The sequence below is a fragment of the Crocodylus siamensis genome, chromosome 3 (assembly GCF_052110815.1).
Source record: "Crocodylus siamensis isolate JL-2025a chromosome 3, ASM5211081v1, whole genome shotgun sequence".
NCBI lineage: Eukaryota > Metazoa > Chordata > Crocodylia > Crocodylidae > Crocodylus > Crocodylus siamensis.
Window position 1 is genome coordinate 203,511,904 of NC_143397.1, and position 144,179 is coordinate 203,656,082.

Here is a 144,179-nt window from a genome sequence, read left to right on the forward strand (position 1 = left end):
CACTCCTGGCAGCGCACGGGGGAACAGGGACTCCCCCAATACCTGCTGATCCCCCCTGACCAGTTTGTAGCAGGCCACAAGGTGCCCCCTTAACCTTCTCTTGTGGAGGCTAAACAGGTTCAGGTCCCGTAGCCTCTCTTCATAAGGCCTGCCCTGCTGACCCCTGATCATACGAGTGGCCCTCCTCTGAACTCTTTCCATATCGTCCACGTCCCTCTTGAAGTGTGGCGCCCAGAACTGGACGCAGTACTCCAGCTGCGGCCTGACCAGTGCCGCATAGAGGGGGAGGATCACCTCCCTGGACCTGCTCGAGATGCATCTGTGGATGCATGACAGGGTACGGTTGGCCTTCTTGACTGCCTCCCCACACTGCCGGCCCATGTTCATCGTGGAGTCAATGACGACTCCAAGATCCTTTTCCGTCTCCGTGCTGGCAAGAGGGGAGTTCCCCAACCTGTAAGTGTGGTGCCGGTTCTTCCTCCCCATGTGCAACACCTTGCACTTATCAGTGTTAAACCCCATCCTATTCTCATCCGCCCACCGTTGCAACCTGTCAAGGTCAGCTTGTAGCCTATTGCACCCTTCTAGTGCACCCACATCCCCCCACATCTTAGTGTCATCAGCAAACTTGAACAGGGTGCTTTCTACCCCCTCATCCAAGTCACTGATGAAGATGTTGAACAGTGCGGGCCCGAGGACCGAGCCCTGCGGAACCCCACTGCCCACGTCCTTCCAGGTCGAGAAGAACCCATCCACTACCACCCTCTAGGTGCGGCCCTCCAACCAGTTAGCGACCCATTTGACCGTGTGGGCATCGACACCACAGTCTCCCAGCTTTTTGATGAGGACAGGGTGAGAGACAGTGTCGAAAGCCTTCCGGAAGTCCAGAAAGACTACATCCACAGCAACCCCTGCGTCTAATGATTTGGTGACCTGATCGTAAAAGGCCACCAGGTTGGTCTGACAAGACCTGCCACTGATGAACCCATGTTGGTTGCCCCTGAGCATGCATTCCCCCGCAAGGCCCTCCTGGATGTGTGCCAGGAGAATTTTTTCAAAGAGCTTACCCGGGATTGAGGTAAGACTAACTGGCCTGTAATTTCCCGGGTCCTCTTTTTTTCCCTTTTTGAAGGTAGGGACCACATTGGCCCTCTTCCAGTCCTCCGGCACCTCACCAGAGCACCACGAGTGCTCATAGAGCCGCGCCAGGGGTCCCGCAATGACCTCGGCCAGTTCCTGTAGAACCCTAGGGTGAAGATCTTCCGGACCAGCGGACTTGAACACGTCCAGCCTCTCCAGAAGTACCCTAACTAACTCCTTGCTAACCCCTGGCCCAGGCGTGTCTCTCCCGGGGCCCGAGGGGGGCCCAGCAGGGAGGTGGCTGAACTGGTCCCTACTTAGGAAGACAGAGGCAAAGAAATCGTTAAATATGTTAGCTTTGTCATCTGGCGTGATGACTAAGTTGCCCATCGTGTCCTGCAGGGGCCCCACATTACCCAGGACCCTCTTTTTACCCCCTATGTATTTGAAGAAGGACTTCTTATTGTCCTTAATCCGGGAAGCTAGTCCTATCTCCATCTCTGCCTTGGCCCTCCTGACTGCCCCCCTACATCCTCGGGCGACTGTAACATAGTCCTTCTTGGTGATGACCCCATCTCTCCATTGGGTGTATGCCTCCCTTTCAGCAAGGAGACATTCCCAGATGCTCTTAGTGAGCCATGGGGGTTTATGTGCCCTCCTGCTCCCTTTGACCCTTGTTGGGATTACCTCCCTTTGGGCATGGAGGATCGTCTCCTTAAGGAGCAACCACTCACCTTCGACATCTGATTCCCTTCCCTTCTGGGTCCTCAGCGCTTCCCCAACGATCCTCCTTAGCTTGTTGAAGTCAGCCCTCCCAAAGTCTAGGGCTGTTGCCTTGCTGCAGCCCTTTGCCACCTTACGCTGGATGGTGAATTCCAGCAAGCGATGATCACTGTCTCCCAGGTGGCCCATCACCTGCAGCCCCCTCACCAGGTCATCACCCGTGGCGAGCACCGGGTCCAACAAGGCGTCTCCCCTGGTGGGGCTGTGCACCTCCTGGGTTACATGGAGGTCCTGCACTCTGGCTAAGAACCGACGTGAGCGATCAGACTTGGCTGACTGCTCCTCCCAGCAGATGTCTGGGAAGTTCAGGTCCCCCATGATGACCACATCCTTAGCCCTCACTGCCTCTGTGAGCTGACCTAAGAATTCCTGGTCGAGCTCTTCTCCCTGGTTGGGAGGTCTATAGTAGACTCCCACCGTTAAGTCTCTCTCCCCTGGACTGCCTTTTACTCTAACCCAGAGCACCTCAGAGTGCCCCCCCTCTGCCCCCTTGCTAATTAACGAGGAAGTATATTCCTCCTTGATGTAGAGTGCTACTCCTCCACCTTTCCTTCCTATCCTGTCCCTCCTGTATAGCCTATAGCCCTTGACACTCACTGCCCAGTCATGCGATGAGTCCCACCACGTTTCTGTGATCCCTACTATGTCAGGGCTGGTGACAGCTAGGAGGAGGGCGAGTTCCTCCTGCTTCTTCCCCATACTTTAGCTACTGCTCTAGAAAACTTTCTCTTTCTCACCTTATTCAAGTCTCTCTCTATCTAACCCTGCTGCATTATTAAAAGGGAGGATTATCTCTTATTAATGAAATACTACTCTAGTACATGTTTTTAAATTGAGCTGTTAGAAATAGTAACAAATACTAACACATGGGAAACAGGAGAAAGTATGTTCTCCAGGAAATTCCAGTTGTGTTGATAAGTAAAGTCCCCAAATTTTCCAACAGTTTTTTTCAGAAATTCTTTGATATAGTCTTTTACACGCAACATCAAGCCCACCTAGGCCTAGTCTAATGGGTCTAAAAGGTCATGAAAGATTTATGGGAAGGAGGAATTGGAGAAGGGTGGGGAAAAATCATTACATCACATTAGTGGAATGTCTAGGAAATGTCATACATGTAAGACAGTCCCTTATCTGTGAAATTGTTGTAAAGGAACTGGACTTAGGGTAACTAAATAAATAAACTACTACAACAGGGATTTCAAAGACACAAAAGGAATTGGCGATTTGCCAAACAGCTATATAGTTCAAATCAAGATCATTAAGTATATTCTGCCAGCATGAGGGCCAGTCCTACAGAAGGAACAGAGGATACCTAAAAAAACCCTCAAAACCCTCAGGAGGACACTAGTGGTCAGTTTCTTGAGGCCATCAGATTTCCAGTGATGGTTCTCCAACAGTCTCAGAAGCAGTAGTGTGTGCCACTGAAACTGAAAAACATGGACCGCAAACAGAGGATCGTGCTGATGGTTGTTAAGATGTTTCCAAACAGGTTACTAAAGAGAAAAAACAATGAGAGAGAAAGAGCTGGCATGTTATCACTGTGGTTGTTGAGGATGTGGAAACTATTGTCAGATGCTCAAGCTGATTAGATATAGCCAGATACTAAGTTAATAGAAATAAAGTTATTTGTATTGCTATTACAATTTATTTGCATTTGATTATTATTTAAAGGGGGGAACATAACACTACCCCTCTGCCTCATTATTATTTAAAGGAGAAAACAACATGATCCCTCTGCCTGAAAAAGGGTGTTTGTACCTGGAAGCTTGCAAATAATTTTTTCAACTATTTTAAGTGGTCTAATATGAGATATCAGATTTACCCAAAGAGCCTTGTCTGCCTATGTCCTTCTGCCGATATGGCTACAACCAACACCCCTAACACTACCCCGAAACTCAGAAAATACTGATCCTTGTCATTTTTCTGATCCTTGTCATAGCTTAATTTTTTGTAAACTGTGACCCACTTTTGCTGGGGAACAGGAAATAACAATCACTTTCTAAGCAGTAGGTCTGCATGTTACATTGTTACTAGACTTGTCATCTATAATCAGAGAAGATGTGCTCTATTGAGTCAAATACAAAGCTTACTTCTCTTAAGTGATATTAAACAAGTGCACCTCACCAAAATGTGATGTTGATGGAGCAGTGGAGAGAACTCTGAGGGGGAAAAAAGGAAAGTAAAATACAAATAGTCAATTAATGTATATGAGGAAAAAGATGCATGAATTGGTTAGGGTTAATTAATACAGTCCACAACACAAAGGGAACTTCATCATGGGAAAGTAGAGGAAAATCACTTTAGAACAAAAGAAAAGAGAACTACAGATTCAAAGGCAAGCTGAATATAATTCTTTCTGGCACACAAAAGAATTGTGGGAACAGTCTTGTGGTGGGAAAATTGTGGAAACTATTTTTTAATGACTAACTGGAGAAAATCCCTGAATTTGATAAAAGATATATCTAATTTCACAAAATATAAAGTATTTTAATTCTGTACACACACTAAACTATATAGCAATGAAACTGATTGAATTCCCTGTATTCCTTTTATGTTCATGGGCTATTTAGGCATGAATTCTGGTACTACTTCAAATTACAACAAGCTTGGTCAGGAATTTCTCATTCCTATCAATACCAGATGAAGGTTCACCAGATTCAGGATGTCAGTATGCCACCTTGCAAATTGTATTAGAAAATGTGATGCTTTCTATTTAGCTAGGAGAAATGTCTGCAACTTGCTCTGGCACGAACTACAAAATATACTATTAGTTGATAGGGGTTGCGTCTACACATGCCCCTATGGAACCGTTGTTATTGCAAAGTCATTTATTACTTCCTTCTGGAAATACTAAATGATGGCACAGTAATCACCTGTACTGTGCCATGTCAGTGGTGCACAGTTATTTTTAGCTGCTACATTGCCATAGCAATCTACTATACCGAGGGAGTGCACCACTACGGCAACGTAGTGCCACGTGTAGATGCACCCAGGAATGCTGAATCACCTGTGGTTAAGGCTTGCTTTGAAGAGTTTCTGTTTTGTAGGCAAGGGCAGAAGTTTAATAAATAGTTTCTGGAATGATACCATTCAGAAGGGGTAACATGGAAGTAGGCACAGAGACATTTTTAAAGAAAAATATGAGTGATACATTATGGGTGGCATCTTAGGTAGGAGAGAAAGAAAATAGATATACAGAAAGAGACAAAGGAGGATGAAGCTGGAATTCTGTTGTACACTAATAAGAACAAAATAACTTAAGGATCAACACAGGACCTTTCTTATTTTTTTCCACAGAACAGTTATCTTCAAAACTGACCATACTAGACACTGTATTTTGGGGGTAGAACAAACACCAAAGCCACAATTTTGCTAAATTGTTGATTTTATTAGAAAGATTCAATGACTTATTCTTTTTCAAGTATTTTTGTCTAAATAAAAATAAGCACAAAACCTGACTCCTAGGAAACTTGTAGAAGATGGATATAATAAACGCTTGTTGGGCTGAACAATCTAAATTTGGCACAGAGTAACTGTCCATTCCTCAAGTCAGATAACCTATTACCAGGTTTTTTTGTAAAAACTGCATTAAGTAACTTTCACTTCAAAGGATGTAAGCCTAAGGCGGATTCAGTCATAACTCTAACAAGGGGAAGAAGAAGAAAAATAAGAGGTTATGTTTCAGGAAGTGTTGGGGAACTTAAAATTCCTATGAGAGTTGTTGTGGGGAAAGTTTTCAGTCAACATGCATGAAAGTCTTGGAAGCTGAAGCTCTCTTGTAACCTGTTTCGATCTTGAGGTTGTTAAATAAAACAAAGATAATTTCACTTGGATGTCCTTTTTTGCTCTATGGTGTACTATACTTGCATTATAGTTTGAAAACTTTATTTAAAATAACTTTAAAAGGAGACAGATTCTGACCTTTGCTCTCCTTTCTGCAGCCACGAAAGCTTCTACTTCTGCCCAACCATCCACTTTGTTGTTTAATGCTGTTTCCTTTATGTGCTTTTGCCACTTGAACTATCTTAAATGTTGTAAGAAATTGCTTTTCTAGCATTTTTAAAGAAACATGCCATTTACTGACCATCTGGAAATAATGCATTGTATAGTTTTCTTGTAGCACTTTTCTTCTATCATACATTTTGGGAACCTAGCAAATTTCAGACCCTTTTATCATGATTAGTTAAGTACATATGTGTGTCTTGCTGACAGGTCATTTTAAAAAACCTTCTCATATGTCACTGAGTGGGTGGCCTCTTTGTCAGAATGGAGGGGAGCTGGTTTGAAAGGAGAAATATTTCCAGTTGAGGGATTTACCCAAATGTCAAGTGGCTTAACACACAAATCCATTGCAACTTTTTATTGCTTTGTTCATTGTATTATAATTTATAAACCACATTTCCTATAAGGAATATATAGGGGGAATCTACAATAAATGCATAATATATCATCCAATAGTTTTTACATACATTAGAAGAGGCATGTTACATTGTCTCCCCTAGCAACTTCTCAGTCAATGAAACCTTTTTAATGAAGGTAGTATTGACTTAAAGAATATATATGTATAATGCACTAAAACCTCAAGAATTTACCCAATCTAGAGTTAATGCTAAAATGGTTGTCTCTCCTTTTCTTACTAAATAATCCCAAAGTGCCACAGCAAATTTTTTTCAAATGTAAACTAACATTATTTTCACAACTTATATTATGCTATATTTAGTTGTGTAATAATGAAATATTATCAGAAATAATTTTTTTAAAGCTATGAATGTGATCCTCTGAAAACTTAAGTTCATGTGCAACACTCCAGACATTTATAAGTTATGAGCCTGTGACCAGGGAGCCAATGAACAGGATTGCAAGCAGGGGAAGAAGTTTGCAGGCAGTTCACAGGCAAGTTCACGGGTAGTAGCATAGCCTATTACCATACAATCGCTCTTGGCAATGGCAGTGACTCGTCATACCTGTAGGCATCCTGGCATTGCTAAAACCTTCACCCAGACAGAGCCTGAGGCCCTGGACCGTGGGAGCTGCCTGGTGCAGCTGATGGCAACTGAGCATGGGAGAACCCTCACTTGTGGGGTATGCTCCCTGGTGGAGTCTCTGGAGGGCTGGGTGTGGAGCTTGAGGAGCAGATTCGTCAGCTGCGCACCATCAGGGCCCACAAAGACTTAATTGATGGCTACTGCCAGACCCTTCTCCAGAAGAAGGAAGAAGAGACAGAGATGGTAGCCAATGTGATGGCTAACCAAGAAGAGATACCCAGAGTGACCTGGAAGACAGTTACCTCATGCTCCATGAAATGGAGGGTCAGAGCTGTTCCTCCCCGGCCCTGCACAACAGGTACACTCCCCTCCCAACACATGAGGTGGTTCCGATGGTGACACCGGGAGAGGATGAAGGTTAGCAGCTTGCTGCTATCCCTAAGAGGAGGTGCAAGGTATTGGTGGTGATGCACTCCCTCCTGTAGGGCACTGAGGGACCCATCTTCCAGCCAGATCCCCTTAGCCCATGAGCTCTGCTGCTTCCCAGGGGCTCACATCCAAGATGTAGAAGAGAGGATCCTCAGGCTTGTCTGGCCCTCTGACTACTACTCCATGCTCCTCATCCATGTGGGAAATGACATGGCCAGACTACTACGCCATGCTCCTCATCCATGTGGGAACTAATGACATGGCCAGGAGCAATCCAGACAGGGTCATGAGTGACTACAGGGCTCTGGGGGCTGGGCTCAAGAGGCTGGGAGCCCAGGTAGTCTTTTCTTCTGTGCTCCCTGCTGCAGGCTGCAGTCCCAAAAGGGAAGGGTGCATTGAGGAAGTGAACCGGCAACTCCAAAGCTGGTGCCACCAAGAAGGCTTCAGATTCCTTGACCACAGCATGCACTTCAGGGAGAGAGGACTCCTGGGAAGTGATGGCATCCACCTCATGAGGAAACGTAAGTCCCTGTGTGTGGCGAGGATGCCTGATCTTCTGGACAGGGCTTTAAACTAAGATTGCTGAGGGATGGGGATACATAAATTCAAACATGTCCAGGGACCAACATACAAGTAAGCCCAGTAGATATAGACACTGGGAGAGCCACTCTTGTGGGAGCTGAGGGAATAGTTATCCATCAGCAGGATAGGAAGGTGAGGGCCTCAGTAGGAGGACTCAGGTGGCTATATACTAATGCCAGGATCATGGGGAACAAGCAGGAGGAGCTAGCCCTCCTACTCTTCAGTGTGCATTATGATATAGTAGAGATTACACCATTATGGAGATCTGGTGGGACTCCTCACATAACTGGAGTGTAGCTATAAAGGGCTACACCCTGCATAGAAAGAACTGGATGGAGAAGAAAGGTGGAGGCATTGGTCTATGTGAAAGAGCAGTACACCTCCTTGGAGGCCCACACTGGCTTCAGAAATGGACAGCCTGAAACCCTTTGGGTCAAGTTAGGGGGAGGGGAAAAACAGTGAGAGAGACCTAACTGTAGGTGTATACTACAGACCACAAAACCAGGGGGAGGAACTCAATCTGGAGTTAACCTGAGGATTGACTGAGGCTGCCCGTGCATGTCACATGGTTGTCATGGGTGATTTTAATTATCCAGACATCTCCTGGGAGGAACACTTGGCCAAGTTAGAATGGTCATGATCCTTCCTGACCTGTATCAAGAGGCTTTTCCTGACTCAGGAGGTATATGGACCAACCAGAGATGATGATTTGCTAGACTTGGTTCTGACCAAAGGAGATGACCTGGTGACCGACTTAAATATAGAAGGAAGTCTGAGCGACAGTGACCATGAACCATCATGTTCACTGTCCAACATAAGGCAGAAAAATTGGATATCAGGATTGAAAATCTTGGATTTGAAAAATGCAAATTTCAACAAGATTAGTTCACTAGTAGGGCAAGGGCTGTGGAAGCAGGGACTGAAGGCAAAAGGTGTGCATAAAGAGTGGTTGTTCCTTAAGGACACAATCCTTGAAACACAAAAGAAGTCCATTCCCACGCAGAGAAAAGGTAACAGAAGGGCTGGGAAGCCCTCTTGGCTAAACAGGAAAATTATGTTCCTCTTAAGAAGGAAGAAAGAGGCTTATAAACAATGGAAGTGTGGGGCAGGTCCTGAGGAGGATTATTCCACGACAGCCCGCATTTGCAGGGAACAGATAAGACAGGATAAAGTAGAGACCAAACTTAGATTAGTAACAGGAATCAAGGACAACAAGAAGTCCTTCTTTAGGTACATAGGAAACAGGAAGAAAACAAATGGGAGTGTGGGGCCATTGCTCAACAACTCAGAAGAGCTGGTTTAAAGGAGAAAGCTGAACTCCTGAATGACTATTTCACTTTGGTCTTTCACTGGACCAAGGGGGAAACTACACCAGGTAGTGTAGAGGATGACCACGGAAGGAATAATCACTTTCCTGCTATTGCCATAGAATTAGTGCATGACCAATTAATAAAATTAGATGTATACAAGTCAGCAGGACCAGATGATCTTCATCCGAGTGCTGAAGGAGCTGGCCAGTCATTGTGGAACCCCTGGCAAAACTCTTCCACAACTCATGGCACTCTGAAGAAGTCCCTGAGGACTGGAAGAGGGCCAATGTTGTGCCCATCCACAGGAAGGGCAGGAGGGAGGACCTGAGTAATTATAGGCCAGTCAGCCTAACTTCCATCCTAGGGAAAACCCTAGAAAAGTTCATCAAGGAGTCTATCGGTGATAAGCTTGCAGAAGGTAAGATTCTGAATGACAGCCAGCATGGCTTCATCATGGGCAGCTCTTGCTTTACCAACCTCATCTCCTTCTATGAACAGGTAGCTCGCCACCTGGACACAAGAGAGCACATTGACATTGTATACCTAGACTTCCAAAAGGGCTTTGATTTAGTATCCCACGATGTCCTCATGAGAAAATTGGACAGTCAGGTAGGTGAGGAACTAGCTACAGGATAGGACCCAGAGAGTCATAGTGAGCGGATCTGTGTGGCAAGAAATGGGCAAAAGTGCTTGGTCCAGTACTTTTTCAACATCTTTATTAATGATTTAGATGTGGGGGTGAAGAGCTTACTGGCCAAGTTTGTGGATGACACTAAGTTATGGGGAAGTGTGGTCACGCTTGAAGATAGGCTACAGTTACAGGTGGTCCTAGACAGGCTAGTAAGTTGGGTGGATCAGAACCTGATGAAGTTCATTGTCGAGAAACGTAAAATGCTCCACCTTGGGATGAGCAACCCGCAACACACCTACAGGGTTGGCAGAACCAGACTGACTAGCACCACAAATTAAAGGGACCTGGGGGTAATGCGATGCTATAGCCAGTAGGGTGAATAATACTCTGGTATGCATCAATCGATGCATCTCCAGCAAAACCGAGGTGATTTTCTGCTCTACTTAGCACTGGTTAGACTGCAGCTCCAGTACTGCGTCCAGTTCTGGGCACTGTACTTTAACAAGGACGTGGACAAGCTTGAGAGAATCCAAAGAAAAGCCACCTATATGATCAGAGTCTTAAAAGGCAAGCCATATGAGGAAAGGCTGAGGGAACTGGGACTCTTCAGCCTCAGGAAAAAGAAGGCTGAGAGGAGATCTGGTAGCAACTTACCACTACACTAAAGGAGTACATCAAGGGCTCGGTGAGCAACTGTTCACCAGGGCACCTGAGGGGAAAACCAGGAGTAATGGCCACAAACTCCTGGAAGATCGATTCAGGCTCAACATTAGGAAAAACTTCTTCACAGTCAGGATGTCCAGACTGTGGAAGAAGATGCCTCCAGAGGTGGTACAATCACCTACCCTGGAAATCTTCAAGTGGAGACTAGACAATCACTTTGTTGGGGTCACCTGCCCCCTAATGATCTTTTCTGCTTGGTGCAGGGGGCTGGACCCGATGATCTTTCAAGGTCCCTTCTGGCCTTACAATCTATGAGTCTATGAAAGGTCAGAGAGTTCACCAGGACTGCTCAAATTCCTGTTTTAATGCACACTGAAGTCTACTCTAGTATTTCCACTAGCTTTGATGGGTGCTGCATGTGAACAGAGACTTAAGTCTTTCAGGAATCAGGGATTACAAATGCAGTATAAAATGAATAGTGTAGGTTTTCAAAAAAATAAACATGCTTTCTTTTTCTCTTCTTTTGTTTTGTTCTTTACCTATTTATAAAATTCAGGAGGGTTGGATAAGATAGGATAGGGTATTTTGTCAGTGCCAAACAAGTAGATTATACTGAATAACATTTATTCAGTACCCTGTGTTTCTAGGCATATTCAGATTCTACTCTGTGGCCTCAGACTGCACAGAAGCCCAAGACTACTGCACAGTAGTGTTGCATGGCAGAACCTCTGGGCTAGGGGCAGACATTACACATAAACTCGTTTAAGTGATCAGAAACTGGTTTAAACCTGTAACAGAATAGCCATTCAGTGCACATAAAACAGTTTGAAAATGGCTGAAGCCAGTTTGAGATAAGCCTGGTTGAATGTAGTATCAGACTTAACTGATCTGGGTCAAACCGGTTTATGCAATGTCTGTCTCAGACCCATTGCTCGTTTAAGTTAAATCAGAGTCCTCTAGCATCCCAGCATGCTTTATGGGTTGGGTGGGGCTCTGTGCCCCTCAGCAGGGCTGGTTCCTCCCCTCTGCTTTTTGGCTGGCTTCCTTGTGCCCCCCTCCGTTGTCCACCTGTCCACCGCTCACTGCTTAAGCAGGGATCCCTTCCTCGTCTCTCCCACAGCATGGACCATAGCTAACATGTGGTATGCTAGCTAATGCTGTGTAAGGCTGTGACAGAGACTGCAGACACTGCAGGGTCAGCATGGTATCCCCTGCCCTACCCCACCCTTGTTGCTCAAGCAGGAAATACCGCCCTCATATCCCACAGCATGGAAACCAGCCTTATGGACCCAAGGCATGCGCTTTTTTTTTCATAGATTCATAGACACTAGGGATGGAAGGGACCTCAGAAGATCATTGAGTCCAGCACCCTGCCCCAGGGGCAGGAAGTCAGCAGGGATCATAGGATCCCAGCAAGATAAACGTCCAAATGTGTCTTGAAGGCTTTCAAAGTGGGTGCTTGAACCACCTCTGGCGGCAGTCTATTCCAAACCTTGGGGGCTTGGACAGTAAAGAAGTTCTTCCTTATGTCCAGCCTGAATCAGTCACGGTGGAGTATGTGACTGTTTGATCTTGTCATCCCTTGGGGCGCTCTGGTAAACAGACGTTCCCTGAGATCCTGGTGAAAACCCCTGATAAACTTGTAGGTGGCCACCAGATCGCCCCTGAGCCTGCGCTTTTCCAGGCTGAAGAGTCCCATGGCTCTCAGCCTCTCATCATAAGGTCTGTTTTCCTTACCTCTGATCATGCACATGGCTCTCCTCTGCACTCTCTCCTTTTTGAATTGTGGAGCCCAAAACTGGATGCAGTACTCCCTCTGCAGCCTCACCAAGGCCGAGTACAACGGGAGAATGACGCCCCGGGATTTGCTTGAGAAAGATCTATGGATGCGAGCCAGAGTTTTGCTCACTTTACTAGCTGCAGCATCACATTGAAGGCTCATGTGGTCAATCATGACCCCCAAGTCCCTTTTTTCCATATTGCTAGCCAGCGTAGCACTACTGAGCCTATAAGCATGCTGCCGATTTTTCTTCCCAAGGTGGAGAACCTTGCATTTTTTGGTGTTAAACACCATCAGGTTCTCATCCGCCCATTTCCTGAGCCTGTCAAGATCATCCTGGATCTCCCTCCTGTCCTCAGGTGTGGACGCTTTACTCCAGAGTTTGGTGTCATCAGTGAACTTGGCCAGTCCACTTCTGACACTAATGTCCACATCATTAATGAAGATGTTGAATAGTATAGGCCCAAGGACAGAGCCTTGAGGGACCCCACTGGTCACAGGGCACCATGATGATTCACTTCTATCAACCACTACCCTCTGGATTCTACCACGGAGCCAATTCCCCAGCCAGTGGATCGCAGTGAGGCTGAGGCCATAGTTAGCCAGTTTTGCTAGGAGGTGATTATGGGATACCAGATCAAGGGCTTTTTTAAAGTCAGGATATATGACATCAATCTCTACTCCCTTGTCCAGGAGACAGGTCACCTGGTCATAAAAGGAAATAAGATTTGTCAAGCAAGACCTACCTGCAACAAAGCCATGCTGGCTATCCCTCAGGATTTTGCCATCAGCCAGTCTGTTAAGAATGGTATCTCTGATAATCTTTTCTAAGACCTTCCCTGGGATAGAGATCAGGCTAATGGGCCAGATCCACTTTCCTCCCTTTTTTGAAGATAGGCACCACATTGGCCTTCTTCCAGTCTTCAGGCACTTCATCAGAGTGCTAGGAGTTCTCAAAGATCCGTGCCAGGATGCTATGATGCTAGCTATGATGCTAGCCAGCTCCTTTAGTACCCTGGGATGTAAATTATCAGGGCCGGCTGACTTGAAGGTATCCAGCCTCTCAAAGTGTTCCTTCACGAGGTCAGCATTGATGGAGGGTAAGGAATCTCTCTCACCTGGGCCTCACTGTCCCATAATGGGCAGGGGCGTCCTGTGGGACTGGTGAAAAACCAACGCAAAGTACCCATGTAGCAAGTTGGCTTTTTCCTGGGTGTTGGTTGTCAGTTGTCCCATCTGGTTTAGCAGGGGTCCAATGTTGCCCTTGCTTTTCCTTTTCCTTTTCTAGCTAGTGGTATGCTAGCTAATGCTGAGAGGTGTCTGTGTATGTGTCTCTCTCCATTTTCACTGGGGCAGGCAGTCAGAACAGTGACTGCTTACTGCTTGGAGCTAATCAACAGGTCAGCCAGTAAGCTGTTTAAGAAGTATGAAGTAATGGAGAGAGGCTATTGTTTTGCTAATTGGGTGATAAAGATGGTTATCAGCCCCTATCTAGCATGTTCACCTGTCAGTTTGCTGCAGGCAGTATGAAGAAGCAGGGAGATTGAATAGCTCTGTATCATCAACAGATGCATGCATTGCATATCTCACCCTTGCTAGCAGGGCACTGAGGGCTGGCAATGCTCCCGCCCCTTGAGTAGCCATTGGGAAAAAGCATGGGACCATGCAGGCAGACCTCCCTAATAAGAGAGTCCTGCCAGGGCCTGGATATGCACCCCCCGCTCCATCTCAGCTCTGTGCAATGGAGGGAGGGGTGCTCTAGCACCCTCCCACCTTCTAGCCTGAATCACTGCAGGCATGTTCCTGAATTTCCTCAGTCCAGAGAGAATGTCTATCCAGTTTCAAACTGGTTCAGCTTAGCCAGCTTAGACTAACCTGCAAAGTTTGAGTCAATTCAGGCTCAGGCTTTTTGAATGTCTGTCCCTAGCCCTGTTGCAACGCTACTGCAGAGTAGTGTCACAAAAAGGCCATTTGTCAGTACTATTGTACAGTAAGTTGAGTTATTGTGAAGTCATTTAGTACTTGTTTATGCAAATACTAAATGATGGTGCAGTAATGACTGTGCAGTCAGCATCTTATGTAGATGTGTTCTGTAGTCACCAAATTTTCTTCCCTTACTTCAGTCAGCTGGTATGGAGCCTAAATTAAAAGAGCACAAATAGCTGAGGAGTCCCTGTAACTGGCCTCTTCTAATGCAGCGTAGCTGCTGTGCTTCTGTTGCTCCTAGACTTTAACAGCTCCTCTGTAGCAAGGTGGATTTTTCCCCCCAGTGCATCCTGATTCCTGATTAAAGTAGATCTGCTTCAATCTCTTTCCCAAAGGAAGTCTAAGTAAACTTTGTTGCCTTCATTTTCTCGGCTTTAGTAAAATTCACAACATCCTCAGGAGAACTGAGCACAAAAATACATATATACCACAAGTTTACCCTCAACTTGGCCAGGTAGTATACTGCTAAAGAAGTGCCAAGGCCTTTATTTTTATTAAGCAAGCAAAAGAGTGAAATCCCTAAACACAGCAATTTATAATTTCTGAAACTGTCTTGTCTGTACATTTTGAAAGCTGTTTCTTCAGGAAAGACAGGCACTGAGACCAGTGGGATTTGTGAATATGTCTGCTAACATTTATGCATATACAAAGGTGTCAGTCTATTTAAAAAGTAGGAGAGTCCAAGGGTGTGTGCATACACAGTTTTGCACAAAAGGGCAGATGATTTCTCAGTATTAATTCTTCAGATGTTTTCAGTAGCATTCACCTAGCTGACATTGGTGACAAACTTTCACAAATCCCCTAAAGGACAAGTAAATATGAAAAGCACTTCAGGGAACTTTAATACATAGTGTTCTTGATTACATTTCTTCTGGGCACTCAGATATCTCTGAATTCTGACTTCAGTTTTCATATCATCGTGTTTATAGAATATTGTACAGACTAGAAACTCACACAAAAATCACTATATTTCTAGTCTGTCACTAAAGCCATTCCCCACATTCGTTTTAGGTTGCTTTCAGTAACTTCTTGCTATTAATGCTGTTTTTAAAAACTGCTGTTCATTTATATAGCACAAATGGTATCCTAATATGTCTTCCAGAAGTATATGCTTGATGGGACGTGCCCACAAAGCAGGCATTCATGTCTCAAGCAAAAGTGTAAATGTGCTCCAGATTTGAGTATTTTTCTTATTTATTACAGCAATCAGAGTCCCATTTAAAAAAAATTCTAGGTATTTTAGATTTTCAATTTTATCAAGACACAAGAGGTGGCTGAAGTAAAAAGCAGGTGAAGCTGAGGAGGAATACAGATGGAAAATGTTATAATGGTTAATCAAGAGTGTCAACACAATACAGATTAGATAGCATGAGCCCAGCCATCCTTGCTTCTCAATGTTTTATAGACAGCATTTTAGAGTTGAATTTTTAGAGGGAGGGGGCTGAAAGTGTGTAGTGTGATGTCTAGAAGGTCTCTTTTGGACAGTTTTTGCTATACTGATGAAGTGACACTGGAAAAGGCATGGGGATGCTTGTGCAATAGTTGGTACTGTAGAGTAGAAATGGAGTATCTTGGTGGAATTTGGAGGGTGATTGACATCAGTATGATCTAATATATCAGCTGTGTATGTTGGAACTCTGGCCCCTACATGTGGCACTTAAGACATGATTAATGTCTTATTAATAATTTCTTAAGTAGTGACTTGGTCACACGTTCATCTAACTAACGGCATGATAAAACTAGGAATCAGTGATAAAGTTATTACACAAAATATGTGTAATTATCTATTATGCCTTTAATTGAATGTATGGCCAGTACTCCCAGCCTCTTGAGCTCGCTGTGCTCCCCCAACTAGAACCCCCAATTAGCTGACCGCTGCTCCCAGATACAGGAGTGCAGGATGCCCCCTGCAGTTGGGAGCTCCAACAACTGACCGTGCTCCCACCACAGAAGCCTGTGGTGCTCCCTAGCAGCTGGTTGCTCTGTTAGTTAACAGTGCTCCCAACTATAGGAACAAAAATTGCCAATGCAGCCAAGAGTCTGGAATCATGATCCTGGGCTCCCCCTGCACTGGCAATATGGCACAATGGGGTCTGATGCTTAGTCCCATAATCACGCCTTCTACCATGCATGTGTGGCATGGCAGAAGGCAAAATTGTTGGATCATGCATCAGATCCTATCACACTGTTATAGGGTTTGTAAGTGGCCTAAATTACAAGACAAGAAGTATAAGCTAGATAAGCTGGAGAGGAGAGAATCAAAGGTAGGATGGAAAGTAAGAGAAGACTTGGTCAAAACAACAAGAAGTACCTTAGCAATAGTATTCTGAATGAATGTGACAGCAGCGAGTTCAGAAGTGGTAAGGTAAGGTGAGGAGCAAAAGTCAAGACATGAGATAGTAAAGACCTGAATGGTATGTACAGAAAAGAAATATCAGTGGTATGCTTCACAATGCATAGTAAACAAGATGATCCAAATAGCTTTTAATCTGATAGGCAGGTAAATATGACAAGCTATGGTAGGATAACCACAAAAAGGAACGTATTGAATAAGTAAATGGTTTATGAAGTTTTTATTTCTTTTCTTCAGGATCATTGTGAAAAAGCAGATTTTTCTTCATGAACAATTTGCATTCTTTCTTAGTCCTGGTCACAAGGAATGGGAATAGCAACTTGAACATGTGAGTGTCACCTTGGGGACTTTCAGTGTTTAGTTTTCCAGTTGATCAATAGAATATAGAGAAGGTCAACTAGGATCTTGAAATAGGTCCAAAAAGCATATAGGGAGCCTCACATGTGGTGCATAAAGTATTCGTCTGCTATGCTGTATCTGCTTTTCTCATCTAGAAAGAAGATGACTACATGTTGATCTAGCAGCTGAAGTTTCAGTATTGTAAAAAAAAGAAGCCTAAGATTTATAGGGATGGGAGTAGAGAGGAGATTTAGATGTGAGGCAAAAAGAGAATAATGGGTGGTTAAAATTACCTTTTCTCTGAGGTGACCAAGGGTTATGTACACAAAAGGACAGGTGTGTTAGGACATAGGCACATAAATAAGTTACCACAAGGTAAACAGAACTGGATATTTACTGTGTGCCATCTACTCTGTGGTAACTTCTCATATGCATGCTCTTACCCTGTGGTGAATAAAAGCTAACATGCGGCAGCTGCCAGGCATATAAAGCGAAGTCTGATCAGGATTGAGAAAGCAGGCATTCCTCTGCCTATGTCACCTGAGGGGCTTGGTCTCCATCAGTATTTTGGCTTGGAATACACCTAAAAGATCAGACAAAATACAACAGACACTATTTTCTGTAAAATACAGCGTTAGAGAAGGTAGCTCAGGAGAAAAGTAGGAATCCAGGAAACTAACCAATAGGGATTGGCTAATTTAGGTGGCTTCCCACTCCTCATCCTGGCTGTTGTAAATCCTAACAGTTGTGATTGGAGGTGCCCGACTCTCTTTGTGTGTTCATAAGGATCTTAGGAATCAGCATGTGCGGTGGTCATTACTGATAAAGGGGCAAGGTGTACAAAAGTTAGGTGTTTAGCATTACAACACCTAAATCCATTTGTATTTCTAGTTCCAATTTTTGTATTATCAATACCAGGTCTTCATTTATCCAAAAAGTGAAAGAAGGTTTTGTTTCTGGCATATATTCTGGCACATTTAGACCAGGGGTGCCCATCTGTCAGCCCATGGGCCAGATCTGACCCTCAGCACCATGCCATCCAGCCTGCAGGATTCTCCAGGGAACTTATGGGGAGCACCAGGGGCCATGGCTCCATGTGCTAGATAGGGTATGTAGGGTGGCAGAGGCCTGATCCTGGTGCATGGGGCTGGCTAGAGACAGCATGGGGTCCTCAGAGCCTGATCCTGGCTAGGCAGGAGCCAGGATCAGGGGCTTTGGAACCCAATCCTGGCTAGGTGGGGCATGGAGCCGCATGCTGCCTATGTCTGGCTCGGATCAGGGGGCCTCAGGGCCCCATGCCACCACCATCCAACCCCTGCACCCCAGGATTGGGCCCCAGGAACCCACACTGCCTCTGCCCAGGCAGGATCGGACTCCAGCCAGGTGAAGGTAGCGTAGGCCCTGTCCAACTAATAAACCAGCCTTGCACCATTCATATGAACCACAGGGACAAAACTGTGAGCACCACTGATTTAGATGAATAAGATTTAAGAGATGGAAAGTGGAAAAGCCAACAACAAAAGCACCTGGAAACTTTTGTGGGAGGTTACACTGTATTTTAAAATTATCAGTTATTTTCAACCTCACTTCTTAGTAGCCATATTCTTTTCTACTTGGTATAACGAAGAATCACATAGCAGGATCCATGGAGCATGTAATCCAAAAAAATAGGACAGAAATCTTGCCTGAAAGTGCTAAAGAAGTTCCTAGTACAAGAAACAAGTGTTTAGTGGTATTAACTGTCTACCATTGCAAGCTGAAGTGTAAATAAGGGGTAAATAAGCTATAAATTAAAATAAAAATTGATTCCATCTTATGGGATTTACAGAAAAATAAGACTTTCCCAAGGTCTCTTTTGAGTGAGCCTATAGTACAGCTAGAGGCAGTATTTTAATCTTCAAATCTTCAAATAATCCAACCTTTTAATTAAAGTTATATTTTTTGCCATGGATTTTTTAATATTAATGAAACTTGAATAAGTTTGGCTAAAGAGCTGCTGGACAAAAAACCAGAAATATGCTAATGAGTACCTTTTCAAAGATTATTTATGAAAAAGCCATATTCCAGCTGACAGAGTTCACCAGTTTAGTTTAGTTGTGGTTAGCAGTTGTAATTAAGCTTTTCTTTATGAACCAATTTTCAAAACCATTTTTTCTTTTCATGAGTGAATTCAGACATTTAATTAATTTGATCTAGAAATTGATAGAAAAAGTAATAAAATCTTAGGATACTTTTATTTTACATACTTTTTTGCTTTTGCCACCAAGCACAAGATATGAAGGACAAGTAAAAAAATCATGTGTAAGGTGTTGTAAATTAATTGTTGGTAAGTGGATGCTGGGAGTCTATGCTGATATAATTTACAAGGGTCCTGTTCTTACCCAGCAGGGTACAAGTAATTCCCATGGAAGATAATTAGAGTTACTGAAATGCTGTAAATGGAGAATTAAACACAGCAGGCACTGAATGGTATAATTTACACTAGCATAACACTGGAATCTGCCATTCTTGCATGTATTGTGAGAGAGCTTGTGTTATGCTTCAGCTAACTTCAGATGGAGTATTTGCAGTGACTATAAGATTTGGTAGAGAAAGAACAGAATAATCTGCCCTTCCATGAAACTACCTTTTGCTCCTTTAGTTTAAATCTGAGTCTGGCTTGTTATAGCTTCATGTATCTATTAGGATTTCTATTATATATTCTAGTCTTAAACCATTTCTAAAAGTCTAGCATAAATAGCAGTCTACTAGTTTGAAACATGGCTTTTCATGAAGCTCCTTGTTCTTGTTCTAAAAATATTTAGGGCACTAATAACTGAAAGTGCTTTTGCTTATTTAGACAAAATGATATCTTGCAAGGCATTCACAGCTGCTGTCAAACATGCCTTTTATCTATAAGTACTCACAGGCCTTTGTTAAAATTGATAGGTATGCTAGCAGTCCTTCCATTAAGTTTCCTTCTGTGGTAAAAGAGTTGGAAACAATGAAAACCAGTAACAAAGGCACTACCTTACATGCACAGATCTGCAAAAGTGAGCAGATGCCTTTCTATAGCTTACCCTGCCTCAATGGATTCATCTACACTATGTCCAGGGTGCTACTAGGAACCCCTGCTTCAGCATAGCTTGCCCATCCATATCAGTTTGTATGCACAAACCCTGGAAAGGTGATAGTAAAGCTACCTTGCAAGCATCTTTCCTCAGCTGCACTCAGGGCCTGTCTCCAATATGTCTGAGCAGGGCCAAAGGAGATTCCCCCTGGAACAACTTCACTTTATACAATTTCAGGTTTACCATATGTAAGTGTGAGATGGGGCAGGCACTGGGGTAGATACCCCTAGCAGCATAAGAGATAAACTAAGTATAAACTAAGCATTCATAGGATCAGGAACTGGAACCCACATCTCCCTGTTCCAACATGAAGACCCTAAGTACTTATAGTAAAATCATCTTTCTTCTCTGTAGTCCAATAAGCATTAATTTATTCCCTGCAAAGTGGGACAGTTTCACCAGAAGAGAGGTGGAACGCCTTCTGCCCACAGCACCCTATGGCCTGATGTTTTGAACATTCTTCTGGAGATAAGAGATGCAGGTTTCAGGCAGAAGAAGGAATTGACACGGGACCTTACATCCTCGCTAAATATTTTAATCTTTTGGCTATTAAGGAAAAAGAATGGTGGGAGGAAGGCTCTTCCTTTAGCTGTATGAGAAAAGCCTGGCTTAGGTGTCTAACTTTAGCAAAAGGTTCAGAGGTTTGAATCCTGAGTGGAAAAAAGCACTTAAATCTCTGAGATTTTCAGGAATTATACCAGTGTATACCCTTACCACCATTCTTTACTTTTTCTACTGAGTAGCTGAAGCAGCTCCCATTCAATATGCTAGCTGTAAGACTCCTGCCCTACAGCTTAACTGGTTAGCTGCACTTAAACTAATCAGCACCAGCTGACCCCCAACTCCTTCCCTCTAATTAGTTCTGGGGGTGCTTATTAAGGAACTCCTCTAGCACCTGAGCCTGACTACTTTACTAAGTGGTTTCCAGTCCTCAAGCAAGTCCTGTCCTGGTGACTTTTCTGACTTCTTAACCCAGCCTCTTGATTTGAACTTCAGTTTGATCTTGGCTTCCTCCTTGACCCTCTAATTCTGGCTAATCCTCAGACTCAGTGTTTGGTTATGGGGTCTCCAGTCCTGAAGACTTCAGACCTTGTCTTGACCTCAACTTGCTTCTGACCTCTGATTCTGGTTAGTCCTCTGGTTTGGCATTTGGGCTTAGACTCTTGGCTCTAGATCTCATTCTCCATTGGAACTCAGGGCTGTGCTTGGTTGCTCTTAAACTGCAACTCACCCCAGCAACCTCCCAGGTTCCTACCCCAGGCTCTACCAGTTCAACCTGATAACCCCTGTGGACTGTGACTTGAGTTTTTCTGGATTCCATTTTTTGATACGTAAAATTTCTCACATATTATATAGACAGCCTTGGTGACTAATTTGGACTATGGAATCCACTAGGTGGCTAGCAAGATGTTGCAACTCCTATGTCCTTTTGTGGGTTTAGCTTTTTAAGCTGTCTGGAAAGGGAGGTTTGGAAAGCATGAGAGAGAGCTTCCCTCACCATGGGCTGTCCCAGAAAGGCTCTTTTTCTCCCCACTTTGAGGAGAAGGAGAGAGAGTGGAGCACTGTGGAATGCTGGGGAGTCCCCTGAAGAACTACATTTAATTGTAACCCTTCTACTGAGCACAGCAACAAGGGTCAGGTTCAATTTTTGGGTATACCAAATATATTTTACAATGGCTCAAGCCCCTGATGCAAAAATTGCGGTTCGTTTCTTTTGGAGGCTCGCAAATAATATTTCTCAGGCACACACTATTAGCAGCACAAAAGGTGTATTTGCAAATAGGGTCAGAGCAGAGACAGAAAATCTCAGATTGCTCCGCCGCCGAGGAAACCCGCAGCAGGCACTATATACTCCCTCTCCTGGGCACGTGTGCAGAGACAGGAACTCTTACAGCTCATTTCCAGTTCATACAAACATATATGTGATTACGTCACTTCATCCGTCGCATGTGCATTATAATTAACTACTTAAGTATGCGGGGCGGATAGGCATATATGCATCAGCTAATTATGCACGCTCAGAAAGCTTTCTAGGTCACCAAGAGTTGAAATCCCCGCCCCTTTCAAGGACACAGTCAGTTGAATTCCAGCTTCTGTAATCTGCATGTGAATTGTCAGGGGGAGAAGAAAAGGGAGTGATTTAGTATAAGAAAAGATAGTAAATTGGCCAAGAGGGGGGAGGAATGTCCTTGGTGGTGTTTCTTCTTATGAGGTACGAGATGCAAACTGTGCAGTTCTAACAACACTCTATTCATTATGCGTTTCTAATAATATTTCTAACACCCCCACCCAGTCTACCTGGTAAACACTAATGGGTTACTAGGGTGTCCAATAAAACAAACACTTTTCTTGCAAGCAGTGTAAACGCAAAAGCCAAATTTATTACAAAGCAGAAAGAAAAAACAAGCATAAAGAGAAGCTACAAAAGATAAAGAAAAATACTAACTATAATATTAAAATGCTACAAACTACAAAACAAAGTCTATGGGTGGCACCCTCTTTGGTTGGGGAGGGTCTTTATCCATAGCCAGGCAGACTGGGACTTCCAAAGGGTAGTTCTGGGGGCCTGCACCCCTATATTTGCCCTTAAGCAATTGGCTGGAAAAGGGGGGCCCATATCAGAGAATCCAATGAGCTGCTCCATGGGTCCACTGTGCAACAGAGGGCTGCTAGGGAGCGTAGGTCCTTCTGTGTTGCAAATGCCCTCTTATTGCTCCCTGAAAAACTAGCACTGATCCTCACTTCTGCTGGTGTATTTGAGAGGTTTACCGCAGTTTTCATCAGCACATTGGACCCTAAAGTTTTTCATCTTAATCCCCGCTCTGCTGGGGCAGGAAACTGCAAGAGAACTCAGAGAAAAGGCAAACAACAAAAGAGCCTGACCAGCAACCAGCACCAACCATGCTGCATTGGTCAGAACACAGAGCCACAAAAGCAGCATGTGCCAGGCCCAAAACAAGGCAGGCCCAGACATGCAGCAAACAAAAGTATAACAGGGCTCAGCAATACAGCTATGCTGAGACACAACTGCTGTCAAACAGTGAAAGGTGTCTGCACAGGTGTCCTGCACCCACGCCTGAACATACAACAACAGTGCCAGGCCTGCTATGGTAGCCTGGGCATATAGTCTCATTTCACTGCTCGGCTGAGACCTAGCAAAAGGGGGAGGGTGGTAGGTCTATTTTGGCTTGAGCCTGAACTAGAACTAGCACTCAACCACAGCCTCAACTACAAACGGGACAAAAAAGGCCTAGGCCTCTTTCACTGGGCCTAGACTAGGCAGCAAAAAGCTAACCAGGCCTATAAATCTCTGAGCCCTCTAGATAAACAACAAGAAGTGCCAGGGCTTCACCCTAGCCTAAATCTGCAGGCCAATATATGGATGGAGTCAATGGCGTACTGTGGGCATTAGGCACTCAGGGGATAATGCCTACACTTGCACCCCCCTGGACAATCCGAGCAGGGTGCAGAGCCCTCTCTCTTGCCCCATGGCACTTCCATGGGGATATTGAGATCGTGGCACACCAGATGCTGGCAGATGGGCAGTAGCTGGAATTTCTGGCTATAACAGGTAAAGAAATGTACAACCGACTGGGTGGGACGGTGGGCCACACAACAAATGTGGGAAGCAGTGTGGCCTTTCGGCCAGACCAGTGCACTCCCCCTAGCTGGTGCCCAGGGGCCATGGCCCCCCCACTCCCCCCCCCCCATCGGTATGCCACTGGCTGGGGTTCAGCCCCACACCAGTGGACTGAAATGCAACAGCTGTGAAACAGCAAAACAAGGGCCCAGGCTTATGGCTGCAGCTCAGACATGTTGTCTCAGCTATACTACCTCACTGAGACACTACAATCCCCAACACAGTGACTGCCATGACCCTGTTTCCTGGTCAGTCTCCGTTAGGGAATGATACTCTCATGGCATCATCCCACTCAAGGCCTCCATGGCCAGTAGCTACCATGACCCTGTTCCTGGGCAGCCTGCACTAGGGAAGGATGCACTCATAGCATCATCCCATTAAAGGCCTGCGTGGCCAAAACAGCTAGCTATGCTGAACCCAAAAAGAAATTGCAACATCAAGTAAAACATGCCAGACTCTTAGCCCTGGCCCAAAGCATGCCAGCAAAACTGCCAGGCTCCAAGCTTGGCCAATTTGCTGCAGGGATTGATGCCTCCCCAACACAGCATCATCCCACTCAAAACCCACAAAACAAAAGGGGAAAACAAAGAGAGAACAGAGGTCTCACACCTTGAGACAGACTGTATCTCTCTGTATCCTAGGCTTTCACTTCACATAGCTTCAGTTTGCTTCATCAGTGGAGGGGGGTGGGGGGCTGACCCCCAATGGGGAGGAGGCTTTCTGGACTCCAAAATCAGCATTCAGGCTTTAGCAGCCCCAGGAGGAAGAAGAGGACCTTGACCAGGTGGCCTGAGCCTTAAATAGCTTTTCTGACCTCATCACTTGGTCCCAACCAGAAACAAGCATTATTTGAACACTGCTAATACAGACCAATCAAATGAGATACACAGCAAAATAAAACCAGAACACACTTGACCACACACAGCCCCAAGTATGTGGGGGTTACAACTATAGTGCTACATGTAGCTGTTCACACGTCTCATAGAAAAACAGGGTTGGAAGGGACTTCATGGCCATGTCCAGATGAGCGTGGCTGTTTGGTATCTGACACTACAGACATGACAGTGGTGCCATATACCCACATGCATTCTGTTCTCCACACTGCAAGAAAGCAGTTCAAAGGAAGTTTTTTTGGACACCTGGATGGCCATGAACCGTTCTCGCCCCCTCCCCTCCAAATCAGTATGTTGTTAGTCTTCTTGGCAACAAAGGCACACTGTTGGCTGATATTCAGCTTATTGTAGCCTCCAGGTCCTTTTCTGCAGGGCTGCTGTCTAGCCAGTCAGCCCCCAGTCTGTAGTGGTGCATGGGACTGGTCCGTCCTACGTGCAGGATCTTGCACTTGTCCTTACTCAACCTCATGAGATTTCTTTTGGCCCAATCCTTCAATATGTCTAGGTCCCTCTGAATTCTAACCCTACCCTCCAGCATATCTACTACTCTCCCCAGTTTGGGGCCATCTGCAAACTCGCTTAGGCTGCACTCTCTGCCATCTTCCAGGTTGTTGATGAAGATACTGAACAAAACTGGTCCCAGGACCGTCCCCTGGGGCTCTCCTCTTGATACTGGCTGCCAGCTAGACACTGAGCCATAGCTAGCTGTTTGAAGAAAGCCTCATCCACCACTTCTTCCTGGTCTGGTTTTCTATAGTAGACCCTGACCACAACATCACCCTTGTTGCTCTCCTCTCTTAACCCAGAAACTTTCATCAGGCCTATCTCTAGTTTCATACTGGAGCTCTGAGCAATATGGCTCTTTTACAAAAGTGCAACTCCTCCTCCTCTTCTCCCCTGGCTGTCCTTCTTGAACAGTTTGCACCTAGAGCCCTGTACTCAATTTTGATATCTTTAGGGTCTTTCCTGGCAGTATCATGTGTGCCCACATGGACAAGCAGCATGAGGTAGTAGTCAGAGGGCTTGATAAGTCTTAGCAATCCCTCCATGACATCTTGGATGCAGGCTCTGGGCAAGCAGCAGACTTCCTGAGACAGCAGGTCAGGTCGGCAGATGTATCCCTCTGGCCTCCCGCAGAAGGGAGTCTCCAACCACCACCTGCCATAGCTTCTTGGCGGCAGTGGACTCAGTCCTCACCACCTTGGGGAGGCCTGGCTTGTCCTCCTCCACCAGTGGAATGGGCTCCTCTGTTGCTCCTCTGTTGCTAGGACTCCATCTCTATTCTCCAGACCAACTGCTACAAGTGGAGAAGAAGATTCCTGCTTGCTGTCAAAGGTCACAAGTGTCTACCTTCCTGGGAGTTCATGTCCTCTGCCTTCTCTAGCACTGCCTCTGGCATTTCTTTCTCCACAGTCCCTGAGGTCTCCTACAGCACTGAATCGATGAACTCCTCATGGTGGAGGGTGCTTTGGAGCCTCACCGCCTCTTCCTGTAGTTCTCTTGCCTGTTCCCTGAGACACACCTGCAGGAGGCACCACTTACACCACAGGCACTCCCCCACCTGGCCGTCACCAACACCAGCCGTTCTCACAGCGCTAAACCTGGATCTGGATGGAAGTCTCAATGGTGAGCAGCCCTGCCTGGACAGAAACCTCACAAGTGCAAGCAGTGACAGTGGTCTGGCATTGCAACAGGGTCTCTTAATATGCCTCTTCTGCCTTATTGCCCTTCTTCCAAGCACATCTTCCCTAGCAAACTTGCTTGGAAGCTGGCCCATTTACTGCTTGGCCCAAAAGGGTTCCTTTTCCCTTGCTTCCTCACGCCAAGCTGAGAGGCTCTCCTCTCAAAAAGAGCAGACACAAGTTGACCTACGAGATGAATAGTGAACTGCCTGCAAATTGCTTGCCCTGTTTGCTGCCTGTGTTCACTTGCTCTCTGGAGTGTCCTTTTATACCCTTATATTGCTGAGCTGCCTATGTGCCTTGAGGAGTAGGTGATCCAGCATGTTCATGCTTTTCATTTCTCATAAACAGAATTCAATGATAATGATAAACTGGAGACATCTGAAGATTTTAGATACCAACCTGGTTAGAGGGCAACTGTTCAGAGCTTTTGTGAATCTTGGTGACATGCTGGACTGAAGGATGCAAATATGGTTCCTTAGTGAGTCTATCCTTTGGTACTTAATGTGTCATTGCTCAGACACTGGAAGGATCGGTAGCTATAAAAAATTGAAAGAATAATTTAAGACATTTTTACCTCAACAGAAAGGCACCCCAGTTTTAACTTTTCTGGTCTGTTCCTGAACTAAAAGCACAAGCTTTTAAAATTAAAAGCACCTCCTAAATAGATCATTTATAGGTAGTAAATCCTTTCTCTTTACCTTTTGCAATTTATATTGTTATCCCTATCCTAACCAAAGCCAAAGGCAGGTCATTGTGGCCTCTTATAGATTAACTTTTTCTGAGAGGCATGAGCTTTGTAGGCTACAGCCTACTTTGTTAGATGCTATGAATGGACCCAAACAGTTAGCTAAGATTGGGACTCTCTTGGTTTCCATTAGGAGAAGAAACTTATGATAGCTAAATGTAATGCAACCCTTTTGGTTACAAAGATTGTAGAAAGTGTTGTTTCCCTGGGCACAAAAAAATCAAACAATAGATGATGGATTCTTTGCTGCAGCAATTTTTAAAATCAGCTGTCCACACAAAAAAAAGCATTCTCTCTAGGATTTTCTCAGGGTCATCTGCCTGTGTAGCCTCTGTCTTATCCTTCCTTGCTGTCTTCTGTCAGGTTTTATGGTGTTCCTTCTGTTTCCCTCCCAGATGTGCAAACCTTCAGAAGACACAGCCCTTGAAACTTCTGCATCCATATATGCCTTTATTTTGGGTACTGACATATTGCTATTGTTTCAGCTTAACATGAAGAAGCTCAACTCTTTCCTGCAACTGAAGTGGTGCTTGCACACACCTCCACTGTCAAAGAGGTTTAACCCAAGCCAGAACAATAGATAAAGAGAGAATAGGTTTCTCTTTCCCTATAAATGGTTCAAGACAAAAAGAATGGGGCAATTACATGTATATGTACAAACTTCTACAGGATAGGGAAAAACCACATTTGTCAAAGTCACAACACTTTTATGCTGCCACAAATCACTGAGCCATAGACAAAATACAAAGAACATAGTCACAAAGTGATAAATTAACTGACCCCCCCAAAAAATCAATTGCTGTGAAACCATCTCTTTTTTTATTTTATTGAGCATGGACCTGAATTAAAGTATGATAATACAGCTTTTTATCTGCCAAAGTCCAAATATGAGTCAGCGCATTCTAAAATGTGTGATAAATACCACCCCATTCTTTGTTTTGAGTATGTTTTACTCTAAATTGAAGGCTGTGCCTAATGCTGAAATAGAGGCATAGTACTCATACATTTCATAGACTTTATAGATTTCATAGACATGAGGGCTGGAAGGGACCTCGGAAGATCATTGAGTCCAGCCTCCTTCCCCAGGGGCAGGAAGTCAGCTAGGGTCAAAGGATCCCAGCAAGATAAGCATCCAAATGTTTCTTAAAAGAGTCCAGAGTAGGTGCCTGCCCCACTTCTGGAGGGAGTCTGTTCCAGGCCTTGGGGGCTTGAACAATAAAAAAGTTTTTTCATATGTCCAGCCTAAAATGGTCTTGGAGGAGTTTGTGACCATTGGACCTGGTCATCCCTTGGGGCATGCTGGTGAACAGACGTTCCCCCTAGATCGTGATGCACATCCCTGATGTATTTATAGGCTGCCACCAGGTCACCTGTGAGCCTCTGCTTTTCCAGGCTGAAGAGTCCCATGGTTCTCAGCCTCTCTTCATAAGACCTGTTCTCCTGCCCTCTAATCATTCGCATGGCTCTCCTCTGAACTCTCTCAAGCTTCTCCACATTCTTCCTGAATTGTGGAGCCCAGAATTGGATGCAGTACCTCAGCTGTGGCTTCACCAAGGCCAAGTACAGAGGGAGGATGACATCCTGAGATTGACTTGAGAAGCATCTATGGATGCAAGCCAGAGTTTTGTTTGCTTTACCAGTTGCAACACCGCACTGGTGGCTCATGTTCATCTTGTGGTCAATCTTGACCCCCAAGTCTTTTTTAGTCATGGTGTTAGCGAGCATACCACTGCTGACCCTATAAGCGTGCTGTAGGGTTTTTTCCCTGAAGTGGAATACCTTACAATTTTCGGTATTGAATGTCACCAGATTCATATCCACCCATTTTCTAAGCCTATCCAGGTCAGCCTGGATGACCAGTCTATCCTCAGGTGTGGATGTTCTACCCCAAGGTTTAGTGTCATTGGCAAACTTGGCCAGTCTACTTCTTGACACCAGTGTCCACATCATTAATAAAGAAGTTAAAGAGAACAGGTCCAAGGACAGAACCTTGGGGAACACCACTGGTCACAGAGCACCATGATGATTCACTTCCATTGACCACCACTCTCTGGGTCTGGCCTTGGAGCCAATTCCTCAGCCATCAGACTGTGATGTAGTCGAGGCCACAGTTGGCCAATTTTTCTATAAAGAGATCACGGGACACCAGATCAAAGGCTTTTTTTAAAGTCCAGATATATGATGTCAATCTCTTCTCCTTCGTCCATGTGATATATTACCTGGTCACAGAAGGAGATGATATTGGTCAGACAAGACGTACCTGCAACAAACCTGTGCTGGGTGTCCCTCAGGCTGTTGCCATCAGGTAGCTTGTCAAGAATGGTTTCTTTCATGATTTTTTCTAGAATCTTTCCAGGGATTGGGCTCAAGCTGATTGGCCTGTAGGTTCCCAGATCTATTTTCCTCCATTTCTTGAAGATGGGCACCACATTGGCTTTCCAATCTTCAGGTACTTCACATGAATGCCACGAGTTTTTGAATATTTTTGCCAGTGGCTGCGCTATGATGCCTGCCAGCCCCTAAAGTACTCTGGGGTGCAATCTGTCAGCACCAGCTGACTTGAAGGTGGCCAGCTTCTCAAGGTGTTCCTTTACAAGGCCTACAGTTATGCTGGGTTAAAACTCACCCTCACCCTGGCCATTCTGCATTGTGCTAGGCAAGGCAGTTCCTTTGGGCTGATGAAAAACTGACACAAAGTACCCATTAAGTAGGTTGGCTTTTTCCTGGGTGTCAGTTGTCAGTTGTACCATTTGGTTTAGCAGGGGTCCAATGTTACCCTTGCTTTTCTTCCCACTCTCCACATATCTGAAAAAGGACTTGTTAATTTTCCTTGATATGTGTAGCCAGTTGGAGTTCAGTTGCAGCCTTGGCTTTCCTGGTTCATTGCCTACAGGTACGGACCAGTGCAGAATACTGCTCCTTAGCAGTGATGCCTGTCTTCCATCCTTTATAAGCCTCTCTTTTTAGGTGTAGGAGGTCCCTGAGTTCCCTGCTGAGCCAAAGGGGTTCTTGTGCCCTTTTGCTGCCTTTCCTCCGAGATGGGATGGACATCCCTTGTGCTTTAAGGATTACTGTCTTAAGGAGCAACCACTCCTCTTGGACTCCCCTCCCTGTCGGGTCATGGCCCCTTAGGGGCTCAACAACAAAGCTCCTGAACTTATCAAAGTCAGCTTTCCTAAAGTTGAGGACTTCTGCATTGCTGACTGACTTGCCAGCTTTGCGATGGATAGAAAAAGTGATCAGCTTGTGGTCACTGTCACAGCTTTCCTTCAATTTTTAGGTTGCTGACTAGATCATCCCCTTTAGCCAGTACCAGGTTCAGCAGTGCTTTACCTCTTGTTGGACCATAGACTTCTTGAGTCAGGTACAGTTTGTCCACACACATGAGGAAGCTTTTCAGATTTGGCCAAGTGCTCTTCCCATGAGATGTCTGGGTAGTTGAAGTCTCTCATGACAACCACACACTGACAGCGTGCAGCCTCAGCCAGATCCCTGGCAAATTGCTAGTTGAGCTCTTGTTCCTGGTTAGGTCTGTAGTAGACTCCTACTATTTTATAGTGTCATAGTTTCTAGGGTCGGAAGGGACCTGAGCAGATCATTGAGTCCAACCCCCTGCCATGGCAGGAAAGAATACTGGGGTCAAACGACCCCGGCAAGGTGTTCATCTAGCCTCCTCTTAAAGACCCCCAGGGTAGGAGCCAGCACCACTTCTCTAAGAAGTTGATTCCAGATCCTAGCCACCCTGACAGTGAAGTAGTGCCTCCAGATATCTAGCCTAAATCTACCTTCTGCCAGCTTGTGACAATTATTCCTTGTCACTCCTGGTACTGCTCAGGGGAAAAGGGACTCCCCCAGTGCCTGCTGGTCCCCTCTGACTAGTTTGCAACAGGCCACTAGATCCCCACTCAGCCTTCTTTTGTGGAGGCTGAACAGGTTCAGGTCCTGTAGCCTCTCCTCGTAGGGCCTGCCCTACGGTCCCCTGATCATGTGAGTGGCCCTCCTCTCCATGTTGTCCATATCACTCTTGAAGTGCAGCTCCCAGAACTGGACACAGTACTCCAGCTGTGGCCTGACCAGTGCCGCATAGAGGGGGAGGATCACCTCCTTGGACCTGCTCGAGATGCATCTGTGGATGCATGGCCTTCCTGATTGCATCCCCACACTGCCAGCCCATGTTCATCTTGCCATCAATGATGACTTCAAGATCCTTTTTCACCTCTGCACCGACGAGAGGGGCGTTCCCCAGCTTGTAGGTATGCAGCTGGTTCTTCCTCCCCAGGTGCATCACCTTGCATTTGTCAGTGTTGAATCCCATCCTATTCTCATCCGTCCACCCCTGTAACCTGCCTAGGTTCAATTGCAGCCTATTCCTTCCTTCTAGCGTGCCCACATCCCTCCACATCTTACTGTCATCAGCACATATGAACAGGGTGCTTTTTACCCCCTCATCCAAATCACGGATGAAGATGTTGAACAGCGCGGGCCTGCGGACCGAGCCCTGGGGGACCCCGCTGCCCACATCCCTCCAGGTCGAAAATGACCCGTCCACCATCACTCTCTGGGTGCGGCCCTCCAGCCAGTTGGCGACCCATTTGACTGTGTGGGTGTCGACACCACAGTTCCCCAGTTTCTTAATTACAACGGGGTGAGAGACAGTGTTGAAGGCCTTTCTAAAGTCCAGGAAGTCTATGTCCACTGCTACCCCTGCATCTAAGGATTTGGTGATCTGATCATAGAAGGCCACCAGGTTGGTTTGACAGGACCTGCTGCTAATGAACCCATGTTGATTGTCCCTAGGCCTAATCTCCCCTGCTGGCCCCTCGTGGACATGTTCCAGAATTATTCTCTCAAAAGGCTTGCCCAGGATTGAGGTAAGACTAACTGGCCTATAGTTCTTCGGGTCCTCCTTCCTCCTCTTTTTGAAGATGGGAACCACACTGGCCCTCTTCCAGTCCTCTGGCACCACACCAGAGCACCATGAGTGCTCGTAAAGCTGTGGCAGGAGCCCTGCAATGACCTCAGCCAATTCCCTCAGTACTTGAGGGTGGAGACCATCCAGTCCCTCCAGAACTTCCCTGACTAGATCCTCCCTGACCCTTGGCCTAGGTGTGCCTCCCCTGGGGTCTAAGGGGGGGGGTGTGACTGTTTCGGCCCCTGCTCAGAAAAATGGAGGCAAAGAAATCGTTAAATAGATTAGCTTTGTCATCTGATGTGACGACCAAATTTCCTAGCGTGTCTTGTGAGGGACATTACCCGGAACCTTCTTTTTACCCCCTATGTATTTAAAAAAGGACTTCTTGTTGTCCTTAATCCAAATAGCTAGTCCCAATTCCATCTCTGCTTTGGCCTTCCTGACTGTGCCCCTGCACCCTTGAGCAACCGCAGCATAATCCTCCCTGGTGATGGCCCCTCCCTTCCATTGGTTGTATGCCTCCCTTTTAGCTAGAAGACATTCCCGGATGCTTTTGGTGAGCCATGGGGGCTTTTGTGCCCTCCTGCTCCCTTTGATCCGTGTTGGGATTACCTCCCTTTGGGCTTGGAGGATCATCTCCTTAAGGAGTGACCACTGTTCTTGGACACCTGGGTCCCCTCCCCTCCAGGACCTCAGTGCTTCCCTGACTATTCTCCTTAGCTCATTGAAGTTTGCCCTCCTGAAATCTAGGGCTGCTGCCTTGCTGTAGGCCTTTGCCACCTTCACTGGATGGTGAATTCCAGCAGGCAATGATCACTGTTGCCCAGGTGGTGGAGCACCTGCAGCCCCCTCACTAGGTCACCACCTGTGGCCAGCACCAGGTCCAACAAGGCATGTCCCCTGGTGGGGCTGTGCACCTCCTGGGTTAGATGGAGGTCCTGCATTTTGCCTAGGAACCTACATGAGCGGTCAGACCTGACTGACTGGTCTTCCCAGCAGATGTCTGGAAAGTTCAGGTCACCCATGATGACCACATCCTTTGACCTAACTACCTCCGTGAGCTGACTTAAGAATTTCTGGTCTATCTCTTCCCCTTGGTTGGGTGGTCTGTAGTAGATCCCCACCATTAAGTCTCTTTCCCCGCGACTGCCCCGTATTCTAACCCAGAGCACTTCAGAGTGCCCCTCCTCTGATTCTTTGCTAATTGACGAGGATGTGTATTCCTCCTTAATGTAGAGCGCCATGCCCCCACCTTTCCTCCCTATCCTATCCTTCCTGTACAGCCTATAGCCCTTGATATTCACTGCTCAGTCATGCGTTGGGTCCCACCACGTTTCAGTGAGCCCCACTATGTCTGGGTTGGTGTCAGCTAGCAGGACGGTAAGTTCCTCTTGCTTTTTTCCCATACTATGAGTGTCTGTGTAAAGGCATTTGTGGCTGCTTGTGGATTTGTGCACTGGCCCCTTACTTTAAACATTACCCTGTTGCTTACCTGCTTATATGTTCTGCTTGTTGGTCTAGGCTGGGCTGTACTTGTGGGTGTTGCTTGGTTTGGCAGTCCAAGGCTTCCTCTGCCCTCGTCTTCCCCTTCCCCCAATAAGCCTAGTTTAAAGCCTGCTGGAAGAGATCCGCCAACCTAGAAGAAAACATACGCTTACCTATTGTGTCCCCTGTGCCATGTTCTCCACTTATTTTAATCCAGAGGGTCTCCTGTCATCCTCCCTGGGTGCCAGTGTCAGCTTACAGAGATGTGTAGCTTTCCTTGACATAGAGAGCTACCCCCCCATCTCTTTTTTTCTGCACAATCTTTCCTGTACAGGGTATAGCCATCTATACCTGTGGCCCAGTCATAGGTGGAGTCCCGTCAGGTCTCCATTATCCCTATGAGATCGTAGTCATTCTTGTTTAGTAGGAGGACCAGTTCCTTCTGTTTGTTCCCCAAGCTTCTGGCATTGGTGTACAGACACGTAAACATCCCATTGGAAGCCCTAGGCTTCCTTGCACTCCCAGAAGGACACCGTTCCAGGGCTGGGGTATGACTGGATTCCCTTGGGCAGTGGCCATGTGTAAAGGGGTGCATGTGCACCCCCTGAGAGCACCAGTGCATCCCCTGTCAGGCCACACTCCCTGCTTAGCCAGTGGGCAGGGGGGCAGGTGGGAGCACCAGTGCTGCCCCACGAGTGCCAGCAGGAGAGCAGGGCCGCCAACAAAAGCGGCTGTGCCGCTTCTGGAAGTAGTTGCGGGACCTCCAGAAGCGGCATGGCTGCTTTTTAGTGTGTGAGATCAGCTGCAGGGGACTTCCCTCTGGCCAGTGGAATTGGCCGCCAGCGGACCGTGCCCCCCTTACTCATGAGGCACCAGTCATCCATGCCCTTGGGTGCCCTCACCTGTTGTTTTTGTAGTAGTTGCCTAGTTGGCTTGCTTTGGTGTCCATCCATCCCCCAGTGGGCTTAGTTTAAAGCCCGGTCGAGCAGATCAGCCATTCTGGCTAAGAGCTTTCTCACCAGTGAAGTGAGGTGGAAGCTGTCTCTTCCCAGCAGACCACTGCCTCTCTCACCAAAGAGCAGACTGTGATGGTGGAAGCCAAAGTCTTCACAATGACACCAATGCCACAGTCTTCAGTTGACCACCTCAGTCCGTCTCTCCCTCCTTAGCCCATGACCCATAACCCGTACTCCAGTGATTCATTTTTTTCCCCCTTTGCTCTCATCAATGGCATCCTGTCTTTTAGGTTTTAAAAGCAACTAGAAACAAATAAACCCATTCCCGCATTTATTGTGCAATGGTTTTATAGGCACATATAAAAGAAAGATACACATGTATGCACAAGTACACAATGTAAATTAAAATGGAAACAGCATAGAAACCCAGAAAAGGCACAATACATTCCATTTTGGCTTTTGCTCTCAAATTTCATAGTGCCAATTTAGTACAAATATCCCAGACTTCCAGGATTGTTGGCATTCCTAGTCTATAAAACAGGGATCTAGGTGGATTGTGAACCCTGAGCCCTGCAATCTAAAACTAATTTTACTGCTGCTATTGAATTGGAGAAATTGGTGTCCTAACGCATTCTAATTCCAGATGGTACGGGAATCCTGCTGGATTTAGGCCATATTTAACCACAATCCCTCCAATTCTGTTTTCTAAATGGTAAAAGACAGCAGCAACTTCAAGTGCACCAAAAAAATGCATACTCCGTTGCAAACTGGTGAAGCAGCACCACATAATGGTCACCTTGCTGGGGCCACCTGACCCCAGTTGTCTTTCCTGCTAAGTGCAGGGGGGCTGGACGTGATGATCTTGCGAGGTTTCTTCCAGCCCCTTACAAGCTATGAATCTATAAACATGCTATAGACTGCCTGAAGTGCTCAATTCTACCATCAAAACATGTTGCTTTTACCTTTACGGTTAAAAAAATTCATGACATCCATCTTGGTGAAGGTTCAGTGCACCCCCTCTGCCCCAAGGGCCTTTCTGCTACAAAATACAGTAGTTCCCCAAACTTGAAAAGTCTATTACATAAATAGAAGTGAAGCAAAAGTGTTTTTTGTCTAAGAAAAAAAATCTGGTCTCTGACAATCCCAGGTATATAATGAATGGATGTATCTGGCCAGATCCCTGTGTTGGTTCTAAGTTTTTGTGGTGTTTATGCGTCAGGATCCAGAACTGGGGTGCGCTAGGGGGAAGTTTAGCCTGTGCTCTGGTCACATCTTGCAGGGCAGTAGAAGTAGACGCGGATGTTAGAAGTTGGGGGCTCAGGGCCAGTCTGGCTGGATCCACATGCCAGACCCAGGGTCAAGCTGTAATTCTGTGATGCTCTTGCCTCAGGATATCCTGGCATCTGGAAATGTTTGGTGCTCTCTGTTTCTGAGGCAAACAAGGTTTTTTGGGTAAATATGGTATGTTTTATCAGACCCAGCACTGTACCTAGACTCCTGGCAGCCGGGGCGAGCTTTTAGTATCCCTGCTTTGCCAGAGATGATGGTGATAATAATAATATTACCATTTTCAGATCCCCTTTCTGTCTGGGCCCTGGCCTGCCACCCAGTTCACCCATGCCTGTGCCTGGCCCTGATTTGACCAACTAAATGGTTGGAAAAAATGTTCTTTGCCAGCTTTGGGCCACAGCCATCCTTCTTCAGGCAGAGGGGAAGGGTGTTTGTACATGGAAGCCAGTGAAGAACAATTTTGCCAGCGATTGAGCTGGTCTCATGAAAGATGCTACACTTCCCCACAGAGCCTTGTCCACCTCTGACCCGCACCCGCCCCCCCGAAACCTGGGGGACCGCTCTTTCTGAGGGCGCAGCTGGGGACTAAAAACCCCGCAGGATGCAGCGGCCTGACTTCCCCCCTCCCCCGGGGGCCGGGGCCGGGGCCGGGGCCGAGCCCCCCCCGCCCACGCCGCCGCCTCACAGCGCCACGGCGGCGAGCCCGAGTCCCCTGGCGGCGGCTGCAGCCGCTTCCCCGCGGGCGGGCTGCCGGGGGGGGGGAGGCCGGGGCACGTCACTGTGGGCGCGCTCGGGCCCGGGATAAATGGCTGGGAGGAAAGGAGGCAAAAGGAGACGCGCCTCAGCTCCCGGGTGCCGGCAGCCGCGGGGAGCGGGAGGGAGGCGGGAGCAGCAACTTGGCAGCCAACTTCTGGGCCAGCTGGCGGGGGGCCGGGCGGGCGCTGCACGCAGCCGGCAGCCCCGGGCCGTGCGCGGGAGGTAAGGGCGGCTCTCGGCTCCGCCGTCCCCGGCGCGGCGCGGCACGGCGCGGGGAAGCTCGCAGCCCGCCCCGGCGCGGCGGACAAAGGGCGGCGGCGCCGGCTGGCGGGAAGAGCCGCTCGGGGGCGGGAGCGTGTGGCTGCCTCCGAGCCGGCCACAGCGGCCAAGGCGTGGGAGCCCGAAGCCCAAGCGCCCTGGCTTCAGCATCCCAGCAGGGTTTTCAAGCGCGGGGTCCTGCAGTGCAGCCCGCCTCGGGACTAGGGATTGCCCAGGCCGGAGCCGGCTCCCTGCCCTGCCCTGCCCTGCCCGGGGTTCATCCTCGCCTCCTCCCTCCGGAGCTCGGAGCCGCTCTCTCGGGGCAGCCCGTGGCTCTTCAGCCTGGGAGCTTTCAGAGCCGGGAGTAGTGCAGCACTTACGAGCCCACGTTATACCCCTGCTATTTCCTGCCTGCATTTGGGATCATTCATCCGGGGCTGTTTCTCCGTTCATCAAGTGTCATGATCAAGCCCTCCTCACCACTCACTTGTGGGCTGCATCTCTCTGAAAACTGGAAATGTGACCCCCCCCACCCCCCCTTATCTGAAAGCTTTTGATTACAATCATATTTAAACGTTTTTATTTTTATTTATTTATTTATTTGGGCAAGGAGGAGAGGGTTAAATGCCTTTTTCATCTTTTCTCTGGGCTTTCCCTTTGGTTCTCATTATGGGGGTAGTGGGTAGCCTTCTGGCTTGAAAACAGCTCTTTTGCTGCATTTGATATTCAAAGGGGACCTGATTTAATTGGTTTAGTCTTCAGCCGGTGCCTTTCTCCTTTTCAGTAGTTACAATGAGCTGCTTGCTTTTACTCAAGTGTAGATGCACGGGTGCTTTCCATGTCTACTTGAATGATCTTCAGTTCATGAGGTTGAAGATAAGCTATCTTTTGAGAGCCACAGTGTAAATTATGTGTGTCTGCGTTCACTGGCACCTAGGTTTGTCACCTTAGAAACCACGCTGGCACACTCCCCTTCCAACTACAGTTTGACTTTTGTTATTTAGCAAATTAATTCAGGCCAATACTTTAACCTCAAAATCACTTTGGTCTCTCTCATGCCTTTACAGATCTGGAAGAAAAACTTTGTCTTGGAGTTAACTCCTGGGAATTTTGAGGTCATTCATCATGAAGTGTTTAGCACAGGAGTGGCCCAGAGTAACTGCCTTGCTATTCATAGCTCAAACAGTTTCTGCAATGGTCCTTCCCAATGCCACGTTATTAGAGAAACTTTTGGAAAAGTACACGGATGAGGATGGTGAGTGGTGGATCGCCAAGCAAAGAGGGAAAAGGGCTATCACAGACAGTGATATGCAAAGTATCTTGGATCTTCATAATAAATTACGGAGTCAGGTGTATCCCCCAGCTTCCAATATGGAATATATGGTAAGGACAAATTGATAGTAGCATCCAGAAAGAAATGCTCATGCTGCCGTTGTATAGTGTGACATATTTATAGTTTTAGCTTCTTGCTGTTTGCCTGTTTAAAACACTTGTTACCTGTTTACCTTTTATAAAGGGATAAAGTGTGATATGATGCTTTTCCAATTGTGGGTTCTATACTTTATTCTAGCATCACACTAGGATTGTACTCATCTGTACTAACTGTTCTTAGTGCAGTTGAGAATTTCAGTCGTGAGAGAACATACTAAAGAAACATTATGCAAAACAATGAAATGATGCTTAAGGAATTAAAAACTGAGAGGAGTGAACGTCATACTGAAAAGTGGTATGGGTTCTTCTTAAACTGAAAGGAATATCTGAGCAAGAAGAGGCTTTTTAATTGGAAATATTTCTATTTAGATTAATATACTGGTATATTATTAGACTGGACTTCTGTATACGTCTGTATTTTATAGAGTAGTACTGAGATGCATAATTTCTTCCTGTGATTTGCTCTGAAGAACCATTAGGCCTGCTGTGGTTTTGGTGTGGGGTGGATCTGAAATTCTGTTTTCCTGAATTTCTGTTTCATAGGGTAATTCAGGGCTGCTTATAGCTCTCCATACTTATCAGAGCAAATCAGGTATACTAAAATTCTGGCCTTTTAAAAAGGCTAGTGACCTGCCAAGATAAGCTGTGTTATTTATTTATTTTTTTATTCTGACATTTGCAGAAAAATTCAGACCTGGTCATGATTCTCATGCTATGTATAATTTATTTAACTACAAATAACTAGATTGCATTATTATTATTATTAGGGCTGCCAGTACCACCTATTTTTACAATTGCCAAATACTTCTCATTAGAAGACCCTTTTTAGCTGTTTAAAACACTTTGTGAATTTTCAACTCTTTGGGCTGAAATTTTCCAGGCTGGGTATTTTTCTCAGGCTTGTTTGCATAAGAACACAGTAGGTAAGAATAGGACTGGAGGCTTCAGGAGAGCTAAAGGAAGCTGGTGCTGACTGGGCAAGAAAACTGGGTTTTGGAGCCAAAGGGCTCTTTGACACGCTAGAAGACAGATGAAAATATGTCAGAGATTGAAACTGGATGAGAAGCCAGTGAAGAGAGACTGGAAATGAATGGGCAAGAACTGAGAACCAGTAAGGGGAAGGTCGAGTCATCTCCTAAAGAGCCATGTTGTATTGGAAGAACTAGAATGGGCAGGGCTCAGGTAGTAAGACAGAAGAGCTGGTGTATTGGGACACCAAGACTGAAGGGACCATGGAGTAAGACTGGGACTAGGAGCCAGTATAGCTAGAGATTATCACCAAGAGAATGGCTGCTGGAGGCCAGGCTAGCAGAGAGAAAGATTTGATGAGCAGCTAGAGGGGAGATTAAGAATCCCTAAACAACAAGACTGGGGAGGAGGAGTTACTGGGGAGAATAAGACTAGCTGGTCAGGGACAAAAGGGACTAGGGAAGAACACTACATGGGTGCATCTACATGTGTACTTCACTGTGGAATATACTAATTAGCTCCACTTATCCTCAACTGTGAGGAATTGCTGCTGCTGCTGAAAGCGTCATAGTGTGCTGGTATTAGGACACAGTAAATTCACTCCACTGTAATATAGTACTATTGAGGTCAATACTATTTTACAGCGGAGTCATTACGTATGATTCAATGCACGTGTAGACAGTGACCACTGAGCACAAATTGCACCCAGTCAGCCCAGCTAGCTAGGGGCCAGCTCTCCAGCTCCTGCCAGTCCCTCTGCTGCCTGACACTGCCACCCAGAGCCTTGGAGCTGATCCCCTGTTCCCCCTTGCCAGCCTGGGACTGCTGTGCCCTGGCTTAAATTGCTACAGTCCCAGGTGAACATGTAGATGCTATGCCTGTTAGCAGTGTTCTCCAGCTTGAACTGCTCCAGAGTTTGTGTTGCATTAATTTCACGTGTAGATTCATCCAGTGACTTGTAAAGTAAGGTAGAAGTACAGTTTTGCTACTATAACTGCATCTACAATAGGGTTCTGTCAGAATCACACCCATATCTGAGATAAGTATATCAGCAGAAGCCTCTAGTGTATACCTGGTCAAAGTTTAAAACAAGAATATCAAACTGATCTGTCCCTGTAGGTCAGATGAGGGGGACAGAGCTGGTCTGCAGGCTGGAGTGATCCACAGATGGGCCCTTCATGCTGGCGCCAGCATGTAGACCCAGACTGGCCCTGCAAGCAGCATTCATGTTGTCTCCAGTTGCATGTAGTGCCTGAATGCTGGATCAGAAATGCAGGGTCGGTCTGTGGGTCTGATCTGGATCAGTCCTTTATACAGCATGAAGGGTTTCATAAATTTCATAGATTTCATAGACATTAGGGCTGGAAGGGACCTTGGGAGATCATCGAGTCCAGCCCCCTGCCCAAAGGGCAGGAAGTCAGCTGGGGTCATAGGATCCCAGCAAGATAAGCATCCAATTTACTCTTGAAGGTGTTCAATGTAGGTGCTTGAACCACCTCCGCTGGCAGACTGTTCCAGACCTTGGGGGCTCGGACAGTAAAGAAATTCTTCCTTATGTCCAGCCTGAAACGGTCTTGCAGGAGTTTGTGACCGTTCGACCTCGTCATCCCTTGGGGCGCTCTGGTGAACAGACGTTCCCCCAGATCCTGGTGGTCACCCCTGATAAACTTAAAGGTGGCCATCAGATCACCCCTGAGCCTGCGCTTTTCCAGGCTAAAAAGTCCCATGGCTCTCAGCCTGTCATCGTAAGATCTGTTTTCCTGACCTCTGATCATGCGCGTGGCTCTCCTCTGGACTCTCTCAAGCTTCTCCACATCCTTTTTGAATTGTGGAGCCCAAAACTGGACGCAGTACTCCAGCTGCGGCCTCACCAAGGCCGAGTACAAGGGGAGAATGACGTCCCGGGATTTGCTTGAGAAGCATCTATGGATGCACGCCAGCATTTTGGTCGCTTTACTAGCTGCAGCATCGCATTGGAGGTTCATGTTCATCTTGTGGTCAATGATGACCCCCAAGTCTTTTTCTTCTGTAGTGCTAACCAACGTAGCACTGCCGAGCCTATAAGGGTGCTGCAGGTTTTTCCTCCCAAGGTGGAGAACCTTGCATTTTTCGGTGTTAAACACCATGAGGTTCTCGACTGCCCATTTGCTGAGCTTGTCCAGGTCAGCCTGGATCACCCGCCTATCTTCTGGCGTGGATGCTTTGCCCCAAAGTTTGGTGTCATCGGCGAACTTGGCCAGTCCGCTTCTAACTCCAATGTCCACATCGTTAATGAAGATGTTGAACAGTATGGGTCCCAGGACAGAGCCTTAAGGGACCCCACTGGTCACAGGGCACCATGATGAGTGACTGCCATCAATCACAACCCTCTGGGTCCGACCATGAAGCCAATTTCCCAGCCAGCGGATAGTGGTGGAGCGAAGGCCACAACTGGGCAGTTTGGCCAAGAGGTGATCATGGGATACCAGATCAAAAGCTTTTTTGAAGTCAAGATATATGACATCAATCTCTTCTCCCTTGTCCAGGTGATAGGTCACCTGGTCATAGAAGGAAATGAGGTTGGTCAAACAAGACCTACCCACAACAAACCCGTGCTGGCTGTCCCTTAGAATGTTAGCTGGGGCCAGTCCCTCAAGGGTGGCCTCCTTAATAAACTTTTCTAAGATCTTCCCCAGGATAGAAGTCAGGCTAATGGGCCTGTAGTTAGCCGGATCCACTCTCCTCCCTTTCTTGAAGATCGGCACCACATTGGCCTTCTTCCAGTCTTCTGGCGCTACACCAGAGCGCCAGGAGTTTTCAAAGATCTGTGCCAGGGGCTGGGCTATGATGCTCGCCAGCTCCTTGAGTACCCTGGGGTGCAGATTGTCAGGGCCAGCTGACTTGAAGGTATCCAGCTTCTCAAGGTGTTCCTTCACGAGGTCAGCATTGATGGAGGGTAGGGGATTCCCCTCACCCAGATTTCCCCGTCCCATAGCAGGCATGGGCATTCCGTGTGACTGATGAAAGACTGACGCAAAGTACCTATTTAATAGGTTGGCTTTTTCCTGGGCATCAGTTGTCAGTTGCCCCATCTGGTTTAGCAGGGGTCCAACATTGCCCTTGCTTTTCCTCCGGCTCCCCACATATCTGAAAAAGGACTTTTTGTTGTCCTTGATGCCTGAAGCTAGTTGGAGTTCAGTTGCAGCCTTGGCTTTCCTGGTTTGGTCCCTGCAGGACCGGACTAGCGCGGAGTAATCCTCCTTGGAGGTGAATCCCGTCCTCCATCCTTTGTAGGCTTTCCTTTTTAGCCACAGTAGGTCCGCTAGGTCTCTGGAGAGCCAGGGGGGCTGCTGTGCCTTCTTGCTGCCTTTCCTCCGTGTTGGAATAGATTTAGCTTGTGCACTGAGGATCGCTTCCTTGAGAAGCAACCACTCTTCTTGAACTCCTATCTCCCTGGGGTCATGGTCCCTAAGGGCCTGACCGACTAGCCTCTTGAGCTTGTCAAAGTCGGCTTTTCTGAAGTCAAGGACTTCTGTGTTATTGACTGACTTGCCAGCTTTATGGCAGATGGTGAAGGTGATCAGCTCGTGGTCGCTGTCACCCAACTTCCCATCAATCACTAGGTCGCCGATTAGGTCATCCCCTGTAGCCAGTACCAGGTCAAGCAGCGCTTTGCCTCTCGTTGGCCCATAGACTTCTTGAGTCAGGTAGAGGTCATCCACGCACGAGAGAAAGCTTTGCGCCCGCTCAGATTTAGCTGAGTGATCTTCCCACGAGATGTCCGGGTAATTGAAGTCACCCATGACAACCAAGGTCCTGGAGCAAGCGGCCTCAGTCAGTTCCCGGGCGAACTCCTGGTCAAGCTCAGGACTCTGAGTGGGAGGTCTGTAGTAGACTCCCACCGTTGTGTCCCCTGTGCCGAATTCCCCACGAATTTTTACCCAGAGGGTCTCTAGCTGTCCATGCCGGTCGCCAACATCAGCTTGCAGGGACATGTAGCTTTCCTTCATATAGAGAGCTACACCCCCGCCCCTTTTGTCAACACGATCCCTCCTGTATAGGGTATAGCCCTCTATACCCGTGGTCCAGTCATGGGTGGAGTCCCACCAGGTCTCCGTTATCCCAATGACATCATATTTCTTTGCACTGAGTAGGAGAACGAGCTCCTCCTGCTTGTTGCCCAGGCTCCTGGCATTAGTGTACAGGCAGGCAAGTGTGCCCTTGGGGCCTCTTGCCTTGCCTTGCCCACAGATTGTGCCAGGGCTGGGGCAGGGGTGAGCTCCCTTAAGTACCCCCTTAAGTGCCTTGGTCCGCTGGCTTTGCAAGGGCCGTTCAGCGGGCCAGCAGGGGCAGTAGTCCCCCCATGCCCCAGCGGACTTAAAAGCCCGGTGGAGCGGGTCAGCCAGCCTGGCTGAGAAGAGCCTCCTCCCCAGGGGAGAGAGGTGGAGGCCATCTCTTCCCAGCAGGTCGCTGCCTCTGTCTCCAAAGAGCGGGCTGTGGTCATGGAAGCCAAAGCCTTCCCGATTAACACCAGCGCCGCAGTCTTTGGTTCACCGCGTGGATCCTCCTCTCCCTCCTCAGCCCATAGCCTGAGACTGGGAGGATCGAGGAAAACAACACCTGAGCTCCCAGACCCATAAGCCCCGCTCCCAACTCCCTGTAGCGCCTCATGACCTGGCTGGGGGTGCTCCGAGCCGTGTCATTGGTGCCCACGTGAATAAGGAGCATGGGGTAGTGGTCTGTGGGCCGGAGGAGCTGCGGGATCCTCTCCGCAATGTCTCGGATGCGGGCCCCCGGAAAGCAGCAGACTTCCCGGGCTAAGGGGTCGGGGCGGCAGATTGCCCCCTCAGTGCCCCGCAGGATGGAGTCTCCCACAACAAACACCTTACGCTTTGTCTTGGGGAGAGCGGGGCCAGTAGCTGCGGTCGAGCCTGGGTTGCCTGTGGGAGCTGGCAACTGCGTGGGCTCTGCTGGGGCTGCAAGGGTTGGGTGGGCATGGGTGCTACATGCAGCATGCAACCCAGACTGGCCCTACGTACCATGTGCAGCACATGCCCCAGACTGGCCATACATGTTGCATGCATTATATGTGGTGGGCCCATCTTCATGTGCTGTGTGCAGTGCACAGCAGACTGGCTCTGTGCACCACATGCAGTACATTGGGCAGAGGCTAGCACACTCCGTATGTGGGGTGTGAGGCCAGTGCCACAGGCAGCACAATGGACTAGATTGGGGTGGACAAAATATGGCCTGTGGGCTGAGTTTGGCCCTCCAGGTGACAGGATCCTCAGATGCCTTGATGGTGCTCTGCATGGGGTCGAGTCCCACCCATTCACACTGGCCAGCTCACGCAGCTTCCTGTGGGGCTATTCCCAGGACAGCTGCAGCTGGCCAGGTGCTTCTCTGTGCCCCCCTGCCTCCAGCGGTGGTTCATGTTCCTGATTTTGCCCATGCCATGCTGCATCCCTCCGGGCAAGTGGGCGGGCAGCTTTAGCTGGGTGGCTCCTGTCCCAGTGCATTGGCACTTGCTTCATCTCCTGGTTGCCTTCTGGTGGAAGGTGGCCAGGAGCTGAAACCAGAAGCCCACGTGCTGGGACAGGAAGGAGCTGCCTGGCTGAAGCTGCCCACCAGCCTGCTGGGAGTGCAGCATGGCATGACAGGAACAGAAGCAGGAGTAGGAGCTGCTGCCAGAGGTGGGGGCGGAGGGGAGAACAGCACTCGGCTAGGCTGTGGGTGCCTGTGGGAGCATGGTGCAGGCTGCCCTGGCAAAAGCTGCCAGGACTTTGGGCCATGCAGAGCACTGTGTGTGTAGTGTGGACCATACCGCCCAGGTAAGCTTTGCTGCACATACCCCCTGCCCTGCCCCCTCCCCTCACCCATAGGAGGCTCCTGGGACCTAGTGCCCAGGCAGCCACCACATACACATGTATGCTCCCCCCACACACACCCCACACTCCCCCTGGAGGGCAGGGGCATATAGGGAGTGGGCCCTGGGCACTGGCCTTGTGACTCAGCCCTGTGATCCCAGCCTTGCCCACCCCTCCAGCTCCTGAACACTGCTCCCTGCTTGCCACATGCTATAGGGAATTTTGGTAAGTTGTTGTGAGGGTAGGAGGTGTGGGTGCTGACCTGGCCTGTGACAGCTCATCAAAACTCCCCATGTGTCCTTTGGACCCAAATAATTGCCTAGCCCTGGACTAGATGATAGGTAGGGATCTACCAAATTCACAGCAGAAGTGGACTGCTTGGCAGCTTCTTTAATTTTGCAGGTTTCCCCATGTGCCCACCCCCTCTGATTGTCAGAGGGCCCTGCCACTCGCTCCTGATAGGCAGGGAGGTGAAAACCATGGTTTTAAATATGGTACTATTTTTGCCTCCCAGCTGGTCAGCAGCAGGGCTACCGGGGCCTCTCAACCAATCAGCAATGGGGGCAGGGGAACCTGCAAGATTAAAGGAGTGTCCACAAAGTCCACTTCCACCGTGAATTCAATAAGTCTCTAATGATAGGGTGTCTTGGGCTGGAACCAACCAATGAGCCAAATTTTGACACCCCTGGTTTAAAAGAGTGTCCCAGATTCTTTTGTATGATCCATGAGTCTGGAGTGCAGGGGACAAAGAATAAGGGGAAGATACCTGTGGTTCCCCTGCCTCCCTCTGACATATCAAGGATACTGAAACTATAGTATTTCATTGTTTTTCAATATGCAGGTGAGAGAATCCTCTTAGATGCTGTAGCCATTGGCAGTACCTTTAATGGACTCAGCAGGTAGGAAAATGGGAAGACAACCCATCCCCCCAACAAAAACAAACAAACAAAAGCCCCCAAACCACCACGTGTGGTGTCCTGATATGATAGTACAATGACAGAATCTTGATTTTGCAACAATCTGTGATACAAATTTGCAATGATGAAATGTCAGGTCAATGCTATGATGTTCCACAGTAATTATTTTGTGGTTCTTTAACACTCCAGCTCCTTAGGGTTCAATTCCAGTGATTTTGATCCTTATTTTTGTAAAAGAAACTTTAGGTTTAACCTTATATTCTTTATATACCATGACTGTTATTTTTTCTTACGGATAGTGTAAGAGAGAGTAAGAGGCTCTTGTCACATAAAGAATAACACCCCTCACAGAAACTATAACTGCTTGAACAAGACCAGAAACCAGGTCCATAGGCACCTGGCAATTAATAATGGGTGCTGATATGCCTGTTGACCATTCCCTGTGATGGAAAGATTTTAGTCTAGCATGATCTAGATCTATGTTAGCATTAGGTATGTCTAATCACATTACATCATTATTCCTCAGGCCACTCTTGAGCAACTGAACAGTTTTTAGAGCCACCCTAGTATGATTGTGAGCCCAATCCAAAATGTGGACATCAATAGAAAGACGAACTCTCTTTTGGTTCTGAGTCATGCGTTATAAAGGTGCTCCATACAATATACATCAACAGGTGTATGTGTAGGCCCAGCTTGAGTTGTACAAGAATGCTACTGGGAAAGGGGGAGTGAGGACCGTGTTTTCTCATGCTTTCTTTTCATTTGCAGCTAGGAGTTACAGTGTACTCAAAAGGACTCAGTTCTACCTGTTGGCTCTCCACAGCTCTAAGCTATTATTGTGGGGTGGCTGATGTGCTAATTCATACCTTAGCTTTTCCTCTGTGCTCAGCATAGTCTGTTATGGAAGCTTGCTATTCTGTTATTAAAGCATACAACTATTTTGCAGCATTTCGAATACATAGCCATTGGCTGTGGTGTGGTCTGCATCCAGTCACAGAGGGTGCCTATACATGTGCTCCAACGCATTCTTATTAGAAAGCATTGGAGCAGACTTGATTGATCATTTTAATTAAAATGCTCCGGTGTGCTGCAGTGTCTCAAGTATTCAGCATTTCAGAATGGCGGTGGGTTGCTTTAACTAAAGCTTGTTGAATGAGCTTTAGTTAAAGCGCCCCTATGGCTATTTTGAAATGCAGGGTGCTGCATACATGAGACACTGTGCTGTTTTAATTAGAGCAGCTTCCGAGAGCTGCTGTAACTAAAACAACCCTCCTCCCTGCACACTGGAGCATGTGTATAGGCACCCCTTTAAGACTTTTGTAGACAAGGCCAATTTACTTTCCTGTATATGGTTATTTGCAATTATTTGTAATTTTGTAATTTTTTTCATTAATGTAATTAATTGTGTAATTATTTGTTATTTTTTATATATTTTTACATTTTAATTTTTTATATAAATTCCAAATAATTTTGTAAGTATGTGTTATTCTTAAAATATCCTTTAAATAAAATATCTTCATCATTTTGAAATACAAACAATATAGTGCTTCATGTTGGTTGAATGCTTCATCTGGCATTTAGCCAATTTCAGAAACCATTTATGGCTTTATTTTCCATATTGTCATGAATATGATTCCTTAAAATTGGGAGTACACCAATAGAGATTTTGGGAGCTGATACCAATAGCCAATTTTTAAGGAGGCATATTGGCAAAAAACGATTCGATTTCCAGTACAGCTGTGCCAGCTGGTAAGTCTGTTGTGGTGAAAGGGAAGTGGAGAAGGAAGGGGCATGGGGGGCAGATCACCGCCTCCCGTGGTGAGGGAGGCAGTGGAGCTGGGGCTGGGGTAGGCGCTGCCCAGCCGGGGTGGGGTGGGGTGGGCTTGGGATGAAGGTGCGGCTTGTCTGGGGGGGCGGCTTTTGCTGCTCATCCAGGCAGGCATGGGGGGTGGGTCATGTGCCTCTGGATCTGTGTGGGGTGGGGTAGGCCGGGCTGCAGCTGTGGGTTGGGCTAGGGGTCGTGCTGGTCTTGGGGCAGGCGGCAGTGGTGCTGTCAGGGGGCGCTGCAGTCAGCTCAAATTTTGCTGTTCCTCCCCCATAGGCCCCTCCCAGCACCACCGCTGCCTGCCCTGAGCACAGCATGGCCTCTAGCTCCAGCCCGCCCTGTCCCATTCCATGCAGATCCATGGGCACCCCCTCCCCCAATGCCCTCCCAGACAAGCAGAAGGAGCTGCTGGATGAGTAGCTCCTAGATGAGTAGCTTGCAGCAGCGGGAGCCACCCTCCCCCACTGCACTTCCCAGATGAGCCACAGCTCTGTCCTGTGTCTGCCCCACCCTGGCTGGGAAGTGTCTACCGAAACCCCACTCTGTCCCTCACTATAGGGGGTGTTGATCTACCCTCCCCCATGCCCCTTCCCTCCGTCCTCACCTTACAGCACAACAGACTTACCAGCTGCATACAGCTCTCCATGCTGCTGGGTGCCTGCATGCTGTGCTGCAGCTGTGCTCACACATGGGCATTTATCAGCCAAATTATCAGCCATATCAGGCCGATTTCTGATATAGTCAATTTTTTTTATATCGGTGCTGATCTTACCGATGTTTTGGTGTATTTCTACTTAAAATCATTTACGAAATATCATCAAAGAGACTTTGCTTTCATCAAAAAAATCATGGAAACATCAGGAAAGCAGCACAAGAGTCCTTATTATAGCAGTATTTTTTGGATCACTATTTCTATCATGAATCCTAGTTTATAGTTCCGAGGAGGCTTTTCTCACAAATGCCAGTTTTTACTTTTTTAATTCTGATTTTACATTGAAATGATAAAGGCAAGCAAGTAGATTCCAAGCAGTTTTTCAACCCTTTGTTTCCAAACGGTTTTAGTATTTTAAAATGTTTATTCATCATTATATAATTAATTATTAGCCTGTAATTGGGTTAGGTGACAGTTCTTTACCTTTTTTGGGGGAGCAGATGAATTAGTTATTACACGTTGCATACACAAAATCAATACTTTTTAAAGGATTTTTAGCTTGTAAACTGAGGAAGTGGGCAAAATGTGTCCTTCCTGCACCTACCAATGTGCACTAAAATTAGAAATGTGGTAGCAAAGTCCCTTTGGGGGCATCTCTCCTCACTAGCTCTTAAGACCTCAGGTATGAGAATGGTTGAGCACAGCCACTAGGGATGACTGGGAATGACTTCACTAGTACATTTCAGGGTTTGAGAGACAGGTACATGAGAGACAGAGGGCAGAGTTTGCATGGGCTGTCCATCCCACGATATGCTGGGGGTGTAGTGTCGACATACCCTAAGTACTAAGATCTTCTGTTGATAAATTTGATCACAAAGATGGAAACTAAGAATTTCCTAGACTGTGTGTGGAGAGCAGGTAGAAAAACATGGAAAATAGAAATGGTTTGCCTTTTGTTTTCTAAATAACTTTGTAAAAATGGTCACAACTAGTACAACCTTAGAAAGACAATTTTGAATTGATTATGTAGTTTGTTTTAAATCTACCTCCTGTCATGTGTGCTTAATTTCCTAGAAGTACATGACTTTCCCAGAACAAATGGAATATGTATAATTCATGTAACATCTTTATTCCATAGAAAAACTACTGTTGGTACTACTGAGTATTTAAGATTCTAAACTCAATGTAAGTCCAATATAAATACTCCATTTAATGCAATCTGGAATTTCTTTATACTATGGCATGTTCTGAAAGTGCTATGCATTTTGCAGTTATTGTAATTAGGAGATAGTGTTGTTGAAAGTAAGGGGGTTTTTTTTGTTTTCACTTTACTTTTAGTCCTTACAGGACCAGATTATGCTTATAACTGTGAGTGTCTATATGTGCACTTTAATGTAAAGTAGTTTATTTTACTGTGCATTAAAGCAGTGCATAAAAAAGTGCTAGTATGCTAATGTACAGTAAAATAGGCGACTGCACATTAAGTGTCACCTAAAAAGCATGCAGTTGTGTTACTACTGCGCATTAGGGCAGCCTAATGCACATTAATTTAGTACCTCACATTGAAGGTACTAAATTTAATGCACATGAGGAAAAGCACATTAATTCATGTGTAGGCTTGCCTACTGCCAGGTTTGTTCCTTTTTGAAGGGTTTATTTCATAAACATGAGCAAGGAAATAAAAATTGGGACACTTTTGTTATATCTTGGATCAAATTAGTTTCTCAAATTTAACTCTACAGTGTCCATTCACTATCATACAGGTGTATCTGAGGGTAGGAATTTTGTTTCCTAGACATAGAAACAGAAAAAAACCAATTCAAATGTATAGACTTATCTTCTGTTCCACCCACAGAAGATATGCACATTTATTATTTATTACTCTATTTCTTTCTATTATTTTGTATTATCCCTTTGAAAGACACATTATCTTGTGCTTTTTCATAATGGTCAGTGATGTGCTGACAGTGCTAACACCATGTTGCCTCTCTAAACTTAAGGCTGATTCAGGGCTTTCAGGAAGGCTCATATTTCAGAGCCATGAAGACTTACCACATCATCTCAGTTCCTCATATAGCCTGACTTCTTGAAAGAAGAAAATTAAAAAAGGCATTAATATTTTGTGGCTGGCTCCTGAGTCTCGCATTCAGAGCTAACTTCTTGTTTAGGTTTTTTCCTGTTTTTATGTATCCCCACTTGGACAAATTCCAACTGAAGTTAAAAATACATCTTAATACAAAACTTTGGATGAAACTGATCCGCTGACTCACAAAATCATTCCATGGATTTGAGGGTACATATATTCAGTCAGTCAGCATGTTGGCAGGCTGGAATAGCGGTTGAAGAATTTTTTCCCCCACTATGAGATGCTTCTGTTTTACAGGATCTTCTGAATACCAGCTATAGTACTGGCTCCCTTTACTCATTCTCGTCAGCTGTTTTTGTGTTGACCATTAGTGACTAGTTGTAAGTTACTATAACATATCTATGGTACAGAGACAATATGTGTAGTGGATTTGATCTCTTTATCCCTGTGCATGGTGGGAAGACCTATCTCTTTCATGTCTCTGGCCTGTTTGTCATATTGGTTTAGGCAAATCTTTTTGGGGATATTTGATAAATGTAACTGTTCCTTTAGAGCAGACAAATGTGGTCTGTGGAATCCTTTAAGTGCCTGGAAAACACTTAAAATGCCAACAACATAGCTACTTTTTTCAGAATGAACTTGCCAGTGTCTCCTCTGGTTTTCCACTTTCCTGCACCACTTCAAAGTTTGGCAGAAGTGCTTCAGCTTCTTTGCCTGATGTCATGAGGAGAGAGAGCCAGTGATGGCATGAGCTGAACATTGGCAAGAACCAACAAAGGAAAGGAGGAAGCTGTGTTTTTGGAGCAGCTGCTCGATGAAGCTAGAGTGGCTCCAGAGAGAGAGGGAGGAGGAAAGAGTCCTGGATGAAAACAGAGAGACGTGTGGTGCACCGGAACGAGAGGAAAGCTGACTGGCAAGGTGGAGGCGAAGAGGAGTCGGATGGCAGCTGCCTGGAGAAGACAGAAAAGTGCGTCAAGCTGGGAGATACTTACTGAAGAATCATTGCTAGGAATGTGATATGGGAGCTGGTGTGACTTTGGGAAATAGAGGGCCAGCTGAGAAGAGACTGCTGAGCCCCACCGTGACAAGTAAAACTTTTCTTATTATTTTTATTGCAAGGTTGGGCTACAGGACCTTTGTAAAGAAGAAACATAAATACAATATGCCCAACACCATTTAGGGTGCTTAAAAGGTTAGATAGATACCTAATAAAAGAACCTTATAATAAAGAACACACTGTTAGTTTTCATTTTCCCGTCAATTAGTTGGTTTTATGAGAAAATTCAAAATCTCAAGGGAATTGATCAGTACCTCATTGTCCAGTGGTGTTTAAGTTGCACACTCCCGGTATAAATCCTTTAACATCAAGATGTGGCAGGGAAGATCTAAGGTCACCATTGAGAAAAAGAAATGGTGAATAATCTGGTAATTTGAGACCTCATCTGGGCGACATACACCAAGAGACTAGACAGTATACATCACACGTGTGGTCAGAGGCTACTGACACTGAATCAGAGAACACTGTGACATTGACTTATCCTTTCATTCTATTAGGCATTATGCAGCAAAGGAAGCTGCAATGTGAAAGCATCCGAGAGAGCAAGTGGGTAAATCTATATTGTGATTTTCATTGGTGTTATGCCAACAGCAACTATACAGGTTAGGCAAAGTAGCTGAAGGTGGAAACCAGGAGAATGGCTTACTGTCTCAACATTTTTAAAACTGTACCAAAATAACGATAATTAAAAAAAAAAAAAAGGACAGGCATTTCTAATTAATGCGTGATTCTTTCTAATGTGCTGAATTCCACTTCAACAATCTTCAAATAAGATTAAAAGCACTATGCGTTGGACCACCTGTCTGAGATGCAGTTAACCACTGATGATTCCTCCAGAAGACCCTAGAACTGACAAAAGATCTACACTTTACAGAGCTGATACAAACCCTACTTTTTTGTCAAACTGGATGGGAAGCTAAGCAGATGGAGGCAACAGATTAATGGCTTCCTCCAAGGAAGCATACTTGCACTGCTGTTATATAACATATATACGAATGACCAATCAACTGATTTTGGAAAAAAATATTTCATCTATGCAGATGACCTGTGCATAGCAGCCCAAAACACTGGCTTTGACCATGTTGAAAAATCCCTGAGAGAGTCACTAATTGGACTAACCTCATACTACATTGAAAAACAATTCTTGCCAATCCAACAAAAACACAAGTGTGTACCTTCCATCTCAAAAACCTTGAGGCCAGCCACCTGCTCAGCGTTACATGGTCTGGGATCCCACCATCCCACTGTCCAAATCCAATTTATCTTGGAGTCACCCAGAGGCGATGGGGGAGTGGAGCATCATGGCACTCCCAGAAGCGGCCGCAACCACGGCCCATTGGTTTGGCCCATTCTTTGTTGGGAAGTCAAGATAAATTACAATACTATTGCAGCTTCTCATCACTGATACTGTTAAAATATTCAGTTGGAAAGATGTTTGTGAAATAATGTGTCCTAATAGCAAATCTTTATTTTGCAGTTTTAAAACAGTGCTATTTTAAAGTATTTTAGAGCAGATATACTATTTCAGGTAATCTTAGAAACTAGAATATTCAAGCAAAATGTAATGTGTTTATAATATAGTACACTGAAAATTAAATGTCATTAGTCATTTCTGTTTGTTTCTATTTCTGTTTTTGAATCTTCTAATACCAAAACCACAAACATGAAATCATAATACAGAGATACTTCAGAAATTGGTTCAGTTTACTCAGTTTTCAAGAAAAATATTTTTGGCTTCAGACTACTCTTCTGCTTTGAGGGAAGAGCCACATTTTTCCTGATTTCTGCTCTTTTCCAAAAATGTAGCTGAAGTCCATAGGTCTGCTGACAGATCTTTTCCCATTTTAAAGCCTTATAAATTCCAGTCTATGGGGGAATTTGGGGAATATAGCAAGGTTCCAGTCGCTATTTGTAAAAAGATTTAAATTTTATTCCGGAAAATGGATTCCTGTATAATAATATCACCCAAACTTTCTCTCCTTTTTTAACTGTTTCACATACTCTTAATGGAACTGCTAGTCCTTAGTTATAATATTTTACTTCATAATTGGAAGAAGTGTTGTCAAGTGGTCAGAGGTGAAGTGAAGTGTCTGAATTCGTGTGTTGTATTCACAACTCTATTTTATATTATCTGTGTCAGATGACAAATACCTAAATTTTGCAAATTGGTAGTTCCAGCGAGCTCTTCACCAAAAGGTAAATAGCAAGCAATATTTTACAAAATAATAATTTTAACAAGGAGCTATGACTACAGGCCAGCATAGGAAAAGAACAGTTATATTTTGATAAGATAGATGAGATGTAGATAAGATGTGTTACTTTATTGGGTCATGAACAAATTAATCCCAGAGAACTTTAAGAACTAGCCAAAGTAATCTGTAAACAATTAGTGATTATTTTTGAGAAATTGTGAAGAGCAGGAGTGCCAGAGAACTGGAGAAGAGCAAACGGAGCATCTCTCTTTAAAGAAAAGAAAAATGGAGTTCTGGGGAATTACAGACCTAACAACAAATCCTAGAATGTGTTTGGAGCAGTTTATTAAACAATCAATTTGTAATTGCCTAGAAGATAATAAGGGTATAAAGAAAAAAAGGAACATGGGTTTGTCAAGAACAGATCATGTTAAACCAATCTAATTTCCTTCTTTGACAAGGTAACTATCTAACTGGATAAGAGGGAAGTTGGACTTTTGATTCTTTCCTCCATTACATTTCCTTAAGCTAAAGAAATATGGTCTAGATCTAATCATCATATGGTGGATGCACAATTAGGTGAAAAAATTCTGAGAAAAGTGGTTATCTATTGTTCACTGTCAAAATGGGAAGGCATTTCAAATGGGTTCTTTCATGGACTGTCCAGGGTTGTTATTTCTGCAGGGGTCTCTCCCAGATGAAGGAATCAAGAACATACCTAAACTATGGGCGAGGGTTGCAAGCACTTTGAAAGAGGATTAGAATTCAAAATAATCTTGCTGAATTGGAAAGATGGTCCAAAATCAACAAGATGAAATTCAGTAAAGACAAATACAAAGTACCAGGCTAATGAAGGACATGTTAAATGGGAAATAACAAATTAGGTAGCAGTGAGGCAGAAAAAAATTGAGAGGCTGCTGTAGATCATAAAGGAAATAGAAGCCTACAAAGCAATGCTGATGTAAAAAAGACAAATCTTATTCTTGGATATATTAACAGGAATGTCATATGTAGGACATAGGGGGTACATCTACATAAGACATTACAGTGCTGTAGCAATGAGCTACTGCACAGTAGCCCGTTGCTACTGTGCAATAGCATCAGGCAAAAACTGTGGCGATGGTACTGTGCAGTAATGCTGGTTGCTACACAGCCATTTAGTATTTGCATGTGACCAAATGACTGCGCAGTAACAATTGCACAGTCCACTGTATGTGTAAATGTGGCCAGGAAGTAATTATTCTTCCTTATGTGGCACTGATGGTATTTTCCTTGGGATACTGTGTTCAAAGTGTAGACAAACTGGAGAGACCCCAAAAGAGAGTAAAATATGCTGAGGGAGTTAAAAATATGAACTTTTTAGATCAGAAGAGAATGAAAGGAGACATACTAACAATCTTCCAACATGTAAAAGATTGTTACAAGAACAGTTTCCAGGATCAACAGGGAAACAACCAGAAAAAATAAATGTATTTGCTGCAAAGATGATTCAGACTAATGTAGGAAAAAAACTTAATTGATGGAATATGGGAACAGGCTACTTAAAGATATTGTGGAATCTCCACCATAGGATGTTTTTAAGACCAGCTTAGACAAAAGTTTCTTGAATGGTCTAGGAGGTATACTTGATCCTGTCTCAGTACAGGTGCTGGACCAGATGACTTTTTAGGATCCCTTGTACCAGCTTAACATTTTTTGTATCTGACACCTGACTTTATTATTTTTATTTACCTTTGGCTTATTTGACTGTGATATTTATCATCCCGTGCTTCTTCCTTCCATTTTTCCTTCTCAGAGAATTAGTCATAAAGAATACTGTGGATACTATTTAAAGTAAATAAATACCATACTGTACCATGTTATTTATTTTGCCACTCTATTCCCTATATTTAGAATGCATATAGCAATAAGGTATTTATACTATGCCATGGTAAATGTTTACTTTCAGTGGTGCCCACTATATTTTTCATCTTTACTGAGTTTAAATTTCACCTCTGTTTCTTTCACTCCTGGCCAACTCCATGTTTTTTTCCTTTCTTTGTATATGTGAATCTTCATCCAGTTAAAATATTATACCTGTATTTTCTGTCCTCCTGTAAAGAGATTTACGATTACCTGATTTTTTTCATTTCTGTGACAGTTAATTCAGATTAGCAGCAGCTAAGCAGCAGCTAAGTTGTTAAAAGCAGATGAGTTACTGTAATACAAATTGCTGCTTTGCTACCCCCGGAATAAGGAACACTCACGCTTTGAATCAAGCACCTTCACTTCAAGGTTAGCCTGGGCTAATCTAGCACATGCAGAGCACCTTACTTGCAAAATCCCACCAGTGACAGACCTATGTGCATATGAGTTAGGGGTCAGGGTAGTAATGGAGTGAAGCTAGTCCATTTGAGGATAAGGCAGAAAAATGCTTTGTAGCACTAGATACTGACTGCCACATGGGAGATAGTGTGAGATTATAAGGGAAATGGCTGTGGTGGTGACGGCCTACAGAAGGAAGTTGTTTATATCTCTTATCTGGCTAAGAAACTGGATGGATTCTACCACCTGATCACACAGTGATGTGGGTCCACCACAGGGTTTCTGGAACCCACAGTTTCTGGAAATTGTATTAATTTTTATATCAGATTATTTATTTATGAAACAAAAAAAGAAGTCCTAGGGAAGAGGGTTTGAAACATTTTTAATAAATGAAAGCATCTTTTATTCCTCTTTCTGGGCTGGTGGTTCTGTTCACAAGCTTACGAAAGAACACCTATGCAGGTAGATTATATTACCAGGCAGTAGCAACAGAAAACAAATGAGGGGTTATACATACAGTTAGCATTCTTTAGAATGGTTGCTGTTAAGGTGGTCACAATTAAACATTTTTACTACAGTGCTGAGTTTGCACCAGGAGTCCAAAACATTCCCATTTTGGTCACCCATCACCCATGCTTTAGGCCAGGTGATGACTGACTGACTGCAAATGTTAAACAACAATTCTGATTTTCTTAATGGTTTCCTCCTCGCCGCCCCCCCCCCCAAAAAAAAAGGTATTTGTTTTTGTATGGGAAAACTGCAAATTCTCCTGGATAACAACAAATAACATAAAACTGAAATATTTTGCTGAAAAGAAAATGTTGGCTTGGATATCCCATGGAAGTACAGGTAAGTCCTTGGACTTATGACACAATTAGTTCCTGAAAACTGTCTTAAGTCAAAATGTTGTAACTTGGAACCAATTTTCTCATAAGAAACAATGTTATAAATGGGGGGTTGGTTCCTGAACTAAGGCCCGATACGCTATTTTCACTAAAAATACCCCAGAATTTTGTATTCAATCAATTATAGATGAGAAATATATCTACATTCATGTATTTATATTGTAAATAGTAATCATATTGATTTGGAAGGACTTCTTTGAGGTGACTTTGCTGGACTTTTTGAAGGATTCTTGGCTGGAGTCTTCTCAGGAGTCTTAGCTGCAGGTTTTTCTGGAGTGTTGTCTGCTTTCTTAAAGAAAGTATCCAAGGAAGTTTAGACAGATGTTCTCCAGGGAGATGAGTGATGCAGTAAACTTGTTTGCTGGTGTGGTGTTGCATTGGATCAAGCATTGTAAAGTTGAAACTGACGTCATAAAGTTGAAACGGTGTCAAATTTGTAAATGTAAGTGTGAAATGTTGTAACTTGAAACATTGTAAGTTGAGGACTGCCTGTACCTTAGATACTTCTGATGCCTTGTGCTCTCATATCCTCTCCTGTGTCATAGGCTTTCTAGCCAGACTTCATCTCTTATGGAGCACTGCTCATGTAACTCCTATGATGTATCTCCCATCATGAAGGAAGAGGTGATGGTATATTTTGGAAAACGTTGTACAGTCGTCTTTGGAGGAGGGCTCAGCAGCATATGGCTCACAGGCTCAATCTGGCCCAAGGGGACATTTGATCTGACTTGTGGTGGTGATGGGGTGTTCAGTGGTAGGAGGGGAGGAAAAAGGGTTGGACAGCAGTGGGAGATGTCTCTGTGCCACAGTGGGAAGAATCAGAGGCAGTAGCAGATGAGTCCTTGTGCCTGACCTGAGCTGGGTGAAAAAGTTGCCAATAGGTGTTCTAGAGGAAAATAGGAGCATGGTACACTCAAATACAACTCCCAAGGAACATGGGTGACTGATGCCACAGTAGTCAGTGACTGGGGAGGGGGGTCCCCTCCCAGCCAATCTCACTCACTGGGGGCAGGGGGTGGAATCCCCTGCAGCCGATCACAAGACGGCCAATCGTCAAGGCCATGATGCTCCACTCCCTGGCCAGTGCTTGCAGTGGGGGGCACCAGCACTTCTGCCTGCCTCGCCTGCATGTCACCTAAACGGCGAGTGCGGCTAGTCACCTGCACCTCCTTGTACCCCCTATGCATTGCCACTGCCAGGGAACACAGATAAGGCACTTCTAAAATTTCTGTTTAACCGTTTCAGTTAAAATAATTTAGACTGTGATTTCTGAGCTGTGCTGGAGTTTATTCGGTCTAATTAATTTCACACGTAGATGTGCCCTCTGAGAAGAAAGCTTCCAGATTAACTTGCCTGTTAGCTTCTTGGGCCTGGACCAATAAATGAAATTTCATGCATTGCACAAGGGCAGAGAAGGAAAAAAATCTGTTTTTGTTTCTGGCAGTTCCTATTTCTCTTGGTGACATGCTCTTAGTATCCCCTGAAATAGGTGACATGGTAGAAGCTGTTCTCTAGAAAAGAAATTATTTGCCAGCATAACAGTCCTCATGAATCTTTTGCTGTTAGTTCAAGTTTGAACACGACTGAAACCTTGTGAGCCATGTGAATCAAGGAAGTAGAGATACCATAAATATTTGTACTGGATCAAACTTAAATTTCTGAGGCTATCCTTGTCTGTATTTTGTCAGTATAGTCATTTAAAATGCCAGTGTTAATATTACATTAATAAAGCAGTTCCATTCACTACACTAAAAAAAAGGTAAGCAGTATCAAAAAAGGGAGCAATGGAACAAAAAGAATCTACAGTAATCAGTCTAAAGGCAATGAAGAATAGGTGAAGTTTGGTGTACAAAGGATTCATATTTTTCATGGTATATTTTTTAAGTACAAAACCGATTTACCTTTAAACAGCTTGTAAAACCTGGAAACCAGAGTCCACAGCAGTATAACTGTAGGCTACTGAGTTTTGTGAATTTGGATTATTTGTAGGAATCCCATTATTAAAGTGTTGAACACTACACGAAGGAAAATTATCTGAGTTATCACTGGGTATTCACAGATTGAGGGATTTAAAAATGGAAAATCAGTATGAACCATATTTTCAGTGGGGCCCCAGTTCAATTTCTGTATTTCCTTATACAGGTAGGTAAGTGCAGGCAAAAGCAGAGGCCATTTTAAAAATCTGACTTTTTTTTTAGTCATAGGAAAATGAAGAGCATAATTACAAGAACTTTTTTTACAACCTGGTAGTTACATATTTAAACCAGAGATTTATCACCCTGGAAAAACTGCTTAGTATGACTTCTTGGGTACTTGAACCTTGTATACCATCCCTTCTGGACTGAAGAAATGCAGGCGCATGCCTGCAGTGCCTCAGGCTAGAAGCCAGGAAGCGCTGGAGCAGCCCTCCCTTCCCTTTTATAGTGCTGAGCTGAGGGGGAATGTGACCAGGCCCTGGCAGGATGCTCTGATTAGGATGACGTCTCCCCCAACACTTGCTGATCCTGACTAGCCCAGAAGGGAGTTGATAACAGCGCATTTAGAACCCCATCAAAACAAAACAAAACAAAACAAAAGCCTCTCTCATTAGTTGAAGCTCTTCTTAAACTTTTTCCAAGGAAGGAATGGAGGGACCAGCTGACCTGTTGCTTAGCTCCAAAAAGCCCTAAGCAGACACTGTCCTGTCTGCTTTTCACAGATGCCTCTCAGAATTAGCTAGCGTACCACATGCTGGCTAAGGTCCATGTTGTGAGAGAGGGGAGGGGGAACCTCTGCTTGGGGGGCAGCATGGGGAAGCCAGGCAGATGCTGCTGTGCCTGCCGTCTTTGCCAGAGCTCCAAATAGGGAGCAGCGGGGCGGGGCCAGCCCAGGGCTGCAAAGCATCTAGGATGCTGGGGAACTCTGGTTTAAGTTAAACCAGGAAGGGGACTGGGGCAGAAATTGCATAAACTGGCTTGACCCAAAACAGTTAAGTCTGATACTACATTCAACCAGGTTTATCTCAAACTGGTTTCAGCCATTTTCAAACTGGTTTATGTACACTGAATGTCTGTTGTGTTACATGTTTAAACCAGTTTCTGATCCCTTAAACTGGTTTATGTGTAATGTCTGTCTCTAGCCCAGGAGACCATGCATTCCCCTTTCTGGGGTTATGGACCTTGGCCATCTCACCTTTGGGGCCACCGGGTCTCTCAGGGGCCAATAATGTCTGGCTCTCCAGCCACATGATTGGCAGCAGCTGGGAATTGCCAGAAGCTAGGGCTTGCCAGCACTTTCAGGTTGGCTCCCAGACAAGGTAGCTGGCGGTGGCAGAAATCTGGCATGGCTCCTGGCTGGAGCAGGTGGGGACCTGGTCAGTCCTGGTGTTGAGGCTGGCTCCAATTGCTCCTGAATGAGCCTGCTGGTGACAGTGGAAGTTTGGTGTGGTTCCCAAGTGAGTGAAGCAGTGACCCTGGTCGTACTTGGGGTCCCACTCCTAATAGGGGCTGGGAAGCAACTCTCTATTATAAAGCCATTATAGAAGGCTGATCATGATGAAATCTTATCTAAAAATTAGAAACGTGGGATCCCCCCAGTTGTGTAGAAATATTTCCTCTGAAAAACAGGCTGTGCTAGTATCAAAAATATATCCTTTGAAGTTGCTTGTTGTCAAGGCTTCACACTACTAGACTGGAGTAATATTATTTGTTGGGGTAGTGTTGTAGATAACATGTTTTAGGTAGAAATACAGAAAATACATAGTTTTCCTTTTGCTGTTGTGATGACTTCAAAGCATCTTGAAGGGAGGGAGTGAAGGGGCGAGGGAGGAATGGAAATAACTTCAAGCATAAGCTCGCTAAATGCCAGAGCATCTAGAGAACTGTAGTAAAGAATTGTAGCAAGGGACGTCATGAAGGATTTGTTTAGACAAAGACAACAACTAACCTATTAGTGTTGTTCTCATTAATATGACCGTATGTTTATAGAGATAGGCAGGAAATACCCATGCTACTGTGCTAATTAATCAGCTCTGCGTTTAATGTCTCGTGTAGATGTGCCCAGTGAGGATGATGATGTTATTAGATCTAGCAGCAACAGCAAACTGGATAATATGAATTAAGATGTGAAAATGGACACTACCACAATTAAAATAGAAACTCAAAGGTCTTAATGAAGTCCAGTCAGGGGGCAGGAGAGAGTCTCCACCTCTCAATTCTGAAAGAACCCATATGTAAAATCATACCCTTAATTTTGATGGAGAAAACCTCTCCCTGCCCTCCTCCCCATATTTTTGCTATAGTGAGTAGGGATAGTTTTGTTTTAGGTTAGGAACAAATATTTTTTCAGCTAGGGCCATGTTGTTTTTTAACCTTTGTATTCTCTTCTGAAAGAAGTCATAAAGTGTATGAAGCCATTTGACAAACAGAAGAATCACCATTGTTTTTCTGGCAACAGCCTATGCTATTGAAGGGTGCTGTGTTTTTCTGCTTGCTGGTTCATGCAGAGAATAAGCATCTAAGAACATGTGACAGAGCTGGGTTTTTTGATAATTAGAATTTAGTCCCCATAGATGATCCATTGCATGGGGGTATGCTGTCGAATTTATATTTAAAGGGAGCACTTCTGAAACAGATGGCTATACCCTTCTTCTACGAGGTGCACACAGGAGAATTATTTCAGCTTCTGAATGCCATGGAGTAATTTAATATCTTGTATGATATGTATACAGGAAAGGAAGATAAGGAATTTGGCACTATTTGATGAAGAGGCAACCTACATACACACACAGGCTTTCTGTTTCATGTTTGGATACAAATCCTTCTGCAACTTGATGGCACTCTCTTTTTGTTTTTTGCTCTATTTTATAACTGGGTTTCATTCTGAAAGGTGGGATTATCTGGTGAATGGACTGGCCAGCTGAGGAGTTAAATTATGTAATGCAATTGAATGATTTAAGCCCTTGGAGAGAAGAAACTATTCCTTTCAAATTTCAAACTAAAATTTTTCATTTTTGAAACAAACGTTTCATGTAGGGCAAGATTATTTTAACATCATTCATGGATGCATTCAGTTATGAAGATGTCATGACACATATTTTCACAAACAGTTCCTGATGTTTGTCATTAAGTTCTGGCTGGTGAGACAGTTCCCATAATCTATTAAGAGACTGCAGACATTTTGCAAACATAGTGAAATTAAAATTGCCTAAAACTTCAGGCACCATATTCTTTCTACAGTATTGTAAAAATTACTTATGCTGTCAGTGCTATTTATAAGAAAGCAGATGATAAATGATGCACATAATACATAACTAAAGTATAATATTTTATAATAGATCAAAAATAAAAAGGACTTACCTTTGTTGGGTCAAATTTTGATAACCTTGTATTTTTGACAGTTATTACTGTGAATTTTTTTAAAGGAACAAATAAAAACTAACTGTGATTTGGATATATAGCTCATTGGAAAAGTTGGTGTTTTGGGATTTAAAAATGTTATTTTTTGCTGGTAGAAATTTTAGATTTTTTGTCAAAAAGAAAGATTCAGTATAACACCACCAAGGATCAGTTTGTCAACTTTCAGGTGTTTGAACTTGTGATGGAAAATCATATACCTTTGAGGAAACAAGTAACCTTCCAAAAAATGTTGAAAATCAAATTTTCCATCAAAAACATTAACCAAAAAAATTGACCAGCTCAGCTCTAATTGTCACTTAATTTTCTAGTATGTATTCGCTCATGGAGGGCTGCCTGGGCCCCTGCCACCCTGGCCTGGGCCCCTGCCACCCTGGCCCAGGCCTCTGCCAACCTGGTCCGGGCCAGCCGCCGCTCTCCGGGGTTGCTGGGCTCTGACCCCGAGGCTCCACATGTCTGCCAGGGCTCTCCGAGCCACCCCGGCCCACCCGACCATAGACAGAGGAACCAGAGGAGTTTCTCTTCATAATCTGGCTTTTCTTGTCAGTAAGGATAATGGGTAGGACATGGGAAGAGCAACGATAGCATGTTTTATGGAGAAACCTCCAGGCTAGAAGAGCCAAAAGGGAAGCCACACCATGAGAGATGCAACATAGAATCATAGAATCATAAAAGTAGGGTTGGAAGGGACCTTGTAGATCTTCAAGTCCGATCCCCTGCCTGAGCAGAAGAAAAACTGCAGATGATTCCAGCCAGGTAGGCATCAAGCCTCTTCTTAAAGACCCCCAGGGTAGGAGCCAGCACCACTTCCCTTGGAAGTTGGTATCAGATCCTAGCTGCCCTAACTGTGAATCTTATAGATGTCTAATCTAAACCTACTCTCCAACAACTTGTGGCTGTTATTCCTTGTTATGCCAAGGGGTGATAGGGGAAACAAGGTCTCTCCCAAACCCTTCTGGTCCCCCCTTGTGAAGTATGAACAGGTTCAGATCCCACAGTCTCTCATTGTAGGGTCTGCCCTGTTTTCCCCGGATCATGCGGGTGGCCCTCCTCTGGACCCTCTCAATGTTGTCCACATCTCTCCTGAAGTGGGGTGCACAGAACTGGGCACAGTATTCCAGCTGTGGCCTGACCAGTGTCGTGTAGAGGGGGAGGATCGCCTCCTTGGCCCTACTTGAGATGCATCTGTGGATGCATGACAAGGTCCGGTTAGCCCTGCCAACTGTGACCTTGCATTGTTGGCCCATCTTCATCTTGGAGTCAATAATGACTCCAAGATCCCTTTCTGCCTCCGTGCTCTCAAGAAGGGAGTTTCCCATCTTATAAGTTCTGCTGGTTACTACTGCCCAAGTGCAGCACCCTGCACTTGTCAGTATTGAAACGCATCCTGTTTTTGTTAGCCCACCCCTGTAACCTCTCCAGGTCTTGCTGCAGTCTTTCCCTCCCTACTAGCCTGCTCACCTCACCCCAACTTCTGGTATCATCAGCAAATTTAAACAGGTTGCTTTTCACCCTGTTGTCCAAATTGCTGATAAAGAAATTGAACAGCGCGGGCCCAAGGACCAAGCCTTGGGGGACTCCACTGCCCACTTTCCCCCAGGTCGAATATGACCTGCCCACCACCACCCTCTAAGTACGACCCTTCAGCCAATCTGCAATCCATCTGACTGTGTAGTCATCAATGCCACAGTTGCCTAGTTTTTTAATGAGGATAGGGTGGGAGACGGTGTCAAAGGCCTTGCTGAAGTCTAGAAAGACTACGTCCACGGAGACACCTGCATCCAATGCTTTTGTGACCTGGTCATAAAAGGCAATTGGGTTGATATGACATGATCTGCCCCTAATGAAACCATGCTGGTTGCCCTTGAGCATCATCCCTGAAGCCGGCCTATCGCAGATGTGCTCCTTGATGATAATCTCAAAGAGTTTCGCTAGGATTGAGATAAGACTGACGGGCCTATGGTTGCCCAGTCCTCCCTCCTCCTTTTTTTAAAGATGGGGACCACGTTGGCTATCTTCCAATCATCTGGCACCTGGCCTGAGCACCACGAGCACTCATAAAGCCGTGCCAAGGGCCCTGCAATAACCTCTGCTAGCTCCCTCAACACCCTGGGGTGGAGAGCATCTGGACCCGCTGATTTGAACACGTCCAGCCCCTCCGGAAGCTCTCTAACCTGGTCCTCCCCAACCTGAGGTCTGGAGACGTTCCCCTCGAGTCCATCTTGCATCACGGTGGGGAAGTCCTGGTCCCTGCACAAGAAAATGGATGTGAAGAATTGGTTAAAGAGGTCTTCTTTCTCCTTTGGCACAACCACCATGAGGGGAGTGGCACCGTCCCTGCTGGAGGCAATTTCTCTGTCTTTCTCCATCACAGCTGCCAAGGCGTGGCAAACCTGTTCCCCAGGTGAACCTGAGGAGCTTCCACCACTCTAGGCCTAACAGCTCTAGATTTGGACACCTTCTGCCACTCCTGTGTTGGATGTGTCTCCTGTGGGGGCTGTACAGTGGGTGACTGGGCCTGCAGAGAACAGAGATAGACAGCAATTTCATCCTCTGCATCCCTGATCCCCCTCATCCTGCTCACCTCCACCTGGAGCTCCCTCACTGCTCCTCCAGGGCCCTAAGTCATGCACAGGAGGGGCAAGCAAGGGGACCACCAGGCCCCACCTGCCCACAACCCCACCAAGCCCCCCACAGATAGGGGGCAAGGGGCCGCCGACCCCGCCATGAGCTCCGTCTGGGTGGAGACCTCAGAAGAGCCCATGGCGTGTGGCAGCATGTGCAGAGCTGCGCCTACTGCTTTTGCTTGCTGGAGGTGCCGCTCTGGGCAGCTACCTTGTGTCTGCCTTACGAGAACACCGGCACAAATGCCAGCGCGCCCTTACAGAGCATGCCTGTCTGCGCACACTCTTTGCATGCACTGTCCTTGTTGAGCAAGCTAAGAGGGCTCCAAAGGGCTTCCCCTTCAGATCTGCCTCAGCTGTGCTGCACCCTCTGCCCCACTTACCTTAAGGGGAATCAGTTGTTGCTGCCCCCGCTGCTGTCTCGTCGGCAGCTGGTGCCCTTGCCGCCAAGGTAAGGGGGTACATGTGTGTGTGTGGCACACGTGCGCCCTGCTCCCTCAGCTCCTGCTCCCCAACTGATGGGGGAATTTCAAACTGCGAGCTTTTTAAAGCCCACAGTTTGAAATTCTGGCAGTTGACCCTTCAGCCAATCAGGCCTTCTGGCTAGGCTGGAAGTGCATGCCGGTGGCCCTGCCCCGTACTGACCCTCCCACTGGGATTCCAGGGTGGCAGGCAATACCATCCCAAGGGACTAGCCAGAACTTCCCCCCTTCTTGGGGGAAAGCCCCCCGCTAGATCCCCCTGCTTGTCTGCCTGCCCGCCTCCCCACGGGTGGCTTGGGAGCGCAGCTTGCTGTTGGGTGAGCTAAGAGGGCTCCGAAGGGCTTCCCCTCCAAATCCGCCTCAGCTGTGCTGTACCCTCTCCCCACTTACCTTAGGGGGAATCAGCTGTTGCTGCCCCCGCCACTGTCTCCTCCACAGCTGCTGCCTCTGCCACCGAGGTAAGGGGGTACACTTGTGTGTGTGGCACACGTGCACCCTGCTCTCTCAGCTCCTGCTCCCCAACATGAGTAGTTCTCACCAATGCTAACTGCAGGCATAACCACAGCATAAAAAGTAAAGCTCGTTTGAAGATCCTCCCTGAGCTTCATGCATTCTAGACAGAATAGACAATTGGACATTCAAATGGAGTGATTTTGGTAAGGTACGCTCATTTATACACTGAGTTAGAAACCACTCTAAGCTCATTAATTTTGTTGCAGAGTAAGATACCTGCTAATGCTGGCTATCTATTTAATTTTCTGACTACATCTTTCAACTCCCAATCTAAGCTCCTCTTCCTCTCTGTCACCTAATAAATGTGCTGATCCCTGGTTTTCCACTTGATAACTTCAGAACTCCAATCTGTTTTACTGGTTCTGGAGTGGCTCTGATACGGAACAGATGGGTGATTGTTTTCCTGAAGAGTTCCTCTGAGTGTTTTTAGGATTTTATATGAAAATAGAATCCAGACATTTTGCATCAAGGCCATGGCCTCCATGCCAAAAACACAAATCATTGAGTTGGGGGTGGATGTCAGAATGTGGCCCTTTATAAAGACATGGCTTCAATCCTGGGTTAGATTTTGTCTGTTTTAATCTGCTGTTCCAGGGTGGAGCCATCTTTATCTCTTCAGATCCAAAGTGCAGAGTATCTCACATATGTAAGGGGAATGTGTGATGGTGTAAAGCTACTGCAATGCCTTGTCCTAAGTGCTGGGGAGCAAAGCATGATTGCATGGTATGTGTGAGGTATCCCTACATTTTAGCAATCCACAGATGTTGGCATGTTTCCTTGGAGCTGTTTTCAGCTGGTTTTAGGTAAATCAGATCAATTCACTGGCAATTCCTTTACTGAAGGATGATTTCTATGAAAGCTCACTTGTTGGTTTTGAAGTGATGTAAGAGTCAATCCTAAGAGTCACAGATCCATCCACAGAAGTCATGGATATTTTTGCAGGGGTGAGTATGCTGCAAGATGAGATTCCTCTCCTTTTCCTTTCTGTCCTTTTTCTGCTTCAAGGGCAAGTCACTTTACCTCAAAATGGGCTGTTTGGTTGAGGATGTGGTGCCACTGGATTCAGTTGTCAGTTGTGGGAGCCAGTTGTCTCTCAACTCTTGATGTTGGCATTCATTTTCAGGAGGTGTGCCTTCAATGTGTCTTTGTAGCATTTTTTCTGGCCACTGCAAGATCTTAGGCTGTTAGTAAGCTGGGAGCCTAGCACTTGTTTTCGGAATTGAGACTCAGGCATATGTACAATCAGTCCAGTCCAGCGAATGTCCAGTCTAGTGAAGTTGGTGCTTGAGGATCACTGACTTAAAGCTGATAGCATTGGCTTCAGCAAGGATACTGGCATTTGTGTTGCAACCTTCCTGTTTGATGCAAGGAAGATGGAGGCAACAGTGATACCCCTCCAGGCTCTTGAGATGACAATGATAGGTCATCCATGTTTCATACTTGTAGAGGAGGGTGGGGATAATGACTGCACTGTAGACCTGGATCTTGGTATCTTTCTGGAGATCACAATTAATAAAGACATACCAAAACAATTTCCCAAAAGAGACACTTGCACACCAGATCCTGTGCTGGATCTCCTCATCAATGTTTATTCTGAAAGAGGTGGCTACTGAAATAGGTAAGTGCTCAACTACTTCCAGGATCTTTCCCTCAATGGTAATTTGGGGAGTGGATCACGATCATGGGCCAGGGCAGGCTGATAGAGCACTGTAGTTCTCGATATTGAGAGAGAGGCCCAAAATCTGGTAGCTTTCTCTGAAGAGATCTGGAGGTTTTCTTGAGTGTGTGCAAGGGTGACACAGTCCTTGTCATATTGGAAGTCATAGAATCATAGAATCATAGAAGTAAAGTTGGAAGGGACCTTGTAGATCTTCAAGTCCGACCCCCTGCCTGGGCGGGAGAAAAGACTGGACTCAAATGAGGCGGGAGAAAAGACTGGAGTCAGGTAGTCATCAAGCCTCTTCTTAAAGATCCCCAGGGTAGGAGCCAGCACCACTTCCCTAGGAAGTTGGTTCCAGCTCCTAGCCGCCCTAACTGTGAAGTAGTTCTTGCGGATGTCTAATCTAAATCTACTCTCTAAAATTTGTGTCCATTGTTCCTTGTCACAAACAGTGTCTCCCCCAAACCCTTCTGGTCCCCCCTAGTGAGTTATAGACAGTCATCAGGTCGTCCCCCTCAGCCTTCTCTTGTGAAGGCTGAACAGGTTTAGGTCCCACAGTCTTTCAATGTAGGGTCTACCCTGTAGTCCCCGGATCATGCGGGTGGCCCTCCTCTGGACTCTTTCAATGTTGTCCACATCCCTTCTGAAATGGGGCGCACAGAACTGGATGCAGTACTCCAGCTGTGGCCTGACCAGCGTCGCATAGAGGGGGAGGATCACCTCCCTGGCTCTACTTGAGATGCACCTGTGGATGCACGACAAGGTCCGGTTAGCCCTGCCAACCGTGACCTCGCATCGTTGGCTCATGTTCATCCTGGAGTCAGTAATGACTCCAAGATCCCTTTCTACCTCCGTGCTCTCAAGAAGGGAGTTTCCCATTCTATAAGTGTGCTGCTGGTTTCTACTGCCTAAGTGCAGCACCCTGCACTTGTCAGTATTGAAACGCATCTTGTTTATGTCAGCCCACTCCTGTAACCTCTCCAGGTCTTGTTGCAGTCTTTCCCTCCCTACTAGCATGCTCACCTCACCCCAAATTTTGTATCATCAGCGAATTTAAACAGGTTGCATTTCACCCCGTTGTCCAAATCGCTGATGAAGAAATTGAACAGTGCAGGCCCCAGGACTGAGCCCTGGGGGACTCCGCTGCCCACTTCCCCCGTGCCTCCTAGCCAGAAAGTATTCCGTGCCTCCTAGCCAGAAAGTATTTGAAAAATGGAAACACTTCAGAAGGTTTTTTGAAGATGCCATCCAGTCTCAACAATGTCCTGGAATCTTGATGTTCATCTGTCATGGCTGGTGACAATAAATGATGTTTTTAATCAAAGTCTATCATTGCAGAGCCTTGGTTCGCATGTTCATCATTAGCAGAGGAAATTTTTGCTCTTTTTTTGCAAAAAAAATTTTTTTTAACGGACTAAGTAGATTGTTTTTTGCAATAAACCACAATTTAATTTTGGAATAGATGCATAAAGTATTTTCATTTCTAAAAACAAAATGGCAAAAATACCTTGCGGTGGGAAGACATTAACAGGTCTTTGGACAGAAAGCTTAATATGATTCTGAGTGCCTTTAAAGAATAAACTATAGGTTAGTTTAATTTAAATAGAGACTATTAAAGACATGCGTGCAAAGGAAAATTATACTGTTGATTTTGCATTAGTGCAAAGCACAACTCCATTTAATAAAAATATAAAGGTCCATTTAATAAAACCATTCATATGGGTAATTGTTTAGAATATAAGTTGGATTTGAATTGAAGTTGGCAAAGGATTCAGAATATATACAAAGCAGCTTGAACCAGTCATTTTCAAGTTCACTGAACTAAATCTAAATATTGAAAAAATTGAGCAAAATTCAACATTGTTGCATTTTTCCAGGTCACATAGCAGTGGAACAATTCAGTAATGTTATTTTTGCATATAACTATGTCATGACTCCATTTGAGTGTAGGAAATGTACCAGTGTTGATTTTTATAAAGCAAAAGAGCTAGATATGACTAATGGAAATATGATAATTATATGTTTTTGGAGGACTGATATGATAAGGAGGAAAAAAATGTTTATTTAGTAAGGAGAAAAATTAAAATCTTGTAATACATTTAACTCTAACTAGAAATGGTAGGGTAAGAAGAAGACTAATTTAGAACATCTTTCAAAAATTTCTGACTGACATTTATTAGAATATTTTCTCATGGAAAGTGAGGAATCTTAATTGCTTATGACATTTAAATCTCAATTGCGCCAAGTGCATGTACTACCTGTCATTTGGTGGCAAAAGACTGAACAACAGATCTCTGACAAAGCCCAGCAGGTCTATAGAAAAGCTACCATTGACTGCAGCGGGCTTTGTAGTCCACATAGAAGAAGCATAGGGAGAGTATGGTGGGGCACATGCCCCCTCCCCGAGATTGGCCACCACCAGCTTCTGAGGGTGGTTGTTGTTTGCACCCGCTCCCCCGCCCCCCCAGCATGGCTGGTGGTGTCTGTGGGTGGTCCCTGCTTGTCACTTGCTGCTGCCTGTCTCCCCCACTGCTGACATTATGGGAGGCAGCTGTGGGTGGTCCCCACTCGCTGCTATGGTGCCTCCCCCCTGGTTGTGGGAGGCACCAGTTGTTCATGGCAGTCCACACCTAATTTACTTAAAAAGTCCTCTTCATCATTAATATCCTGTATTTAGTTATAATAAATATTAGAGTTTGGGGATCCAGAGTTATTTTTAAAATGTCTTATGGATACATTGATAAGAAAAATGGTCCAAGACAAGTCAAGTCACCACATCATAGATTTCTTGAAAATAAATTTTCATTTTGAGAAACATGATTTGGAGAAAAGAAAAACGTATATAATTTTCATTGAGACTGGAGACATAGTATATTAGATTTGTAACATTATGTGACAATATGTCAGTTGTTCTCAACCTTTTTGGAGTCATGGCACCCTGCACTGGACTTGAGGCACCCCTCCGTAACTTTTATGAAATGAGTGGCATACAGTTTCAAAAAGTAATTTATATATAACAGTGCTTATTTCCTTTCAGAGTGGCTAGGTAGTGGAGACAGGAGAGTGGATAGGCAGGGACAAGCCTGAGCTCATGCTTGTCTGCTTATTTTCTCACACCTGGTGTCACCTTCAAAGAATCTCCATAGCCCTGGCACCCTCGTTGAGAATCACTACAACATGATATGGTACATGTTATTTCACTGTGACATTTCTGTGTTCATCTCTTGTTTAGAGCTTTCCATTTTTAACTATGCAAAAGATTTTTATATGGCAGCTCCAGCTTCTGTGGGGGAAATAGAATAAGGAAAAATTGATTTCTTTTTTATTTTGATAGCTTATGCTCTTCCTCAAGAAACTGGTAGACTAAACATACAACAGAATTATTTTGTCTTCCATCAATGAACTTCATTGCTTCCTGGAAATGTTGCAGTTTCTTGACATGAAGAACTTCTATTTCAGCCAGTCAAGGCAACCTTTTAGCTACCTGGAAGCCACTTCTCTAATTTTCAGCTAGGATACATGAGAAGTCAGGCAGCAGTAAGAATCCTTGAGCTAAAAAAAGGAAATTTTCTCTTCCAGTTTGAGCAAACTCTCTTCTAAAACTGGTATTTTGCCTGGTCTACCACTGTACAGAGAAACACGTCTTTACTAATGATATATACATTTCAGAAAAATGACTTGCATTTCTATTTCATTTACAAGCCAGTTCAAATACTTCTAAAGGATATTATGATAAACAGACAAAAAGTTATATATAAGTTGGCTTTGTCAGTTTGTCTTACTTGTGTTAGAATTTACAGAAATCTCTTGCCTTACTGATATGCAGCATTTTGTTTCACATGCTGAATATATCCTATTTTACCAGCCTAACTGTACTCCCAAACACAGGCATTTATTTAGATTTTGAAAGCATGCTGTGTTCCATAAATACTTTGTTTCACTGTATGTAATTTTAACATAAACTAATTATAAAAAGGATGAAATATCATTTTAACTTGGTTTAGGGAACTGAAGTTTTATGATGAAAGAGGACAGGATAATACTTTGGGCTAAAGTTATTTGCCTGTTGCTAAAAATGAGATCTCACAAAATAAAAAGGTATCACATTTAGCCTAGAAAGCTGAACTAAGGCTGTCACTTTAATAGTTTATCTTTCAGATATTCCACAATCTTGCTGTATTTTGCTTCCAGAGGAATGTTCCAAAGGAAAAAATAATGTTATAAAAATATTTCCATTTTTATGCAGTTGTATAAAGATGCTTTTCTTAAAAAACCCAAATAGGACATCACCACATTAAAGGAGTCCTCTTAATTGAGGAAATGGGGAGGAACAGGAAACTTAAAGAATAAATAGCTTTGGTGAGATTTATGAAATGCACAGAATATCCAGGAAATATACCTAAGAAGCATTTCTTTTATTTCCTTCTTTTAAACTATAGACATGGGATGTAGAGCTTGAGAGATCTGCAGAATCCTGGGCGGAAACTTGTCTGTGGGAACATGGACCTGCAAGCCTTCTTCCATCAATTGGACAGAATTTGGGGGCACACTGGGGAAGGTAGTTCAAGATACCATAAATATACCACAAACAATTTTTTTAACTTTGTTTGCTATGTAAAGCTCAAGTGAGACAATGCTGTATAACTTTTTAGGTTTGTTGTGCAATGATTTGAAGAATTGCTTTTGGTTTTATAGGTATAGGCCTCCGACATTTCATGTCCAAGCATGGTATGATGAAGTGAGAGACTTTACCTATCCTTATCCTCATGAATGCAACCCATATTGTCCTTTTAGGTGTTCTGGTCCTGTTTGTACACATTATACACAGGTATGTTTTGGGATTTATTTATTTATTTTTTTACTATCAAGAAAATTGCATGCCTCCAAGGCATAGAAAATCCATTGATTTTAAAAATAAATATGTCCCTTTGTTGGTGGTTTGTAGCTATTGGAATTTGTTTATATGCCTCATCTGGTCTAAGTCTACACATGGCTTAGAATGGGATTGTGCTGCATTTCTGTGGAATTCTTACACATCTAGAATAGATATGAATTCTGTTACCTTGACCCAGGCAGGGATTCCCCAGAAAGCCCAATAATCAGGCAGAATGAGTGCAAAACACTGCCATTCAGTACACTCTGCAAATGGCATATTCTGCACTCAGTGACTGCATCTAACCAGGACACTGACTGCGCAGTAGATTCTTACTACTGCGAAGTAGTGTCGTATGACACAGTGCTACTGTGCAGTAGTAACAAGCTACTGCACAGTAGTAATGAGCTACTGTGCAGCAGTCAGCATCACCAAAAAGCCCTTTGGGGATGCTACTGCGCAGTCATTTACTGTATAAAAATACAAAATGACTGTGCAGTAACAACTGCATAGTCGGCATCTCGTGTTGACACAGCCACTAAAAGGAAATATACAATAAGAATGTATAATGAGTAAAAAAATGCTTTGTCTTATGACTAATCAGGGATAGCCACCATATAGGGAACAAATTATGACTCTTTTATAATAGCAATGACATTTTCAAATGGCAGAGGACCTTCTGTGCTTTGTGCTGACCCTGTCAGCATCCTAAAGATGATGTGGACAGAGGAGAATAAACTCTTTCATTTCCTATCTACTTGCCTTAAAACTGATAGATAACTTCAAGCGCAACCCAGTTTTGCCATGTATCAAATAAACTTATTTAACTTGGAGACTAAGTATAATGGTGTTATGCTCTAGAAACTTAAATGCAAGGATTTTTACAGCACAGTGGGTATGCCTACATGAGCTTCTGACTACACAGTAGCTGAAAAATGCTGTGCAGTAGCATGTCACAGCATGGACAGTGTGTCACAGCTGCACAGTATTATTAGGCTACTGCGCAGTAGGATAACTTAAAAGGCATTTGCTAGTGCACTGCAGTTACTGTGCATTTATTTAGTGTTTGCTAATATAAGTACTAAATAAATGCACAGTAACGACTGTGCAGTAGCCTGTCATGTAGGTGCTTCCAGAGTCACAAAAATAACCAAACAAGAAAATACAAAGGTGTTAAAAGTATATTTACTCAGTTGGTACAATGTTCCAAAGAATTCTTCTCCTTTAAAATGTTTTTTAGTTCCCTGAATCTACTTTTCTTCAATTTTCCTAGAATATTGAACATGTTTCAATCAAGTCTTGATCCAGGAATTCATGTCATCTGATAAAAAACGCAAAAAATTGTGTCAGCCCTGTTACTTCAAAAAGTCCACCATGCTCAATCTTGATATTTTTAATACAACCAACTATATATCTACCTGTTAACCACTCCCTACAGTTTTGACTAATGTGCATTCACAACTTCAGACAGATGTCCAGAAGCATTCAGAATGTTTTTAACTTCAGTTTGTCATTATGGGATACTGTTTCAGAAGACATTATTTTTACTACAAGTAACAATATATGTATGTCCATCTTTAATGTTAAAAAACACTGACCACTGAAGTCTTCATTTATGCATTTTGATTAAAACTCCTGTAATTTATCCGTCTTCATTACATGCAGGATTCCCACTGTGTTAATGCTCTTCATGCATGGATATTTTTGCACAGCATCTATCCAAGCCTTTAGTTTTGGATGTTCAAAAGGCTTAAGGGAATTAAAAATACAACTTCCACTAATTAAAAGGGTGTTGGGTACCTAACTGCTTAGATTTTGAAAAACTCAGTCTTAGTCTTTCAAGTTGTTTCAAGAGCTCTGTAATGAGTTTTTTTGATAGCTGAGTGAACTGAAATAACATGAAAAGAATAATTGTTAAAATCTGTGATCTGTAGCAGATTTGAATCTTTTCAGTTCATGAAGCCCTGTTAACAGTTCAATTACTCATATCATTTCCTTGTATTAATTACTGGCTGTCATCCATCTAATCTATTTATCTAATTAATTTCACATTTCTCTTGGTCCTTCGATTTTGTTTGTATACAACAGCCCAGCTTCTCACAGTTCCCCAGTTTTTTTCTTTTTTAAAAAACTCTGTTCTTCAAAAGGAGACTCTTGCATCTTTGCATCTTTGTAAACATTTGTTCCGTAACCAAACACATATACCACTTACTTAAAATAACAACCATAAACGTTGTATTAATATAAAACTTTTCCTTCTAACAAGAAATATAACTTAATAATTTATTAGCTGTAGTAAATCTGTGTAGCTCTGGTGATGTCATTGAAACAGGACAGATGAATACTATGCAGAAATATGACAGAAATTATCCAGTCTTCATAAGCTTCAGTACTGAATATATATAAAAAAATAATAGTTGTGGTCCATGCATGAATATTCTCTCTGTCCATTACTTGTGCGAGTATGAATATAAGGAAGAAAAAATAATACTTTTGCATAATGTGTCTGTCCTGCTATGTAGGACCACTCCCAGGCTTGCTCCTTTAGCTCACTCTTAACCATTAAATTAATTTAATGCATAGTAAAGTGTCACCCTCTACATGTGTGTTGCAATTAGTGCACAGTAGATTAATTTACTCTGGCATAGGATAGTCCCATCAGACACAGGTGCTATCCTACATTGCAGTAAAGGACTGTGCTTAAACACATGTGTAGATGGTGATAGTGGGTGTCTGTAGATAAAACAGGGGCCCTAAATTGAAGTGGTGTATTTTAAAAATCATGGTTTCAATTTAGGGCTGATTAAACCCCTGTGTCATGCACATACTCCAATGACTTACCTGCCTCTCTCACAGGGAGAAGGTGAGCTGCTGGTGGGCTGTTGCAGTCATGGAGCTGCATGGAGCCCAGTGTTTCACTCTGCAGCTGTAGGGGCTGCAAACTAAAAATCCTCTAAGGAGTTTTAGTTTGCTGCACCCCAAGTCATTTAGGGTGCATTACGCCACCAAATTTCCTACGGTGGCTGGTATTAATGTGCAATACACCTGTGATGCATGCAAACACTGACACCATTAAAGAGGTGAAAAAGCATTTAGCCCACTTTGAAGTGCTGTGCACATATGCATCTCCTTTTGTCTACACAATGCCACTGGGATTAGCTTACTCTGGTTTAAATTGAGCTAGAGTATATTCAGTCACACTGATTGCATGTGTAGATGTACCTCTTCTGTGTTTTCTGTGTGATACCTGAGCTAAGTAATGTGGACAGAGGTGGGTGACTCATGTGACTAGGAGTTGCTAAGGGGAATTCTTCACCTCGAAGTAGAGTTGTAGGCATACACTTATAGTTCAGTATTTCATAGATTATTTGGTTAATTTTTGATTAGCATTTGATTTTTACATGCCTCTTTCCTGTCATGTAGGTGGTATGGGCCACAAGTAGCAGAATAGGTTGTGCTATTAACTTGTGCCATAACATGAACATCTGGGGACAGATTTGGCCGAAAGCAGTCTACCTAGTGTGCAATTATTCTCCTAAGTAAGTACACATATTATGAGGACACTCTAAATTATATTGAAAGGGAAAAGCTATTTATAATCCAGGAGATTACCCAAAAGAAAGTAACTCTACATTTTCTATTTCTGTGCTATTACAAAATGAAACATTGTTTCCAGTGCTGCCTTGGCTAAATCAAGACTGTTCTGATTTCTGGAGCTTTAACTGTCCAAATTAACTCTTTTCTAGTGCTCCAGGGTCAGAGATCTCTATTGTCGTATGATGGTATTTATCATTTTGTCTGGAAAGTTAATGTACCTCTCCATTCTTATTTTAGAGGCTATGTAACATTATTACCATTTAGAAAGCATACCATGCTTAGGGTCACATATTGTCCTCAGGTGGCTGGCAAGCTTTTCCACTTAAGACAGCAGGATTCCTGTTGTTTTATGATAAGGTAATTTAGGGTGATAGTCAAACTGGTTCCATAGGCACTGTATGGGATTTAATGGAATTTAGGTGCCTAAGTTCCAAAACCTAATATAGATTGACCCTGTTGCAGCAGACACAACTTATAACTGATTTCTAAACTATTTGATGCCTCCACCTTGGACTTCAGAGTTACTTAAGTGCTTTTACCTGGGCATCTGTGCATACACAGAAGTGATTCAGTTTGATCAACTAGACACCTAACACTTGCCTAAACACTTCTGCTGGTGGGGTGGGAATATCTAACTCTACTTAAGTCTCTGAGAGGCCAGTTAGTAAGGTATACTGTGAGCACATGGGCCTGTCTTACACTATCAGCATTCAGTTCAGTTAAAAATGGTGATGCTTAATTTTTGCTTAATAGCTAGTGGCTAGAGCACTTACAATCACAGAATCAAAGAAAGTTAGAGTTGGAAGGCACCTCAGGAGGTCATCTAGTTCAGCCCCCTACTTAAAGCAGAACCATCACCAACTAAATCATCCCAGCTAAAGTTCTGTCTAGCCGGGTCTTGAAAACTCCAAGGATGGAGATTTCACCACCTCTCTGGGTGCTTTACTATTCTCCTAGTGAGAAAATTCTTCCTAATATCTAACCTAAACTTCCCTTGCTGCAACTTCATACCTTTGCTCCTTGTTCTGTCATCTGCCACCACTAAGAACAGTCTAGCTCCATCTTCTTTCGAACCTCCTCTTCAGGTAGTTGAAGGCTGCTATTAAATCCCCTCTTAGTCTCGTCTTCTCAAGACTAAATAAACCCTGTTCCTTCATTTGTTCCCCATAAGTCACGTGCACCAGCTCCCTCGTGATTTGTGTTGCCTTCTGCTGGACTCTCTCCAATGTCTCCACATCCTTTCTGTAGCGGGGGCCCAAAATTGTACACAGTACTCCACATGTGGCCTCATCAGCGCTGAATAGAGGGACTTCCCTTGACCTACTGGCAACACACCTACCAATACATGTATGCTGTTGGCCTTCTAGGCAACAAGGGCACACTGCTAGCTCATTCAGGTTATAGTCCATTGTAACCTCCAGGTCCTTTTCTGCAGAGCTGCTGCCCAACCAGTCAGCCCCCTGCCTGTACTGGTGCATGAGATTGTTCCATCCTAAGTGCATGAATTTGCTCTCATCCTTCTTGAACCTAAAGTGATTCCTTTTGGCCCAATACTCCAATTTGTCTAGGTCACTCTGAATCCTACCCTCCAGCATACCTACTACTCCCTCCAGCTTGGTGTCATCTGCAGACTTGCTGAACGTGAAGTCTATGCCACTTGTGCAGGAAATGGAAGGCCTAGGTTACAGGCCCACATTAGACTGAGGGAATCCAAACCAACACATCCCAATTCCTAATCGTGATAGAATAAGTTGGGTGGGTAACTCCCTTCTGTTGAAGCTGGACTTCTGATGCACCAAGAATGCAAGAGTCATGGATCCAGAAGGAGAACAGTCAAGATAGAATGTGACTCTGTAACTTAGTGGTTAAGGCACTGCCTTGGTAGAGGAGAATTTTGAGTTCCAGTTACTGCTCCCAAGACTGTTATGTGTTTTACATTAGGTAGTCATTGGATAAAAAACAAAACTAATCCTGGCATCAGGAACTTGTCTCTCCACTCACAGTCGAGTGTTTTAACAACTAGGCTACCAAGTCAGGCTTCATCTTAATTGATGTCTCTGTGTTTCTGTTGAAGTGATAGTTACTATTAATGATGTATATTTATTTATTTAGGCATATTTTACTAATTAAAATTACTATTTTTTAAGGGGCAACTGGTGGGGTCATGCTCCTTATAAGCACGGTCACCCCTGTTCTGCATGTCCACCTAGTTTTGGAGGAGGCTGCAGAGAAAATCTTTGCTACAGAGGTATGTATCATTTCAAGAAAAGGAGCTGTGATTGTGTTGTGTGGATGGCTAGCAAAATATAATCCTTTTTCATTAATTATTTATTTTGCTGTAAGATAGTGATGTGTACTCTATTATGATTTCCTCTAATAATGTAAAAGTTGCCCAAGACAAAATATGGGTGGTCTTTAATGGCCTAAGTCCCAAATTGTGATTCAGAAAACCATCTCAGTAGCTCTCTAATTCCAGAGAGGCTTTAATTGCAAGCTACCTCTTCCATCTCCCTCCCCCCACCTCTCTTTTTTTTTTTTTACCTGAAAGTTACTTTGCTCCATAGAACTGTGTTTCTGTACATGCCCAGAACTGCCACTGGTCTGAGTTGCTGAGTACGTAAGTCCATTTGGGACCAAAAACTAAGAGGAGTGGCACTCTGTTTAAAAACTCTCACTATCTCAGCAAAACAAGCAAAGGAGATTCTATAAAGAAATACAGGATGCCAGCAGCAAAAATAACTTATTCATTCCAGTGAAATGCCAGCATGCTTCATTATTAGGAACCTACTTAAGTTGTGGCCAAGTTTCTCATGGCCTGCTCACAGCATGCAGAGCAATTTTGCAGGCATTTTGCAGCAGCTCTGTCCCTCAGCGCTGATTGTGGAAAAGCTGTGGGGGGAGGGAAGCAACAAGGAGGCAACTGCCATCTTGACTGCTGGCTGCCCTTCGTGCCACCCCACCCCTTGGCACTAATTGATTGAGAGGTTCTGGCAGTGGGATGAGTGGGCAGCCACCATCTTGTCTGCTGCCTTTGTGCTGCTCTGCCAGTGGGCACCTTCCCCTGTGGCAGCAAGAACTGCTGGCTTCCCCTGAGGAGCCAGAATTTTCTTTATTTATTTTTGTTGATTTTGCGGATTTTACGGACAATCTCAGATTTTGTGGTTTCCGCAAAATCCATGAAAACACAAATTATGTAGGTCCATATTCATTAGTACCTTCTGTAATTTTCAGTTTTCAAAATTGTATTAGTAATATTTTATAAAATTAGAATGTAGCATATTATGACAACATTTTTTTAATACAGCTGATTTAGGCAATCATTTCTGTTAATACTTTTGAAACATAAACGCACTGTATATCACTTTTTTAGAATGTTCCTAGGTTGTACCTTAATCTAGGTAGCTAAATAAGGAATTTAGGCCCCTAGCGGGCTTTACATTTATCACATGATTAATGTAATAATTGTGCGATAATTGAAATATGCCATACGTTCAAGTAATTTATCATATAATAAAATGGGGAGCCATCTATAAAAAATGATGAACCAGCTTCAAAGATGTTAACTCCTTAAATGTGGAACATCTTTGTAGTTTGTTTATATTGTGCTTAAATTTGAACATGTGGCATGTTACACATGTACCATCCCAGCATCCCAAGGTGCACTGGCTTCCTTCAGTCCCCCACCTTGGCCCCTGCAGCACCCTGTAGGGGTTATACTTTCCCTTCTCCTGCCTCACTCCTGTGAGTGAAATGGGGCTGTGCAAAGGGAGCGTTCATCATTCCTCACAGAACTGGGTGACCAACTAATCAGCATGGGAGGAAACTTCCCTCAGGGATTGATTCTCTCCACTCCCTACCCCCTTCCACCCTCCTTGAATACCTTTGGGATCCCAGGATGCAGGTGGGTTCCTTAAGTTTCCTAGGGCATCTGCAGCATAGAATACAGGGGCGATCTTTAAAGCTTCTAGCTTATCTACAGACCATGATCTGGGACTGTTTTTGCTTGGTGCTTAAAGAACATGCCTGCAGTCTGGGATTCCACCTCAATGGGCAGTGGTGCTCCAGGATCCTGGATGACTCAGATCCCAGGCTCCAGGCACCTACTCCTGGAACTTTAAATGGCTCACAACCTTTCAGTGTGCCTGTTCAGGTCACTGACCAGCTCTCCTGGCGGTAGAGGGAGCTATGGAGCATCCCTCTATTGTCCGCTGTGTGGAGAGTGTGCCTTTGTCATACTCCACATAGGGGCTTTAAAAATGTGTCTGCCCCTGGTGCTCTGCAAACTTTATAGTGTTATGAAAGCAATGCTTCCCATGGGTCTTAGGTACAGGAATGAACATCTCTAAAAATTAGGAACCCTATTTATGTGCTTAGAAGAGGCTTTGATTTCAGATGTGTGACTAGAGTTAGGGTTTTAGTGGGCGCTTCTACATGAGATGCTAACTGTGCAGTAGCCTAATAATACTGTGCAGTAGCACATCATAGCACAAACAATGCTAATAGGCTACTGTGCAGGCTACTGAGCAGTAGCATCACCAAAAATGCATTCATCAGTGCTACTGCACAGTAACTCTGGTTACTGCACATTTATTTAGTACTTGATTTTGAAAAGTACTAAATTAAATGTGCAATAACCACTGTGCATTAATGCATGTGTAGATCTGTCTAGTGAGACTTAGTTTTTGTTTGTTTGTTTGTTTTTGGGTTTTTTAAGTCTGGTCAAGCATAGGAAAGTAGGGCTGGAAGGGACCTCATAGGGTCATCTAGTTCAGCCTCTTGCTCAAGGTAGGAGTGTCCCTGACTAAACTACTGCAGCCAAGGTCTGTTTAATCTGCTTTTGAAAAGTTTTGGAGATGGAGATTGAATAGTTTCTCTAGGTAGCCTGTTCCAATGGTTGACCACCATCAGAGTTAGAAGTTGTTTCTAATCTCCAACCTAAATTTTCTCTGCTGCAGTTTGAGGCCATTGCTTCTAGTTCTTTTCCCTATAGCCACAGTAAAAAGCCTAGATAGTGCTGATTGACATTTTACTCAAATCCCTCCAGCTTGTGCCTAAAGGACAGAAAAAAATAAACTCTGAAAGGTTGTTAGCTTTTATCTAAATGCAGAATTGGCTTTAAAGTTGCTAAACTTTCAAATATTGTGTGTAAACTACACATGCAGCATTGAATCAATGAAAAGTCTCACGACTTCAGTGAACATTGGATCAAGCTTTTCTCTTGTCCATCCATCTTGAAAAACTGTTCCATAAAACCAAACCATTATAAGCATAATTAAATGAATGATGTCACAAGTATTTTTTATCCATCCTTTTTTCCCCTTACATAAATGGAATGTGATTTATTGAGATTATTTGTTTAATTCATTCTCTAAAACAGAAGGTTCAGACAGACACTACTCTCCACATGAACCAGAGGAGGAAACCAATGAGATTGAACGGCAGCGATCCAAAGTACAAGAAACAACCTCACAAAGTCGATCAAGGACCCATTCCCCTTCAGGCTCTGTGGGGACTGATGACACTGAGAAAAATGAAGTAATAAGCACACAGCAAATGTGTAAGGAGTTTTCATCGTTTCCATGCAGTCAACAAATTTAGACCAAATAATACAAAATAACTTTAAGGTATATTAATTAAATTTATTTTTGTATGTTTTAGCCCAGATTGTTTCATGTGAAGTAAGGTTAAGAGACCAATGTAAAGGAACAACTTGCAATAGGTATGTTACATCTTTGCAGCCTCAGATAAAGGCTGTGCATATATCAGCTAAAATATCTTCTTACCTTTAATCATAGGACCTTAGAGTAATTTGTACTTTACATTTCTAGGTATGAATGTCCTGCTGGCTGTTTGGACAGTAAAGCCAAAGTTATTGGAAGTGTACATTATGAAATGGTAAACATATGTTTTTAAAATTAGATGTGCTGTGAATATCATTTTAATTGAAATTCTGTCTTTTTCATTTGGAATAATAGCTGAAATGTGGTAGCAGCAACAATGTATTTTGTAGAGGTTACTGTTTACCAAAAGTAAAAAGTCTGTCAGAGAGGTTAAGGTTTATCTCAGCTGCATCTAGGTTTGCTCCTGCAATTTAGCATTTGCAACTGTTATACATGTAAAACCTCACATTTATGCACATAAGCAAGACTTGTTTGTGCAAATCATTTTGATAACAAAAAAAGAGAAAAAACAAACAAAAAAAATGAAACCTGCAAATTACTGTTGAGGGTCAAATACAGGACTTTACAGTGCATACTTATAGACCACTTCGGGGAATCTGATTCTAGCTATATAACATTAATGATTAGTTTAAAATATTTGGGCCTTCTTCAGCCCACTGGATGTTGTGGGCTGTGGGGCAGAGGTGTACTGCTACCCACCATGTTCACAGGTGGCAGATAGTTGAAAGACCTTCCGGGACAGTTAGCTGTGAAATAAGCGGTATAACTCTGACAAATAAGCAGACAGCAGCAGTACCAAACAGCGGCAGTACCACCAGGATGTGGTGAGGACAGCAGATGGCAATAGTTTCCCTCCTGAATAGCCACTTATATCCTTTGACAGTGCTGTGATATGGTGAATACAGATTCCCACTATAATAAGCCTGCCTCCAGCCGTGGATCTACAAGTCCTAAGTGGCGGAGCAGGTGGAAGAAGATATTAGAATCTCAGCAGCTGCAAAGATGAATGAAGGCTGCAGTAGAAGGAGATTCCTAGCTGTCTTTGTCCCTTGGCCATTGGATCACGGTCCTGTTCTGTCAAGAGCTGTGTGGAAGCTGGTATGCAGCAGCTTCTCCACAATGAAAGAAGTCACACAGAGGCCTCTTGCATGCCAGCACATATTGTGGAACATAAAACAAAGCGTAGGAAACAGTAGACCCTGTAAACATGAATATACAAGCTTTTTATTTCTCAGTGATGGCAAAATCAAACTTGTCTGTAGAATTTTCAACTCCCATACATTCACCAATTACAGATTTGTAAGGGCTGGATCCTGAATGATGTTCCCACTGCTTTGCCCCGTTCTAAGGGCAGGAAGCACCTAAACAGCTGGCTTACATGGTTACCTCTCTGTAGAAGAAACCTCAGATGGTGTCAGTGACCTTTATATCACCTTCCCCATTCCCACTAAATAGGGTATGTGTAGGAAAAAGCTACAGCAGCTGGATTATTTCCATGTTTTGCTGATCCCTGAGTTTCAGAATGAGTCATGGGAGCCACAAGCACCAAGGCATAAGATTGAGCAGCCTTAAAATTACTAGGAACTTTACAGTTGTAATTTTTAAACATTTAAAATAAAATGGAGAAGAAATTATTTTTTCTGACATGGGAATGATTTTCTCACTCTGTTTTCCAGCAATCCAGTATTTGTCGAGCTGCTATACATTATGGCATTCTGGACAATGATGGTGGCTGGGTAGATGTCACCAGGCAAGGAAGAAAAAATTATTTCATCAAATCATATAGAAATGGTGTTCAGTCTATTGGGTAAGTACAACACTGTTATTTTGTATAACTGCAATGAAAATGTATAAGAACGTTTCCAATTTATTGAATGCTTACATGTGAAATAAGTCCCAATAATAATATTTAGCTCATATAGCCCCTTTTATCCTGAAAGACCTGAAAATACAATATCATTTCACTCCACCTGAAAATGTATCCATTCTCTAACAGCATTCAGCAAAAACAACACAAAAGCTAGGAGTCAGGAGGTAAAAAAAAAAAAAAGATGAGTCCAACGGATAAAGGAGAAGTAGTTTATAGTCATAACATTTGACCATTATATTAGATAGATAAATAAGTATTTATTGTTAGATAACCTCAATCTTGTAAAAGTTCACATGTAAATGAGTGGTGTATATTGTCAGTGAGTTAAACTGTGTTAAAATACTAGTGATGGGTAAAGATGGTGAGAACAAGCCTCTCCAAGCAGAATATTTTGTTAAAACTAAGGAAATGGGAACTTTCCCCAGGGTACTATAGCATATTCCTCTCTGCTTATGTGAAAAATGCCATGCAACCTTTAATAACCCTAACCAGTTCTATTTAGGGGTGAAGCCGTCTAATTAATAAATAAATAAATAAATACAATAAAGATGCATATATCCACATAAATGTTTAAGTTTTATTACTCAGCAGAAAATTTGCCTGCAGGCAAGTTTACTAGTATGTGCTTTGCAAAAAAAAAAGGATTTGCTAGTGATAGGACAATCTAAAAAAATGAGAATTTAATTCAGAGATGCATGGCATGACTCATATACTTGTTTAAAGACCTCTTGAAGCTTTTGTACATGAAAATAGATGCATACACATGCTAACTTGCAAAAGAAAAACAATGGGAATGCAGTATTTATGTACTGCCCAGGCTGCGTAAGTATCAATGTTATGCTTTTATAATCAAAGGTGGTAGCGTTAAATCAATGTTAGCATGAACAAAGTAGCCTTCACCATGATAATGAATATGATTATGATAATGAAAACTTAGTTGGTGTTCTTATTCCCTCCTTTGTAATTCATATATGTGTAACTGAAAATTGACAGCAAATAGAGTGTTAATAGGTCATTTGGTTGGGTCAGTTTTGAGTAGGTGACTACACTATCAGTCATTACAAGATTCAGTTTACCAAAGTCGAATGAAGTAGTCATTTACTTCTTCATTAAAAGTGGAATAAAAAATAAAACCAAAGTATCAGGAAGACTGGCATATGAGCTGAGATGGACTGAAAATATTCACCATTTGTTAATATTAATCCTTGATAGATAAAGGTTCAAAGAAGATCTTGTAATTATGAACAAGGAAATGTTATGCTTTTGGCTTGCCTAATAAAGATAGCAGTGATAATGGTAACATAGAAATGATTCTAAAAAAGCAAAATCTAGGTTCTCAAAAATGGCTATGACTGGAAGGCTTTCTGGGCCAGCAGTTTCAGGCTGAAGGGTGCATGGATGGGCAAAGACTGCTTCTGCTGATGAACACTCCTGAGCAAAACATAGCCATAGATGCTGGTTTCTGGATTTTAGGTGGGAGATGATTCCATTATCTTGTGTTATTATTGTTATCAAATAGGGATGCTGACAAAGCTCAGTGCAAGTTTCACTAATCACTGACTTCATATTGATTTTCACTGTGAATATAAACTAAACTATTCAGTGCAATTAACACTAGTCACTGTTGTGGGGATTTGATTAGTGGGTCCCAATGAAGGCTATGTCTGGTATTTGTTCTAGGATTTTGATAACAGTATTCTTAAACGAAAATTAGTGAGAGAAATTGATTATTTTTTCCTATTATTTCTTGTTTAGGAAATACCAATCTGCTAATTCCTTCACAGTCTCTAAAGTAGCAGGTTAGTGTTTATTCATGTATGCAATCTTATATTAGACTGTACTTTGTTTGATAGCACATGTTGATTTTTTTTTTTTCTGTTTATTTTCGTCAGTTCAAGCTATCACCTGTGAAACAACAGTAGAACAGATGTGTCCATTCCAAAAACCAGCCTCACACTGCCCAAGGTAAGTAACTTGAAATCTTTTTCTGTTAGTTCAAAGTACTCCTCCTTTTTTTTTTTTTTTTTTTTTTTTTTGAAATAAAGAGCTGCTGCAGGTTTTTTTTTCTTGAAGTGCTGTTGACATTAATAGTAGCTGACAGGAATTATAGGTGCTGGGAACCTTTGAAAATTAATCAAAAATATTATGCTGGTCTTTCAGCCTCTGGTTTAAGAACATTTCCAGCTATTAAATACTTTCCTAGGAAAAGAGCATCTGTAAGGTTGTATTTTTTTTTATGAGGGATCTCTCAAACTGTCTCCTATATATAAGGATATAAGAGTCTTCTGCACCTTGGGAAACCCTATACTAGAGGCTGCAGCTACATTTTTTTTCCCATTCTTTGCTGCTGGCCAAGCATGACCTCTGTTTCTCAGTTTATCCATCTGTAAAACAGATATAAAAGACAGACCTAGGTCTGTGCTTTAGGTGTTGTTTGATTGGTTGGGTTTTTCTGGATGATAGCTCAGGAAAATATTTATATTTGCAAAGAAATATTAATAGACTGGTAAAGTAGGCCATGGTTGTAAGCCAATTTACAGCTTTCAGCAATATGTGTAAGCTATTTTTTTTAAGCCAAAATTTTCACTCATCGAAAGAAGGCTGTGCTTCAATATTTTGAAGAAGGAAACCAGTAACAGTTCTTAAAACCATAGATGAGTCAAAGGTAAATACAGGGTAGCATGATTTACCGCAAACTAAGTTGGAGATATCCACAAAAGCACTTTCATAGCTATCCTACAGCCAATACAGGAAGCAAACACAAAGCCAGAACTGCTGAGGAAACATCCCATAACGTCTCATTTGGGTCTTTGGATTTTTTTGGTATTTGGCTGCAACTGCAGACTTACTCAGTGAGAGAGGTGTAGAAATAAAGAAATGAATGGAATGTAGGACTGGACATAACCTTTCCTTCTTTAATCTTAGATTTTTTTTACTGAAAAATGAATATTGTCAAGGGAAAAAATAAAGGATGTCTTGATATATATAAAAATATATACCTGAAGTTGAAAGAACAGAAATTCTCTTATGCTTCAACTTCAAGAACTCCAAAGAAATATGGGGCCATCAGAACCCAGTAGATGCTCTTGACATAGCTCTAAGAAATTTAATCCAAGGAGTTACAAGCAGCCATCAGTTATGGCAACAATGTATCTCATGCCCTCCCAATCTTATGTCCATATACTAATCGGATATCAGCAGGTCTATTATAAATTAAAACTGCCCTTTCATAGTGCATTCCCTCCAGGCAGGAGTCTTACCTTGTCCTTCATCACCTCTCTGAATTGTGCATTGGAATATTAGTAGCGTATGCTCAGATAATCAGAGTTTCAGGCTATTCCAGATGAGAGCAATTGATATAATTACAATTCCCCTATTTGCTTTCCCAACCACACTAGCTTACCTCAGTACTCTTGCAACCAAGTTTTGTCCAACTTGCTTTGATCCATATCCCAGACATGACGTAGCAGAAGGAAGGATATTTCACCATGGTATCTGGAAGAGATGCAGTAGAGTGGGGTGTCATTTCACCACGTCTCAGACTGGCCTCATATACAAATTGAACCAAGAGGGAAGCAAGCAGTTTCTTGTCACGTTCCAGATGAGAGAACTGTCAAGACACAAGAACAATTACTAGTGCTACTCTATGTTTCCTTTGTAAGCTAGAGCCTTCAGAGACACAGAAGTGTGATCTCCCACCCATTCCTGCCAGGGCATCAACAGCACCTAAGAGTCCAGGTGCACCTATAAGTCTAAAGGCTAGAGGTGCACCTGTACATCAGTCCATGTTGTATCAGCACTGATAAAAGGAAAATTGACATTATCAGCAATTGGCTTTTTTTGGGTGATGTGGCTAATAATGGAGCTGATAAATGCAATGTGGCCCAGGGGAGGCATGTGCCCCCCGGATCTGTGCATGGGGCGAAAGCAGGCTGCCGCTACATGATCGGGCCCAGGGCTGTGCCAGGCTTTTCCTGGCGGCAGGGGGCTGGGCCCAGGCTGTGCTCTAGTTGGGCAGTGCAGGGTAGGTAATGATGGGATTTGGGGCTATGGGGAATTTTGGGATGGCTGTAGCTTATCCTGTAGCCCCCGTCCCAATGCTTCCCCCACCCACCCCAAGTGCAGCCTGGGCCAGGCAGCCCAAGCCCCAAGTGCACAGCGGCCAGCCCACTCTCACCCTGTGTACAGATCTAGGGAGCACATGCCCCCTGTGCCTCCCCTGGGGGTATGTGCAGCACCAGCAGCTGCTCCCCCCTCCCACAACTCTGGACAAGCCATGTCTCTGTTGTGCACCCTGTCCTGCCCTGGCTGTATAGCACCTGCCCCAGCCCCAACCCAACCCCAGCCCCACTCCCTCCCTCACTACAGAGGCCTTGTTCTGCCCCGTCTCCTATGCCCTTCCCTCCCTCTCTCCCTCCCCCCTCCAACAGAATTACCAGCCGAACACCGCTGTCCAAGATGCCAGACTGCATATCAACAATCAGATCAGTATTGGCCAGTATGGCTCATTAATAATTGGCCATTGGTACTGGCCCAAAAAATCTTTATCAGTGCACCCATACTAAAGGCTGCTAGTATGGGCACCCTATCATCATTCATCACTCAGTTTATTTGTACTCAGCCAAATGCTAAAGTCTAGTGTAATGAAACATAACATGGTATTATAATACTGTAATTACTTCCTTTACATATATGTGGTGTATTTTCTTTTTCAGGGTGTATTGCCCTGCCAACTGTATGCAGGCAAATCCACACTACGCTCGTGTAATTGGAACACGAATTTATTCTGATGTAAGTATTGTGATATAGACAAATATTGATGCATATGGGCTGTGGAACTGTATTTTACAGTATACAGTGAAATATAAAAATTGGTGACAGGATTTAATGTATTTTGGCAGTCCAGAAAACCAAGACAGTTAGTTATTTGGTGCCTAAGTAAAGATGTAGATGCCTTTATTCTAGATGCTCAAATTTGAAAATTTGTCAACATGGGCAAGGATTGCAGGTAAAACTCTTAATAATCCTTTTCAGACACAACCATGCCATTTTCTAGAATCCAGTGAAACTAAAAGCAGTATGTTACTTTAAAAATAAATTTATCGCATCCCATTATTTTGGCTATTTCTCTGTGATAAACAGTCATATTTTTGCTGCAATCTAAAATATATATGTACAAGTAAGACTTTATTATAGGAGTGATATAAAGCTTTTTTACTGAAAGCATTTAATTTTCTGTTTATAAAGAAGACTTGAAAGAATGAAAAATAATTTGTTTTCCTATTGGCTATTTTTTCCCAATGCAGATACAGTAAATATACATTGTTATTAGAGAACTGGCTGTGAGCACCAGGATGATGACAGTATTCTTTCTTAAGGCTTTTTAAGAGAATATTTGAGTCATTTTTTAAACACGGAGAACAAAAATTATAACTCTCCACATTGCTCCCTTTCTCTCTGCCAACCATATGCATGCATGATTTTGAGTAGAATTTCCCCATAAAAGGCAGAGCCCAGGACAGCCCTGTATCTCTTCTTTGGCTATTGTTCCAGGTCTTGCCACTGTAGTGTTCTAGGTCACAAAATCTGTATCACTTGGTTCCCCCTCTTCCTTTTCCATCTACCCACTTTACTTAGGTCTTCTCAACAGTAGGATATCTGGAACTGGCAGGTATCTTACCCTTCTCTGTGCTCAGCTTGCTCACATGATTGTTCACTCTGTGTTCATACACCATCCTTTGCAGATCCAGATCATGCTCTTTTGGGGTTGTGATAGTCTTGATATGGCAGGCATAAGAAGATCTCCCTTCTTGGTGTTGAAAGAGTCTGGATATTTCTATGGTAGAATTCTTCTGGACCTGGTGATAAGACCTATGAATGGGATGATACCATATTCTACTTAGATGTAAGGGTTGAGTCAAATCTATGATGTACAACATTCATGAATTCTCTAGGAGTTTCTTAGAGATACCCTGTTTATTATTAAATATTTATATTATGATAACGTCTAAAGTCCTTGGTAAGAATTGAGGCCCAATAATGTAGGATGCTATGCAAACATAGAAGAGGCTGTTCCCTGAAAGTCTTACAGGTTAAGACACAAAGAAATAATGAGTAGAACGTGGAGATACAACATACGAGCAAATGAACCCAGGAAATCTATGATGTAGAGAGTAGACGTTCAGAGGAAGGGAACAGAAGAATGAAAAAAGGGGAAGAGCCTATATGCTAAGGAATAGAAAGACCCTCCAGAAGCATGTATGTGCCTATTTTGGAGCAGCATTTCCAGTAAGGGTACATCCGACCCTACTGTTAGAATGCTCTTGGAGCTAAGGACAGAAGTTTCACATAAATCAGTATAAGTGATCAGAAACTCGCTCATATTTGTAACACAACTGAAGTTCAGAGCACATAAACCGCTTTCAAAGTGACCAGAACTGGTTTAAGTTAAACCTGTATGGATATAGTATCAGACTTAACTGATTTATGTTTAATCACTTTATTGAAGTTCTGTCCCAGATCCCCTTCAGATTCAAGTTAACTCGCAGTTCCTCTGCATCCCAGGATGCTTGGTACCTCCCCTGCCCCCCACCCCTCCTTGCAGGGTGGACAAGCTAGCTTTCGCCCAAGCTGTCTGCTCCAATGGAGCAGGGAGGCATGCTCCAATGGCCCCCTAGGCTACTGCAGGCATGTGGCTACATTTCAGGAATCAAAAGTGAATGCCTATTCACTTGCTGATAGGTTCAATTTATGTAGCATAGACTGACCTGCGAAGATTGAATCAATTCAGCCTTGGGCTTTTTGACTGTCTGTATTTAGCCAGGGTGGCCTCTGCAAGGAAATGTTCATGGTGACTTCTTCTGCTTCAGTGTCATGGAATACATCAGGAGAAATCTGGGAGGTTTAGTGGCACCTACATTAAAGAACTGGGTGGAAACTAGATCAAAGGAAAAGACAACAAAGCAAACAAATGCTTTAAGACTTGGGACCAATCAACTTTGAGAAGGTTCTTCAAAAAGGCTTATCTACCTAAACCAACCTTGTACAGTTATTTGCCTAGAGAAAGCCAAGACATTCCAAAGGGCCTTGTTACATGCTAAATCTGGGTGACTTCTGGAGGTCTTACCCCTTGAATTGTCTGAACATTAACACCTGAAATGGATTTTAAGCACTCATTATTTGATTCAAAGAAAGGCCACTCCAGGGCAGGATTCTCTCTGATCTGTGCTACCCAGCTCATGTTACTTTAAGGTGTAGGCACTCTAAGCTACACCTTAGTGTAAACCCCACCCCCTGCTTCCCCATCCCTGCTGGTCTGGATTGGGCCTACTGATCCCCCTTCCTTCCCCAGCACCCCAGATCCCTGCTTACTACCCTCTGTCCCACTTAGCTGTGGCTGCCTGCACGGTCTGTCCCAGGGAGCAGGCAGAGAAGGGTTAACCTGCCTGCATGGCTGCTGACACTGCTGTTGGGACAGACAGCAGCTCAGCAGCAGCAGTGACTGGGAGAGCCCCAGCGGTGGCAGGAACTGGGGGAGACCCAGGTGGGATGGCAGGGGGAGGGGGGAAGGCCAGGGGTGGATTCTTACCTTTCAGTTCTCTAGTCCCCCACTGGCCTGAAGTGTGACTGTTCCAAACTTGAACTAGCACTAATACTGACCAACATTTTCATGTCTAGCAGTATAAGGTATAACAAAGCCCTAACAGTGTGAGTTTTTACACATGATTAGTCTTTGCAGTTCACTTTTTAGTTGTGTAAAAATATATGGGAACTGTGCATCACTTTAATTTTTAGTGTCTTAAACTGAGCAACCTTTTGACTTTATAATAAACCAGATTTTTTCTAAAATGTCTATTTATTTGTTGCAAAATCATTGGATGTTGTTATTGTGGCAGGATGCTGCTGCTCTGAGTCTCATTATTTTAGTGCAGCATGGGTGTGTCTAAACAATATGCTTTCCTGCAGAGTAGAACAAAGTACTGCATAGCAAGCATCACGATCTACACCAGCATACCCTTACTGCACAGTAATTTGCTCTACACGGCAATTAATTTGCGACCTGTAAATGCAAGTAGCAAATTAGCTGCTGAGTAATTACAGTGCAGTAAGGCATGTCTAGACGGCCAAATGGGAACAGATTTGCTCCTGATCAGCCAGGCAGCAGGGCACAGGAAATTGCCCCCTGCCCCCAGGAGCTGCCTGTTGCTGGGGTGGGCTCTTCTACCATATCCTGGGCTGGGACAATGTCCCTCTGCCCTGGCAACAGGGAGCTCCAAGCCCCTTCTCCACAATCAGGGAGCTCCCTGCTGCCAGGGAAGTGGACATTGTTCCCTCCTGGGCTTTGGTGATGGAGCCTGTCATGGCAACAGGCAGCTCTCAGGGCAGGAACAATCTTCCAGTCTCCACTCTGCAATCATCTACAATAGATGCTGACTGCATAGTAATTGAAAAATACTGCGTAGTAGTGCATCACAGCATGGACAGTGTTAATACACTTCACAGTATTATTAGGCTATTATACAGTAGTGTTACCTAAAAGATGTTCGCTGGCACTACTGTGCAGTAATTCCAGCTACTGTGCATTTATTTAGTACTTGCTAATACAAGTACTAAATAAGTGCTAATACAGGTGATAAATAAATGTTTAATAACAACTGCTTAGTAGTGTTTTGTATAGACATAGTTTCATAGTTTGTAGGGTTGGAAGGGACCCGAGCAGATCATTAAGTCCAACCCCCTGCCATGGCAGGAAAGAGTACTGGGGTCAAACAACCCCAGCAAGGTGTTCATCTAACCTCCTCTTAAAGACCCCCAAGGTAGGAGCCTGCACCACTTCACTTGGAAGTTGGTTCCAGATCCTAGCCGCCCTGACAGTGAAGTAGCGCCTCCTGATGTCTAATCTGAATCTACCCTCTGCCAGCTTGTGACCGTTATTTCTAGTCACTCCTGGTAGTGCTCGGGAGAACAGGGACTCTCCCAATGCCTGCTGGTCCCCTCTGACTCATTTGTAACAGGCCACTAGATCCCCCCTCAGCCTTCTCTTTTGGAGGCTGAACAGGTTCAGGTCCCGTAGCCTCTCCTCATAGGGCCTGCTCTGCTGCCCCCGATCATGCAAGTGGCCCTCCTCTGGACCCTCTCCATGCTGTCCACATCCCTCTTGAAGTGTGGCACCCAGAACTGGATGCACTACTCCAACTGCTGCCTGACCAGTGTCACATAAAGGAGGAGGATCACCTCCTTGGACCTGCTTGAGATGCATCTGTGGATGCATGACAAGGTATGGCTGGACTTCCTGACTGCTTCCCCACATGCCGACCCATGTTCATCTTGGCATCAGTGATGACTCCAAGATCCTTTTCTGCCTCTGCACTGACGAGAAGGGAGTTCTCCAGCCTGTAGGTGTGGTGCTGGTTCTTCCTCCAAGCATAACCTTCCCCACTGGCCCCTCATGGACATGTGCCAGGATAATTCTCTCAAAAAGCTTACCCAGGATTGAGGTAAGACTAACTGGCCTATAGTTTTCCGGGTCCTCCTTCCTCCTTTTTTTGAAGATGGGAACCACGTTGGCCAGTCCAGTCCTCTGGCACCACACCAGAGCACCATGAGTGCTCGTAAAGCCGTGCCAGGGGTCCTGCAATGACCTCAGCTAATTCCCTCAGCACTCTGGGGTGGAGATCGTCTGGACCAGCTGATTTAAATACATCCAGTCCCTCCAGAAGTTCCCTGACTAGATCCTCACTGACCCTTGGCCTAGGTGTGCCTCCCCTTGAGCCTGAGGGGGACTGATCTAGTCCCTGCTCAGGAAAATGGAGGCAAAGAAATCATTAAATAGTTAGGTTTGTCGTCTGGTGTGGAACCTTCTTTTTGCCCCTATGTATTTAAAAAAGGGCTTCTTGTCCTTGATCTGGGAAGCTAATCCCAGTTCCATCCCCACCTTGGCCTTCCTGACCACCCCCACTGCAGCCCTGAGCAACCGCAATATAATCCTCCCTGGTGATAGCCCCTCCCTTCCATTGGCTGTATGCCTCCCTTTTAGCTAGGAGATATTCCCGGATGGTTATGGTGAGCCATGGAGGCTTTTGTGCCCTCCTGCCCCCTTTGATCCGTGTTGGGATTACCTCCCTTTGGGCTTGGAGGATCATCTCCTTAAGGAGTGACTACTCCTCTTGGACACCTGACTTCCTTCCCCTCTGGGACCTCAGTGCCTCTCCAACTATTCTACTTAGCTCATCAAAGTCTGCCCTCCTGAAATCTAGGGCTGCTGCCTTGCTGCAGGCCTTTGCCACCTTGTGCTGGATGGTGAATTCCAGCAGGCGATGATTGCTATCTCCCAGGTGTTTGAACACCCACAGCCCCCTCACCATGTCGTCACCCTGGCCAGCACCAGGTCCAACAAGGCTGGTGGGGCTGTGCACCTCCTGGGTTAAATGGTGGTCCATGTGCACTAAGTCTCACTGAGTTACTAAGGTGCCTGCTTGCAGAACTAGGGTATTAATGTGTGTCCAAAGGGTAAATGTAAAAGCATGTAAAGGTAAGTATTTCTTGAGGAAGGAGATTACCATCAGTTGCTGGGTATCAGTCTGAAGCCACAGCTCTGAGCTCATGATGAGCCCAAAATGAGGCCGAGGCAGTGGTGATGGCTTACCTGGGACAATGTATCCATTTCTGGGCTTACACTTCAAGAAAGATGTAGACTGACTGGAGAGAGTGACAAAAATGATTAGAGGCCAGGGAAACATGACTTATGAGGAAAGTCTTCATGAACTAGGGCTATTTGGTCTGGAGAGGACTGAAAAGGGATTTGATAGCTTTCCTCAAATACTTGAAGAAAGAGACAAAGAGGGTGAAAATAGACTTTTCTCTGTGGCTATAAGGGACAGAAGTAGGAGCAATGACCTCAAACTGCAGCTGAAGAAATTTAGTTGGAGATTAGGAAATACTTTCTAACTGTGAGGGTGGAGAAGCATTGGAACAGGCTGCCTAGAAAAGTTGCAGTACTTCTGTACTTGGAAGTTTTCAAGAGCAGATTAGACAGATACTTGGCTGGGGTGGTTTATTCAGGGATGATCCTGCCTTGAACAGGAGGCTGACCTAAATGATTTCATGAGGTCACTTCCAGCCATACTGTACTATGATCCTATGAGTTGGAAAAGCCTTTCCTACTGGAAAATAACAGTTAATTCATGCTCAGCTTATTCAAACAAACAGTTCTACAGACACAAAAAGCAAAATCTAGCATCCTTTACTTGATGTTATAGTACTTTATGTATATGAAAATAGGAACACTTAACACACTGTATTGGCCAGAGGAAAAAGGTTAGCACTGAACCCGACCAGTAGGAAGTGTCAGAGGGCAGAGTATGCCTGAAATCCACCCTCGGCCCCCAACTTAGGTGCCTGATTTCAGCCCTTATTAGATGCCTACATGAGAGTAGTTTTACAGTTCAAAATGCACTCTTGTACATCCATTGGTATGGACCTCTTTAATTCGTGATTTCACGGAAGCCATAAAATCCATGACTGCAAAATCAACTGAAAAATCCCTTAAAAATAAAGTGCTGGCTCCCCAGTGGGAGCCAGCAGTCCTCGCTGCCTCACAGTGTGCCTAGGAAGGGAAAGCACCAGCTGGTTGGTCAGCACAAAAGCCAGCCAGCAACCAAGATGGCAGCTGCCCCTTCATCCTTCCTTCCCTTGGTGGCGTCTCCAAGCAGCGATGAGGTGTGGAACAAACTGTGTCTACGAGCCAAGATGGTGGCCACTCCCTTGTCCATTCTCCCCTCCTCCTTCCCCCGCCCCCCCCACCTCTGGAAATCAGTGACATGGGGCAGGGCTAATGCAATCAGCTCTTCACACCGTGACCAAACCACAAAAAATCTTTTATCTTGCTGTAAATTAAGTAGGTCCCTACCCATTGAGTACAGATGCCTGCCTCATCACTTTCTTTTAAAGCCTGACCAGTGGGAGTGATCTAGTGGTTAGAGCACTCACCCAGGAGGTGGGAGGCCTCTGTTTTAGGCCATCCTAAGCCTAAGGGAATTTAAACACATATGTCCCACTTCCAAGGAGTGTCCTAGCCATTAAGCTAAAATCAAAGCTCACTTTAGCTCCTACTGAAGCCATGCCACGGTTCAGCCAAGAATCAAGATCAATTAGGGGGTAGAGAACAGTGTTTACTTTCATTTCCTGTCACAGCACTGTGGGCCTCAGAAAATGGCTTGGCGGGCCATGTGGCAGCCCACGGGCCATATGTTGGACAAGCCTGTACTAGATGCTGTCACGGACCCAGAGTGACAGCCTTCCATCTTCAGCTTCCTCTGTGCAAAAACGAAGTTTATTTCCTACCTATGAGGGCTTTTTACCATCTTGTATCATCTACAATTTTCTCAGATCCTGATGAAGGGACTTTGATTCCAAAAGCTTGGAGAAAAGGACAATTCTCTTGCCATTTTCTAGTTGGTCTAATAAAAGGTATCATTTTGGAACTGAGAGTTCTAGTTTTTTGTAAGACCTTACTATGGAGTTTTTTCATGCACAGCAGCACACATGTAGCTGTTGACCTGGCTGACCAGGGCATGAGGGTTCTTCAGTGCAGGGGCTGCCTGCTGGCTAGCTGGTACTGAAGTACCCTCATGCCTCATCCAGTCCCTCTGCAGCACATTGAGCCCAGTTGGAGTGGCCCCATGCTGGCAGGCCTGGGACCCAGTGATCTCATGTGCTGCACATGAGTAACCTGTGGAGCTGATTGCTCCAGATTTAATTGTTCCTAGGCACACATTCACACCTGGGAGCAAAGCACTCTGGAGCAATCAGCTCTGGAGTTTAATTCATGTACATTAACAGCACATCTAGATGTGCCCACTGAGAACTGTTTTCGTTAAAGACTTCATTTCAGTGGGGTTAGACCAGGGAAGAACTTGGCACACTTTGTTCTTGACTATATTACAATTATCTAAAAGCAAACTCTTAACAAATTCCAATTTAGCCTCTTATTTTCACACCAAAAATCATTGTCCTGAAAATAATGCCTTACTGATAGGGAATCCTTCAGGGACATTTTGAAAAAAAATCACAAATCTCTATGGACTACACAAAATCTCAAATAGACTGAACAATAATGTTTTTTGGTTTTTAAAAATGGGCCTTCTCTTTAGCTGGTATAAATCGACTTGACTATTTTTTACAGAAGGTGATGAATACATGCAAGCTTATACCACCTGAAAATGAAATTCATATTAAGGCCATTGCTTCACTTAAGTATATATGTACCCCTTTTCCAATTTTTTTCTGCAAAAATGTTATAACTCTCTGCTATGAAACTGAGTAAGTATTGATATCTAAACAGAACTATTAGAAATCATGTTATGAATAACATTGGAAACAAACATTTGTGGGAGGGAGGCTTATAGTTAAAATGCCTTCACAAAGTAATGCTACGCTGTGGTAGGTATCTGGTATTTTGCTGAGTAGCAAAAGAAGGAAAATGATTAAGCAGCTTGGCATTCAGGTTCTTTGACCTGTTAAATACTGATGAATGCCAGAGGGTTCACAGCACAGCAATAAAACAAGGTCATGTAATGCTGTAGGAAATGTTTATGTTAACTTAAAAAGTACATTAGGCTGATTTACATATGCTTCAGGGTGGGTTACATCAAAACTAAAGAAGCAGCCCAAAATTACTGATGGAGGCTTCTAGAGAGGTGTGCCTTTAAGGCTGATAATTAAAAATGCTTACTCAATAACATTTTAAAATTAAAAATAGAGCTTAGAGGGGAATTACTGGCTCTATTTGAACTAGTAAGAGTTTTTCCATTGATTGCAATATGTCTTGGATTTCACCCAAAAACTTAATCCCAGAAAGTGTAGTTGACATGTTCAGGTAATCTTCAGATGCAAAAAGCTCCTCCTATTTTGATCCTATCTAAAATAAATCATCCCCAAACATTTATTTAAAGGAGCTCAGACTACAAATCCGGTAGATACTTGTTAAAGAAAATTCATTAAATTAAGGGGCAACCCTTAATTTTCTTTCCTTTTCCCAGAATAGGGCCAGAACAGCAGTGCATAATTCTTTCTCACTCAAGGCCTCATCTCATGTTTGCTCTACTGCAGAAATTTCTCCTTAAATAACACTACTGCTAGAAGAATATTACTGCTAAAATCATCCTCTCTTTCTTACTAAAAACACATTAACTGGTGTCCCTCCACTGGCTTCCCCTTATTCTTAGAAACTTTGCAACAAATAGTACACATTCCCCCTAATTTCTAATGTGAATTTGACACAAGAAAGCAAACAGAGTCTCTACATGTCCCGTAATAAAGAAAACTTGGCCAATTCTTTGCTGTTAGTTTCCTTGTATGTTGCACTCACATGTATTACTTCTGTATCTTTAGAATGAATATAGTCAGTATAAGGACGTATGTTCATATGTCTGTATTTATACAAAACCCACTACAATCCCCATTTGGACCTTTGGCTACTGCCATAATAGAAAAGCCACAATAGCCCTAATAATTTAAATCAGTCTCTTGGTCACTGGTTAGTAGGCTATGAATGCTGCAAAGTATTGAGGGCAAGAGTGGGAGGAAGGGAAAAAGAGAGAGAGTGACATAAATTGTATCCTTTCTGGATTGTTTAAAAGCTGTGGCTAGTCCTGAGGTAGAAAGCTTGAAATGGCTTTTGGAAGATATCTGTGGACAAACAGTTTCAAAGCTGAATTCTCAGAAATACTGGACTGGCTATATAACAGTGAAACTTGGAGCTACAGTGTTTACTAGTTGGAAAATAATTACTATATTAAATGTTTATATTTGTATGTAGCCTTTAGATAACAAAATAGCTACAGTTACAGATATATATAATTCCAATTATAACTGAAAGTAGTGCAACCCTTGTTTAAATAGTGGTCTGTATGACCAGCTACTGGTATTTTTACTGGATGAGCTTTTAATGTTGGTTCAGGTGGAATATTCTTTCGGTGAAGACTTTTTTTCTCACAAAACAGTTCAATTATAAATGGAGCGTTACTGTATCTAGAGTTGCAGATTCAGCGCTTCTCTGATTAGAACAAATCAGGATTTACATACTACAGTATAAGGGTGCCTAGACACTTTTAGGGGCTGCACTTTAACTCATGGCAATTTATACAAAATGTCATGAGTTAGAGCCCTGCAACCCAACAGATGTTTGCCTGTTGTGTCAAGGGAGCTCAAGTCTGCCTGCACTGGCCCTGGCCAAAGGCAGGGGTACTCCAGCAGCCTCCAAGGAGGCTGTTGAACTGCCCCTCTCCCCAGCTCTGGCCACCCTGGGGCTGTCAGCAAGGGAGGGAGGGGGATGGTAAGGGAGCAGCATGCAGCTGCTAGCTGGACCTTGCCTGCCCAGAGCTGGAGATGAGGTAGCATGGGGTGGAATGCAGCCCCCTCAGCTCATGGGCCTCCCCAGCTACCCTGGCTAGGGCACTCAGGGGAGCCAGACTGGGCTAACGAGGCAAAGAGGCTCCCTTCTCCCATCTCCCACCTGGACTTCTTGACGGTGGCACTACCAACTGCTGGCTCAGCTTTCCCGTGGCTGGAGCTCGGCTTTGGGCAGGATGGAACTGAACTCCCTCATCTCACAAGCCCAGCCTGGCTCCCCCCAGTACTCCAGCCAAGGTAGCTGGGGTGGGGTGGGGGCAACAAGGCAAGGGTACTCCATTCCACCACCACCCCGCATCTCCAGCACTGGGCAGGCAAAGCCCAATTGGCAGCTCTGCGCTCCTTCCCCCGCCCTTACTGAGAGCCCTGGAAAGAAGCAGAAAGTTAACTCTTGATGGAACACAAGTTCCCTAAGGCACTCTGCTCTATAGTATCTATCTTCAGCTAATACCTCATTTTATCAAGGCTTAATTTTTCATGTGATCAGACATTTTGAGTGTTCAGCCATGCATGTGTGTTATGTCATGGCTGTAGAGTGCTTTCAGGGGGCTGATCACATGAAAAGTGTAACTTGTGTAAGTGCCCTAAGTGACACTTTACTCTAACTGCACTTGATAGGCCAGGGCTGGACTTGATGAACCAAGACACTGTTTCCAGTCTGATGTTCCTATGTTCCTTGTAGTTGTAGATTGTTGAATCTTCCGTAATTAAAAAGTGATATTAGAAGTCATTATTGAATAATTGGCCACTTTTTCTAAGTGTCTGATATACAATATATATGTAGTATAAATCAGAACAGTTTCATGAGAATGCGTTAAGGATGGTTCTGCAGACTTATTCAGACCATACCCCTCCAGGAGTTTCTCCTATGGACTATTGCCTGTATCAAGCGTGTAGGACTGTGCCCAGATGAATCATGATCAATGCATCATAAGAACTTTCTTTTGGATGGAAAGTATGATAGGGTAAACAAAAACAGTGGGGAAATTCAGGCCCAGTTTATAGTTTTGTACCATATATAAATTCAGTTTAAAAACAGCTCAGAAGGAGAATAACAAGAATCCAGCTTGAAAGTGGTAAGTGTGAATTAGAAAGCACTCAACCCAGCCAATGTTATCTTTTAAACTAGCTTGGATGAGTAAATCATCTTAAATTGATTCTGTTTCATCCACAGATGAACTGGTGAGGGAAAATCCCTGGTTCTAGAGGCTGCAGTTTCCGTGTTCACAATGTTATTAATAAAATACCTGGGTGTCTCTGCTGGTAGTATTGTATTTGGCAGCTGCTTTTGAAACCCTTGATCATGAGGTAGTTTTAACAGAGGCCTTCATGGGAGTGAATGGACTGGTTCTTCATGGGCTTCATTCTCATCTCTCAGAGAGGGCAGTTTTGGGCATTTCTTCCTGTTCTTGAAGAACTCAAGTACGGGATGTCACAGGCATTCTGTCACCCCTTTAGTTTAGCATGTCTGTTCGCAAGGTAGGGGGAGGAGAAGGAGTACATCTCTGTCTTGTCTGTCTCTGTCTCTACATTTGGATGATGTAATTCAGTTTTTTAACCAGTGTCAACTTTGGGGCATGTATGAGAATAGTTAAGCTGATCCTCAGCTCAGCTCAGTAGGAGGTGATGATGTTGGGGAAGCACAAGGAGATGGTGGAGATAATATTGCCCCTTTGACTGAAAGAATGTGTCTGCCATAAGTAAATGCTATTTGCCATTTGGGATGTGATTTAAGACCCCCAGTTTCTGTTTGATAATCCTATTAGACCAATAATCTATTCTATTTTTTACCATTTGGATCTGTCTGGAAGTTTGCAACTTTTTCTTTCAGATGTGGACATTGTCACTGTTACCTGTGGTTTTGTTGCCTCAAAATTAAATTATTGCAATGAGTTCTATGAGGATATGTGTCATAAAATCATTTGATTACTGCATACATAGGTTCGCTTATGGATTGGGGCATCTTGCTGGGAGTACATAAGCCCAATGATCTAGGATTTACTGTGCCTGCCCCTTGTTCTTTGTATGAGTTTAAAGTGTTGGTTATAACCTATGAAATTATAAATGGGCATGGACTGCCTTTTCTAAAGAACCACCTCTCTCCCACTACCTTAGCTTCAGTCTCAAGTGGCACTCAAACTGGAGCCTCCTAGAAGAGAGTCTTTAGGACTTGGACTTGTTCCTCTGGCTCCATTGGTCTTGGAGTTAGCCTTACCTTAGCTTGATATTGATCACATTCCAAGCATGCTGCAAAAGACTTGGAGAAGGCTGAGGATATGTTTGATGATTAAGGCGATTTTCTGGTGAACTCCTGTGGAAGCAGTGTAAAGTCCGCTGTAGGTTAATGTAATCCTATTTATTGTATGATTATATAACAGTGTCTAAAACTTCAGATCGATATCTTTATTTTTCTAATCTCAACAAACAAAAACAAACCCTGAATGCCCTCTTCCCACGCCCGCCCCAGAATCAGTTAAAAAAAATCTGTTCTCTTCTTTTCCCAGATGTCTAGTATCTGCCGGACAGCAGTACATGCTGGAGTGGTTTCCAACCAAGGAGGCTATGTTGATGTTATGCCAGTAGACAAAAGGAAGATGTACATTGCCTCCTTTCAGAATGGAATATTTTCAGAAAGGTATGAAGCCAAGTTTAAAAATCTCTTGTTTAACCTTCACCTAGTTATACATTCCATCATTTACAATCTTGCATTATATCTGTTTGTACTGGAAGCTGTGCTTGGAAGCTAAATGAATGGACTAACATGGGTGATTTACCAGGCTTGTGTAACAGTTACAGTGACTGTGGAGAAGCTGTGGTACCAGAACTGCCTGTCTCCTCTAAGCTTGTAAATCACAACCCTAAAAAGCTGCTTATAAGTTAAAATAACTCCCTTGTTTATTGATCCTGGCACAAATAATCTAATATTTGATAAGGAAATTACTTTTACTTTCTTAAGGGTTTTTTAGATTAGTGATTCATTCAGGTCCTAACTGGTAAGTAGGGTTTGGAAAAGCCAGATCCTACTTGCCGTTTATGGCACAGCTCTTAATTCTTATGGTGCGGGCAGAGGAAGGTTTGTAGCCATTTCAAAAGGGGAATGTTTCATCTACTTGTGGTATGTGAATGAGCTGAGATTTATTCAAATGCAGCAGATTTACTGCACCTTTAACACTGTTTCATCCAGGATTAAAATTCGAATGGGTTTGCTGCATATGAATAGCTTACAACTCAGTCATATATAACAGAGGTTTCCAACCACCAGGCCATGGCCTGATACCAGGCCACAAAGCATTGGCTGCTGGGTCATGGCATGAACCCCTCTCTTGGATGGACCCTGTCTGTCCACCTGGACAGGTGGCTTCCGGGGCATGCAAGGTAAAGGTGGGGGGGGGGTGGAGCAGCCCTAGGAGGGAGGTAACCGGCTCCCTGTGCCCCTCCCTGCTCCTGTGCAGTTCCGCAGGAAAAAAAGGTTGGAAATCACTGACATAGAACAACTAAAACTTACCAGTTGCTGGCCTTTTAAAAGTTCACCTTCTGAAATGGCTCCAAGCAGTTGTGTGTTCACAGAATTAATTTTTTGCAGATCCTTTTTCCTTAAATTGGTGAGCATGGTTCTCAAATGACATTGGCCATAGAGTAATGTAAATTCCCATTTTAGCTTTTCATGTTATTTGATTGTTTTTAGTAATAATTTCTCTAAGATGCATAGTGTGTATTGGAGAGTCTTTTAAAATATTTTTCATTATGAAGTACCTGCTATCAAGTTAATGGTGATGGTGTCTGCCTGTGCTTTCTAGTTCTAGGAACTTTTTCTATGTTCTAACAGAAAAAATTGGTACTGTCTGTACAAAATCCATGGGGCATACTATACAGTACTGCAAAGCTAATTCTTGTTGTTATTTTGGAAGTTGCAGACAGCAGACCAAATCAACCCTTAGCAGAGAATTATACACGCAAAGAAACAGATTCTTCCGCAAGGAAGTCACAAAGTTGGGTTTTGATCTTTAGCTCAGGGAGGGGCTTGGCTCTGTAAACTTAATGGGAAGCTGATGTCAGGAGACATACAGCAGGTGGAACCATTTCCTAAGAAACTCAGTGGGTGCGTTGACACATGCGCCTAACTGCACAATTGTTACTGCACAGTCATTTAGTACTTACATTTTTTTGAGTAAAGGTTTTCAATATTAGCTTTGTTTTTTAATTTAAATATTTATTTTAGGTAATATGGGGTATTTTTCATAGGGCAGAAAGTTCTAACATTCTAATAAATTAAACCAAACCTAATGTCATTCAACTGAGTGCAAGAACAAGGTAGAAAATGTGGCAGTGGTTTCAAGAGGAGTAAAAGTAGGCCTGTTCTCAAGATTCTCTAAAAAGTACCCACGATGTAAGTCACATAGCAAAATAAATGCTGAAGATGCATTTTTAATACTTCACAGTTTTGGAGGACTACCTTCAGATCAGAATTTTCCAGATTGGGGCCCATGTGTCTAATCAGTGTCTTAAAAATAATGTCTGGGATTTTTTTTTTTCAGTTTGCAGAATCCTCCAGGAGGCAAGGCTTTCAGAATATTTGCTGTTGTTTGAGTCCAGTGAGACAGAAATCCAGACTAAAACCAGAGCACTTGGAAGAGATTAAAGATTACTTTGTGTACTTTCTAAAGTTTGTATAAAGCTGTAACTTTATTGTACAGAAGATATCAAATATTATCTGCCAAAAAAATCAATTACATATAACCTGAATGGAAAAAAAAAATCTGTAAAATTTAAACATGGGAGAAAAATGCATTTGGAACGCTGTAATGATATATAACAAGGTTTTGAATCCTGTGTTAAATATTGCTATATTTTCTTAGCAGTTACTCCTATATAGTTAAAACAAAGCTCATAAATGATCTAAATTTTCTTATCTGAATATATTATTGTATGGTGCTTTATACATGCCACTAACAATAATTTTTATACTATGCCAGAGATTTTAAATCCACTGTACATAAAAAATAGCCATCCTTATAAACTGATGCAATAACGTAATACTTTTTTTGTTTTACACTAGCATATAATTGTTACTCATGCCCCTGCAAAAAGAAAGTTGGAATGTTTAAAATTTTATACCAATTTTTATTCTAATAACAATTTAAAAAAATTGTAAATGAAGAAAAGTCCTGGGACAGATGAAAATATGATCCTTTAAATAGACCATTTACATTTTCTTTATTTTCAAAATTCAATTTTTTTAAATGTTATTGGATGTTGCTAACTTGTTCAGAATGAATAATCATTCACCAAGGGCCTGCTTGTCAAGCATATTTTCTGTACCAACCTCCTAGTGGAGTTAATAGTCACCTAAATACTTGTGAGGATCTAGGCCCCAAAAGACCGTTTTCACATTGAGAGATGGAGTAAAATGAAAGCTAAGGATTATGCTCTTGATTCTGCAAACATGCATGTGGTTTATAGAGCCGTGTGACTGGCTTTAATTGACTTCAAGTCATGCATAAATATTTGTAGGTTTGATGCCTTAAATGTTACAAAATATCTGTATACTATGCATAGATTTGAGGGTGAATTGTTAACACAATGATCTGTTAAGAAAATGTTAAGAAAACGTTAAAAAGACTAATCCCCTTTGCTCCTTATAACCTGGCAAATACTCCTGCAGGCCGGGATGTATAGTGGAGCTTAATGAAGATGAACTCATTTATTGCTTCACCATTTCCTTTGACTTCATTTATGGTGAACAGTCTTGTGCATTAATTTTACCATGTTATGGTATATGAAGAACATGTAATGGTGATACTATATTTCTTTCTATGAAAAATATAATGTGCTTTAAGACTGAAAAGCTGTTAAACTTTATTTTTGGTATTTTTGTTTCTGCTGGTGAATTTATTATTTCTTTCTAACTTGTAAACTTATTTGATATTCTTCATATTTCAGAGTCTTATTTTCTGCCCTTTGTTTTGCTACATGTACTACCTCATGTAGTTAGGCAAGCTTTGTTAGTTTTGTAATCCGTTTTGAATAAAATTTATTTACATAGTAACATTAAATTTGGGGGTCTTTATTTCTTTCCACAGGAAATGCGTGTTTCATAGTTTTATAGTTTGTAGGGTCGGAAGGGACCTGAGCAGATCATCGGGTCCAACCCCCTGCCATGGCAAGAAAGAGTACTGGGGTCAAAGAACCCCAGCAAGGTGTTCAACTAACCTCCTCTTAAAGACCCCCAGGGTAGAAGCCAGCACCACTTCTCTTGGAAGCAGGTTCCAGATCCTAGCTGCCCTGACCGTGAAGTAGCACCTCCTGATACCTAGCCTAAATCTACCCTCTGCCAGCTTGTGACCGTTATTCCTAGTCACTCCTGGTAGTGCTTGGGGGAACAGGGACTCCCCTAGTGCCTGCTGGTCCCCTCTGACTCATTTGTAACAGGCCACTAGATCTCCCCTCAGCCTTCTCTTGTGGAGGCTGAATAGGTTCAGGTCCCATAGCCTCTCCATGTAGGGCCTGCCCTGCTGCCTCCTGATCATGCGACTGGCCCTCCTCTGGACCCTCTCCATGTTGTCCACATCCCTCTTGAAGTGCAACACTCAGAACTGGACACAGTAGTCCAGCTGTGGCCTGACCAGTGCCGCATAAAGGGGGAGTATCACCTTGTATCTGCTTGAGATGCACCTGTGGATGCATGACAAGGTGTGGTGGGCCTTCCTAAATGCAACCCTACACTGCCGGCCCATTTTCATTTTGGCATCAAGGATGATTCTAAGATCCTTTTCCACCTCGGCACTGATGACAAGGGAGTTCCCTAGCCTGTAGGTGTGGTGCTGGTTGTTCCTCCCCAGGTGCATCACCTTGCACTTGTTGGTGTTGAATCCCATCCTATTCTCATCCGCCCAACCCTGTAACTGGTCTAGGTTCAATTGCAGCCTATTCCTTCCTTCTAGCGTGCCCACATCCCCCCACATCTTAGTGTCATCAGCAAATTTGAACAGGGTGCTTTTTATCCCCTCGTCCAAGTCACTGATGAAGATGTTGAACAGTGAGGGCCCGAGGACCGAGCCCCGCAGAACTCCACTGTCCACATCCCTCCAGGTCCACCCATCCACCACCACTCTCTGGGTGTGGCCCTCCAGCCAGTTGGCGGCCCATTTGACTGTGTGGGTGTCGACACCACAGTCCCCCAGTTTCTTAATGAGAACAGCGTGAGAGACAGTGTCGAAGGCCTTCCGAAAGTCCAGGAAGACTATGTCCACTGCTACCCCTGCATCTATGGATTTGGTGATCTGGTCGTAGAAGGCCACCAGGTTTGTCTGACAGGACCTGCCTCTAATGAACCCGTGTTGATTTTCCCTAAGCATAATCTCCGCTGCTGGCCCCTCGTGGACATGTGCCAGAATAATTCTCTCAAAAAGCTTGCCCAGGATTGAGGTAAGACTAACTGGTCTATAGTTTCCTGGGTCCTCCTTCCTCTCCTTTTTGAAGATGGGAAACACATTGGCCCTCTTCCAGTGCTCTGGCACCACACCAGAGCACCACGAATGCTCGTAAAGCCTTGCCAGGAGTCCCGCAATAACCTCATCTAATTCCCTCAGTACTCTGGGGTGGAGATTGTCTGGACCAGCTGATTTGAATACATCCAGTCCCTCCAGAAGTTCCCTAAGGGGGGCGTAGAGGGGGTGTGGCTGTTCCAGCCCCTGTTCAGGAAGATAGAGGCAAAGAAATCATTAAATATGTTAGCTTTGACATCTGGTGTGATGACCAAATTTCCTAGTGTGTCCTGCAGGGGCCCCACATTACCCAGAACCTTCTTTTTGCCCCCTATGTATTTAAAAAAGGACTTCTTGTTGTCCTTGATCCGGGTAGCTAGTCCCAGTTCCATCTCTGCCTTGGCCTTCCTGACAGCCCCCCTGGAGCCCCAAGCAACCACAGTATAATCTTCCCTGGTGTTGGCTCCTCACTTCCATTGGGTGTACACTTCCCTTTTAGCTAGGAGACACCACCTTGCACTGGATGGTGAATTCCAGCAGGCGATGATCGCTGTTGCCCAGGTGGTCTAGCACCTGAAGCCCCCTCAATGAGGTCATCACCCGTGGCCAGCACCAGATCCAATAAGTTGTCGCCCCTGGTGGGGCTGTGCACTTCCTGGGTTAGTTGGAGGTCCTGCATTCTGGCTAGGAACCTACGTGAGCGGTCAGACTTGGGTGACTGCTCTTCCCAGCAGATGTCTGGAAAGTTCAGGTCACCCATGATGACCACATCCTTTGACCAACTACCTCTGTAGGCTGACTTAACAATTCCTGGTCTATCTCTTCCCCTTGGTTGGGTGGTTTGTAGTAGATCCCCACTGTTAAATCTCTTTCCCGTGACTGCCTTGTATTCTAACCCAGAGCACTTCAGAGTGCCCCTCCTCTGATTCTTTGCTAATTGAGGAGGATGTGTATTCCTCCTTAATGTAGAGCACCACACCCCCACTTTTCCTCCCTGTCCTATCCCTCCTGTACAGCCTATAGCCCTTGAAATTCACTGCCCAATCATTCGTTGGGTCCCACCATGTTTCAGTGAGCCCCACTATGTCTGGGTTGGTGTCAGCTAGCAGAAGGGTAAGTTCCTCTTGCTTTTTTCCCATACTATGAGCGTTTGTGTAGAGGCATTTGAGGCCTCCTGAGGATGTGCGCACTGGTCCTTTACTTTCAGCATTACCCTGGCCCCTGTTGCTTACCCAAGTATATGTTCTGCTCGTTGGTCTAGGCTGGACTGTACTTGTGGGTGTTGCTTGCCTCTGCCCTTGTCTTTCCCTTCCCCCAAGTATGTCAAGTAGAAAAACACCAGCCAGATGAAATTTATTTTTTTGCTGACCAAAACATTGTAAGTGGTTTGTTGGATGTAGCTAGAGACACAGGTTGCGGTTTTAAAAGCCGAGTAGGCAGTTTGTCTATACAGTTCCCATTAAGTGCATGGGGAGTTGTATAAACATATTCTTTGGTTGGTTGTGAGTGCTTCAGGCAGGATATTTGGGAGTAGACTGTTTCATATCTTTACACCAAATTCTGTATCAGGACACTGACTTTGTTTACAGCCACTATCATGGTCAGCCCAACTTCTTCAATGTTCTAAGAGCAAGGAGGCCCCCACAAGCAATAATACCATATTTATTCAAATATAGAATGAGGTATTCTCCCTCAATCAAGATGTGGGGGGGGAAAGCCCCTTGCCTTATACCTGCATACAAGAAAACTTCACTAAACATATTAACTATCATTAAATTGCTGCCAAAAGCAGTATGTGCTCAGTAATGGAAGTCAACAATAAAATTGATTAAATGCAGCCAACACTGAGCATTACTATATAATATATAGGACAAACATACTGATAAGACCTTTTTTTTTATTTTGGCCCTTAAAAAAAATGGGCAGGTGTTCTCTCTATAGGGAACTAGCCTGGAGGTACTGCATTGTAAGGGACAGAACTAGACTTGATTTGGCTGTGAGGGCCAGAGCCAGCAGATTTGGATGAAAACAGCAGGGATGGTAGCCCCTTCTGAGGGCATGAGGCCTGCCAAGTTTCAATGAGTTAGATGCAGAGTTTTCTGGGAAACTGCACCTCAAACTATTCAAAGCAAAACTCGTGACAGTGACTTCGTGTGTGTTGAGATACAGTGGGATAAAACGAGCAGGGATGGTAGGCTGTAACAGAAATAGCTCACAAAGGGACAGAAAGGCTGCAAACAGAAGGTTATGTGCTGTTTCTACGTTCCTCTTGCAGAGCACTGTGATTGGAAGGGGACTCAGGGAAAAATCACAGTCACTGGCCAACTAGAGATGTCAATTGTTCCCCCCATCCTTCTTCTTAGTTTCTGTTTCCCTGGTTTCTGTTGCTGCTTTCCCTGGTCTGTTTGCTTTCCATCTTCTTCCCATTGCTCTTCTTATGGCTTGCTCTTCCCTGTTAACTTTCAGCTGCATTTGCTTTTGCCTTTGGTTTGATGCTTCATTGCACCAGCTGCCAATAGGTTCCAGCTCTTGGTCTGAATCTCCATATTCATGATTCTACTCCATCTTGTCTCTTCTCTTCATCTCCGATCTGTGCTTCTCTGATGTCAGTTCACCATCATTCATGGCTGCTGCCATCTCGCTGTTCTCTGCCTCTGCCTCTCAGGCAGTCTGAGTCCATGAGAAGCTGAAAAACAATATGCTGATGGGAACCCTTTTTTTTTGGAAAAAATATATTGTATCTATTATAAAAAAATATATTGTATATTGTGTGTGTGTATCTATCTATATAGCTAGATACACACACACAATATCACACACAGAGTATCACACACAGAGTATCACACACAGAGCATCCAACATAAGCTTTTCTGCACACACCTTAAACCGCATTTAAAGGCTGCACACCCATTACAATAGATGCACACACGTTTCCGCTTACCCATTTGCAGTCCTTTCCTAACAGTCTCTTAGTTCTCACTATGAAGTTGGAGTTTACATTTTCAGCTCATTCACTGTCCTTGTTGCTGTCACTTGTTGCTGTTTCTTCTGCTGCTGCTGACACTGCTGCTGTCATTGTCGCTGTCTCAATGTCTGGTTGTGTCACTGTCATCTTCATTATTCCTGACCACTCCCCCTCTCAGAGTGTCTTTGAACAGCCTATTCTCCGTCCTTTCCCAGTGATTTCTGGTAGTAGGACTGGAGTTCACTCAGAAACATTTTAACACAGTTTGTTTCCTTGAGCTCCATGTGTCTGTAGATCAGTAGGTTCCTGCATTTCCACAGGGCACTCCCAACACAGGACATGAACTGGTCGAAGTGGGTTGTTGGCGACCCCTGACGTTTAGTCAGGTGTCTGTACAGTGCTGCCTACTTCATCATCTCCTGACTCCTGTCACCTTTTTGTGGAGCCGGTTTACCTTTTTTCAGGCACCCTTGGCATAGGGACAGAGCCATAGGAGGTGGCTGATGGTCTCTCTTGCGCCTTGGCAGATTTCCCTGGGGCAACTGGGTTGAATTCTTCAGACCTCTATGCGTCTCCATGCCCTCACTGGGATTGTGCAGTGAGCTACTAGCCAGTTCAAGTCTCTGTGGTCCTTTCATATGTTCTTGTGGAAGATCTGGTCTCAGACTGCCTGGCAGTCATCTTCAGGGAGCAGCTTCATGGTTGATAACCTGCCTCTGACTGCCTTCTGTATCTCCCTTTGGTTGGAAAAAGTCTTTCCTTTTGTAACCTGTACTCACTCCAGAACTTGTTCAGGACCCTATAGAACCACAGGGGTGTTCCATGGTCCATGGTCTCCCATTGGTTAATGCACTATCTCAGGAGGTGACCTGCAAAATACTGTAAAAGACAGGCAGTTTTGGTCTCTGGCCCAGCCACCAGCTTGCAGATCTTGTTTGTGTACTGTGCCCACAGGAACGGGTGGATGTCTAGCATCCTCCTGACCCCTGATTCATTTCTTCTTGTATAGGGTCTTCCTTGTCACCTTCTCCATTCTGGATCCTCAAAAGAAAACACACATGGCTCTCTGGATGATACACTTTGGAGTGGGGAAGATCAGTGTACACTGCAGTATAGACTGCAGTGAAGCACTGGTAGCAGCACCAGTTTTGGGAATGCCATGCCCTGCCCCCACAATGGAGAGTTGGCACGTGTGCCACAGACCCAACCTCTACTTCACCTTGGACTCCTTCTTCTCCCAGGCCATCCTTATGCTCAGCTCAGGGTTGAACTCCACCCCAAGGATCTTGACCCTCTTGTGGGGAACTGAGACCCCCAGGGACTTCAGGTCCCCGAGCTTGCCCATGGCCAGGCAAGTGCTTTTGTTCACACTGAGCTTGGCCCCTGCTAACACTCCATAGACCTGTGTGTGCCACAGGGCTCTTTCTGCTGAACACTTATTCTGGCATAGGATGTTCAGGTCATTCACGTAGGCCAGGATCCTGTCAATTCCCTGCTTCCTCTGGGTATCTGGACTTCGCTCATCTCAGCGTCCTACCTGATGTGCTGGGCCAGGGGTTCAATGGGACTGATGAGCAGGGTCAGGAAGAGCAGGCAGCTGATGGGAAGGATAGATCAGTGCATCTCATCTGAATAAGATATATGGAGTTGCCTATTGTGCTCAGTCCCCCACAATGTTGACTGAAACCATGATGAGCCACTACACTAAATACATTTCACCTTCCTCTTCATTGCCACAGCTGAACTGCACCTTTCTTCCCCATTTCCAATGAGTCTTCTTTTTAACCAGCCTTAAATGTCTGGCAAACATCACCAAATGGGGCCCCAAATAGCTTACCCAGAATTCATCTGTCACCCGCACTCTCTTACCCTTCTGCATATGATTAGTGTGGCCTTGGCCTCCATGAGATGCAGCTGGACCAGGTAGCCCTGCACCTCTTCTGCATATAAATTTTTGGAGGATCCCAGGACTTGTGAAAAGAACACCTAGTTCCAGTCACAAGTGGGGGCTAATTAGCACATGGATCCTTTGTGGAGGGTATCTAGAGTACACACACATACTGAGCAGTATGAGCTGTGAGGGTCACTATGCCTTGAAAGGCTTTTGTTTCTTTTGGAGTCCAGCCCAATGAACTGTATGATAAATCATAAGCCCTTTGGCTTTGAACTAATGTCATACATAGTTTCTATTATATACAAATAAATACAGAAGTGCTGCTTAAAAGTGTGTTTATGGAGTACCTATGCTAAAACTTTCAGCAGTTTCAAAAGAGGTAAACTGCATCAATTATGGATGACCTACATCTATGGATACCTGCAGAGCCATCCCTTTAGGGGAGAGGTGTGAATGGGGGCAACTGCCCTGGGCCTCATGCTTGGGGGGCCCTGTGGGCAGTGCTCTGCTGGCCCCATGGACAGCTCCATTGGCACATACCAAGGGCGTTACCACTCCATGTGGCCACTGCATGCCACCAGCTTCACATTCCAGCTGCTCACCTCCCTCCTCTGCCCCCCTGCACAGGCCCCACATAGGCTGATATGCCCTGGGCCCCACATACCCCTAGGGTCAGCCCTGGATGCCCGTATTAATTCCCCTATATGCAAGTTATTAGAGGTAGGTTTATTTTTGTGTGCTGTGGGGAAGCAAGGTCTGACATGAAGAAAGAGGGGAAGGGGATGCAGGGTAAAAAGCTGGAGGTGGCAGAGGACATAGAAGCTGTCTGACACCCACAGATTTATTTTGTTTGCTGTAGCAGTGGGAGGGGGATAAATTCAAGGCAAACCTCAAATAATTAGATTCTGTACCTGGAAAATTATAACAAATTTATGCATTTTCCGTATAGAGCATTTAATTCAGGGGCAGGCAAAATTCAGCCCACAGGCTAAATCTGGCCCATCAAGCAATTCTATACTTCCTGTGGGGCTCCTCCATAAGCCTTGGCTCCCACTCTGCAAGCTGGTGTCTCCATGCCAGAGGTGTGGCTGTGGTTGCTAAGCAACCCCTCCCACTATGCGTTGATCTGCCCCCAGCCCCATGCTAGAAAGTGCTAGAGATGAGAAGTCTCTGCCTGAAAGAGGCTTTACTGCTTGTGAGCCTGGAAATACAGGTCCAGGCCCCACCAGGCCGGGGCAGGGACTTCCTCTGGTGCAAAGCAGGCAGGAGCAGGGAGAGCCATGCACTATGGAGCCAGGCTGAGCTGGCCCCGCAAGCTGAAGGAGCTGTGTGCTATGGGGCTGGGTAGGGCTGGCCCCTCATGCTGCCACCATATGTGGCTGGGGCCAGGGGCCAGGTGGGGCTGGCACCACAGGCAGCTTCAGGGACTTGCACACTCTGGGTTCTCCAAGGACCCCCCCCCCACACACCACCCCTCAACATACCCTCAACACACACCCACAGCCCCCACATATGCTCTTAACCTCCACCATAACCCCTACACACCCATACTCTCCCACAGACCCCACACACACTTCCATCCCCCCACCCTAACTTCATGCTCCCACCCCTCACCTTACCCCCACACACACACCCTCCCACACCTCCCACCCCAACCACATAACCTTCATCCACACCCCTCCACACCCTGCCTCCCACCCCCCCATACTGATACCCAACACACATGCATCCCACACCCCACCACACACAATATAGAAGAGTAAGATTGTAGTTTGAGCTATTATGCAATCACCTCTATATACTCAATGCAGATACACATAAATCAGGAGAAAAATATTTTTAAAATAAAATTAAAATAAGTTATAGTATATGTTTGTTTGTTTGTTAGTATATGTTTTATTTTTTTCTCGTTTCAAGATGGCACTCTCCCTCCCCACTCTACACACACACACCAAAGGAGTACTTCCAGGGCAAAGGGAGGTACATCTGGTCCCAGACAGTCAGGGGTTAGGGGCAGGACTTCTGGCCCCAAAATGGCAGCCAGTGGGTGGGTCACCTGTAAAGGGTCAGGGCTACCCCTGTGGCCCTTGACATCTTACCAAAACTCGTTAAGCAGCCCTCCAGCTGGAATAATTGCCCACCCCCATTTTAATTATTTAGGGATCATCTTATAATCAGGATTGTCTGATAATTGAGTAAACTTGGTAATGAGTCTAACCCATCAAGAAATGAAAACCTAGCAGATACCCATTAGGGGGTGTACAAGAATGATTTCTTTGTTATAATCTGTGGCATTCCCTCTTAAAGAAGCTCAGTAAGGAAATTATTTCACAGATTGTTAAAGTAGGTGAATGTGGGGGGAAGGATGACGTTCAGGGTGGGACAAGTACTATTCCTTATGGGCTGGCATGCGGATCAGTGAACACAGTATGGAGAATGCTATGGCAGCGGCATATTGCCAATGCCTGACTAGTCTGGGCTTCTGCAGATATCCTAGCATTTTGGTAGATCTATGGGGACTCTGGCTGGGGAACTAAACCCCCTGCTTGTTTCACTGAAGAGCATACCTCACTACTCTAAAAAGAACAATGCCAGGGAAAAATTTGCAAATGTAAGTACCTTGTGGAGTTTTCAGTCCTCTGTAAGGATAAATTCTGCATTGAGAACAATCTGGTCCATGAATTTTTGTGTAATATTTTTAGGGGCTGAGTCACCATTATGACTCCAACATACTTAGGTTAGGAGAGCTTTGGGTAAAAGTTTGTCTTTTTCTGTAATGAAGCCACTAAATTTCAAGTTTTATGTAAATATCAAACATTTGTCTAGATAGTTAACATCAGCTGATTTAATGCACAAAAAGCCTTGTTTCTTTTGCTGTATTGAAATGTTTATAGAGAGATGTGAATGCAGTTTAGCTTGAGATGTTGGAGAAGTAATCATGTCAGTTACTTAAACAGTGACTTCTGTGAGGCTATTGGTTTTGAAGTATGTTTTAGATTCAGTTAAGTACTAAGATAGCCCGGCTTCCTGAGAATACACAAAAGGATGCTTACTTCCTGAAATTTCTATACTCACACAAAAGGAACAGATTTAGAAATATAAACATTTAGAAATCACAAAGATTATTCATGCAGTACAATACTGCTTTTGCAAGCCTTTATAAATACTATATGAAGTACGGTACTGTCACGCTGCTGTATTTTCCGTCTTAATGCTTTTTATAGCACCTGGGGTACCGTAGGAAATGAAACAGGGAATTAAGAGCCTGAAAAGTATTGCCTCATTCACTGTATGACAAGAAAGATGTATACAAGACATTTGTAGAAAATATGATATTTTAGCCCCTATATATAAATATATTTTGGGTTTTGTAGCTAAAAACTATAATTTGCAATTGAAGACCAAACCGCACACATCACTAATCTTAAAAAGACCAGTGTCATATATTACGCATACAGGGAGCATTTATACTTGCACTTTATTGCGATAAAATAATTAGCTCTGAATAATTAGCTCTGCAGTAAAACCTCCCCATCTATACATGTGCCCATATTAGGATGCAGTAAATTAACACCATTGTAGAATAGTACTGTCCAGGACATGTACAGTCCTACAGCAGAGTAGTTATGTGCACTGAAGAGCATATGTAGACAGTGACTGGGGTTGGCTGGGGCATGAGCGTGCAACAGCATGGGGGCTGCCTGCTGGCAAGCCCTGCACTGTAGCACCATCATGCCCCAGTCAGCCCCTCTGCAGCATGTTGAGGCAGGGTAAAGCAGCCCTAAGCTGCCAGGCTAAGCCCTCTGACACCTGGGGCTGCTTCACCTTGGTTCAACATGTTGCAGTCCCGGAGGCACATACAAACACAGTGCCCAAGAGGAATAAACTCTGGTAGAGTTCAAGTGTAGACGCACCCATAGAGTAAGTCTGTACATTCAACCTAAGTTTTAGTATGATTTTATTTCCAGGCACTAATAATGGTAAGCAACATTTCAGCATTTGGTCATTAGGTCAAATTAGTAGTAGCAGTAGATTTGTGATAGCCTTAGGCATGGATCACAACATCAGTGTGCTATGTGCTATGAAAATACAGAAATATTACTTGAAGGGTAGTTCCAAAGAGGATACACTATTCTCAGTGGTGGCAGATGACAGAACAAGGAACAATGGTCACAAGTTGCAGCAAGGAAATTTAGATTAGATATCAGGGAAAAAAAAAATCACTAGGAGGGTAATAGAGCACTGGAACAAGCTACCCAGACAGGTTGTGGAAACACCTGGCTAGACAAAGCCTTGACTGGGATGGTATAGCTGGAGATGGTCCTGCTTTGAGCATGGAGTTGGACTAGATGACATCCTGAGGTCTCTTCCAACAACAATTTTCCATGATTCTAATGATTCTATGGATGAGAAGGCATATCTGCTCCAAATGAACAGATAATACAGAATGACAGTCTGAAAATGTTAATCTACTCTTCAATGGTCTTTGGTTGTGTTAGTCTGGTTGCTAGGAAGCAGATGTCTGCATCCACTTAACCTTTATAATAATTAGCATTAAGTGTTACTTCTAAGTCTTCATCTAAATTTATATTGTAGCAACACTCCAAAGTCTCATTCTAATCAGAATCAGGATCCCATTGTACAAAACACTGTTCAAACACACAGGAAAATGGAAAATAAAATACAATATAAGATCACAAAACTCTGAAGAATAAGGGAGAAGGAGCATGCAAAGCAAGTGGTCAGAGTCATGGTTAGCCCATATCTTGTTACTTTCAATGTTTTACTTCGATAGTAAAATAACAGGACAAATTTCCATTGTATTTACTAGATTCCATATCTAGCAAATTCTGCCTGTGTAATTCTTTAATATTTACCATCAAAGAGGCCAGAGACTGAAGGCCACTTAAGCTTCTTATACACTATAATACACTTCTTATACACTATAATATTTACACCTGATGTAGAAAAGATCACATCTCTTATTTAACTTAATTATGCTGACGCATCTCCTGAGCTTTGCCAGCCTTCTAGTTAAGCCACAGAATAGCATGTCTGTTATCTTAGTTTGCGTTGTTCAGGGAGATAGTGTAGCTATGTTGACAGAGAAAGTCCTTTAATGGGTACATACTGCATCTTCAGTAGGGAATTCTGTTGGCATACCTATAGCACCAGAGGCTTTACAGTATAGACATATCCTTAGTAGCATTCCTTGGCAAGAGATGAGGAAGGTTAGTCAAACAAACTGTTGTATCTGTTGTATTGTATTGTTGTATCTGTTTAATGGGGAAGACAGGACTTAAGTTTCCAAAACAATCTATCTGTGTTTAAATTAATTTGCAGATTTTCAAAGTCTTCAAAAATATGCCGGCATGCAAGCCTCATGTTCCATTGAGGAAATCATTTGTCCAAAACTTCCCATTTTATTTCACCCAAATGAAACCAGTTATAAATACTTTATAATAGCAATAATCTTCTTGAAATCATTGTTTAAGATAACAGTTGCTTCAGCTGATCACTACTTTTGTATTGCTTTCTATATAATAGCTAATGAACCCATTATTAGCTACATCTTTAATGATGTCTGGATTGAACCGGGGTGGGCAATTATTTTGGGCGGAGGGCCACTTACCCAGTTTTGGCAGGCTGTTGAGGGCTGCATGGGTAGCCCCACACCTTGACAGGTGCCCTGCCCCTTGACAGGTACCCCGCCCCCTGGTCACCATCTTGGGACCAATGTCCCAATGTCTTTGGTCCCAAGACATTGGGATATTGGGACATTGGCCCCATGTCCCAGAGCCAACACTGGTGGGGCCCAAAGTGCAGCACAGGCTGGCAGGGGTCTGTGGAGCTGGGCTGGGCTGCACCAGCAGGGAGAAGGGGGAGCTGGCCCGACTCCAGAGAGCCCCTGCTGGCTGGGACCCCGGGCTCTTGCCACCCTGCTCTGGGCCCTGCTGGCACTGGCCCTGGGACACCAGCGCAGGCCCCATGCTCCTGTTGGCTCCCTACGCCCTCATTCCCAGGGCCCCCCAGCTCTGTGGTACAGGTGGGGGGCAGCAGACAGCCCCGACCCTCTGCTTGCCAGCAGGGAATAAGCTGGTGCCGAGTGTGGGGAAAAGCGGCCCCTTGCCCACCCTGTGGCTGGCACTCCCTGCTGCAATTGCTCTCAGCCCACATGGGGCTGTCCTGAGCAGGCACAGGCAGCCCTACGCAGGCTGCAAGAAGCTACAGTGTGGGGCGCCAGCCATGGGATGACTGAGGAGCCACTTTTCCCTGCACTCAGCTCAAGATTGTAACCCACCCCGCTGCCAGCCTGGGCCCCACTGGCTCCGGGCTTGCCTATCAGGGCTGCATGCAGCGGCAGCCACTGCAGCCCCCTGCTTGCCATGCCGGGCAGTGTTGGCTGCTGCTGCCCACTTAGAGTTTGTGCAATGGGCAGCACAGAGGCAGCAGTGGTAAACACTGCCTGGCATGGCAAGTGGGGGCACCACAGCTGCTGTCACCACATGCAGCACTCATGGGCAAGCCTGGAGCTGTGTGGGGCCCAGGCTGGCAGTGGGGCTGAATTACAAGGTGGTGCTGAGCATGGCGGCGGGGGGGAAACAGCCCCTTCCCTGCCCCAAGTCTGGCACCCAGTGCTACACCTGCTCACTGCCTGTGCCTGCTCTGGACAGCCTTGCGTGGGCTGCGAGCAGATGCAGCAGGAAGCACCAGCCAGGGTGCAGGGAAGGGATGCTTTCCTCTGCACCAGGAAGGAGCAGGGAAGGAGCCTGGGGAAAAGCTGAGTGTGGGGAGAAAAGCGGCTCCCTGCTGCAGCCACTCACAGCCTGTGGGCTGTCTGGAGTGGCTACATTTTCTAAATTTTTTAGGGGCCCTGCAGGCCGGATAGAATGGCCTCAGGGGCCAAATCCAGTCCGTGGGCCGTATTTTGCCCACCACTGGATTAGACTATACTACAGACTTTGTGTATGAGTCTAGACCTAGCTACATATTAGGTATTTAATTAACTAGTTAAGTATCTTCTTTAGTATTTGCAAGGACTGAAAGACTCATGATTTTTTAGTAATGTTTCATTAGTTTCATTTTTGGTGCTTTGTTTTACAAACATTAGGAAAGAAACTGAGACTCCTAGTTTTCAAACCTAGCACTTCAGTTGCTTAATTATTCACTTAACATTTGTAAGCCTCCATTATAAATATTAGTTGGCTCTGATATATTATGAATTGCTGCTTCTGTTTGACATCTCAAAGATAAATTGGAAACGCTCACTAAATAAACCTCCCTGTAGTCTGTTCAATCTTTGTTCCTTATTTATCTGTTAAAATCCATCTGTTTCTTGTTGGTTTCTGTGCTTTTTTTCCTTTCCTTTTGAAAGATCATGTCTTCTGAATAAGCATTTCTATTATTGTGTCAGAAAAGCTCCGAGACATTTTGGGCAGCAGACTGCATTAAGAACAGAAACAGAGCAATCATTTTATGCAAAAGGGCTTAGTCTCAGATTTTGGATTAAGCCCAGTTGAGTGCACAAAGAATTATATTGTATGAGTTGATTTAGTGCTTGCTGCACTGGAGGTGATAGTCCAACCCTGGCACAGCTATAATTGATCCAAGAGAAAAAGAAACAGTTTAGTGAAATATTCTGATCCCCTGTCATTCATCTAGTAAGAATTACAGGCTAAATTAGATCGGTTTGCTTTTTTTTTTGATAAAGGAATCACTCACCAGCAGGGTTTGGTGGCTTAGAGATAAAGACTTGCCCTTTTGCCAGTAAGATCAAGGTTTGAGTATGTTATGTTAAACATGTTCAGTGGTTTACAGATCTTCATATAGCAATTTTCATAAAATTAGCCATTGGGCACTAAGTGGCTTGGTGCTGTTGTAGAAGTAATTTGCATTTGCTATTGGAAGCTTCAAACCCAGCAACATAAGAAACTGCATGGTTTTTAGGGCAATTTCCCATACATTTCAGGGCAGTTGTTTCAGCAAGGTGAAGAGATTTGTGCTACAAATGAGGAAATCATACTTTGAATATTTTGAGTCTCAGATTTGAGGATATGCTGATAGCATCTATTACACAATCAGAAATATTGCTATTTCCAAATTAATTTGGAACTTTCTTTGCCAGAGCTTCAGTTTGCATGTAGCTTTGCCTGAAGTTTCTTGGAGGCACTCAACCCAGTCTAAACAGTAGCAAAAATCCTGTCGTAATCTAAAAGAGAAAAAGAATAATCCTCTCCCCACTTTCTCAAAAGACATGAGGCTGCAGATTTGAATTATACTGCATCAGCATCATGGAGAAACCACAACTGAGAACCAGTCCTATAACTTGATGCCTAAAATATTGAGTTTTCACCCCAACTGCTAATTCAACCTTACTAAGAAATTTAGCCCATGCTTTAGTGAAGTAGTCAACAATTCCTGCAATATATATCCTTAATCCTTATTGCTTTTCACAGGATCAGGAATTTTATAAGGAGTACATAAATACATGCTGAGGACTAACAGAAACAAGGAATATGAAAAGTGCTTATTATGCATTTGTAACAGTAGACACTATGATGTATCAGAACAAGGTTGCTAGTCTATAGAACATTTACATGATCCATATCTGGGTCCACTAGGCACTTCTCTGATATAAATAAAAATAAAAGTGAATCCCCTAGGATACTAGGATAAAACTGATTAATTAATCCAGATCTGATGACTCTTGAGTTACATTGAAATACCCCTGTTTTTCTCTCATATAAGAGCAACAGGAGAGAATAAGGGGGGCCGGGAGGGGGAATCAACCATTGGTCCAGGAAGCTGCTTATCAGCTGTAATTTGCATTGTCTCACAAAATCAGTTTGTAGAATGATACTGTTGTACTCAGTATGCTTGTCATAGGTATTCTGATGTGATTTTAAATTTTAGTCATAGATCCCAAAACTCAATATACAAATGATGACTGTGAGACTTAAGGGCTTTTATGGGTCATATCTTTTACTCAACCAACTGTATAGTAGGGAGGGACACTGTCTTTCATTTGTGTGGATAACTCACTTAAGTGCCTTTATTTCAATTCCTTTGTGCAATTACATCTTTTCTATTAGCAATGTAGAAACCCCATTTATGATTCCTGCTGCCCACTGTTAGAGCTTTCTGATTGGCTGCTGGGGAAAACAGCTTCCATATGTATTTCCACCTGCAGGTCAGACAACAGTTCTTCTGAGTGTCTGATCTTGTACTCCTATTTCTCTTGACTCCTGACCCTACTCAGCTCTGTTTCTGGACTCTGGCTTTTTCAATATTCCCCTTGCATCCATTAACTCAGTCTCTGACTCCTGATTTACCCTGGTTCTGGTTCTGGCTCTTGGTATACTCTGATTCCAGCTCTGAACATTGGCATACCCTGGCTTGGCTCTGGCTCCTGATTTCAGCTCTGTCTCCTGGCTCATCCTGACTTTGACACTCCCTTCTGGGTCATGAACTCCTTAAATTAGCCTGTGATTTGGACTCTGCCCTTGGATTTCCATTTGGTTCTGGTAACTTGGTCTCTGATCCCTGATCCCCTGACTCAGCCTATAGTTTGGCTCCTGTCCTTCCCCAGTAATCTAATCATTATGCCAAGTCACCCTCAACATGGTCCTTACAAGAACAAGCATCGGATACTATAACATATTTTCTTGTAAACAGTTGTTCAGGACATTTATGATTGGTTTGTCTACCATGGCTACAGACAGGCATTATGCTCATCACAGGAGAAATACTTTTCTCCTGGGACAATCCACAAGTGTTCAAATATCCTTTTGGCTTGCTGCAGGACAAAGTCCCAAAAACCTTTTCAGGGTAAGAGGTACTAGCAGTTTATCCCATTCTATCACGAAGGACATTGGAAGAGTTGTTCCTCTAGGCATCCCAAAATACAATGATTTGGCCTCAATTCTGGCCCCTCTTGAACTCTGTGCAGCTACACTGGCCCTGATTACAGAACTCTACTGCCCAGAGGTGTAGAGGTGTACTGCCCACCTATTAATTGTCCTGCATGGTTGCCACCCATTTGTGATGAGCACTGGAGCCTGCATCCAATGAACCAAGGTATGTTTGCATTCACAGGGGAGTGATGGGTTTCACCCATTTCTATTGTTACTGGCCTTTTTTCATTGTATTTGCTTGTTCTGTTGACCTCCATTTTTCACATTTTCCATTGTGCTGCTTAATAAAAGTTCTGCCTGTTGTCAAAACTATAGCTGTGGCATTCACCATATGTATGGGGTAAGAGTGTTCAGGGGCATGAAATACGCCAAAAAAGTTTGTTCAATGTGATGCCTGTCCTCCCTCCTTCTGTCCTAGGAACTGGCTTTGACAACGTGGCATTGATCAAAAAAGCAGGATGGGGAGGAGCCCTGCATAGCCAGACAACGCTGTTCCTCATTTCCTGTCTATCTCTCTTCCCCCTGCTCCCTCCCTCTATCCAGGTCCAGAAGAGCCCATAGCCCAGTCTTTCACCACTTCCCTTTGCTTCCTTCTTTCCACCACCCTGGGAGCTTGAGTCAGTCCCAAGCTGACATTTCCCCATTTTAACATGGCCCCCTGCAAACTCTCCCCTCCATCCCCAGTGAACTGGAGATGACCACACAAGCTCATGAATTCAGTTGACAGTATTTAATTGGGCACATGCCATCATTCTGTGATTCACCATCCAGACGCTCAGCCTGGAGTCTGGAAAGGTGGGCAGCCAGTGTGTGTCTTGAATTCAGTGCCAGAAAACTGGCCTTCATTTCAGTATTTGTAGGCACAGTGCCTGTAGCAGTTGGGTGCTGCTCTGTCTTAACTGGCAGGGGTTTTCCCTTTTCTTTGCGGATGTTGTGGAGCACTCATGCAGGGACTGCAAACTGAGGTATGTTGTACTCTCCGGCTTCCATATGTGTTTCCACGTATCTCCAGTGAGTCTTGAGATGCCTGGAAGTACAGCTCACAGCCCTTCTTCAGGTATTAATATGGTAGTTAAACAGTTCGTTCTGGGTACCCACTGAAAAACTTCATCAGCCAGGGTTGCAAGGGGTAGGCAGAGTCCCCCCTCCCATCCGGGAAAAGGAGGTAATTTCTTTTCCTTAACCATGCTGACTACATGGCACAGGTTAGTTGACAGCAGGACCAATCTGGGGAAGCAGTACATCTTGTGGTGTGACCTTGGAGTTACTAAAAGTATCTACAGAACTGAGGTTGCTACCCAGCTGTCACTCTCCCATGCAGACTGACAGACATGACTGTGAATAAAGGCAGTGTCCTTCCTCCTACCTAACCCGTTTGCTTTGAATCTCAGCAAGAGCATAAATGTCTTTTTCCTCTTAGTCAAAAGTAGGAGTTACAAAATGAAAGGAAATCTTGAGAGGATGTCTGTACTGATACTAGTCAGCACAGCAGGACTTGTGGGATGGCAGACTCCTTGCAGGGCTCTGTCATTGGAAATATTTATATGACATCACAAAGAAGGGGAAAAAATCCTCTGTTCCTCAAGCAGGTATGAAAAAGTGTGATAAAAAGGCACCTCCAGCAGAGTAGCAAAACTTAAAAACTGGCATTTTTCACATACTATTCAGTTTAAGAGGCCATGATCATAGGAGCCAAACTGTTCATGGTCAGGTGAAACATGGAATATTCCAGAAATATGAGACCAGATTCTGCTGCAAATCAAGTTTGTGCACATCTCAAATAACTCCACTGACATCTGTGAACTAACTGAATACTTAAGATAAGAATTGCTCTGTGTTTAATTATGATAAATGATGGCTCTGGGAGAGGTAACTGCCTGCTTAGCTCATGAGGTATTACCGAAGATACCCAAATAATATAACTTACATGTCAATATTGCTAGTATTGGTGAGGTGTAGCAGGTGCATGCAGGTACATGTGCACTCCTTGAGACTGGTCATGCACCCCCTGGAGGTGCCAGCCGCAAAACTGGAAGTGCCAGTGGAAGTGCACTTCTAGTTTTGCTGCTGGTGGTTCGGCCCTTTGGCGATTGGCCACTGGGGGACACCCCACCCACCCAGTGTGCAATCAGCTACAGGGAACTGCCCCTCCATTGGCAATCTGGTGCCCCCGCAGACTTGGGAGACACCAGTCACCCTTGATTGCTAGCTTTTTCATTGTTATGAAAGCCTGGAGTGAAAGAATCATAGAGCCATACTTGGAATGGCATTTCATTTTGGTGCTAAAAGTGGATGCTATTTGAAGAGAGGATCACTGTTCTGTTCCCCTACCTCATTCAGTGAGCTAAAAGGCTGGAAGTTAGAAATGTTGTTCAGGAGGCATCTAAGCTCTACTTGGAAGCAACCAACCCCATAGGTTTTAATGAGGCACCCAAACATTATGAGAGTGTTTCAGTTACAAACAGCCTAGCTATGTCCCACTTAAGTTCTAGTTTCTGCAACCAGATCAACTCTGGCAGTGGAGGTTAGGCAAAAATAAGGAGGGCAAAAATACATGCTGATGCCTAACATAACCAAGGAATACAAAAATTGCCCGTGATCAATTTATAATAGAGGGCACTATAGTGTATTAGAAAAATATGTTGTTAGAGACTATCTACTACATGATCTGTGTCTGGACCCACCAGGCACTTCTATAATATAAATAAAAATAAAGGTAAAGCCCAAATCTGATGACCTTTGAGTTGCATTAAACTCTCATTTTTTCTCATAGGTATGTGAAATTGGGGGAAATGAAGGGGAAACGATCAACTGTTGGAGCAGGATGCTCCATATCAGCTGTCATTTTCTTGGTTGCTCAATATGAGAGTGTAGAATAATACTGCTGTACTTTAGTCATGTTGGTGGGGGCATTCTGATATGATTTTAAATTTTAGTCATAGGTCTCAAATGATATCTGTGAGACTCAAGGATTTTCATGGGTGATATCTTTTCCTGGATCAACTGTCTAGTTGGGAGGGACAGAAATAGTAGTGGCTTCTGGCCAGCCAATTTTATTCCTGAACCTCGCTGATGCTGCTCCTTCCTCTGCTGCATGTTGTCCCTTCTAAATGTTAGGATACAATCATATATTCAATTTTTTTCTTTGAAAAAGAGGGACTGGAAACCTTTTACTTTTTAACAAAATGAAAAATCAGAGTTTAACATCACCTGATTGAGGAATTAGTCACATTCCCATATTTCACTCCAGCTGTACACGATGGTGTATCTGAACACCATTGAAGAAAAGGTTCAGGAAATGGGCCAGGAGAGTTCTGTTACTTTACTCACTTAACTAAACCCAATTTACACCAATTTATTTCAACTAAAGATGTGTTCCAAAAGCATTACAAAAGAGGCACATTAAAAATGGATAGTTTTTATACTAAGAGGAAAGATAAAACTTCACAAAAAGCTGATTTTTCTAAGATTTATAAGGTACAAAGTGACACAAATACGAAAAATGAACTGATGTAAGAAAATCCTCTTTGTTTTATTGGATACCTCTTGGTAGAACAAATTATGCTAGACATACCCTGTGGTAGAATCATTTAGGGAACTGGCATGGATCACAGAGGTATAAATAAGAATGGAAAATATTCTAGAAAAGAAGTGTGAAAATTATATTTAACATATCTCTACATATAAAGTATCTTTTTAATATACCATATTAACTTCACTGTTTTTTATATTCCCACCAGGGAATCTGCCTTTCATTTTAATTTGAAAACAATGACTGTGATTGTGCTGGTGCCATAAGCTGCTCCTTCTGTGACCTTTCCCCATTTTTTGGAGAGCATCCTTTCTTAGTAGCAGTCCCATGCCCCCAATTCTTTTTGAGGCATGATTCAGCCAGTCTCTGACTGGACCTCTGAGATACACTGGCCTGGTACCTATCAAGTAAAATGGATTTCCTGGACACTGTAGACACATGAGTAGTGACACAGAAACACAGAAGAAACAGCTTCAAAACCAAGTATAATTTATTTTGGCCATAACTGCAGAGCACTCCAAAAAATTATTTTAAGGCGAACAAAAGGAACCACATGCATAATGTCTTATCCGCACTTGGCATTTCTCTGGAGCCTCAAAATGGGCATGGTTTAACCTTGGTGTTGTCCAGTCTTGAGAAGAATAGTTACCATTTGCTTGCTGCTGACTCCAGCCCTCTGCCAGCCCCAATGCCAGTTGGCTGTAGCTAACCCTATCCCTCTCCAGCAGGAACATCTTTATAACCCTCAGGAACTTTTGGTGTTTCAGCCTTGGCAAAAACAAAATCTGTTAAGTTTGTTGGCACCTGGAAGCAGCATTTCCTTGTAAGGGCCCATTGTTCTCCTGACTGCTTTGAAGGTGTATAAGGGAAGCTCTCTTATTTCCTAGTCCTTGTTTTGTTTTCTACCCAGGCCAGCTCCTAGCACCACTCTAACTTAACCCTCTCACCTCATGCATGCAGCAATACAAATGAAGCTGGGAAAACAGGTCACACTTAATAGTCAAGAGAAATAACACAAACATTCTGCCACAGTGATTTTTCATGAAATGAAGTCAGATTCAGCTGATAGAAATCAGCATACTTCTACTGACTTAAAAGGATATTTTCTGAAGATATGGCCGCTGGATTTTTAAAAATAAACAGAAAATAAATAATGACAAAGCCTCTTTGAAGAAAATTTCCCTAAGATTTATAGCCTCTGTCTTCTATAAATCATAGACTACTAGTTGAGCCCATGCTTTGCTGCCGAAGATTAATTTGATTTTTTTTTAACCTTTTGTCATAATCATCACCTTCACTTTATGGTTTATGCATCATTGCCTGTTCCGACTTCAAAAGCCTTCAAACCATTGTTTCCATCTAGTTTCTTCTCTTGTAGACTGTAAATAATTTTTTTGACATGGGTGAGCTACCAAACCCCAACAATACCCCCAACTTGGAGGGCCAGACCAGAGCCCGGTTAGCCAACATTTCCACAGTTCCCTGGAGAGCTTCATGGCACTTTAACAACATAGAGTACATTATTAGGTGCACTGTAACAGGTATATAGGCAATGTTGAAACTTGAGCGAAGCATTTACCCACACACCCACATGGTGTAAAGCCTCTCCCCCCCCCATGGTGTGCAGCCCTGGCAGCAGCAGGCGGGGTGTTCTAGGCATAAGCACCTGGGGAGTGTGGCTCCAGCCAGCACTGCACATCAGAGTGAGGGGTGCAGCCTCTGTGTGGCTGCCTGTGGTGATGGTGCTTCCTGCCATGTGTACACAGCCTCTGCCCTAGCACAGCAGGGAGGGAAGCCCAACATGCTGGAGCCAAGTGCCTTTCTTCCCAGGGCTGCACAGCAGCAGGGAGAAACTTCAGGCTCTTTAGCTGGCTGCCTTCCCTGCCTGGGGCTTCCCTCCCCTGCAGTGCTGCCCCTGTGGGGAAGGCAGCTATCTCCAGCACCTGAGGCTTCTCTCCGGTGCTGCACAGCCCTGGCAGGTAAGGCAATTGGCTCCAGCACGTGGTGCTTCCCTCCCTGCTGTGTTTGTGCAGAGGCTGTGCATGAGTGGCAGGGAGCACTGGCAAAATAGGGAGCAGCAACAAAACAGGAAACTGCGTGAAGGCTGCGCCCCTCACTGTGATGTGCAGTGCTGGCCAGAGCCACGCCCCACTGGGCACCTATGTCCTGAGCACTCTGCCTGCTGCTGCACCACGGGGGAAATGTGTAGGGGTCCCCACACACCCCCAAACTCCATCACACCCATACCCTGCTCCCACAATTCTCCACATATACACAACCCCCAACATACCCTATGCCCCCACACACAGGCACCCCCCCCACAGTCCCCACCCCCTTCCTACCGCACACCAACACCCCCAGACCCCACCATACATATCCATCATACACGCACATACACACCACACACATAACATATACAACACACACATCCCCCCACACCATACATCACATATACCATGCACACATACCGCCCATACACCAAACACATACCACACAACACACATACCATACATATACCACACACCCACACCACACATACCATGCATGCACGTACCACACAACACCCACCCACATATCTCCCACATACCCCCCACACACCACTCAACACATACCTCACACACACCCCACATACTCCCCACACCACACATACCATGCACACATACCATGCACACACTATGCACCCCCCACACACCATGCACACACCACACACACACTCTCCCCCAATACACAAAACTAAGAATTTGTTTTTGAGTTATTATGCAATCAACTCTATGTACACCACACAAACACAAATCATGCCAAAAAATTTTTTGTAATAAAATTAAAATATGTTATAGTAGGTGTTTGACTTTTAATGTGATTTGTTTTATTTAGTATGATTTGTTTTTTTCTGGTTCCAAGGTGGCAACCCCCCTCCCAAAAGGAGCATTTCTGGGGGGCAATGGGAAGGACTTCCAGTGGCAAAGGTCAGAGGTTATAGGGTGGGACTTCCAATCCCAAGATGGTGACAAGGGGTGGGGCAACTGTCAAGGAGCAGGACTATCCATGAGGTCCTCAACAGCTCACTAAAACTCATTAAGCAGCCCTCCACCCAAAATAATTGCCTGCCCCGGCATAGACTAACAGATCTGGCTTCCAGAATAAGAGAGTTAATCTATATCGATGTTCTCACTGTCCATAGTCTGGTTCCTGGTCATGCATAGCAGTCATTAGTGGTGCATGCCTCATTTTCTTGTTTCATGCAATGTTGGAATATAGGAAACAAAGAAAAAACAAGAGTATCTTTACATAGGTCATGTAAGTAATTAAAAAAAAAATGACTGCCAGTAGAACAAATGATTTCTACATAAATATTTTTGGGGCATTCCCTTTGAGCACTATGGATAAGTACAGACAGTTAAAAAGCCCATGACTGAATTGATTCAATCTTTGCAGGTTAGTCTAAATTGCACAGATTGAATTGATAAGCAAATGAACAGACATTCATTTTTGATTCCAGAAAATGCAGTCACATGACTGAAGTGGACCAGGCCAAAAGCTGGGCTGGTGGAGGTGGGGGGGCGGTGGTGCTAGAGTACACCTCTTTGTCCTGCTGAAGCAGACAGCTTGGGACAAAATTAGCCAACCCACTCTGTGCAGGGGGGTTTGCTGGGAAGGTGCAAAGCATCCTGAGGTGCTGGAGGACTGTAAGTTAACTTGAATTTGGAGGGGATCTGGGACAGAAATTCAATAAACTGATTTAAATTAAATCAGTTCAATCAACTTGAATCAATTCTGGCCACTTTGAAAGTGATTTATGTGTGCTGAACTTGTGTTGTGTTACAGATTTTAACTGGTTTCTGATCACTTATACCAGTTTATGTGTCATTTTTGTCTGTAGCCTGAGTAAAACTCTCTGAGGACATCTTCTGTAGCTATTTTTGGGAAGGAACTGATAAAGAACTGGATTTGCTTCATTCAGACCAGGAATTGTAGGCACTACTACAGGAACAGGACTACACAAAGAAGTAAGTGAAGGATTGAATGCACCCCACTCTGTAGGGAAGGACTGAATATACCCAGCGCTCCCAGCTCACTGTCCAGTAGCATAGGATGAGCACAGAGCAGGATTTGACTTAAGAATGGAAAAATAAAAGAGAATGTAAAAGGCCTGATGTATAGCACAATCTCACACAAGATAATTAGAATGCTTTTTTATGGATGTAAGGACTGCTGTTTTAGTCAGTGCCAAATTATCTTTTGCCTAGCCTCAACATCATTCCTCCTCCCTGGAGAATGCTCTGATTTTCTCCTCATATCTAGTGAATATTTATAGGGAATGAAACAAGGACTTATTTAAATTGGTCACACAGATATGCTTTCTGCTATTATTAGGCAAAACCTAGACTGTATCTTATGACTATAAATGAAATTGCAAAATCAAAAATCCTCCTATATATAACACTAACTGCTAAGCATCCAGAAGGCAGATTATGCACCTCTGAAATTTGTGAATGCATGTGTTTCTGAATTGTTCTTCTGATATAGGGTATGGTACCTATGGCCATGTCTACACATGAATTTAAGTGGGCTTATATTTAATGCACATTAAGCTAATGCATGTTAAGTGTTTTTTGGCATATGACTACATGTAGTGGGACTTGGGATTAACTTTCATCCGAGGTCAGTCCAGCCCTGCCATGTGTCCCTATGGCCACCTGGAAGGAACTCCAGCCTCTGGCTGCCAGCACTTGGCAACCATATTGAAGCCAGAGCCAGCTGCCAGCACTTGGCAGCGATCTTGAAAGCACACCCTCCACATTGTGATCTCTGGGCTGATGATTCTTGCGTCAGAGCACCAGCATCAGCATGGCAGAGACACCGATAGCAGGATCCTTCTGCTGCAGCTGCACTTCCCAGACCTGTCTGCTGCAGCTCCTGGACCTGGCACACAGGGACATGGTCCTCCACACCTCAGGGCTGCTGCAGCTGTCCTATCCACCCACCACCATTCTAACTGACTGGCACTCAGCCACCTTGCACCATTTGACTTCCTCACCAACTCCAGCCACCTTCTGGTATATGGTCTTCTGGGGCCTCCACTGCAGCGCAAGTGCTGCCATCAGGCACGGTGACCATGGGCTTTAAGATACCCCCTCCAGGATCACTTTCACTCTCCTGTCCCAGCAGCCCTGCCACCTCTGGTCCTGCCACATCAGCCAGGTCTGGTGGCAGCATATTGGGCTGCAGGAATGGGATGACAACCACATTTTGTGGGTTGACATGTTTCAGATGACCTGCGTCACCTCTGAAGACCTGCGCTGGCCCCACATGGAGTGCCAGGCCATGGAGAAGTGCCCTGCTGACACCCACCTGCACCCCACCTACACCCCACAACCCCCTGTCTATCCCCCAGCACTACTCCAGGACATGGACATGTTTGTAATGAAAACCTTTATTCTCCTCACAGCTCCCCAACCCACATCTCCCCCACCTCCCTTCTCAACCAACAAAGCTCCCTTCTCAACCAACCTCCCTCCCCAACACACAGAACTCCTCCACCACCCTCTCCACCAACAATAACAAACCCTCCTCCCAAATTGAACACTATGCACATCAGTCTCAATCCTTCTTGAATCCTGGAGTGCTGTGTGGTGGGGGCACCTAGGGTGCAGAGCCTGGCAGCAGAGGACCAGCACTCTGGCTGTGAACATTTCCCCCATGGGTCTGTGGGATGCAGCAAATGCCAGGGACTCCAGGCAGGAGGTGGCGGAGACCCTCCTCTGGCCAGTTGCTGCTGCAACAGCTCTACATAGTGCTGCTCCAAGATCTGTTGCATCTAGTCCCATGCCTCCTTCCAGGCAGTGTTCCAGGCAATATCCTCATGCTGCCAGGCATACTCTTATGCCTCCTTCACCTGCTGCTGTGCCTGCTCCTGCACCGCTCAGTTTTGAACTGCCATAACCAGCCACTGGAACAGGAAGGCCCAGTCCCTGGTATGCCGGTGCAGCCAGTGCATCTGGGGAATTTCATTGGCAGGTGGAAGGGACTCTGTTGTGGCACTCCTGCAGGGCTGTACATCCTCCCCTTGTGTCCAGATGTTGGCCCTGCAGAGGTAAGAGACAGAAGACTTTTGTGTGAATTTGCAACATTGCAGAGATGTAACACTTTGCACCAGGGGCCCTGAGTGGCTGGACCTCAGATCAGAGGTCAGCTGTGTGCGGGTGCCCATGAACCACAGTAAGCTGTCTGGGAAAGGCTGGGCCCAGGTGGCAGTCATCTGTGCCCCCCCCCCCCAGTTGCTCCCCTGGGGCCGGTGGCCCACTGGGTTCTGGCTGCAAGCAGACTGCCCCCACTGTCCCTTTCCCAGGGCAGACCAGGCCAGGCTTCTGGCAGCACATGATGACACATCTCCAGACCCCATCCTTCACCTCTCCCTTCAGGCCAGCTGCTCTGCTGCACTGCTGCCCAGCCCATGGCTCCCAGGTTCAGGGAGCATGGGGCTCCTGGACAACTGGAGTAAAGGACTAGCTGTGCCCCAACCCTTTCCACAGGAGCCCTCTTTGGGGAAGTGCCCTGGGGATGCCCCCCCACTGCTGCTATGCCTTGAGCCTGCCCATGCTGTATGTTCCCTGGGTTATGTCTGATCAGCCATTTGTGCAGGCAGAGAGTTGCCCAAACCACTACACTCTGCTGAGGATGATCCTGCTGGTTCCCCAGGAACAACTGGACTCCTGATTTGGGACCCTGAGTTACGACGGTGCAGAGGGCAAGCCCAAGCAGCCCTGCAACCTCTGATGCCACCTGGAGGGCTACCTGTCACAAGTCTACACATACCTGCCCCCTGCTGCCAAGGATAATATCTCTGCCCACACTGATGTCTTCCTTGGGATGTCTTCCTGAGGTCATTGCGGGACCCCTGGCACGGCTCTATGAGCACTCGTGGTGCTCTGGCGAGGTGCCGGAGGACTGGAAGAGGGCCAATGTGGTCCCTATCTTCAAAAAGGGAAAAAAAGAGGACCCGGGAAATTACAGGCCAGTTAGTCTGACCTCAATCCCGGGTAAGCTCTTTGAAAAAATTCTCCTGGCACACATCCAGGAGGGCCTTGCGGGGGAATGCATGCTCAGGGGCAACCAACATGGGTTCATCAGTGGCAGGTCTTGTCAGACCAACCTGGTGGCCTTTTACGATCAGGTCACCAAATCATTAGACGCAGGGGTTGCTGTGGATGTAGTCTTTTTGGACTTCCGGAAGGCTTTCGACACTGTCTCTCACCCTGTCCTCATCAAAAAGCTGGGAGACTGTGGTGTCGATGCCCACACGGTCAAATGGGTCGCCAACTGGTTGGAGGGCCGCACCCAGAGGGTGGTAGTGGATGGGTTCTTCTCGACCTGGAAGGATGTGGGCAGTGGGGTTCCGCAGGGCTCGGTCCTCGGGCCTGCACTGTTCAACATCTTCATCAGTGACTTGGATGAGGGGGTAGAAAGCACCCTGTTCAAGTTTGCTGATGACACTAAGATGTGGGGGGATGTGGGTGCACTAGAAGGGTGCAATAGGCTACAAACTGACCTTGACAGGTTGCAACGGTGGGCGGATGAGAATAGGATGGGGTTTAACACTGATAAGTGCAAGGTGTTGCACATGGGGAGGAAGAACCGGCACCACACTTACAGGTTGGGGAACTCCCCTCTTGCCAGCACGGAGACGGAAAAGGATCTTGGAGTCGTCATTGACTCCACGATGAACATGGGCCGGCAGTGTGGGGAGGCAGTCAAGAAGGCCAATCGTACCCTGTCATGCATCCACAGATGCATCTCGAGCAGGTCCAGGGAGGTGATCCTCCCCCTCTATGCGGCACTGGTCAGGCCGCAGCTGGAGTACTGCGTCCAGTTCTGGGCGCCACACTTCAAGAGGGACGTGGACAATATGGAAAGAGTTCAGAGGAGGGCCACTCGTATGATCAGGGGTCAGCAGGGCAGGCCTTATGAGGATAGGCTACGGGACCTGAACCTGTTTAGCCTCCACAAGAGAAGGTTAAGGGGGGACCTTGTGGCCTGCTACAAACTGGTCAGGGGGGATCAGCAGGTATTGGGGGAGTCCCTGTTCCCCCGTGCGCTGCCAGGAGTGACCAGGAATAACGGTCACAAACTGGCGGAGGGTAAGTTTAGATTAGATATTAGGAGGCGCTACTTCACAGTCAGGGCGGCTAGGGCCTGGAACCAGCTTCCAGGGGAAGTGGTGCAGGCTCCTAGCCTGGGGATTTTTAAAAGGAAGTTAGATGAGCACCTTGCCGGGGTCATCTGACCCCGGTGCTCTTTCCTGCTAAGGCAGGGGGTCGGACTAGATGATCTACCTAGGTCCCTTCCGACTCTAGCTACTATGAAACTATGAAACTATGATGTGAGAGGCCAGTGCCTACCCAGCAGCAGCAACACAGGATATTCAATACAGTTTTTAACTATGTCCTGCCTCTCTGTGTACTGGGGGTGAGGGGGGGACCTGGGGCCAAAGGAATGTGGGTGGGCCAGGCAGAGAGTGAGGGCAGGGACCAGAGGCAGGGGCAGATCCAGGGACTGGGAGGTCCCTCCCCCAGTGCAGGACTTACAATGTGTCCAGGGCTGGTGATGCTGGTGGCTCAGTGTGGGGCTCCCCATCAGTGATGGCATCTGGCTGTGCCTGATGTACATGGCTTATGGTGAGTGGCAGGGCAGTACCTAGCCAGAAGTTTCCCCCCATGGAGGGGCTGCCCCTGCTAGTAGGCAGCAGTGACATGGCCAGCTGCTGCTCATGGCAGGGTGTGGGCCTGAGCTGAGGGCAAGGCAGCTGCTGGGCAGGGCTCCCTAAGCTGCCAGTGGATAACAACAGTTAGGGAGGTTGATGGGGTGGAACACTGAAGGCCCAAGTCCTCCCCACTTTGGTGACACATCACTGGAGGCATCAGGGAAGGGTATGTGTGAAAGGCCACCCCTGTTGCTGGCACTTGCAGGGTTGCAGCCTCATTCCTGGGGCATGATATAAAATATAGGTTAACTTGATTAATTGAGTAAGTCTTAAGTTCAAGCATGAGAAGTTTATAAGTTCATAAGTTCAGTATTTTAAATGTTTGTCTAACAAATTGACTAGTAGGCAGTTTTAATCCAAGCATATATGACTAAGATGTGTAATACTAATACTAAATATAATCTTACGAAAATGTAAGTGCTAATACAGAAGACATCTATTCTGAGGCTCAACCCTGACCAAACTGGAAAGAGAAAGCTGACCCAACTGGAAAGATGAAGGCACCCTCAACTGAAAAAGAGGAAGATGCCCTTATGATGACAATCACAAGAGATAATTATAACTAACAGAAAAATATATAACGATGACTAACCTCATTATACCATATGTAAGACAAACATATAAATATAGAGGGTTCAACCCCTCTCGGGCATAGTTCTTGGCTCTTAAGGCGGGAGTCTACCCTTCTGCAGAAGCAATAAATTTTCTACTGGCATTCTTGTGTCTCATATTGTCACAGCTAGTGCCTACAATGCAAGACCAAGCTGTCCTTTCCTGTTTGAACAGCTAACTCGGGTTTTGCTGACAGGCACCAAAATGTGGGCTAGCTCTTGCATGAAGAGCATGGTCTTCTGGGCATGACCAGACTGACAACTGAAGTTGGTCATGGCCACCTGCCGTGCCTGCAAGACCATGATACTGCCACACCTTCACACGGTACTGACAGACCCTCTGAGAGTGGCATTATGCTGAGAGTGGCATCCAAGCTGAAATGGCCTCATAAATGTGGGTGTTCAAACACCTGGCCCACGTGAACTGCCTCTGGAGAGTGCCACGAGGTTACTCACCTTCTCTCAGGTTCAGTGGGGGCCCCAGGTGCTCGGGATGGGTTTGGGCATGCGGGCAGGGCCAGGGCATGACAGGAGTGATGCTCTGTACATGCTCCCCATGCCATCTATCTGGGCCTCCATACAGCTTTCCCCATGATGCTGGCCCTGGAGAACTGCCAGCAGCACCCAGGATAGAAGCACAGCCAGGGACAGGGGGTCATGCCACAGAGATGCTTCACCACAGTGCCTGCAAAAAGAAAGAGCTGGGGTTGAGCAGGAGCAGGGAGCAGGTGTTGGCCCTACTGCCATAGAGAGCAGGGCTAGCAGCCTCAGGAGGAATCTCAGGGCTGGGCAAGAGACACAGCAGGCTGCAGCCCTTTCCAACACTCACCTATGGCCAAGGAGCAGCTCCAGCTAGGGGACAGGATGGGCAGAGGCTGCCTGGGTTCTGTCTAGGGAGGCACATGGCGCCTGCTGGGCTCCTGCAGAGAGCACTGTGTTGTGTGCCCCAAGGCAAAAAATAGCTGGAGGCTTTTATAGCCTCCCAGAGAGCAGCCCAGCCCTGGAACAGGAGAGGTGCTTCCAGAGAGCATCCCAGCCCTGGAGCAGGAGAAGTAGCCAGCCAGGAGCCTTGGGGCTGGACTGTGTGTGGCCAGCCCCCTAGTGGCTGGACAGACCCAGCACTGAAGGCCCTACATTAATGAGGATTAAGATGTCTATATGTGTGTTAATGTACTTTAACTAATCATGCCTAAATTTGATACTTGTTTTATGCAGGTATCAAATTTAGGCAGGATTAGCCTAAAGTCACCATGTTTAAGGTGCATTAAGGGCATGCACATGTAGACTTACACCTTTAATGCACCTTAAATCAGGCTAATGTGCATTAAATGTCCACATGTAGACATGCCTTATGACTAGTTAATGCTGAATTGTTTAGATTTGCTCATGTGATATCATTCTTACATTTCCGTGAAATACAGTATTTGTTATATTTTAGCCAGGATTGGATAATAGGGTAATGTGTATCTTTTTTTTTCTAGTCCCAGGAGTAATCAATGAGACTTTGCTTCCAAGATGGCCCACTTACATGCAGAAAGTAAAAAAAGGTGTTTATGGAGCCCAGGTCCATCAACAGACAGTGAGGATCGGAACTCCACAAGGGAGAGAGGCCTGTATTAAAGCTGACACCTGAAAACAGGCTATTCAAAATGATATTTCATACAGTTAGAGAAAATAAGGGAGACTATAACTGTATCTGACAAATGATTAATAATCCTTATGTCTGATTATAACTGGATAAGGGAAGATGCCTGTCTAGTCAAACATATACCTGGGGCAGGAAGTTATGTGCATAGTAGAGGTTTCCCAAGAATCTAATAGAGAAATGTAAATGGTCAGATAAGATTGGGTGCTTAAGAGCTACCAAGGCAATATGCCTTTGTCTATAGATTCCCAGATTAAAGTGTTCAGCTCAGCCATTTCAGTCCACCAGTGACTGAGCCATGCAACACAAACCAACAGACTAGCAGGGACTTTGGCTTGATCAGAAACAGCTGCTGCATTTTGGGAGGCAGATGCAGGGGTAAGATCAAATAGTATTCTTTTTCTGTTTGTTTTTCATTTCTCTGTCTTTAACATAAGGTTACTTATTCTTATGTCTTCTCTTGTTTTTATCATAAATATTTTTGCCATTCCTTATAATTTACTTACTGTCAGCTGTAAGCGTGATTTCAGAACATCTGGCTGTCAGGCAAACCTCTTCTCCAGAGAAGGGGACTTAAAATTTCTAGCACATGCCAGACAAAAGGGGTGTGAGTCTTCAAGTTGACAAAATCTCTTCTGCTAAGAGCTGGCATGACCTGGGTGAATGGATTGAGTTGAGGTGCCCTAGCCCAAGAAGCTGGCAAATTTCAGCTTGTTCTCAGTGGTCACATAGCAGAAAGCAGGGGCTGAATGACAGTGCGAATGCACCCCAGTGTGTGTCACAGTATCAATTTAAAGGGATATGGATGTGTACGTGAGAATTGTTATTCTTTAGATAACTATATGAATAGAGGCATGTTTGGGTGCAATTCTAAACACTGAATTAAATAGATTATCAGAATTTGAGTAAATGTACAGGTACAAATAACTGTGTTTTTGCAATATTGGATGGTTATGCTGTCTCTGATTCATCTATACATGAATCTATATGGTTCCCTTCACCAGAGTATCTGAGGATTTTCTAAGAATTAATATTGAAGAAAATAATTCTCTTTCTCTAATTTCTGTTAAGCTGTGCCACAATAGACTATAACAATCCTAGAATATCCCTTGAAGCTGTGAGGTAAAATGGAAGAAATTTAAAGCCAGAGCAGGGAAGAGATTTAAGACACTCTCTCCCACCATCCTCTGACTTATACACTGTGTATTTTGTCCATGACAAAGATCTGACTTATAAAAGTTCCAACATGAAAATATATCCGTTAAAGTTTACGTATTACCTGTTGCTCTGAAAGTTTTCTTTCCAGTATTTTATTTCCCTTCCCATCAATGTAGAGCCTTGCCAAATAGCTTCAGAAAATAATGTATACAACAACCCACTGAATTTTCCTTATATATTGCAGCACCAGTGTCTTCAGAGAATTATATCAAGCTAATTTGTTAAGGTTTCCTCTGTCTCAATCCAAGCTGGCAATATTTAGTTAAAATGTTTTTTTGTCAGGAGCTCTCCCACCAGAGATGTTAGGATAATTTCCAAGGTTTCTCCCCACAGGAGACAGTATCTTTAGCTTCCTGTGAACCAAACTGACTCCAGTTGAAGTTAATGGGAACTTTCCTATTGATATCAATGGGCATGTCCAGATGACCCCATGTGTGTTTCCCCAGGGACAAATAGTAGCAGCACATAGTTGTGTCTCTGCTATTTGTCCCTGGGGAATGCCCATACATGCGTGATTTGGCGGTGGGGGGTTTTCTGACACTGGGAGATCCTGGTGTCAGAAAACCCTGTGCCAGAAAAAGTTGGGTGGTGCACATGGTGGCAGTATGCTCTACCCAAAATTGGAGCCTGGCTATACCCTGCTGCTAGCCAGGCTCTGCATGCCTGGATCACCACTATTGAAGCCCCAGAAGGCCCCCAGTATCCCAGGTAAGGCTGCTGGAACCAGCCCAGGTGCTGGCCCAAGCTTCCTGTCCCCATCCTGGGCAATTTGCTGCACACTTTCCCCAGGGATAAGTAGCAGTGGCACAACTATGTGCCGCTGCTATTGTCCTTGGGGAAATGTATGTGCATGCTTGTCTGGATGCACCCTAAGTGTATAGTCACCTTACTTTAACTTTCCACAATTGTTCTTACAGACAAACTTTTCTCACTCAAATATTTGGAAAAGCAGCAAAGACATTTCATGGTCAGTTTTAATGTGAATTCACTGTTCTCATCTTTAAAAAAAATTCTATATTAGTCACCACTCTTGCTGTAGTTTTTTGCCTTGTCTGAAAGATCATCCATCCTACTTTGGAATCTTTTGAAAGCATCATGAATGTTAGCATGCTGAATACCTTGAGGCTACTTAAGTGTTAGACTATGTTTTCTGCAATTATTTCTTTCCCTATAGGCAGTGCTTCCTTTTTTCATTTAGACATGTAAGCAATCTAATTTAATTTAGATTTTGTTTTTGGCAGGCTCAATAAAAGTATAATCAAAACTGCAAACTTTGTGTACACAGCAAAAATAGCTTTCTTAATGTGAGTAGTAAAGGTAAATAAGTATATTCCAATGTAAGCAAAATCATTTGTCAATATAGTAAGATGAGTTTCATGAAACAAAAAATGTGGTTGTCTTTATTATAAACTCTATAAAGCTGAAATCTGTAGAAAACAAAAGAAATATGCTGTTCTAGTGAAAAACAGCCCTTGGTTATAACTGAAATTGAAAGGTTATTCCCAAGAAAATAACTTTGTAAGTGTTCACTTTAAAAAGTAGAAAACATTGCTACCACTAACTATAACAAGGATGATATTATGATAGTGTTGCAACTAGTATAATGCATTGAAGTTTTAAAAGTACCTGATGGTCAAAGAATTAGCAAAAATGAGACAAAATATTAAGACTATCAGAGGCTGGGACAACAGTCAATTGAAATGTTAAGCACAAATGTGAAGTGCAACAATTTGTAACAGGGAACCCTACCCCTTTCACTAGGAAGGGGGAGCAAAACTAGGTATCTTACAGAAAACCTATAATATGCAAGGAGCAGCAAGTATGGTTAAACTGAGCTGGAAGACTCAGCCTGCAGATAGTAGAATGCAGGGCTGCTGTTGAGGGAGTTAGCAACACCTGGATCCTGTTGGCAGAGAGATGGTCACATGCCTGGAGGGGGCAGGGCTTGGGGGGGGTGGTATATAAGCCCTGGCTCTGGGCTTCAGTAGGCAATCTGGTGCTGACTGCTGTAGTGGAAAGAGTTCCAGACAAAACTGGCTACTGGAAGGAGGTTTCAGGCTAGGAAGGACCCTGGGTAGCTAAGAAGGTGATAGCTATTCAGAAGGGCTTGGTGGTGTTAAAAAGACCCAAGATGGGATTTGATATTTGAGTTTGGACTGTGTAGTTTATAGCAGTCAGCTGTTGTTTGCCTCTGCTTTTAACCAGAGAATGAGGCTATGTCTACAGGGAAGGTTTGAAGGCCATGTGGCAGGGTGCTATGGGGGTGTTTTACAGATTGAGACATGCTCTGAGTAAGAATGTAAGGCACTGAGCTCCAGGAGCAACACTCAGCCAGAAAATAAGGGCCAAAGCTGAGAAGGTTGAATCCAGGACATGAGTTTTGGGGCCAGGGAACCTTCTTCAAACAGTGACTGAATAGTACCTTAGATGTATGGGCATAGTTATGGGGGGGCGGGAGGGGGCTGGAGGCCGTGGTTATTGGCCTTAATTAAGCTTTCTGTTAAGGGATTAACAGTCACATTTAGTGTTTGCAGAACTACAGTTGTGAAGGGCAAGACAAAATCCCTAGGATCTGTTTTAAAGGGAAAGTACCCTAGAGAAAGGTAGAGGCAGGACTGAGCTAGAAGCAGAGAAGCCCCAAGTGCTTGGCCAAGGAAGAGGCTACTCTGGCTTCCAGGAGCAATATCTCCAGTGCATCATTTATAAACACCAAAGACATGGCAGGTGAAAGACAGAAGGGAGAGGACATAGCTAGTCCACCAAGGGGTGTCAGATGCTGGGTTTGGATCCCCAAGTCACTATGACAAACTCTCAAATACTCTCATCACATCAGTGCTGCTTTTTTCAATCTCCTGCTCAATATACCTTCACTGTACCCTCATCATATTCCTGAAGTCTCAACCTTTCCTGTTTATTAAACCTTCCTCTCTGTCACTGGTGATTCTGCTTGACTTCTCACCATCCACTAATAATATACATCATGTTTCTGGGTACTTAGAATTTCTCCATGAAGGAGATTGTTTTCTAGTTGTACTAGTTCTAGTATAACAACTCCCCTATGTAGGCATTCATTCCAGAATTAGAATAGATGTTTGGCTTAGCTTCAACCATTCCATAACCAATATTATAATAAAGGTAATGGATATATACTTGTATATCTATGATATAGATTTCCTCATAGACAAACTCAACACTATTGACAATTTCCCAAGAGGATGTTACTTCTGTCGGTTATGCTTTTGTAAGCGTGAGGTTTTTTAATACATTTTGCTCCCTACTCCACTGCATAAGGAGCTATGATAAAAGCTGGAGGGCCAAGAACAACCAGCATGCTGACAGGTGGGCTAAAAGAGGCACTTGCACTTTTCTGGAGGTGGCTGAAAATTTTCCTTTGTAAGTTAATTCTGAGGAAAAGCGAGCTTTTTTGTTGGATATGAAAATTGTATATGGAACATTTTTATTTTCAAAAATATCTGGATTTGATGGGAGGGTTGCATGGTGAAGAATCACAGAAGCTGTCTCCATTCTTCTGACATTAAATAAGGAACTTTATTAGACTAAGGAAAACAATACCATCACTAAAACCGCACTAAGGAAATAATATCCATAACTTCACAAAGAGCCTATTGCATCATGTCTTCCACAAAATACACAGGACACCTAGCACATGTTTTAACTGAGATCTTAAAGCATTATTGTGCCATATTAAACACTACAATGTGTTCTGAGCAGTCACACAACTATGCTAATGACGAAGGCTGAGCTCATTGACTGGAGTGTGCCAGCTTCCTCTGAGCGTTGGTCCCAGAGGTTCCTGACTAGAGGGTCTTACCTCTCTGCTCAGGATCAGACCTAGTGCCATATTTAGGGTCGAAGGAATTTTATCCTATGGTCAGATTGGTACTGACTTGAGGGATTTTTGCCTTCCTCTGTAGTGGGGGGGAGAGGGCGGGGGAGGTGGCATGGCCCTCTACCCGGCATCTCTTGAGCATATATTGATAATATTTCATAGAAGCAGGGTGTTGGTGGCTGTGGTTCCCTGTTTTACCTGTGGCAGGTTACAATACTAGGTCTCTGTTGTGTGAGGGTTGACTGTAGTCCTATGCAGAGTTTAGATTATTGTTAGTATAGGATGGTTAGGATTGGATGACGTCTGGAGATCCTTTCCAGACCTACTTCTCTATGATCTCAACCTGGTCTGGACAAGGCTGGAATCATCTATGCCCCAACCCCCAGATATTCACTTTGGCACTAGGCACTATAGCTTGCATGTCTGTCTATGAGGAATGCAACCCCCACACTGAGAGCTCATGCCCTCCTTGCTGCATGTGCAGCAGTGCCCAGCTTGGGAGTGCCTTCCCCTGTCACGCTGGGGCAAACCAGGTCTCTGCCACTGATGGAGATATGCATAGGGAGCCAAGTCTGGGAGAGGGTGACACTCCTGTCACTGAACCACATCTACCACTAGATCCATGAGGTTAGCAGTCACTGCTACTGGCTATCTTGAAAGAGTTCTACTGTGGTGCTGGGCTACCCACACAACTAGTCTTGAACTTGTATTGTCTCTATGGAGCAGTCTGACAATAGCTGAATGGGTGTTACTTAATACAATTGGAGATACTCCTCCCATAAAAAGTTGTAATTTTGCTATGATATGCATACTTAGCACATTTTGCCACTTGAACATGCTGACACTCACACTTTAAGGGCACTTAATATGTCCAAAGTGTAATGTGCAGCATTGCCCTAAATGTAAGATTGTATCAAGTAGTTCTATTACATTCTAAATTACATCCAAACTGATCTAAATTATATGGAATATATAAGAACAAGGGTCATCTCTATATGAGAGTTTAAAGTAAATGTTTATGTAGATTTATCCCATCATTTTTTTAATCAAAGTTGTTCCACAATGCCTTTCAAAATACGTCAGTCTCTTATAAAATTCTGGTCCAGATCCAAATTCTGCTAAAGGGCATGGTAACATTCATTGAGGTAAATGGGAAGAGGATTGGGCACTCATAACAATAGCTTATTTTTGGCAGCTCTTGTAGTTTATCCATAGTGTAAATATTCTCTGTTCATATCTAGGAATGAAGAATCCTGTTCATTACACAGACATTTTATTGTATTTATCTAGACTGCAATATGCTCCATGACCAGCTAGCTGTTGAAAAATGTTTGGAACTCTTGTCGAACCAGAGACCATTATAGGATGTACTATGAGGACTTAACATGATCTTCTGGACAGAAAAGTCAATAATATTGTCAGATACATTCATTTTTGTTATCGTAGTTTGGCTCTGATTCATGTAATATACAATTAAGAGTTATTTTTTTATGAGTAAAGCTTCCTGTCATTGTGGAAAATAAGATGCCTACTTACTAATTGATGTGGATAGCACTTTATAATAAGAGGACTTCAAGAGAGAATGCAGGTCATATAATATTTAGTAATGAAGTAAGTTTTGCTTGGGATGAAGCTTTTATTTAGAAAAAATATGGAAAAAAGTCTCCTTTAAACAGCTAACTTTAAGAGAGTTATCACACAGAGTCCAAACTGACGCTACTTTTGGTTAGCCTCTGGGAGGCAGGGCAGATCCAGGGGGAATGTGGGGGTTGCAGCTGCATCCTCTGGTCCTTTGGCTGTGAACTCACTGGCTTAGCAACACAGCTGTGGACCCCAGAAGAAGGAAGCTGCCACCTCTTGTTCCCCCACACCTTTGCACACTATCAAATTATTTTTATTAGTAAATTGTATTTCAATAGTTCCTAGAGACAGAATCTAGGTCCAGATATAGTAATCACTACACCCACATGCATGCCCACATATGCATGTATTCCAGCTCCAAAGACTGTGAAGGGATGCAGCTAATGAGTAGTGATGTATGTCTTTACTCCTAGACATCTCTGACCCCACAGAGTCGAATCTTTCTAGTCCTCTTAAATATCTACACACAGCAACTAGATGACCTCAAATTACATGAATTTAAGTGCTGCAATGTGTAGATGACACAATTCTACTTATCCTTCACTACACACAAATACGTTACTACCACAAAGGTAGTTTTGACAAAATCAGCCTATGGATGAAGGTGACTGAATAAAGCCAAACTGGAGCAATACAAAACTCAGACTGAAGGTCTGAGGAAAGCATTTTGATGAACTTGCAACCAGCATGCAGTTTTTTGGCATACAGGAATAATTGGTGAAGACTTTCAGTAGTTTAGAAGTATTCTTGGATTCCTTGCTCGCACACAGTAGTGGTCATAAATGAATCTACCAGTTCCAGTTGGCAAGGAAACTCTCTCCCATCCTGACAGATAATGATATGGTTTCAGTTATTCATGTCTTCATTACCTCTCAGCTAGTTTGCGGAAGTGTAGTCTGTCTGGTTATGAAGACATTGCTTTTAGGAAACTGCAGAGAAGTTCCAGTACTGCAGAGTTCTTCAGGAACACCTAGAGCTGCTAACGCATCAGACCTGGCCTCTACCTTCTGCACTGGCCAGCCATAGGATTGTGACTCAAGAACTTTTAGAAAATATTTTTGGTAGGTAGTTTAAGTATGAGGAATTAATTCCCTAGGACAAAAGGAACTGCCACAAACCCCATCACTTCCTGTGCAAAGTGCAAGCTGTATTTTTCTTGTCTCTTGTTTCTGTCAAAGTAAATACATTTCAAAACAAAACCCTCCAAAAGCTGCTTCTGCCAAACAAGAAACTCAACCTGACACAAGTTGCTCCTTCTCATATACTTCCTCCCCCTTGTTGAGAGGATGACTAGATAAATAAGTGACAGAAGTTAGTCGCATTGCTTAATGCCCTCCTGGAAAGCTTTCAGATACTTCAGCGTTAGAGTTAATATAAGAACTGACATGGAATAGAATAGACAATAGAACAATAAATGAGGAGAAATTATATTTTTCTGTCTTGGAAGGAAAGTGTTTGTTTGAAAAGAATTGGTTTTTCTTTCATGTCTATTACATAGCTTTGTCTGGAAGTCATCTTAGCAGTCACACCTTTACCAAACAATTTTTAATGGATTCTGTCCTTGACATCTTCATTAAGTAGCTGCATCATTACTGTGAAAACTGCCGGAGAAAGTAATTCAATTTAATGAAAGCTACCTGAACTTTGAAGTCAATATTGATGTAAAGCTGCAGGAGGAAACTAACTAAATGTAATAAAAATAGTGATTCCTAAATTAAGCCATAT

General features: G+C 44.3%; 1 protein-coding gene across 2 annotated transcripts; it reads left to right on the forward strand.

Annotated features, from left to right (window-relative positions):
• The first annotated feature begins 36,438 nt into the window (after window positions 1–36,438).
• On the forward strand, window positions 36,439–104,985 carry CRISPLD1 (cysteine rich secretory protein LCCL domain containing 1). 2 transcript variants are annotated; one of them, XM_090040198.1, is made up of 15 exons: window positions 36,439–36,615; window positions 37,719–38,034; window positions 71,947–72,065; window positions 72,203–72,335; window positions 75,804–75,919; window positions 78,125–78,225; window positions 81,355–81,534; window positions 81,636–81,696; window positions 81,806–81,872; window positions 83,335–83,465; window positions 85,284–85,327; window positions 85,421–85,493; window positions 88,244–88,319; window positions 101,444–101,574; window positions 103,475–104,985. In XM_090040198.1, the coding sequence occupies exons 2-15, from the start codon at window positions 37,777–37,779 to the stop codon at window positions 103,524–103,526; spliced, it is 1,542 nt and encodes a 513-aa protein (XP_089896324.1). In that variant the 5' UTR covers window positions 36,439–36,615; window positions 37,719–37,776; the 3' UTR covers window positions 103,527–104,985. The 2 variants fall into 2 exon arrangements, with proteins under 2 accessions (XP_089896324.1, XP_089896325.1); XM_090040199.1 differs by lacking the exons at window positions 36,439–36,615; window positions 37,719–38,034; window positions 71,947–72,065; window positions 75,804–75,919 and having other exon boundaries at window positions 72,274–72,335.
• Window positions 104,986–144,179: the final 39,194 nt, after the last annotated feature.

Excerpts from the sequence above, each read along its gene's own strand:
- CRISPLD1 (XM_090040198.1), top strand. The coding sequence starts at position 37,777 with ATGAAGTGTTTAGCACAGGAGTGGCCCAGAGTAACTGCCTTGCTATTC. Across the intron at positions 72,066-72,202 it reads TTGGGGGCACACTGGGGAAG|GTATAGGCCTCCGACATTTC; the intron begins GTAGTTCAAGAT and ends TTGGTTTTATAG. Across the intron at positions 75,920-78,124 it reads GTGTGCAATTATTCTCCTAA|GGGCAACTGGTGGGGTCATG; the intron begins GTAAGTACACAT and ends CTATTTTTTAAG.